This window comes from Peromyscus californicus, unplaced genomic scaffold, assembly GCF_007827085.1.
Source record: "Peromyscus californicus insignis strain IS unplaced genomic scaffold, ASM782708v3 Scaffold_6__1_contigs__length_162567912, whole genome shotgun sequence".
In the NCBI taxonomy this organism is placed as follows: domain Eukaryota; kingdom Metazoa; phylum Chordata; class Mammalia; order Rodentia; family Cricetidae; genus Peromyscus; species Peromyscus californicus.
In genome coordinates this window covers 66,157,094-66,273,771 of record NW_026294584.1, presented here as the reverse complement: position 1 = coordinate 66,273,771, position 116,678 = coordinate 66,157,094, and the positions used below count along the sequence as shown (strand labels likewise).

The window sequence follows — 116,678 nt, the reverse complement described above, 5'->3', positions numbered from 1 at the left end:
TTCTGCTGGATTCCCAGTGCCTTTAACATACTTTGGGACTATCCAAGAGTCACATTTTATACTATTTCCCAAACCTGACCATAACTTCTCAACAGTGCCCCATGGGGACCTCTAGGCTATTGGGGTACCAAGGCACAAACATCAGGGAAGTCTAATAAAGCTATTTTTCTTTAAAAAATTGTTGGGTACTTGGGGTCGAGGGAGGCAAAGTATGTTGTTTTTTTTTTTTTTCAGGGCTGAGGACCGAACCCAGGGCCTTGTGCTTGCTAGGCAAGCGCTCTACCACTGAGCTAAATCCCCAACCCCAGGCAAAGTATGTTCGAGGCACGGTTTTATTTTAGTCTGTAGTCCAAGGCGGCCTGGAACTAGGTAGCCCAAACTGACCTCAGACTTGTGATAATCCTCTTGCCTTAGCCTCTGAAGTCATGGGATTACAGGCATGAATCATGGTGTCTCGCTCTGACAGGTTTTCTTTTGCTGTTTCTCCTTTTTCTTTTAATCTCTTTAATGCTCTGGAAGCTCCCAATTTTAGTCTCCACAGTTGCAAACTCTCCTCAAACCTCCTGCAACTTCAGCATTTCTAGTCTCAAATATCACAGGAGTTTCTGGTCGGGTCTGGGATGTATGTGATTGACACTGAGCTTCTCAAATCCCTCGGTTCCTGGATGATTAAGAGCCCTCCATCTGTAGTGGCTGGCTGGGAGGGGTCGGGAGAAGAAGAAGAAGACATAATGAGTGAGGCTAGGACCAGAAATGGAAAATGTAAATTTCAGTAGAGAAATGAAAGCTTGGCACAGCCCTTCTGAAAAACTGCCAGCTCCTGACTGAACCCCAAATGTATTTAGATTAAAGTAATGGATCACGTCTATCTTGGGATGCCAAGGGGAGGGAGAACTTGGAAATTGCTGGCTTAATCTAGTTTCACTTTGTAATCACATCCAATAATTCTGCTTAGAGGAGGTCTGAGAAGGGAGAGAATGGCCTTTGGAAGCTGCACCCTCTAGTTTGGCCATTCCTGTTAGTCAAATAACTCAACCATTTCCTTGCCCGGATTTTTTTTGTGTAAGCATGAAGCTTTGCCATCCTCAGTTGTTGCCCTGGGTATCCAAGGTGGGAAATAGTAGTGTAAATAACAGAAAAAGGAGATTTTAATTCTGTATACTTTTCTCCCTTCCAAGTAATTATAATTCTCCAGATCTCCTCACTCTCTAGAAACAAGAAGTATCATCAAGTTTTGTGTGTGTGTGTGTGTGTGTGTGTGTGTGTGTCTGAGAAATGCATGCGTGTGCGTGCACACACACACACACACACACACACACACACACACACACACGCAGTGGGTGGCTACAGAGCTTGGCAATTTGTAGTTTTCTTTTTGAAGAGGGTTTTTTTGTGTCAATCAGAGTCCTGGTGGGAAACAAAGTTCCCCACTTGATTGCATTAATTATAGGCTCAGGGTGATAATATGGCACATGTATACAATGTGTGATAACTAAATCAAGTAATCTATCATTAAACACTTATCATTTCTTCCCAGTTGAACACTCAAAATCTAATTATTTTGAAATCACCAGATAGTATACTACAGTCCCTGTGTTGTGTCACAGAACATCTGCACTTACCACTCCCCCCTGACCGGAACATTTCCCCCTCACCCCAGCAGTGTTTTCACATTCCCCTTATTATTGTCTGCTAACCAGTAGCCAGCTCAATTACTCTCAAGGTCTGTGAAATTAATTCTTCAGATTATACGCACAAGGGAAACCACACAGTATTTGTCTTCCCGTGTTGTATTTATGTCATGTACGATTGTCCGTTCATTTGTATTGTTGTGAATGTCAGGGTTGTGTACTTCACGAAGGCTGAATTGCACCTCATGCGTTCACACACTCTTTCTCTATTCTCTCTTGGTTACAGTTTTAACCCATTCATCTGTGGAGAGACGTGTAAGTAGATTCCACTACCTGACTACTTGTAGAGATTAGGGCATAGTTCAAGGGGAAAGCCACGACGCTAAGATACCCAAGGACAAGCTAGGAGGCCGTGGTATCAACGGGAGAAAAGATGTTAGAGACAGAAGTGGCTGCCCTTGGAAGCTGGCCTTGGAGATGCAGGACACCAATACAGGAAAGAGGCAGGAGACAAATACCACGATTCGCTGTTCTCCTGTAAGAAAACACTACAGATTGTGTAATTTATAATGAACAGAAATTATTGGCTCATATTGGTGGAGGCTTGGAAGTTCAATGTCAAGGTCAGACAGATTAGTTATTTAGGTTTCACACATCAGGAAGTGGAAGGACAGACAGGGCAAGAGAGTCTCATGACTTAATTACCTCCTAAGGCCTACCTGCCTCATTCTTATCTTCTTAGGAATTAGATTTGAACAAATACATTTCAGAGGGGACACGGACATTCACACCCGAGTACCTGTTCCTCTTCCCTCTTCTGCTGGCTTTGGTTCTCCTGCGAGGGTCTATCATTGGCCAAACCAGATGGAGGTGAGAGCGAAGGAACCCAAGAGCCTTGCAGGGCCCGAGAGAGCAGCTCTGAGGGGCCAAGAGCTTCACTTGCTCCCCTCTTTGCCACACTTACAACCTCTTGAGGGAATCCTGGGCAGAACCCCTATGTGTCAGTTGAGGAACTACTTCCCTTCCGGATTAGAGTCCAGTCCCCTTGTTGTGTAGGTGAGAAGGCTGAGCTGTGCACAGCATGAGCGGTGTGTCCAAGGTCTCACATGCTACTAGAGAAACGTGATGTCTGGACCTTAGTTTATTCCACTCCCTGACTTTACCTTCAATCCTTCTAGGTCTCCTCATGTTCTTATGTGTCCTCAAAGTCCAGTCTCCCAGATCCCCTGTTTCCTACAGAAAGAAAAAAAGAGAAAAATTTTCTCTCCAAGCAGACATATGCCACCGTCACTGGATGATTCATCTGAGTCGGGGCAGCTTCCTTAGTTCCTGCAAATACAACAGGGTACAAGTTCCACAGAAACCACAATGCACCTGCTCTAATTTGATACGATCTAGTTCTGCTCCCCTGAATGCTTATGTATTAATGCCTTGGTTTCTAGGGTGATCCTAGTAAGAAGGACTGGGGCCATTGATGTGGGGCTTAGTAAGGGGAGCTGAGGTCATCACGCCATGCGGTGGTTTTGGCAGTTGTCACCGGGCAGTTTTAGAAAGAAGCGCAGCTGCAACTCCCCTCCCCTGGCCTTTGCTCCTGGTCTGATGTAAGTGCTCACTCCCACCTGGCCTTGTCATTACTGTCTGTGCCACGAGCCAGTGTGGCCAGGGGTTAGCTTCAGCATGAAGACTCTCACAATGCTATTTGTACCTCAAACTTCCACATCTGTGAGCAAAAGAACCCTAACTTCTGAAGAGGCCTGTGTCAGGTATTCAGCTTGGTGCTACAGAGCTGACCAACATGAGCCTAGATGTTTGGTCCCACCTGGGGGAATCTGATGAACTGGCTCACCAAGAGCTATCTTTTTGATTCATCTAAGTGTTCCCAGGTGTGCTGTGTGGCAATTTGAGTGGGTGCTTAAGGAAGCCAAAATATTGATGTTATTGGGACCAGTCATGGCTCAGACAACCCAAGGAAAAAAGAATCTTTAGGTTGCAAGGTTAGCTTTAGGGGAAACTGGGAAATGGAATGCTCCTGTGGGTGACTTCCTGCTCATCTCGTTCCAAGTTCCCTTTCTCTGTTTTTAGTGCACCCCTTCCTCAGCCTGGAACCACCCTCCTTCCTCCCTGCACAGGGTTCCACATTTTAGTCTGGCCTTGACCTTCTGCTCAGTCAAGGTTAGTCTGTCTTTGGGGTTTTCCTTTCAGTGAGATTTCAGCAGGAGATCTGTTAAACAGAGGTGTAGCTAACTGTTCCCTTCACTTAGTGTCTAGTCCCAAATGTTCTCCTCCGTTCTCATTCCCAGCTCCTCTTCCTGCACTGATCTCATCTCAGTCCCATCAGCTGCTCTTAGATGGATTAGTCACACACTCCACTCAGCCTGTAATAGAAGCAGCATACAGAGGTCCTACCAGTGTCACCTCTCTGCTGAGATGCCCGGGAAGGAAATTCAGAGCCGCTTCTGAAAATATTCCAAGCCTCTCTCTCTCATTGGCTTCCCCATCACCTCTATATGAAACTATCAGGTGGATTCAAGGTCAAGTAAACCTGTGTTTGGCTCTCAAAGTACATCACGTTACCAGAGGTTACCCACGCTTTCAGAGAGCTTGTTCTCAAGGTCTTTCTGGGCCACTCTTATTCATAATACCACCCACACTGGCTTACCTTTCTCTTGCTTATGAGAACTGATGTTATCGGTAACACCATTAATCACCATCCTATTTTCATGACTGATATTTGAAGTTTTGCAAACTGTCCTTCACTCTTTTAGAGCTGTAAAGTTTGAAAATCCATCTGTTTTTCACTCCATCCCATCCCTGCCCCTCTGCCTTCACCCCTGCTAGGGCACTCTCCACTCAGAATTGCTTTCTACACAATTTCTTTATATTGTGTAGAACTTTCTATAATGTTCATTATAATATATCATGGAGCTTAACCAGGACTGACGAGGAGTATCCACCCAATCCAGAAAAAAAGTACTTGGAGGCATTGAGTATGGCAGGCATCAAACACATGTAGACCGTGACTCACCATTGGGACTTAATAAATGATTGCTGCTTCCGAATCTAAATGTTGCTGAACAGTGATTTGCAATAAAACAGACATGCAGAGATACCTTAAAACAGCACAGCATGAAAAGATAGGAATTAGTCACCAAGGAAATGCAAATTAAACCCACAATGAGATAGTACTACACACCCACCCGGATAGCTAGAATTTAAAAGACTGATAATTCAAATATTGGCAAGAGTGTGGAGCAACTGGAATTCTCATATTCTGCTGTGGGTGTGTAAGAGGTATAAGTACTTTGGAAAGCGATTTGGCAGAATCATGAAAAGGAGAGAATGTGCTGATCCTACACCCAACGTTTCCACTCTTGGCTGTGTACCATGGAAATTCGTGCACACGTGTACCAGAGGCATGCACAGGCACCCTCCCAAAAACATTCTCTGTCACAGTCCCCTCCGCAGTGATTAGAAACCACTGAGATGTCTCCCAAATGGTCTAAGAAGCCAAAGCATATTCATGTAGGAAAACATCATGCAACAATGAAAATGAACAAACTAGAACTACAAAAAACATGGACTCCACAAACACAAGATTGAGAGACAAAGCTAGAGCTGAAAGTCTAAATTCCGTGATTCTACTTCATGGAATGTAATAGGCGTGGACCAACTACAGTGACCCTTTGGGGAGGAGGGTGGGAATAATGGTTGGGAACAGGTTCAACTGAGGTTGGTCTGCAGTGTTTTTCTTGACCTGGTCACAGAGTGTCCCCTGTGACAATATTGAGTTAATTGTAATTTTGGCTTTTTATTTTTTTATTGTGTATGTTGTACAGTAGTCCCACCACCTTGTCCAAGGTTTTGTTTTCTAATTTTTCAGTTGCCTGTGGTCTATGATAGCCTGAAAATATTAAATGGAAAATTCTAGAAATAAGTAACTCTTAAGTTTTAAATTTTGAGCCATTCTGAACAGTACAATGAAATCATATGCTGGTCTACTTGTTGCCACCCAGAACATGAAGCATCTCTTTGTCCTGCACCAAATATACTACCCGCCCATTTGCCCCTTAGTAGCTGTCTTAGAATCTGGACTATCATTACCATAGGCTTGTGCTCAAGCAACCTTCATTTTATTTAATAACAACCCACAATGTAGTGATGCTGGTAATTTTATTACAGCATAATTGTTATAATCATTCTCTTACTAGATTATTGTTGTTCATCTCTTAATTTCCCTAATTTATAGATTAGACTTTATCATAAGTAAACATGTATTGAGAGAAAGAGACCTATAGCATGTATAGGGTTTGATGCTCATATATCTGGGCATCCTCTTCGGGGGTGTCTTGGAAAACATCCTCTGTCAGGAAGCGAGGAATTACTGTGTTTCATTTTTTTTAAGTTTTTTTTTTTTTATGTGTATGAATGTTTTACTTGCATGCATGTCTGTGCACCCTATGCATGTAGGGCTCATAGAGGCCAGAAGAGGGCGTGAGATCTCCCAGAACTTGAGTTACAGAAGGTTGTGAGTAGCCATGTGGATGCTGGGAATTGAACCTGAGTCCTCTGAAAGAGCAGTCAGTGCCCTTGACCACTAAGCCATCTCTCTAACCCCTGCATTTCAACTTTAAAATGTCACAAGAGGGGCTGGAGAAATGGCTCAGAGGTTAAGAGCACTGGCTGCTCTTCCAGAGGTCCTGAGTTCAATTCCCAGCAACCACACGGTGGCTCACAACCATCTACGATGAGATCTGGTTCCCTCTTCTGGCCTGCAGGCATACATGTAGGCAGAACACTGTATACATAATAAATGAATAAATCTTTAAAAAAAATGTCACAAGAGTGCTTGCTTCAGCAGCACATATACTAAAATTGGAATGATACAGAGAAGATTAACAAATTCTTGAAGCGTTCCATATTTTTACTGTTTAGGGGGCCCCCTGGCAATGGGGTGGGGATCCATCCCTGGTATATGAGCTGGCCTTTTGGAGCCCAGTGCCTATGGTGGGACACCTTGCACAGCCTTGGTGCAGGGGTAGGGGTTTGGACCTGTCTCAACTGAATGTACCAGGTTCTGCAGACTCCCCATGGGAGGTCTTGCCTTGGATGAGGTGGGAATGGGTTGGGGGGAGGCTGGGGAGTGGGAGGAGGGAGGAGAGGGGGATCTGTGGTTGGTATGTAAAATGAATGATCTTCCCTTAGTAGCTGTCTTAGAATCTTAATAATAGAAAAAGAAAAGAGAAAACAAAAAACAAGCAAACAAACAAAAATCACAAGAGCAGAACTGGTGGGCTGCCCCAGCTCTGCACAGCCTGCCTCACCCCGATCCTTCGCTTCATCTAGTTTCCTTCAACCGTCACCATGGTCATGTCAACCTCCGGCCATGTCTTCTTATCCATGGTCTCTAGAGCTCCCTAGGATCGCCCTAATCACAGATCTCTACACTCCTCTCTCTGTCCTCCCCATTTTCTTTCCAAAAGCCCTTTTCTTTCTCAAGGATAACCACTGAATCTTCGATAAGTTTTTGACAGCCGACCTTGCTGATAGATCCAACACTGCAAATAAACAAATAAATAAAATCCTTGAGTGACTTTAAGACTTAGATTCATGGTCTAGCCTATAGAGATTTTGAGAATGTCACCCTTCGGATGACAAAGAGTAGCTGGCCAGACCATGTCTGTGCTGGGGTAAGAAAGTGAAGGATTATGTGCACTGGCTTTGCCAGCACAGAGGGTGGAGAGAGGCTGTGTGGTGATGAACTGTGTCACTTTTACAAGGGGAAGAAGAAATGGTTCTGTTCTGTTTTGGACAATTGTTTGGCATAAACATTAGGGTGTGGCGGTGATGATGACTAAGCAGATGACAACTTAAAACATGGAAGTGTTATTCACATGGTGGACTCCCTGGGCCTTTAGAAACCAGGACAGTGGGCTGCCAGAGCGCTGGAGGGTGTGCCTCTTCTCGCTGTCCCATTCATCCCTCTCTGCTCAGCTGACTTGCGGCCTCGGAGGCATCCACCCTTCCTCCAGTGTTTGTGCTGGTCCAGTGGCTTTGGGAATTGCATAACATCCAGCAAGGTGACCAAAGATGTGTGTCCCCTGCTGTTCCTGCTTCCTGACAGACGGATCAACACATAGGAACGATTTGGGGAGCTATTTGAAGTGACGCACAATGAGATATGAAACTGAACACAATTGCAATACATTGTTCTCATGAACAGAGTGAGCGGTGGGAGACAGGACACCTCATGTGACCCAACGCTTCCTGTGTGGATGTGGAGATAAGTGTGTACATCTGAAACGAAGCCGAGAAGCCATAAAGCAAACTGAGGCAGGGGAAGAAAACTGCCGTCATTACATGTACTCCTTTAGCTTGTGTTTCTGAACTTCCCCTGTGGCCAAGCATTTTTCTACTGCGAGGGACTCAAAGATGACAAACCGCAGCTCAACTTCCTCTGGGGCGGTCATTGTTTATCACATTTACCAACATATTCTGTTCTCTGGGTTTCATCTAGCAGTGCAAACTGATACACCATTTCATGGTTCTATATTGAACATTCTCTAGTGAGGTCTTTTGCTTGTCTGCACCAATGGGAGCTTCTCTGTATGATTCAGGACTACCTTTTAGAGAAGGAGAATAATAAATAGATTGGCTGGGAGTAAAAGGAAGAATGTTGAACGGAAGTTCACTTAGGAAGAATTAACAGCCAGCATGCACGGTCTGATTTTGCCTCCTCTTAAAAAAAAATAATTTACACTTCCTCTTATTTGATTGTAAAGCTTAACGCCGAGGGCTGGAGAGATGGCTCAATGGTTAAGAACACATAGTGCTCTTGCAGAGGACCTGAGTTCTATTTCCCCGTATCCATAGGTGGCTCACAGCAAACTGTAACTCCAGCTTCAGGGGTATCCAATGCCCCCTATGGGCGCCTGCACACTCACATACATACCCACACACATACATGTATACACATAATGAAAAATCAAATACATCTTAAAAAGACTGACTGTATTGTAGAACATTTAGTAAAGTGAAAGTACACAAAGAAGACAAAGGTCATGATTTCTCCATGTTTCTGCAACGCTGCCTTGTCTTCTTGTGAAACATCCTGTGTCATTTATATAGCTTCTTATCTAATGTGGTCATAAATTATTTTCAAAAATATCGTTTATGAAAGAGACATGATAACCCTCCCCTAACAATAGTTCTTTCAGAAGACATTGGCTAATATGATACCTTAGGAGACAACGGGGGTATTTTCAGTTTCAATTACTTGAGAGAAGCAATTAGTCATTGAATTCTCTGCCTTGTCTTTATGGCTTGACAGTAAGTACGACCCAGGTTAGCTCCATTACTAAAAGATGAGAAAAGCCCCATTTCCCTTCAAATTCCCATAATAACAGTTTAACTTACAAGTGCTTATGCTCTGGGTAGTTAACCTAGGGCTTTACATGTGCCAGACCAGTACTCCACCACTGAGCTGATGTTCTCTTTTTTCCGGGGATATTATTTCTAGAAAACTGTATAGCCAAACTTGAAGGGTAAGTTCTCTGCAAAATGAGACCCATCTAGCGTCTTTCACTTTATCTATCTGAGGACATAGCGAGAATCAACTCAGTGTCTCCTCCTACACACCCATGACCCCGATCAGGTTGTGGAATATTTAACGATGTAAGGCGTGTTGCATCTGTTTATGCTGCATTCGTTTAATGATGTGAAGGTGTGTTCCTTTGCCTGCCTAAGGCACCTGATTGGTCTATTAAAAAGCTGAATGGCCAATACCTAGGCAGGAGAAGGGCTGGCAGGCAGAGAGAAAACAAGTAGGAGGAGGAATCTAGGCTCGAGAAAGAGGGAGAGGAGAGAGAATGAAGGGGAAAGAGAGGGACAGCCAGGCAGCTGCCAGCCAGGCAGACATGAAGGAAGCAGTGAAAGCAGGACATACAGAACGAAAGAAAAGTAAACGGCCCTGAGGCAAAACATAGATGAGGAGAGACAGGTTAAGTTATAAGAGCTAGTGGGACAAGCGTCAGACAAGACCGAGCATTCATAACTAACAATAAGTCTCTGTGTCATGATTTGGGGGCTGGCGGTCTGAGAAAGCCTACTACAGGTCGTTTCCATGATCCTCAAATGTGGGGGGTGGGGATTTCTCCTTAGCAGCAAGGCAGCAAGCAGCTGTGCAGCAAACACCAGCTGAATGTCTTCTAATACACTTCAGTTCTGACTGTTTTTCTGCATGGAGACAGTATTTGATCCCAAAGGCTGAAGGACTCAGGTACTGGTTAAAAAAAACAAAACAAAAAAAAAACAAAAATCCAGGCCTCCAAAATTTCTGATCGTCAGACTTCAATTTGGAGGCTCTCATAACCTCTTCTTTAGGCTTGATTAACTAATTTGCTTAAAAAGCCTCACGGAACTCAGGGAAACATTAATGTTACTATGCCTACCAGCTTCCCAAAGATATTTAAAAGCGTATAGACAAGCAGATAGACGAAGGGATGCATGAGTGAGGAATGAAAGAATCTTCGGGCAGAAGCCTCTGCTCCCATGCCGTTGAGTGCATCACCCTTCTGCATGTGCGTGGATGCTTGCTGACTGCTGCAAGCCTCCGCATGTTCAGCTGTCCAGACTTTCCTGAAGCCTGCCCGTTTTCATGGGAATCTGTGGCATAAGCATGACTGAAGCATGGACAGTCATGTAGAGGTGTGATTGGACAGAAAGGCGTGATCTAATGCTAACAGACTGAGTAGGGAAACCCAGCAGAGCCTGTCTGTTCAGATTCTTCTTGGCTTCTCTGTGTAGCATTCTTTTCTTCTGGGTAGAGGACAGCACCCCGCTGAAATGGGGGGTTGGGGGTCGAAGGATCTGCTATCAGCTGGAGGATGTGAGAGCATTTCCCTACGGCCAGCTCTAAGACTGAGACGGGAAGACTAGCAATCATTTTTTATTTGTAGGGCCTGCCTTTGGGAGGAAAGGGAGCAGGGAGGAAAGCTAGAAAGGAGGTCAGAAAGAAAGATTTTGCTGAAGCCTGAATGAGTCCTGGGGTACCCCAACAGTATAACAGGAGATTGGCTTTCTCCTTTTTCCTGCTCATGCCATTCCAAAGTTGTTTTAGAAACCAAAATCAAAAGGCCAAATACTTTAATTTTTTTGTCTCCGTCACTTAGAGCATAACCAGGGTTATGAGAGTTATGAGCCAGGAATGAGGACAAAACTCCAAATGTGTCTCACATCCCACAGTTCACAATTCTGGAAGTCTGCTTAGTGGTTTCTACAGACGTGAAAGACCGGATGAGTGGAATGCTGTAGAAGATGGAGCCGGGAATCCTATTTGGCTGTGTGAACAGCTGCAGCTGGACCTCCCAGATGTGGCATGCAAACATGGGGGGGGGGGGGGTGCGCAGAGTGATCCAGCACAGCTGTAGGAAACAGACTGCTTCATTGTCCCTGGATAAAGGTCTTAGGTGACCCCATCTTTGCGATCGTGACTTGCTCTGTCACTGGCTTCTACTCCCACTGCTGTGTATGTCCACCCTCTCCCTGTCAGCATCACTTTGTTCCTTGTCCCTCTGCTGGCTTCTGAAGCCTTTGCTCCCTGATGTTTTAGCGTCAGCCCCCACTGTGCCATTGATTTTTTTCTTCCAATGGTCAATTCAAGTTCTTAAGAGGTCTAAGTAGCCATGACGGTTCCTGCTGTCCTGCAGTGTTCCTACAGTCACCTCTTAAGCTGTGCTGCCCCAGGTCATACAGTTCTATGAAGTGGCTCATATGGGACCGCATCCGGTACGGCAAAACCTCTGAATGGCCCTCCAGGCACACTAAGATTTGAGATTGTAATACGTTTAAACATACCACGGAAGCAAAACTTGGACACAATCTTACTGTTTCTTGTTTGTTTGGTGGTTTTAGACAGTATTTCACTGTGTGACCCCTGCTGACCTGGTACTCACTATGTAGCTCCTGGTGGCTTTGAATTGTGGCGGTTCTCCTGCTTCAGCCTGCCCTGTGCCGAGGTTATGGGTGTGTATGGCTTTCCCACGTTTTTTAAAGTAAAATTCTTTCTTTTCATTAAAAAGTCATGTTATTTTCTTGTTTCCAGGCAACTTCAATAGAAACACATTTTAGATACTTCTTTTCTTAGAGATCCTGGGGTTTAGTGTCACAGGGAACATGTTTAACTGGCCTTCTCCGTAGACCCCCTTTCACGATGGCAAAGCCATCTTAACAGTTTATGTGGACTTGAGCTTACAGATAATGGATTAGCAAAGATAGGCAGGAAGGGCCTGGACTATGATGGCTTTTATAAAGTAGGTTAAAAGCATTTCCCCTTTAAAACAGAATGTTCTCTTAGGCGCCCCCCCACTCCCCCTTGTTTTGCTACTAAAATATAAATGGTTTTGTGTAGCAGTTAACTTATTATTAGACTCGTATTATTAGTTAACTTATTATTAGACTCTTATTATTAGAAATTAACGTGTACAACTTGTGATGGAAAGTAGTTGGCAAACAGAAATTTGTTCTTTGGTTTGATTTTGACTTAGGGGAAGACACGAAGACTTTATATTAGTTTACGACTGTAGAACAGGAAGTGAAGCCTGGCAGTAAACTATTTCCTGTCTTCCTGAAGGAAGAAAACACATGTATATAAAGTATACTTAAACTTCAATGTCTCTTCAGTCAATCCATCCACACAGTCCAGATTTAGCATTGGAAAACTGTTCCTATGTCATACCCTTGACCTCACCCCTTCTCCCCAGTTTTCTGATTGATTGAGTAGGTGGAGTATTAGTAATTTTGGAAAGCATCCTAAGTGATTCCAGTGAGTAGACAGAGAACAGAGAACGAATATAGTCTTCCTGCACACTGTGCTTGTTTGTACTCAGGGTACTCTGTTCACAGCCAGGATGGCAGGCTGTGGCCAGTCTCATTGCATCTAGTGCCCCCCGAACATTACTTGTGCTGGCCCACTTCTGTTATTTCCCCAGGCATGCCGAGACTTTCCTCCGCAGACCTTTTTTCCTGATTCAAACTCCTTCCGTTTTTTCCAAGACACAGTTCAGATGACACCTCCTCCACGAAGCCTCCCTCATCATGTTTGACTGGAAGGCTTGCTCCTCTGCTGGAACAATGCACTAATTGTGTACTGTCTTGTGCCATCTCATTTATGTTTGCATCAAAAGATTAACCATTAGCTTTTCATGTTTGTTAGGCAGCTATCTGTGCTTAGGTTTCTAACGTTTGATTGTATGTGTCACAAGTTAAGGAAGATTGTACAGTGCCTGTACAATCCAGGAAGCTGATATTTCCTCCCACCTTCTATCCTTGTCTATTGGTGTGGCTCAGGTCTTCAGCTTTTGGAATCTTGCCTTGGTTCTGTCCTTCCTGCCAGTAGACACCCTGGCTTTAAATCAGTGGCCAGCATGGCCAATGGCCAGTAAAACTGATTGTGTGAGTATATCTTCTTATGCATATCTTGTTTATCTATTTGATGACCTAGTTGAGTCTTTGGATTTCCTCCTCTCTCTGGACCTTCACTCCCCTATTCCCCAGGGCTTGAAAGCAGAATTTAACTTTTCAGACTTCCTGTCCCTGTGCCTTGGGGCTAAACACTCCCATTCACCACATCCTATCCCAGAGGACAGAAATGAACACACCAGTTCTCTGCCAGAACCTGGGCTGATTCATTAAGGTTCCTGACTGTCGTAGGGTTTCTATTGCTGTGAAGAGACACCATGACCATGGCAACTCTTATAAAAGAAAACATTTAACTAGGGTGGTTTGCTTACAGTTCAGAGGTTCAGTCCATTATCATCATGATGGGACATGGTGGCATGCAGGCAGACATGGTGCTGGAGAAGTAGCTGAGAGTACTACATCTTGTAGGCAACAGGAGGTGGTCTGAGACACTGGATGATATCTTGAGCATATATAAGGCCTCAAAGCCCACCTCCACAGTGGCACACTTCCTCCAGCGAGACCCCACCTACTCCAACAAGGCCACACCTTCTAATAGTACCACCCACTATGAGATTATGGGGGCCAATTACATTCAAACTACCATACCATCAAAGAGAATAGACTTGCTCTATTTTTGAATTCTTACCCTCTAAATGAAGCAGCATTATATTGGCCATATCATTTAAAAGTTCTGTTGAGCTGGACATGGGAGTAGATTCCTGGAAGCAGTGGCAGGAGGCAAGCTCAAGGCTACATGTTTCATAAAAACCCCAAACTAATACCCTCACCCCACACTTCTGAGGGTTTCTCATTGCCCACAGACTAAACTATACTAAACTATAAACCTGAGGTGTTCAATAGGGTTGCTATTAAAATTATATTAGTACTGGAGTTCCTGGGCTGGCATGATGGCTTACTGGTTAAAGGCACTTGCCACACAAGCCTGACCACTTATGTTTGATGTCTGGAACTCATATAAAGATGGAAGGAGAGAAGCAATTCTATAAAAAAATGACCTCTGCACACATGCTATGCACATGCACACCTATATACATGCAACACACACACACACACACACACACACACACACACACACACACCCACACACACACCCACACACACCAATAAACTAAAAAAAAAAACCCAAGATCCCCAAATATGCCATATCTCAAGTGCTCAATAGCCACATTTAGTGAGTTGCTGCCATTTTGGACAATACAATAGAGACTACTTCCAACATCGCAGACATCACTGTGAACGGTGCTGGTGTAAACATCTTATACCAGGCCTATAGGTTTCTTGTAGCTGCATCTCAGCTTTCTGCTGTAGGCTAGTTGGTGACTTCCCGTCCTTCCACCCCACTCATCTTTCTGTGTTCCTTGACCACTCTGTGCTCTTCCACAGCTCTGTGACTTTGGACATGCTGCTCTCTTTCTGAAATGATCCTTGGCTTAAAACTCTCTTTGGTACTGAATTGAACTTGGGGCTAGCACATATTAGCAGGTGTTCTACTGTGGACCATGCCCTCTGCCCTTATAAACTTTTACCTTGTTGGGGTCTTACTACATTGCCCAGGCTGGCCTCAAACATGTGATCCTTCCGCCTCTCCTTCTCCAGTAGCTGGGCGTATAGGCTTGTGCCGTCATCTCAGATCTACTGTCTTCTCAAGTACAGCTCAAACATCTTCTCTGTGGAACTCTTCGATTTTTCTTGGATTGTATTCTTTTTTGCCCATTGAATATGGTCTGTTGACTTTAACACTATATTTTGTTATTATTTCTTGTATATCCAACTATGCCTTTGGAGGGGATGATCCTGTTTTAGCAATGTGCTTGATGAAACCTAAAATGGATTGATTGTTATTTCTTTGGCATGTTTTAAAAAGTTGCTTAGTGCTTTAGGAGAAATTTTTTCATATATAGCATTAAGCTAGAATGGCTTCCTGTCTTCCAGGTTGGAGGTTGGCTTTTTTTTTTTGTAAACTTCTTCTAATTTAACCAGATTAGAGTTGAGAGGACTGTAATGGGGGGCAGTTTACAAGGCCAAATGACATGGTGGAACATATGCAGCAGCTGGCTAACAGGGCGTCAGTTTCCAGTCCTTACACATAATATTATCTTAAGAAGAAAAGGTAGGGAAGATGAAAAGTGGCTCATGGAAAAAGTGGAGAAGTATATTTGAATTTCTCTTTCTTAAGAAAAAGATTTATTTTTTTTTAATGTGTAGATGTGTAAGCCTGAGTATATGTGTAGCATATCTGTGCAGGTGCCTTCTGAGGCCAGAAGCATCATATCCCCTGGAACTGGAGTTACAGGCAGCTGTGAACTCTGATGTGGGTGTTGGGAACTGAACCCCATTCATCTGGAAAGAGCAGCGAGGGCACTTAAGCTCTGAGGCATTTCTCCCTTCCCCCTTTGCCTGTTAAATTTTTAAAATGTGTGTGTGTGTGTGTGTGTGTGTGTGTGTGTGTGTGTGTGTGTGTGTGTGTGTGTGTTATGTGCACATGTGCACGGATGACTGTAGACGCCAGACAAAGGCAGCTGATCCCCTGAAACTGGAGTTACAGAGGGTGTGAACACCACTACCACCTTCCACATGGATGCAAGAGCAGTAAGTACTTTTAACTCTTAACTCATCTCTTAAACCCCATATTTGAAAATTTCAAGACTAAGGCCAAAAGCAAAGAACATAAGAAAAAGGAAGAATTTTCATTGCTATTTCTGAAAACGTACATTTCCCCCCTCAGAGGATCTGATCAAATTTTGATATACTCTTGTGAAATGATTTACTTGAGTAATTATCAGTTTGCTTTTCTTTTCTGATGACGTTTTACAGTATCTGGTAAGGCTTAATTTCTTCTGAGAAGCCCCTAAGCTCTAAAGGGCTCCGAGAGTCTGAGACCTTCCCTGATGATCATTGCTCAGGGGCCACCACAAACCCTACAGTCACTCATCTCCCCTGGGCGTTTCCCCGACCACGCCCATCGCTCAGACCACGCCCACTCAGGTTCTCCCTCCTCCCCCAGTTCCAACAACTGGAGATTCTCATTGGTGGAGAAGTTGTTCTGGTCCCACCCCGGGGGGCAGTGATAGGCTGCCCCAACGTGGGGCGGTGGTGGTTGGCTGCCTGGGGACGGGTCCCGGGTGGTGCCTGTCAGAGAGGCTGGCGGCAGTGGCGGCTGTCGGGGCTGGATTGTCAGTCAGCGAGAGGAGGGAAGATGGCTCGCCCGGACCGGTGCTGCTAGGAGGAGAGGGGCAGGTGGCGCGGCTGCTGGCGGAGCGCAGTCGCCCAGTTGCTGTGGTCGCCGTGGTCGCGAGGCGAGGCCGCGGTGGGTCCCGGAGCTGCTCTGGTGAGTCCGCCGCGAGCCGCACGCCGGCCCCCCGGGGCGCCGGGAGACCGAGAACTTTCTTTGGTCTGGGAGGAGCGGGGCTGAGGCAGCTGCGGGCGGCGGGCAAGGACTTCGTCCTGGGGCGGCGGCCCGTTGCGGGTAACGGCTCCCGCGCGAGGCTGGGCGGTCGGGGTGGCCCGGGAAGCCGAAGTTGGTCGCTCCGGCTGCCCGCTGCCAGCCGATGAGGCTCGGTGCCCGGTTGGGGCGGTGAGCTCGGGGCGCCCCAGGGTCGGCCTAGCGCGGAGCCCACCGTAGCCTACGGCCGCTGCCCACTCGTCCCCACCGCCCAGCGTCCGGCCCCACGGCCCACGCGGGCTCCGCAGACCCGGTGCTCCTCCTGAGTCGTGCTCCCCCGGGTCTCGGGTCCCGCGGGGCTGGGGGGTTCAGAGTGCCAGCTTGGTCTGTTCATCACCTGGAGAGCTCCTCTTCTTCCCGCGCCGCCCTGGACCCTGGAGTTCTGCCTCCTCCGAGGCTGCCGTGACCGCTCTCGAGGATCGTCGGGGTTTCCGCTGAACGTCCCCCCACCCCCCGAAAACACCCCAAGTTTGCACGCTTCGGCAAAACTGGATGTCTGCCCTGCAGCGTGCATGTGTGTGCTTTGTACCTTTAGAGTTCCTGAAGGATTTAAATTTGACCCTAGTGGTTTTTTGCACTGCACAGAATCGGTTCCAGGATAAAACGCTATAGCACGCGGCGGCTGTGTTGCTCAGGTAGGGGGAGTGCTGCTACTACTTAGAGACTGCTACAGGCTGCGGGACTACACTGGCTTTGCAAAGTGGGTGTCCTTTGGGTAACAGAGGAGATTTGGGAGATGTGCCAGCCCTGTGGTTCATGCAACACGTTGCAGTTTGAGCTTTTCAGTTTTTAAACTTCTGTCTACATAAAGCCATAAAGATTAGTGTAACCTTGAAGCAATGTGATAGTTCTGGGAGATGTGTTTTCCTAAGACTGCTCTGCTGTCAACAGCACCAGCCCTCTCTTATCATTTGTGAGAACCTTTTCCCTTTAGGTGAACATTTTAAGGTTTACAGGATGAATTTTAGTTTGAACCACGTTTTGAAGCACAGGGAAGGACAAGAAAGAAAAAGGGCTGCTTTGTCAGAAGCATCAAAGATATTCAGGTATTCAGATAATCTGATCACTTTAGTGGCAAGGGGAAGCCCTGTATGTATTTAGAAAACAGATTCTACAATTGATACGTTTTAAAGTCATTTGATTTATTAATAGTATTGCCAGAAACAGATTAGAAATCCTGTTAGTAATCAGGACTAACATCCTCTGGATGTGAACACCGGGTGGGGAATGGGCTAGGCCAGTGCACAGTTCCTGATGTCTTTCCTTTTGGAAGTGTGTGTGTGTGTGTGTGTGTGTGTGTGTGTGTGTGTGTGTACACGTACACATGTGCATGCAACTGCAGTGGCATCACAGATCAGTTCGTTCTCTACTTCACCTTATGGGTGCCTATTCTATCTGGTCATCAGCAAGTGCCTTTACCATTTGAGCCATAGTGAAGACTCTGTTCTTTCTTTTTCTAGTTTTTTTGTTTGTTTGTTTTTGATTCTTCTATTTTATAAAATTCCTTTTATAAATCCTTTTTTTGCATTTTTAAAGAATGGTGTAATTTTGACAGTAAGTTTGAATATATCGTCTAGTTCACTCTTATTCAGCATCCTGTTGCCTATTATTTATTTTGTAATCAAGCCCAGGAAATCTTCATAGGTGACTTTTGGGAGCGTAGCTCACAAACCATTCATCAGATCACTGGTAGCAATAAAGTAGAGATGTGTGAGTGAGGCTTTTCAAGAAAACTGAAGTAAAGAAAGGAGAAAACGCTGGCTATGGAATAGCACTTCTCTGTCTTGGCCACACATACGTAATTTTTTGCAGAACTTAAAATTTTTTTCTCTCAGAAGGAATCCCCACCCTTTTCCCAATGAGGGCAGGATAGAACCTATGCATCAGCGTTTATTTCAACAACTTTCTAAATTATGATTGGCATGTAATAAACTATAAATATTTCACTTGCACCATTTAGTGCTTAATATGTTTATATTTGTAAAATCATTACCACAATTAAAGTAATGAACCAGTACATTACCTCCTAAAGTTTGTTCGTGTCCTTTATAATCTTTCCTTCTGATCCCCAGAGAACACTCACCTACTTTCTGTTGGTATAGGGTGCTTGCCTGTAAAAGCTTAAAACTTTAAAAATATTATTGGTTTCCTAGATGATTTCACTGTGTGAACATAGTTGAAATACCATTTTAGGGGCTGGAGAAATGGCTCAGCAATTAAGAATACTTGTTGCTTTTGCAGAGGGCCCTGGTTTGGTTCCTAGCACCCACGTGGTTGTTCACAGTCATCCATAACTCTAATTCCAGGAAATCTGATGCCCTCTTCTGACCTTCAAAGGCACCAGGCACTCATCAGTTCACACACACACACACACACACACACACACACACACACACACACACAAATATGTATGTAGGCAAAATATATATGTAGACAAAACATATATGTAGGCAAAACAGGCATATATATAAAATAAATCCTTTATAAAAAAGCCCACTACAGTAGAGCATAGGTTGAAAGAATTTAGTATTTGTTTGCATGCATGTATAAAGAAGAAAAGGTAGACTCAGGATAAGAGATTTGGGGGGAAAATGAGATAATTATTCAAACTTAGTCCTTGAGAAGCTGAAGAGAAGGTTGACAGTAAGAAGGAAGGACATTTCTGGAAGCAACATCTTTAATAAGAAACAAGAGAGCCGGGCGGTGGTGGCGCACGCCTTTAATCCCAGAACTCGGGAGGCAGAGCCAGGTGGATCTCTGTGAGTTCAAGGCCAGCCTGGTCTCCAAAGCGAGTTCCAGGAAAGGCGCAAAGCTGCACAGAGAAACCCTGTCTCGAAAAACCAAAAAAAAAAAGAAACAAGAAAATAAAGACAGCATATTTCTTTGTTATAATTGTTGATGTCAATAGTACTAAGATTGGTTTCCTCAAGTGCCTTTTAAAGGTCCTCAAAAAAGGTCAGAGAGTATCCTAATATTGTGAGAGCAGATGTCCTTCAGAAGAACACCTTCCGTGGAGCCTGAGACGCTTAGCATCTCTATGGAATGCTTTGTCAGTTTTGGGGGCGTGGGGTGGGGTGGGGAATTAACAGTTGGTCTGTTGCTTACTATTTGAAAGCCAAGTGCTGCCAGACAATCTTTTTGGTCCTCCAGAGTTAGGCTGCCTATCTGAACAGAGGAAAGAGAGCATTTAGCAGTTGAAAATCCTTTTTAAACTGACAGTGGGATGCCAAGCCCCAATTAATACATCTAAAACACAACCTCTACACCTATGGCTCAGAGAACATCATGGAAGAGGGGGTGGAAAGAGTAAGAGTCAGAGGATAGAGCTGGGATGTCTGCTGTGAGACAGTGTCTTCTGCATATGACAGGGAAATCTCATGTATATACCAGGAAATTGCAACAATATGGTTTCCTAAACCAAACCAAAAAATGACCACACCAATTGACATGTCATGTGGATGGGGGAATTCTCATGAGGCTTCTTCTCTGAAAGAAGAGCTACAGGCAATTAATGGGTGCTTGAGAGAGGGAGAATCAGTTTCCCCAGGGATGAGCCCTGTGGTAGGCTAGCCAGTCCTAAGAAGTCACCCCTAAATGCACAAGAATGCCTTTAGAGTTTCATAGTCAAATATTAAAACTTTTCATTTATGATCTGTTAAAAAAATCTTTTGCCCTTTTTCTTTTTTTGAGTTGAGGTATTAAGTCTGATCACATGCCATCAGAATGTATGTTGAGACGATAATGTGTTGTTTTAACCTGTTGGTTGGAGAGTTGTATTAGAATTCTTAGCAGATTTCATCAAAGAGTGCTCTTCTGGGGATAAAGGCATCTTGATAGTAGCTTGTTTTTGAAGTGCATGAGAATTACCTCAGAGTGTACCTTTTCCCTATCATGAACTCTGTAGTACCTTGTTTTCTGAATACAAAGAATCTGGGCAGAGAATGTGAAGGCTCTTTCTCTCTGCTCTAGCAATCTCTCGCTTGGCGGGTTTGAAATAATTTAAGCTGTAAAAATATGTATGTCTTCCTTGCAGTTTGTTGAGATCTCAAATTGGGCTTAATCCTTTCTATAATTTAAATAATTTAATTGCACAACTTTATGAAATAAGGATTATCATTCCTATTTTACAGTTTAAAAACTGAGACTCTCAGTTCAAGTTAAGTATAGTGAGTTGAAACCCAAACCTTGTCACAGAAGAATCACCGCTCCAGTTGTCTGTGCATGCAGGTTGTGTATGTTCCTGTAGGCTAGATGTCAACATAAGTTGGCTTCTTCAGTCATTCTCTGCTTTCTTTTTTGAGTCAGGGTCTCTTGCTGAACCTGCAGCTAGACAATGAGGCTAGCTAACTGTCCAGCAGAGCTCTAGAGAGCCTCCTGTCTCCACTTCTCTGCACTGAGGTATCAGGCATGCCAATCTTTACTTGGATGTGCTGGGGACAAACTCAGGCCTCAGGCTTGTGTAGTGAGCACTTGACCAACTGAGCATCTCCCAAGTCCCTGTATTTACATCCGCCCCCTCACATTTTCCTGATTTGACACTTTGTGCTTTTCTTATTTCTGAAAAATAAATGTAATCACTTATTTGAAATCTTATTGTTTTTCCTCTTTGTATAGTTATATTTTGGTACCCCTGTCATAATTATTACTGGTCTCTTCAGTGTTGATATTGTATCTTCTGCTACTTTAATAAGCAGAGCCTAATATGGTGATCATAGTAGATGACTCTGGAGTAGGGTGAGATGGGGAACTTAATATTGATTTTTGTAAAACGTACACAATATACTTAACAGTTTAAAACTTGTGCCCAGACTTAAATTAAAATTTAAGACCCAGGCTTGTTGGGTCTCCAAGATTGATTGTACTCCCAAGTTACATGTGTATGTTGTAAAGAATGTTACAGTAAAAGTACTGTATACAAGAGATCTATGAGTTTGGAAAACCTAGTACATTTCCATTATAGTCCAAATGTCTGTTCTTTTTGAGCTTTGTGTCAGGGTAGCATTCAGTAGTAAATGGTAAGTTTCTTTGGCATTTTCTTGAACAATGAGTCTTTTGATTACTTGATGGACATTAGTTGTTTCTCATTCTAATGTTTAAGAATTCATTCAGTCATTTGTATTTGACTTAATAAACACAATGTGTATGAGTTCTTAAATTTATACTATGAGATCATGTTGGGTTTCAGCTCCTGGAAGATTTATATTTATTTTTGTTTATGTCTGTGTAAGGGCCAGGCACTGTGGCAAATGTCTGTAGTCAGTCCCAGCTACTCTGGAGACTGAGGTGGCAGCTCGTACCTGAGCCTATGAAACCAGCCTGGGCAACAAACTGAGACCCTGTCTTGAAACAAAAAGAATAGAGTGATGTAATGTGTAGGCTAGGAAGTTTAAGAGAAGAATGTAAGCTTTAAAAGTGCTTAAATTGGGCAAACAATTATGAGCTTTTTGAACTCCTCTCTTTGAAATATAAATTAAGAGTTTAGAATGCTGATTCTAATCAGTATCCACAGACTGTCTATCCCCATCGGTTATAGAAAGTTGCCACTGTGACATCTTGGAACTTGCTAGATGTATTACTTACTCTTTTGACCTAAATTTCAAAGTTCACAGTGACTTGTTAGTTGATGGATGTTACAGATAGAGCAGCAGGTAGAATGACAGCATGGTCCTCAAAGCAGGATACAGTCATTAGAAGAGGGAGACCATTTTGGGAAAGTATGAAGCATGAAGTTGGTTTTGCTAAGGGAATGGGGAGGAAGGTGACGATGATGTAGAGATGAGTGGAGCGAGAAGCAGCACCTGAAACATGCGAGTCACAGACTGGTAGACATGTCTAGGAAACAGAACAGTCACATGGACCAGGAAACTGGAGTGTTGGCATCCGTGAGGTCAACTCATAGACGCTCAGCGTGGAAGAAAGACTCCTGATGCAAAGTTAAAGGATGAGCCTAGAGGCAGAGCTGGCTGATTTGCCGTCTGTAAGGCTGTGGAGAGTTTATGATGAGAACCAAAGCTGACAGTACATGGTTGGTTAAGGGAGCAGCCGGTGACAGGCAGCTGGAGGCAGTGGCAGTAGATGGGGCTGCTGCATCAGAAAGTCAGGACAGAGTGAATGAGGATGGACGTAGCCTGAAGGCGTTGGGATCGGAAGAGCTGCTCTTCTGAAACCGTAAAATTCTGAAGTGCATTCTCGGTTGTCCAAGTGGTAAATTCCTTGTTAGTTAGCTCATAAACTCATCTTTTCTTGAGCATCTACAGTGTGCCAGTTTATTAGTATTGTTATTAATTTTAAGTATCTCTGTGTGTAGTGTACATGTATATGTATGTTCCTATAATAATGCTAGGTTGAGAAGATTAAAAAAAAAAAAAAGGACCAGCCAACAAGGACTAAGAAAAATAAGAGTAGAATTTGCTATTTTCACTATGAGAGCTACAAATATGTTCTGTAGTATTCGGTCACTCCTTAGAAAGGCCAACATTATCATGGAAATGTAACTGAGCTGGCCATAAGTCAGCCATCAGAGCAGATACTCTTCCTGTCACCTTGTTATAAAGTTTCCAAGGGCTGATTATAATCTAATGTGACTTATTGAATTTGAATTCCATCAGTCATGAATTACTTATTGGTAAAAGTCCAAGCAGGCTATTTCTTTTAAATTAAAACAAAACAAAACAAAATAAAAACCACTTTGTTAAAAAACAACACAGCTGAAAAAGAAATGCTTAAAATACTTTAGAGGTTAACAATCATTATAGGACTTTCAAGAACCTTAGGTGGAGCCAAGATAAAAACTTTTGCTGTGCCAATTTTAGCTTCCTAATCAGCTAAAAAGCAACATCTAGGGTACATTTTGTTGTATTAGTATATGGCTTAATAATTTTGGAAACTATTTTTTGTATTATTTTATACTTGAGCTTCTACTTAACCAAATTGACTATTCCACCAACAGAACAGTGATCATACTAAACTATGTGCTTTGATTACTCTAACTTTAAGAAGAACAAACATCTGTATTAATGAGATCCACCACCAAGTTCCTGATTGGGAAGATCCGTTGTCTCCTGTCTTCTAAGGCTGCGGTAGAGACTAAATCAAGGGACAGGGCCTCACACGTGCTAGGCAGGTGATGGACCGCTAAGCTGCATTGTCAGGCTCGGTCTGTTGCATTTTAAAATTCAGTCTTGTTAGCAGGCATTCCTGCCATTCGCAGTGTTTCCTTGCATTTTCTCATTGTATCCACTTATTGCTCACCGTTTTCCATTAAACATCTGGGGCTCCGCTGGTTGTCTTCTCTAATGTTTGAATCCCATTCCAGCTTGTAAAGGGCAGTGACTCACTCCAAAACATCTACTCACAAGTTAATTGGATTTGGTTCTCTTGACATTTCTATCTTGCTTTATCACTAGCAGTGAAAACTGCCACTTAAAATGTGAAAGGCTTTAAGAAATTAAAGCACAACTGTGCTTTGAAGAGTGTGTTTTTGTATGCTGTTATGTTTGGGAAAGAGAAGAGGGGAGTGAGTGATACCAAAATGATTGAAACATATTGCTTTGTGTTTTCATTTATATCCTTTTTTGGGGCCAGGGATGGTTTGAGACAGGGTTTCTTTGCGTAGTGTTGCCTGTTCTGGAACTTACCCTGTAGACCAGGCTGGCCTTGAACTCAGAGATCCATCTGCCTCTGCCTCCCGAGTACTGGGATTAAAGGCGTGCGCCGCCGCCGCCGCCGCCGCCGCCGCCGCCGCCGCCACCCCGCTTCATTTATATTCTTAAACTTATATAAATAGTGTTTGTTTTTATTGTTTTATTGCATTGCTTACACCCTAATTCATCTTGATTTATTTAAAAATGAACTAAGGTACACTCACTTCTGCTGTTTTAGGTCTATGTGTCTCCACTAACAGACTCTGAATCCCTTAAGTCAGCAACTATGTCATATTCATTTTTGTGACCAGTAGGACATAGTAGACATTTAATAGATATGAATAAATGGATGGTATTTAGGCATTAGTACAAGAAAAGAAGAGCCAGGATGATTACTAGATCCTGGTCGATTGTGGCTTCAGTGCTGTTATAGGCTGAATTGTGTCCCCCTCCAAAATATATGTGGAAGTCCCAACTCCTAGCTCCTCCAGTGAAGCTAGTGATAGCGTTTTTACAAATGAGGCCATTAAGGTGGATACTAATCCAATATGACCAGGGTCCTTGAAAGAACTTAGAACTTTGGATATGACAGTTAAAGAGGGATGTGGATGTAAGATGGCAGCCATCTACATGCCGAAGAGAAAAGCCCAAGGCAGATCCCTGTCTTGTGCCTCTTATCAGGAGCCCACTTTGCATTCAGACTCTAGCCTGGAGAACCTTGAGAATGTAAATTTCTGTGTTTAATTTACCCAGTCTGTGCTACTTTGTTACTACATTCCTAGGAAATAACAGAGATGGGTTATATGCTTGTATGCAGCAGCATATCAAATCCCTTCATTTTCTTATTCCCAAGAAACACATTTCCAAGCCTGATGCCTAAACCTCCAAACATTTTATGTTTCCTCTAGGCAAAATGTGGGAGAGAAATGGGATAGCTTAATGGAGAAAGAAATAGCTATGTGTCTCCTTGGCCAACTCCCCAGTACAGCACTACTATGGCAAGGGGCTGAATTTTTAGTTCAATTGAGTTTGTTTAGTTTGACCAAAAGGAAGTGTTTATGGGCTTTCATGTTCTTAAGGGCAAAGGAGCCACCTGGTTGGGGTTTCAAGGTAGAAAATGGAAGAGCAAATGCAGTGCTTTCTAGTATGATGTTAATTTCCACTAATTGCATTACAGCTGCAGCTCAGTCTTATCTGCTTTATTCTGCCCTGTTACAGCCAGCAGAGGTAGCACAGTGTGTCTTTTGGCTCACCAGCTGGACTGGTCACCAGCCATGCCGCGTGGCCACAGATTTGTCAGCATTTTTCAGTACATGCTTCAGCTATATGCTATGTAAGTCTGTGTGAAATTTTTAGCCACTTATTTCTTTTCGTTTTGAAACTAAGTCATATTCAAATAGTGCTGTGTTTAGTCAGATTTTACAGTGGTTTTCAGATTCTTTGCTGAAAACCTAGTTTTGAATATGTACAAAGGAGTTCTTTCATTATTTGGAGGCAGTTTACTAGAATTCTGAAAGTAAATGTGATTAACAACAGAATGGACTAAAAGCCCCGGTCCCTGAGGGGAGCAACAAACTTGTGTTTGTCATCCAGCAAAGAAAAAACGACTTTGACTTGTGATAAAGTAAGACATCTCACTTGATTTTGGCGTAAAACTTGGGTCATAATTTGTGCATTTTTGGAGCATCCTTATCACAGATATGTGAGCACCCTGGTAAATACTAGTGAAGTATTTTATTATTTCTATTTTGATGCTAAGTTTTGGACCTACAAGCACATACCTGCTAAGCCCATGCAAGCACATATGCTACCAATGAACTATACCCTAACTCTGGAATGATGCAGATTCTTGAGGTCTTTTCTTTTCTTTTGTTGAAGAAAATACTGAAACCAAGACTTTCCCCTAAATCATGCAGATAGATATGTGGCAGATCTGAGTCTTTCTTTGTTTGTTTGTTTGTTTGTTTTTAGAGACAGGGTGTAACAGTCTTGGAACTCTCTCTGTAGACCAGGCTGGCCTTGAACTCAGAGATCCACCTGCCTCTTTCTCCAGAGTGCTGGGATTAAAGACTTGTGCCACCACTGCCCAGCTAGATCTAAGTCTTAGCTGAAGACCTTCCCTCCAGTACCCCACCATGTCCTTTCTGTGGCCCTCATATTTTCAACTTGGCTGCCATTAACAGATCTCTCCACCCTCTCTTTCTTCTTCCTCCTTCCCCTCAGTGGGAACAAAATAATCATGTTTAGTATGCCTGTAATGCCAGCACTTAGGAAGCTGGGGCAAGAGAATGTGAATTTTAGTTTAGCCTGGTCTATGTAGAGACTCTGACTAAAGGATAATTAAATAAAATAAAGCTGGGTGTGGTTGCTTAAGCCTGTAAATCTCAGCACTCAGAAGGCTGAGTGAGGCAAGGGTTTGGGGTAAGTCTGAGGTCAGCTTGAACTTCATAGAGAGTTGGAGGCCAGCTGGGCTACACAGCAATCAGAAATGTTTATGAGGATCCAACTATCTTCTGTTAAGCCAAGACGTTAAAGAAGTCTGCAAAAATATGAAACAATGCCACTCATCTCAATAATGTTTTTCTTTTATATTGACATGGAATAGGCTTAACATTTTATTTTTAAATGGACACATAAAATAATATTGTTAAAATTCTAAATATCATAAAAATTAATTTAAAAGTAAGTATAACCACTCTGGAGTTTTCAATGAACTTTTTAAAAAGGCATTGGTGAAGGCCAATGTGTTTTGTGTTTTAGATAAGGTCCTCTTGCCAAGAGATGGGATTATAGGTGTGACCATCATGTCAGGCACAATCATTTTTAATAGTAAAGTTTTAGTTTTTGTGTAAAGACAAGTGTAGCAATTCAAAATAATCTCCATTTAAGAAAAGTAATAGTGAAGAGCATAGATGTTCAACTAAAGTGTTCACAGTATTTTGTGTGTGTGTGTGTGTGTTTAAATTTTCCGTTCTTAGTAGGCATTGTGTTACTATCTTGGGTGGTATAATCAGCAGAAACCTTGTTTTAAACTACTGACTTTACTAAGATCATAATTTGATCATAATTTAGCACTTGTAATTAGCCTGGCACAAAATGACCGGTACTTCATTGGTTGATTTTTCTCCTCACTTACACCCCGTCTTTCTTGGCCACCTGCATTGTATGCTCCTTAAGGACAGAAGGCAGGCCTTACTGTCTTTTTGCCAATAATGCAAAGTAACAGGAATACCTTGCATTCTACTCAGTAAGCAATCAAGGGCTTGTTGAAATATTAATGTTACAATTTGAATACATAGTAATATTGATTTTTCAAGCACAAAAATGTTGAATGCATTAACCCTTAGCATGAGCTCCTCATTTGTCTGTTTTTACGTAATCAAATTCTCCTTTGTTCCCACTCTGCTGCAAGCCTATAGTGTGCATTGATTGTATGAACTTGACAGGGATTGAATAACTAAACTGTCAACCTGAGGTTCTGGTCTAGTGAATATATGAAAAGCATTCTTAATCACTATGCTACTTACTATGCATTTACATAACAATCGTGTCAATGAATACTCTTCAGATAATTTGTAGTTCAAAATTTTTACAGCAACCTCTTAAAATCTGTCAGAAGACTTTTGTGTCTTAGTCATCAGAGCTAAATAAAGTTTGATTGGCCAAGACAATGCTTGAATCACCTAACATGTACTGCAGTTATATTTTGTGAAAGATGATACAAATATTTTGGAAAAAAAAAAACTTAGTTCATCCAATAATTATTCTTGCAGATTTCTACCTAATAGTATATTTGAAAATTTCATTTTATGGTGTTCTTATATTAAGTGAAATACATAATTTTTATTTCTAATAAGAGATTTTCTAAGTGGTTACATATATTAATCAGTCTCTATGTCACTGGGCGAGGCTTTGGTGGCTCACAGATACAGTGCATGGGTCTCCCTGAACCTTTTCCCTTGGCAAACCCACACCTCATCAGCATGAACCCAGAGTTCTTTCTGGGCAGACTGTAAAAGGCTGACAAGCAAAAGGAGGACAGAGCGGAGAGAAGTAGTCACACACAGGCTGGAGGGGCTTGGCGTATTTTAGACAAGATGAGGGGAGTTGAGATAAGTGAACTCGGCCTGTTTTGTGGGGTGAGTTTGATGTGGGAGCCCTGAGATGTGATGGCTGCATATATTCAGAGAAAGCATGATGTTTCAGGAAGATCAGGATGGCAGTCATGTGCACGGTGCATTGTGGAAGGGAGGAGTCCGGGAGCAGGAAGGCTGCATGAGCAAGTGTGCAGACAATGAAGCCCGGGCTCTCGGAGTTGCTGTGGAGATGGAGAGCAGATGGCGAATTTGACAAGCACTGTGATGGGTGAAATTTACTTGTTATTCCACAAATCGTTACTAGATACTGTATGCATCCATGCTAATAATAGCTGAGTTTAATTTTGCCTATAATTACTCACACAATTTTAAGCTCTAAAATCTATCACATAATTTTATTTTTTATTTAAATTGTTATTTTATTGTGGTGCTGGAGACAGAACTCTGGGCCTTGTGCGTGTTAAACAAGCAGTCTCCTAACTGAGCTGCATCTCAAGCCTAAGATGGTTATATAATGTGATGGTTGTGTTTGAAAAAATATTACGTTAGCTGGTTGTAGTGGCACATGCTCTTAATCCTTATACTCAGGATGTAGAGGTGGGTAAATTTCTGTGAGTTCGATGCCAGCCTGGCCTACCATAGCAAGTTCCAGGTCATCCAGGGCTACATAGTGAGACCCTGTCTCAAGCAAGCAAGCAAGCAACAACAACCAGACATAAAATATTTCTAACAAAATAAACTAAAATTATGAACCCAGTGTGTAATCCTGCAATACCAGCACTTGGAAGACTGAGGCAACATAATTACCATGAGTTCCAGGACAGCCTGGGCTATATGAGACCCAATCTCAAAAAGCTGAAAGTAAATAAATAATAAATAAAGTAAAATGACAAATAATGCATGCTGGCAGTAGAATTCTCAATATTTTTTTTTCTGGAGGTTTGAGCTTTTAGATGAATGCTATAGGTCCTTCAAAAATGATAAGCAAGCGTTGGAGAGATACTCAGAAATTGAGAATGCTTGCTGCTCTTACAGAGGACCTTAGTTTGGGAGCCAGCACCCACATTGGGTTTCTCACAGCCACCTATAACTCCATCACTCAAGGTGATCTGATGTCCTCTTTTGGCTCTGAGAGCACCACCCCCAACATATACAGAAATAAACATTTCAAAAGGAAAGAAAAACATTTTTCTCCAAGTATTTATAGTTTATTTGATTAGCAAATGGGACAGCAGCTACTTAATCACACAGATAAGAAGTCTGCTGGCAAGATCAAAAAACAAAGAAAAGAAAAAGGAAGGAAGTTCCTGACTGGAGAGCTTGATTTTCCACCCCAACATTCCAGCCCAGACTCAGGGCCTTGTGGGTTTAGATAAGTGCTGTACTGCTGAGCTACATCCCCAGCCACGGGGGAGACTTTTTTCTTTTAAGGACTACATAAAAAGTTGTTTTGTGAGCCTGGCTTAGTGGCGCATGCCTTTAATCCCAGCACTTGGGAGGCAGAGGCAGGTGGATCTCTGAGTTCCAGGCAACCTGGTCCACAGAGTTCCAGGACAGCCAGGGCTACACACAGAAACCCTGCCTTGAAAAACCAAAATAAATTAATAATAATAATAAAAAGTTCAAGTTTTCAATGCCACCTATCACTTTGTGTAACAGGTTATTTGTTGCTGTTGTTTTTTGTTTTGTTTTGTTTTTTACCTCAAGCAGTACTTAAAGCAAGCTGTTGGATGGTTTAAAAGAAACTGAAAAGTCCTTTTAAGTTCAAAGTCATTTTCTCTGCTTAGAGCCAATAACATAAAATATGTATGAATTCACTTAATGGCATTAGCCATTCTTATAAAATAATGTTTTCCATAAGTAAATGTTGATTAATATATAATCATTGGCATGCTGGGATATAAACAAGGGCAGAATGAGACCAAGAAGTCACAAATCATATTAGGAATCATTTATATGTTAGTTTATTGATGAGAAAGTTAAACATGAACATTTCACAATGCATGTCTTTGTTTACAGTAGGTAAAAAGAGTACATTCTTCTCATTCTATGGTGGTTTGAATGAGAATAGCCCCCACAGGCTCAGATGTTTGAATATTTGGTCCCTAGTTGATGGAACTGTTTGGGAACAATTAGGAGGTGTGGCCTGGTTGGAGGAGTTGTGTCACTGGGGTCTGGCTTTTGAGTTTCAAAAGACTGGGGCTGTTCCCAGTGTGTACACTCTGTGCTTCCTGTTTGTGGATCAAGATGTGAGTGGTGCACACCTTTAATCCCAGCACTCGGGAGGCAGACAGACAGATCTCTGTGAGTTTGAGGCCAGCCTGGTCTACAGAGTGAGTTCCAGGACAGACTCCAAAGCTACACAGAGAAACCCTGTCTCAAAAACAACAACAACAAAAAAAAAAAAAAAAAAAAAAAAAAAAAAGACATGAGTGCCCAGCTCTTGCTCCAGTGCCATGACTTCCTCCTTGCTGCCATGTTCCCTGCCATGATAGTGATGGACTCCTATCTCTGTGGAACTTTAAGACCCAAATAAAACCTTCCTTTTATAAGTTGCCTTGGAACAGAAATAGAAATAGCAATAGAAAATAGAAAAGCAGCTAATAAACCTTCATAACTATAAATGTATTGCCAACATATTTGCTTTAAATTTTCCCTCCATTAGAGCTTAGTGGAAATCTGGCTTCTATTGATTTCATCCCATTGTTATTGTTTTGTTTTATGCTCTTGGGCCATCAGATTTTCTTTTGATCCTTATAATTTATGCTTTGCCTCTTGACATTTCTATTTTTTCATTCAGAGATTTCTATTTTTTTGGATCTCTCATCAGCATAGAATCCTATTCCTTTCCTATACTAACTATATTAAGGTATGGATTTTTAACATGAATATTTACTTAGTTGGATACCTCCTAAACTCAGACTACACCCAGTTTGGGTAAAATCATAACAATTATTGTTGGATGACTTTACATATCTCTGGTTCTGATCCTTACATGTTCTTTAGTAAAAAATTTCTGTGCTGGTGATATGGCTCAATAAGGTAAAAAAAAACCCAAAAAACAAAAAACACTTGTCATTAAGCCTAATGACCTGAATTAGATCCCCTGAACCCATATGGTGGAAGGAGAGAACCGACTCTAGCAAGTTGTCCTCTGACCATCACATACTTACATTGCAGGCATGTGTACATACACATGCCTGCACACATACACACACACACACACTCTTCACACACACACACATACACACACACACACACACACACACACACACACACACACACACACACACATTTTCCTTTTAGGATGACTCTTATTGCATGCTTTGATGTCCCTACCTTGGGATGGTTAGTTAATGATGTAAATGTACTATTAAAAAGTGAGAATGGGACTGAGAATATAGTTCGGTTGGAAGAGTGCTTGCCTAGCATGCATAAAACCTGAACTTGATCTCTAGCACAGCATAAACCAGGTGTGGTTGCATAAGCCTGTAATTCCACCACTAGAGGCAAAAAGACCAGAAGTTGATTCTGGGAATCAACTCAGACAACAGAATCCATGGTCCAAACTAGCAAAAATTTGTTTGTTCATGTATTCATCCATGAAACAAGTATTTATGTACCTGTTACGTGTGAGCCAAAGAAGCAAGGCCACATTGTAACTCAAATGTTAAAAATATGACCAAGTAAGTACAAGATAAGAGTGATCTGTTTGGCAGCTATTGTGTTTTGCCTTCTAAAGACCTCCAGGTTTTAATGATTCCAAGCTTGATGTCTTAGTTAGGGTCTCTGTTGCTGTGAAGAGACACCATGACCAAGGCAGTTCTTATAAAGGAAAATATTTAGTTGGGGCTGGCTTACCGTTTCAGAGGTTTAGTCCATTGTCATCATGGTGGGACATGGCAGGGTTTAGGCAGACATGGTGCTGGAGAAGGATCTGAGAGTTCTATATCTTGATTCATAGGCAGCAGAATACTGTGTACCACACTGGGTGTAGCTTGAGGATAGAAGACCTCAAAGGCTGCCTCCACAGTGACACACTTCCTCCAAGAAGGCCACACCTACTCCAACAAGACCACACCTCCTAATAGTGCCACTCCCTATGGGCCGAGCATTCAAACACAAGAGTCTGTGGGGACCGTTCTTATTCAAACCACCACACCTAATATGAACTCTTCCTGAGGAACTTTGTTGCTAAGGAAAGTTATAAAATTTTAGGTTTCCTTGATAAAAGTGTTGTATCCTGTTAGATTTCCAATGTATAAGGAAATTAGGACCCAACCAGAGATTAAGGAGTGTAGAATTAGGAAACTGAGACACATGGGTTTGACATGGAAATGCCTGTGGGTCTGGAGCAGAAATGTGATAATAGAATAATCATTATGGGCTACATCACCTTAGTTAGGAAGCCAGTGAACAAATAACACAGCCCATGAAATGACAGTTGATGGTGGATGGCCTTTAGGAAACAGAAATCTATGTTCTGGTCTCTAACTTTTATGTCCAGTTTTCTCAAGAGGTTATACTACAGTTGTGTTCTTTGGATGTTTTCAAGATCATTTGCAGATATTCTCTGTGAGTGAGCATTCACGCAGCCTTTCTGGAACTACCTTCAATTTCTTGACCAGTTTCTTTTAGTCAGAGCCACACAGATGTTGAAATGACACTTTTTTTTTTTTTTTTGAGACAGGGTTTCGCTGTGTAGCTTTGCGCCTTTCCTGGATCTCGCGCTATAGTCCAGGCTGGCCTCGAACTCACAGAGATCCACCTGGCTCTGCCTCCCAAGTGCTGGGATTAAAGGCGTGTGGCACCACCGCCTGGCGAAATGACACTTCTTATTGATGGGAGAATAACACATACCTCAGGGAGTTAGCATTTGTTTTAAGAAGCATTCTAGGGCTAGGGGCATAGCTCTGATGCTGAAGTACCTGCACAACATGTTCTGGGTCTGACCCCAGCACTACACACAACTTGGCATGGTGATACACATCTGTAACCTTCTCACTTGGGAGGTGGAGATGGGAGCTTCTTTCTCAGCTACAGAGGAATTTGAGACCGCTTGGGCTGCATGGAACCCTGTCTCAACAACAAAAACCCAAGCATCTGTGGTTTCCTGGTGGTGGGAAACTATATTTTTTGGTAGTTTTATTATATAGTTTCCAATTATGTTGCAATTATCTCTTCTTTCCACTTTTTGGAAATTTAGAGTTTTAATTTAAAGGTATTATGTGTAAAATTGTGCTCTGGGTTTTGTCATCAAAATAAAAGAAATTATCCCTTGGGAAAATAGTAACATTTCAAAACTATCTTTGTATTCATCTTTTAAGACATTATGGGTTGAGTGTATGGGTTATGGTCCTTCACATGTTTCTTTTTCTGAAATGTTAAGGTGTTAAAATTATCTGAGAATGTCTAACAAAGTAATGAATTTTTGCATTGCATATTTTATGCAACTCATTTAAATGATTTACATAAGAATATGAAGATACTAAGAACTTTCTACTTTATTTCCTATTTTTATGAGTTATACTTAGTCAGTCCTAGGCAGATGACAAATCCATCACTGTATTATTAAAGAACTTTGCAAAGTTTTTCTCTAAATGATGATTTAAAATATTTATTTTTATTACTATTTCTCTCACCCGTGTGTGTGTGTGTGTGTGTGTGTGTGTGTGTGTGTGTGTGTGTGTCCATTCATGCGCGCGCGCGTGCACACGCATGGGTGGACTGTAGAGGACAGAAGAGGGTATTTGCTGCTGCCTGGGAGCTGGAGTTATAGGCAGTTATGAGCTGTCTCACATGGGTGGTGGGAACTGAACTTGGGTCCTCTGGAAGGCAAGCGCTCTTAACTGCTGAGCCATCTCTAGCCCCTCAATGCCCATTTTATACTGACATTCCAAGTAATAATGATTGTTTATTATTCTATCAACTCTGAATTCCTTATTGTATTGACCTTTTAAAAATCTGTTATGATACCTTGTACAGAGATGGTATGTTCTAAATGTTGAAGATAGTGTTTTGGCTGAGCATGGTGGCATACACCTGTGATCTCAGCATTTGGGAGGCAGGGACAGAAGAATTGCCAATTTGAGGCCAGCCTGAGCTGCATAGCAAGACACAGAAGGGAAAGAAGAGAGAAGAGAGGGGTGAGGATTGGGGAGGTGGGGTAGTGGCAAAGAGAGAGAGAGAGACAGAGACAGAGAGAGGGGTTAATGTTTTGTGTATCTGTTGCTCCCTGTCAAACCATTATCAAATTAAGTGGCTTAGCCCAGCAGAACTCCTTCTTGTAGGCTTTGCTTGACAAGAACATATAACATTGGCTGAGGCTCATGGCGGATAGCTCTGCAGAGGCCCCAGTTCTTTCCCACACAGCCTTCATGGTGGTTTAGACTTCGTTAGCTGTGCCAGCTGAGTTACGGGAGGAGGGACCTCGAGGGTAAGGACTCAGGCGGCAGAGGTCTTCAAGCCTGGCCTTCGGGCTCCTGGTGTTGTGTTTGCTGTGTGGGTCTGGTCACACAGCCACAGGAGTAGTTCAGATCTCACCATGGTTGTTGAAAAATACTCCTTTCTAACTTCTCTTTTGTGTCAGATGTCCTCTTCCCGGACAAGGCATTTTTCTGAAGTTCTGGGGGATTTGAAAAGAATAGGTGATGGAATGAGAGGCGGGATTGCCATCTCTCCTTCTACTGTCCTGGCTTTCCCAGCAGCCTCAGGGCTGGTCGCCATAGCATGCTGACATTCCAGCATGTTCTTATTTGTCTCTGGACTAGGCAAATGATAGTTTGTTCAAAAAAAAAATATTTCCTTGAGTTAAAAAAAAAAAAAGCTCAATTTCAGTAACCAGATAGGTGATTTGTGATTTATAGGAAAAATAGGCTTACACAGTGGGCATTAAAAAAGATTCCCACACTTCTCCCCTTTTTTCCTTTAGGTGTTGAGCAGTAGTGTCATGGGGCAGCCAGCAGCACCCCATCCTCTGCTTCTTCATATAACGTTTCAGTTCTTAATCAGACTCTTAACAGTAAGATCCAGAGATGGGATTGATTTTGTTCTGTGACACAGTTTGAACAGTTACCTCTACAATGTTTCCTGGACTTCACCTTGTAACTGGGAGAGCGCTCTGACAGCACTTAGCTGTCACCATGGGCTCCTCACAGAGAGAGAGGTTTAAATTTCCTGATGTGGCACTGGTCAGATGGCTCCGTGGGAAGGTGCCTGCTTCCAAGCCTGACTACTTGAGTTTAATCCCTGGAAGCCACAGGTTGATGGAGAGAACTGACTCCTGCAGGCTGTCCCTGACCTTCATATGTATCCCCCAAATAAACACGTAAATGCAAAAAAAAGATCATGATATATCACTATCCATGAATAGAAACACAATTTTCAAAATAATAAGAAAATATAAACATTTTGTTGTGCTTTATAATGAATACCTCATGATAAAGGAGATTATATGAAATTATTCTAGGAATGAGGAAAATATTAGCTTTATGGTTCAAGTTTTTTATGTTCTTCAGTTGGCTGATGATAAAACTGATGAACTAGCCTGCCTCCATTTTAGGCTTGAAAGCCATCTTACAGTAAAAATAAACTAGTTTCATTCCTGTTTATTATTAAATCTCTGTTTCTCAAGGATTAGGCCATGCCCCACCTGTAACCTTAACTACAAATGGTTCTGTACTTAACTACAAACTGCCCATACTAGGAAATGGCAACCATGTCTTTGTTTCAAAAAGTTGTCATGACTACCTTGTTAGGCTGCTCATGTAACCCTGCTAAATCCCCCATTTGGGAATCCCCTATTCCTGAACTATAAAAAACATTATCTTGCCCATGTCCATTGCTGACCTCTTGAACCCTGCCTTAAGGGGAGGCAGCCTGTGTACACAAATAAAAAAGCTTGTTTTAATTAATTGCTTGTTTTAATTAATTTGGGCATGATGATTTGGGCCAGTGGTCTTTCTCCTTGGATCTTTGGGATTAATAAAAACAATTATAATGCTGTATGTCCCTGATGATAACACTTTTTAGTGATGAATTTTGATCATTATTAGGGTTAAGACAAGAATATAGTATGGGAATTGAATACAATGATAGATTTGGGAATGTTTTATTGTGTGCGAAATATAACAATTCATTACATAGACTATACTTGTTAAATGCTACTTAGAATCCTACTGAACTGTCTAATATAATTTTAACTACTGTGCTCCAGAACATATTTGAGAAAAATAGGAAGTTAGTTACTCAGTGGAAACTGGTATTTTAATTTTGTTCTTTCACCTTGGGAAAGAATAAAGCTTTTTAAAAATGTAAGAGCATATTTTGAATACCGCTTGATGTATCCAGCTTTGTGGAGAGCCGACTGTTACATAAGCAAGGCTTTTGCTGTGGTGTTAATAGGTTCCATATTCAGTAGGCAATGCAGGGTGGAGTAGCAACTGTGTAGTCTCTTGCTGCTTGCTGGTAGACAGGAAGTCTCTAAGCCGTTGTTCTATTCCGTGGTCACTTTCCATTTTACCCTACCTAGTCTTTAGTGGTGCCTTTAACTGTAGCTGTGGCTCATCTTGGAGCCTGGGCTTAATGGAAAGAATTGTTAAAAAATGATGACATGATGTTATGAATGTAGGGTAAGGATAAAGAATAGCTTCAGCCAGTCAGCCAACACTGGTGCCTTTTCATCTTCTGTTTCTTTAAACTATGTATCCTGTTCTTTATAGAATTACATTAGTATCTTTCCTATAAAATGCATTAATTATTCAGGTCCACTTTTAGTATTAATATACCCTTCTTGTTATAATGAAATTTTTTTATTGTTTTGTTTTTTGAGACAGGGTTTTTCTATGTAGCCCTGGCTATCCTGGAACTCAATCTGTAAACCAGGCTGGCCTTGAACTCAGAGATCATCTGCCTCTGCCTCCTGAGTGCTGGGGTTAAAGGTGTGTGCCACCATTATGATGAAATATTTAAAAAGATCACTTTGATACAAATAGGAGAGGAAGAAGTCAAAGTATCTTATTTGCAGATATGGTTTTATACATAAAATACCTTTTAAAAATCCACCAGGAAAATTCTACAATTGATAAGCACTTTTAGCAAAGTAGCATAATACAAATTAACACACAAAAGTCACTAGCCTTCTTATATGCTAATGACAAACAGACTGAGGGGTATATGGGAGGTTTGGAGGGAAGAAAGTAAAAGAAGAAATATTGTAACTATAATCTCAAAATTTTTCAAAAAGTTAAAAATAATGGCCTTCAAAGAATTTTTTTTTTTTTACCATGTATTGATTTGTTTTCTTCAAAGCTTTACTAAGCTGTAATTGACAAATAAAAATTGTACATGCTGCATTCCGGAGGTAGAGGCAGCAGGATTATGAGTTTGAGGCCAGTCTGGGCCAGACTCTGTCTCAAAAAAAGATGTATATGTGTATTATGTACACCATGTTTCTGATTCTTGTTTTTTGTTTTTTCTTACTTTTGAGAAAAGGTCTTGCTATGTAGCTCAGGCTTGCTTTGAATTCGCTGTGCAACTAGAAGAACACCTCTATACATCGTATTAAGAATGAAATAAAATTAATTCAAATCTTTCCCACTTTCCTATGTTGTTTCAGGTTGAAGGTTCAGAACAAATGTGGAAAGATGTTCACCTCGGAGATAGGGGTTGTGGAAGAATGGCTGTCAGAATTTAAGGTAATGGCACCTCTTCTAATACAGTAATTTTGTCCTACACAAAGTTTGTCTAGGTTTAAATTCTAGTGGTTTTTTTAATATTTTATGTGACTAACATGCTATAGCATTTGTGGAAAAAGAATGTTGTACTGTGTCATAGTAGGGAGCTATTTATGCACAGTGATCTTTTGTGGAAAAATTAATTCCTTCCCCCCAAGTGGCTCAAAGAGCTTATTATCTGTGTATTCTCTTCCTCCCATGTGACATTACCATGGTCATGAATGTTGATGTCACCCCCCAGTGATCATCAATGATCCATTGTCAGAAATGGGGTGGGAAATAGTAGAACTGGGCATGATTGACAGAAAGCAGAGGGCAGCAAGATATTTACTTCATCTACACCAAGGGATGTCTCCAGATGGAGACCTAGGAGCTGTGTTAGGAAACTGTAATAATCCTTGACTCCCTGGTGAAGAAAATAAAGCCTAGGCTTTGTTGTCTCCTGAACTCTTCTCTATGGTGGCTAACACTGTGTTTCTTAACCAGCTAGTTCCTTTCTCCTGTCCTTGTGGGACACTTTGTGATCCTAAACCACAGACATGAAGAGACTGGGCAGCAAATGTCATTTTGACTTTGTCTGAGCTGATTGGGGACGAATTTACAATGTAGTGGTGCCAGGCTTCTTGGCTTGCTGCAAGGACAGAGACTGCACAGCAGGTTCAACAGTCAGCACACAGAGGAAGCATTTGGAGGAAAGGTATTCTAGGTGAAATTGAGATGAAGCCATGTTTGGATAGGCTCAGAACAATGTTGGGCTGTGTGTGATGGGGTTAACGTCTAGTCTGGACGTGAAAGTGGACTCAGGTTCCTGCCTCCTTGAAAACTGTAATGTTAGCATAGATTTGTAACGTGTTCAAACTTCTTGGTCTGAAGGTCTTTATCTGTGATGAAAACCAGGGCTGCTCCTTGGTGTCAATGAGTTAGAATCTCCAGGCAAGAGGTGCATGGGTCATTCTTACTGATACATGTTCAAATGACAAACTTTGGAAGATCTGTGATTTTAGACAGGGCCTTTCAGTGAGCAAGAATGCATTTAGTCACTCAAAAAGGAGGTGTCACTACACTCCAGTTGCTAAGTGACCTGTTAACCTTATGCTGGCTCTATCTGCTTCTGTTTTCTAATCATCCTGAATGCTGGATAGACTGTTACTTTCTTAGGTTCCCCCACCCCCAGGGTTTCTCTGTGTAACTTTGACTGTCCTGGAACTTGCTCTATAGACCAGGCTGGCCTTGAACTCAGAGATCTGCCTGCTTTTGCCTCCTGAGTGCTGGGATTAAAGGCATGTGCCACCACTGCACAGCTACTTTCTTAGTTTTTATTGTCACAAATTGAGTATCCTTCTTTGGATTTCCTAATTCACCATGAAGCAGTGTGGAATGCTATAAAAGTATACTTAGATAATGCTTTTTGCAAATTTTAATATTTGAATTAAGTGTTATATGTGCTTCCCTCATGTTAGCTTTGTAAATGATCAGTCAAGGAGTTTTTAAGCTTTTCATCTGCTTCAAAAGTATTTATAATGTTTTTATACTGCATATTGTTATGATTTTAGAGTAAGGGCCAGTTGATGGAACTTTTCTGATTTAACTGTTGAGTACCATTTTCTTGTAGATCATTCTTATGTCAAATGTGAAAAAGCCAACATAACCAGTTACTGACTCCTTAAGATATTGCTGTACACAGAAGACATGTTAAATAGTGGTCGTGGGGGGAGGGGTCAATGATTATAGTAAGTGTTTGAAAATCATGATGCCTCAGCTGGCTAGATTTATGTCAGCCTGACACAAACTATAGTTATCTGAGAGGAAGAAACATCAATTGAGAAAATGCTTCCATAAGTTCGGACTGCAGGCAAACCTGTATGTAGCATGAATCTTAAAGGTACTTATTAATAAAAACAAACCTGGAGCCAGGTACTGGGGTGAATGCTGGAAGATCAGAGAAGCAGAACAGGCCACAGCCACCTCACCTTGCCAATTCCTCAGCTGATCCTGTTTCCTCAGACTGGAAGCCTCTATGTCCTTATCCAAATGAATCTCAGCTGAACTGCTTCTCAAAAGCCTAAAAGCTTAACCAGCTAAAAGCTTCTAGTTTCTGGTCTTCACGCCTTATATACCTTTCTGCTTTCTGCCATCACTCCCTGGGATTAAAGGCGTGAGTCACCATGCTTGGCTGTATCCTTGAACACACAGAGATCCAGGTAGATCTCTGCCTCTGGAATGCTAGGATTAAAGGCGTGTGCTACCACTGCCTAACCTCTATGTTTAATATTGTGGCTGTTCTGTTCTCTGACCCCAGATAAGTTTATTAGAGTGCACAATATTTTGGGGAACACAGTACCACCACACCTGTAGAGCATTTTCTTAATTAGTAATTGATGGGAAAGGGACCAGCCCATTATGGGTGCTGCCGCCCCTGGGCTGGTAGTCCTGGGTTCTATAAGCAAGAAGGATGAGCAAGCCAGTAAGCAGCATCCCTCCATGGCCTCTGCATCAGCTCCTGCCTTCAGGTTCCTGCCCTGTTTGAGTTCCTGTCCTGACTTCCTTTGATGATACACAGTGCTCCAGAAGTGTAAGCCAAAGAAACCTTTCCCCCAACTTGCTTTTGGTCATGGTGTTTTATCGCAGCACTAGAAAGCCTAAGACAATGCCTATCTGTAAATTCTTTCCCGTTCTTGCCATACTGTTCAGATACCTAGGAAATGAAGTAGGAAAGACGGAGGGGGCAGGGCAGCAGTACTGCAGTGGTGTCCTGGTGTCTGGGGAACAGAGTACTTATCCGATTAGGAAGAAGGGTTGCAAAGGTGACTTATACAGGAGCAGCTGGAGAGGCTGCATTGGTAGATTAGTGCCATTGAGGCAATAAGCACATATATTAAGAATGTGGGAATTAGATTTTGCTCTGTCTGAGAAAGGCATTGCAAACCTGGAATGGGGTTTGTTGATAGGAAATCAAGGAGCAGAATTAGACCAGAATGGAAGGCATATGCACTTGTAAAAGGCATCTGATATGCCTTTTGGAAATGGTTGTGAGCCACCCAATGTGGCTTCTGGGAATTGAACTCGAGTCCTCTGGAAGACTAACTAGCAAGTGCTCTTAACAGCTGAGCTATCTCTCCAGCCCCCTGTTTTTGTTTTTTGTTCGTTTGTTAATTTTAAAGAAAATCCTTATTTTTGAGTAGCACAAGTATGGCAACATTATTGTAATTGACTGAGTGGGCTGAGAGTCAGCAACCTGTTGATTGGACCCCAGTTCTAGTAGGTGGTTTTCTTGAGTCAGTCATTACAGCTCAGTCAGTAGCATCAGAACAGTTGCAGTAGGTGGTCTGTAGAGGTGACTTGGGCTGGATGATGTGCTCTCACAGTTTGAACTCCTCCTTCCACAGTCTGCCTCAGCAGCCTCGGAAACCCACAGAGACAGTTTGCCCCCATAAAGCTTTATCTAAAAATCTACACACAAAATAAACACGTGTAAAAGTCTTCTAGTGGGCTGGAGAGAGAGTTCAGGGGAGAGTGAGGGCAGGGAGTAAAGGAATTGGCCGCTGAGTCTCATGACCTGCGTTAATGGAACCTGCAGAGAGGACCAACTTCCACAAATTGTCCTCTGACCTACCAATACACACACACTAAATAAATAAAAATAAGTAAATGTAAAAGTTTTAAAAATTAAAACAATCTTTTGCTTGTAGAAAAGTGTTAAATGTCTGCACTAGCTAATCTCTTTGTGTTTTCTTGATAGACTAACAAAGTAATTAAACTAGGATTTTATAAATATTTAATATTTTATATTACAAATATTTTATATTACAAATAATGACTTATTTGTAAAAAGATATTTCAGATTGCTTTGTGGGTTTTTTTTTAATGCTGTGTGTATATTATGTAGACTCCTAATTTTCTTCAATTTTCGGACAGTCACTGAATCTCAGTATGTGGCTTAGTCCATTTTCACGTGTGACGTTGTTGAACAGTTGTTGAGCAAGGTTGTTGTTGAGCAGGGTGTTCTGTTTATTGATTCTTCACCCATCTGCCCATCTTCATTAAATCCATATCACTTCCTTACATTTTTAAAGCCATCTGCCAAACAGTAGTTTAGTATGAAGCATCTGTTTTCTTAAAAAAAAAAATGCCAAGAATAATTTCAACATAATTTTTTGTTTTCATCTCCATTTCTGCTTTCTGTAACATGAGAAACCTTAGCTGGTAATAGAGAAGTTCTTAAGTTCATCTGGTCCTTTAAGATCCATTTTTCCAAGCACCATTTGTTTTGTTTGAAGTTTTATGTTTATTATATGCATATGGATGTCTTGTCTACGTGCATGTCTGTGTACCATGTGTGTGTCTGGAGCCCTCAGAGACCTAAAGAAGTGGGATCCCCTGGAACTGGAGTTACAGACAACTGTGAGCCACTGTATAGGTGGTTCATCCCAGCTCCTCTGGAAGACCAGCCAGTGCTCCTAATGCTGAGCCACCTCTCCGGTCTCCCACTCAGAACACGATGAGCACAGTACTTATACCCTTCCTTCTATAGAGACGTGACCTTCCTCACATCCACACCATGACATAGTGATGGAATTTTGAGCCGAGTGTGATAGCTACCTCACTAATTTTAAAGGCATTCTTTTCTCGTTATCATCAGCAGCCCAGGACACGGTACTTTATAGAGTTTGACTTTTCAGAAAAGAAATGTTCTTTTGTCTCTGGCTATTTCTTTTTCTCTTTTAAAAATATATTTTTTAAGCCGGGTGGTGGTGGCGCACACCTTTAATCCCAGCACTCGGGAGGCAGAGCCAGGTGGATCTCTGTGAGTTCGAGGCCAGCCTGGGCTACCAAGTGAGTTCCAGGAAAAGGCGCAAAGCTACACAGAGAAACCCTGTCTCAAAAAACAAAAACAAAAAAAAATATATATATTTTTTAAAAGATTTATTTATTTATTATGTACACAGAAGAGGGTGCCAGATCTCATTCCAGATGGTTGTGAGCCACCATGTGGGTGCTGGGAATTGAACTCAGGACCTCTGGGAGAGCAGCCAGTGCTCTTAACCTCTTAGCCATCTCTCCAGCCCCTTAAAAATATTTTATTTAATATCCATATATGTGTATGTGTTTTGATCAAATCCTCCCCCTTTCTCTTCCCTTCATTCCTTCCCTATCCTCCCCTCACTCTTCTGTCATAATTTTATATGCTTTTTAAAAAATTTTTAATACCCACTGGGTCCATTTGGTACTGCCTGTATGTGTATGAATGTGGGACCATCCACTGGAGCATGAGTAGCCTCTCAGGGGCTGTGTTCCTGAAGAAAACTGACTTTCTCATATCCTAGCAGCCATCAATTGCTAATAGCTATCAGGTAGGGGTGGGACTTCATGATCTCCGCCCCACCTCTGCTGAGACTCAGGCTGCTTGATCTTGGGCACACCTTTTGCAGTCCTAGCTGCTCTGAGTTGATGTGTGCAACTGAGCTGTCATGTCTGACACACAGTTTCACTGCATACATCTACTCCCTCTGGCTTGCAGTGTTCACAAGTAAGACTATTGATGACTTTCCCCAGGTAGGATGCATAGAGCATTGCAGCACCATGAAAGTTAGGACGTAAAGAAGAAGCTTCCAGGGTGGTACAGCTTGGTTTCTCATGTCCTGTCATCCAGATGTGTGGTATCTTTAGCAGAAGGGTTTTACCCCAAGTTCTGGAGGGTAACTGCTCTTGTTAGGGTTCCTATTGCTGTGAAGAGACACCATGACCACGGCAGCTCTTATAAAGGAAAACATTTAATTGGGGCTGGCTTCCAGTTCAGAGTTTTAGTCCATTATCATCATGGCAGGGGCCATGGTGACATGCAGGCAGTCATGGTGCTAGAGAAGGAGCTGAGAGTTCTACATCTTGATCCAAAAGTGAATGCCACACTAGGCCTAGCTTGAGCTTCTAAGACCTCAAAGCCCACCCCCACAGTGGTATACTTCCTCTGATAAGGCCTAACCTACTAATAGTGCCACTCCCTATGAGCCTGTGGGGGCCATTTTTATTCAAATCACCACAGGAACTAAGAGCAAAGGCAAAACAAACAAACAACAACAAAACCCGAAAACCAAAGCCATGTTATTTGGAGCAGGGAATCTTACTGAATAACAACTCAAAAAGAGGTAGCCCATTCCCCGTATTGGGCTTTTTATTTGATATCTATGGTCTCTAGGGGTGTCATTGCCCCCCATTATAAGGTAGCTCATTTTATATATGTATGTACACACACACACACACACACACACACACACACACACACACACACTTTAGGAAGCTTCTCTGGTACTAGGTTTCCATAAGACATTTCAAAAGTCTTCAGGGTTAGGATTAAATGGGGTTGGAGGATGGGAGGGCAGTATGGGGAAGGATAAGTAACACGAAAATCTCTGGCTGTTTCGCAGAAAATATGTGTTCATATAGACTATGTAGTGTGCTTTACTCATTTCTTCAGGCTTCTTTTATTTGGGAGATTAGAAATCTGATGCTTATTTGATTATCACTCCCTTTTATATAAATTTCTCCAGTACTGAGTTACTCTTGATTAAATGACAGGAATGGAATGTTGCCTAGAGGCCTTTTGTTCCTTGCTTTTGAAATATTGAAGAATGCCCTAATCTCTGCCTGCCTTATGTAAGCAGTGCAGTGACACTGTGTTTGTGGTGGAGGTGGCTGCTATTGTTCTGGAGAATAGTGGGGAGTTCCCAATTGGTGTATACTTACGTGCCATGCTGGTAAACAAAACTCTTATTAAATTAGAAACGGCTATTCACTTATATGCCTTCAGGCCGAATATGACCTGTTTTTAAAGAATCTGTCAAATGCAGACAATGATAGTTTCATTTCTTATTCTGTTCCTGTGTTCTCTCAGCAGAGGTCTGAGTGTGAGGCTTTGTGCTGAGTGGTGGGGGTGGAGAGAACAGGACAGCTCTTTCCCTCAAGGGGACCCCAGGAAAGTAGGAATGAATCAAATAACCCTGCTATAGAAAATGATGCAGCTTAATTTTCTGTGCGTATTTTTGCACAATAAAGCTATGTATTCTAGCCACAACCCGCATTACATCATGAAATACTTGGTTATGGGATGTGTGAGAAATAGTGCATGTCTTAGATGACTGTTAGAAATATCTTGAGATGTTATGTCTGCTGTGGGATTAGCACCAACTGGTTGACTGACTGAGTGAGTGAGTGAGTGAGTGAGTGAGAGTGAGTGAAGGAAGGAAAGAATTTGGGTGGGAGCAGTAATTGGGAGACAAATACTACTAATGAGATGCTCTAAAAGATAAGTTTTTATTATTGTTACAATAGATTATTTTTTTCAGTTTTATTTGCTGTTGTTCATCCATGATTATTTGAGTTACTGCTGAGAATGTCTCTCTTTCCAGTCCTCTGTCTGGTCTGTAGGCTCCATGTCTGGAGAGGTGGTGCTAGCAGGCTGTGATTGATTGTATTTAAATTGCATTAAGAAAACTAATCTATGGTAGCACAGTTCTCTGAGTTCTCCAGTTCTGAGGAGTCTAGCTCTTCTGCCCAACCCATAGTGTAGACTCACCACAGGCAGGAGCATGGAACTCAGGAGCATCTGAATCAGGTAACCTGTGGTTTACAGGTTAGAAACATCAGATCCTCTTGTAACAAGAAGCAAGATCAGTAGGCCCTAAGGAGTTCCATTACTCCTGATGCTTCAAAGACAGAGCTTTAGTTTTACATGTGGTTCAATATTGTTTCTTTTTTTTTTGGTTTTTCGAGACAGGGTTTCTCTGTGTAGCTTTGCGCCTCTCCTGGAACTCACTTGGTAGCCCAGGCTGGCCTCGAACTCACAGAGATCTGCCTGGCTCTGCCTCCCGAGTGCTGGGATTAAAGGCGTGCGCCACCACTCAATATTGTTTCTAATCTAAAACTACAATTAAAGTGGAGTTTCTTTGTTTGCATGTTTATAAGTGTATGGGCTGCATGCATGTGTTTATACAGGTGTTTGCATGTGTGTGGGTGCACTTGCACATGTTTGAGTGCATGTGTAGGTCCACAGTTGATATTGAGTATTCCCCTTGATTACTCTGCACTTAACTTATTGATGCGGGGTCTCTCAGTTGAACTCAGAGCCCACCAGCTGGCTAGTCTAGCAAGCCAGCCTCCCCTGTGATGCCCTGTCTCTGCCTCCAGAGTACTAGGATTACTATGCTTGCCTGGCTTTTAAGTGGGTACTGGGGATCCTAATTCTGGTCTTCACCTTGTACTCTATGCACTGAGGCCTCACCCTAGTCCCAATGGTGGAGTTCTGATGGTGATTCATCACGTTGGTAATAAGAGAATAAAAAATACTTTTTTGGAATTTGTTGTTGTTGAGTTATAATTCAAATCATATAAAATTCACTATCTTAAGTGAGAATGCAGGGTTGGTTTTATTTTATTTATTTTTGTTTTTGTTCTTTTGATATATTTATAAGGTTACACCAAAAACCAGCATGGAATTCCAGAAACTCCGCATGTTAGATACTCTTTCTCAGTCTCCCTCTCCCTTCCCCAGTCTGTGTTAATGACCAATGGATAATATTTTCTTTCTTAAAGAATTTGTCTGCTTTAGAATTTCATAAAAATAAAAGCTGTTTTTTAAAATTTGTTTAGACACTCCCAGAAACATCTTTGCCAAATTATGCCACAAATTTGAAAGACAAGAGTTCTTTAGTTTCATCTCTCTACAAAGTTATCCAGGAGCCACAAAGTGAGGTAAGTACTTTACAGTTTGTATTAGTAGTATTCAGTTGATTATTTTATTTAATTATGAAATATAGCATACATATGTAAAGTAAGAAAAATGTGTATGTTTGCTAAACAAGAATAAAATACCAAAAACTAGAATCCTTACTATGTCCCCAAATCTGTCTTTCTCAGCACTTACTTCTCTGCTGTCTCTGGCTCGCCATAGCCTTGAAAAGTCTAAGTCACTGCATTAATTTTTCTGTTCAGCAAGTATTAATGTATCTATTATGAGCCATTACTGTGGTAACATTAGGGACTCAAAGATCAGTGATAGGAGATCTTTATCCTGAGAGAGAAAAGTAGAAGAGATGAAGCAACCATGCTTAATTGAATCTCTCAGTACTATGGTTTATATGTTTGTTCCCTCTAAAATTCATCTGAAAACTTACCATTGGAACAAATATTTTAAAACGAGCCTGGGATATGGTTCAACAGTAGAGCTCTTGCCTAGCAAACACTAGGTTTTGGGTTCAGTTCCTAGCGTAAAAAGTGGGAAGGAAAAACTGGAACGATTTTGGTATTGGTACTATTCTCAAGGTGAGTTGGGCCTCCTTAGCTTTCTTGTCCTTTTCTGTCTTCTGTTGTGAGGTGATACGGAAAGAAGTCTCTTGGTCTTGGACTGCCCAGTCTGCAGAGCTGTGAAGGAATACATTCTTTATAAATTACCAGGTATCATAGCAACAACAGCAACAAAACAAGACAAAAAATAGGCCATGGACAAATACAGGTTTTCTATGTGGCAAATAAAACAAACACTCCTAGTAGCAGCAAAGTATAGGGAGACTGGGGAAGTGCAAGGCATTTGTTGGATGGTAGTTAGGTCTGGCTAGTGCCTTCCCTATTGTGGGACTAGAGAGAGTCAGAGCACTGGGGTAAATGGAAGGGAGATGAGTTGCATGATACCTTTTGTTTTTGAGCTTATGAAAGGATGTAATAGGTTGAAAGTCGATCTTAGTGTCTCTGTCTCTCTCATCCTTCTTTGTCCATCTGCCTCTCTCTCTCTTGGTAGGGTCTCACTTTGTAGTCCTGGCTGTCCTAGAACTCACTATGTAGACCAGGCTGGCCTCAAACTCATGGAGATCCATCTGCTTCTGCCTCCAGAGCATTGGCATTGCTGGCCTACAACTAATCTCTTTGTAACTCATCAATGGTCCCTTCAAGGGAAAAAGAAAAAATTAAAACAAGCCCAACTACTAGTAAAAAACAATTACAGTTAGGACATAAAGTACTAAGTCAGTGCTGTTTGAATTTCCAGAGGTATTAGTCATTCCTTGTATGGAGGATGTTCTCTTCTCTAAAACATTAATTGTCTAATTAATATTTAAATGAATGTCTAATTTTCGTAATAAATGAACTAAAAACAAAATTCATGATTTTAACTTTATTATTGGGCATGCTCTTGTCTGTTTACCATTACTGAGAATTTGGCTCTGCTCTTTAAGCTGCTTTCTGGAAATGCTTGGTTAAAGTCTATAAAAATGTAACACCTGAAACAGAGCAAGTTGTTAGCTTATCAAATAATATGGTTACTAAGGAAGAAGCTTACACTGATTTTCTACAAATATTAACTTTAGCAGTGCATAGAACAGTGGCTGATCCTGATGTTAGGAAGGTTTTGGTTGAGTTTTTGGCTTTTGAAAATACTAATACACAATATCAAAAAGCCATAAAGTTTAAAAACTCAGGGAGCTCCTCTAGAGGAGTGGATGGTATGGAAAGCCTTGCAGATACCATAGCTTCATTTAATCCTATGAATCATTTTGATAAGTTTCTTATTCTAGTGATTGCTATACTTGTTTTTGCTATAATAATTTTCCTGGCTTTCAAATACATTCTGACTTACAATATAAGACTATGAGACAGCACAAAGGAGAAAGGGCTGTCTTCACTGTGTGACTGCATAATCTTCAACATCATTAATATAGCTTAGACAAAAGGGGGAATATTGCAGGAATTCAGCAGAGTCACTGTATCTGGGGTAGACATTAGAATGAACAGCTGTTTTCTCGAAGTACTTTGACCTTGAAGAATCCTTGTAGAAAACAGTGACTGTTTCTGTGATCTGTAGAATTGTTTTACCGAAGGGGCATTGCAGCCATCCCATGACTTTGGTCACAAGACACCTCAGGCACCTGAGGCTCTTGTATTATTGTGTATTGCAAACGGTACATATAAAGGACTAGAGTCATGGGGGCATATCTCTTAACATACAGATTTTTTATTAATGGATGTCATAAAAGTCTCATTGTAACTCAGTTGTTTTAGAACTCAGTATTCTTTTTCATTATTTCAAAGTGAAGAGTTTCATCATGACATTTCCACATATGTATATAGTATGCTTATCATAGCTACCTTCTCTATGACTTTTCTGAATCTCTCTTCCCCTCTCTTTTCTTCATCTATCTCCCCAAAGCCCCTCCCTGGCTTTATGAGAGTACTCGCTTTGCCTGTGACAATGATCTATAGTGCACCTGTTTATCTGGTTAATTTTGTTCTTTGTGGCTGAGTAAAGCTGCATTTTCTATGTCCACCACACTTCTTTAGCCTTTTATCTATTGGTGCTGTAGCACCTAGACTGAGTCCATAGTTGTGAACAGTGGTAAACATGAATCTGCAGGTGTCTTTATCAGAAACTGACTCGGATTCCTTTGGTATATACCCAGAAGTGATATAACTGGGTCATATCATACTTCTACTTTTAATATTTGGAAAAGTTGAGGTTTTTTTCTTTTTCTTTTCTTCAGTGCCGGAGACTGAACCCAGGGCCTTGTTCATGCTAGGCAAGTGCATTACCACTAAGATATACAATCCCAGGCAGAACTCAGGGTGTATTTTAAAACAGATAGGGGATATGTGATGATTAGGTTCTCATTAGACTCACAAAAAGGTCATTTAGGAGGCTGAGGAGATAGTCTGTGAAGTGCTTCCCATGCAAGCATGAGGACCTGAGCTTGGTCCCCAGAACCTATGAAAACCTTGAAATGGCGGTGCATGCTTGTCTCCCAGTGCTTGGGAGGTAGAGACAGGTGGAGCCCTGGGGCTTGGCCACCCAGCCCAACCTAATTTGAAAACTGCAGGTTAGTAAGAGACCCTGTCTCAAAAACCAAGGTAGATGCCACCTAAAGAACAAGAGTTGAGGTTGGCCTTTGCCCTCCATGCGTACAGGCACACACACACAAGTTTAATACATGTATTTGAGGTACAGGCTTATCTTAACAGTTCTTTAATAACCTAATGACCACATGTGACAATGTTTCCATGGGGAAATATATTCCAAAATGTAACTGAGCCATTAGCAATCCAACATGTTCAGTTGCATGCCTAAAATATATTCAAGTTAGGTATGCCTATATTTCTCACATTATATCTTGATATTTTCTGACATTTGTAAGAGTCAGATCTTTGGTAGATAGCCTTTCTGCCTCCATTTCCTTATATGAACAGTGTGGCTAATCATGTTCTACTTACTGTGTAATGGGAATTGATGTTTCTGTATGAACAGTACTTTGCAAGCTGTAGAACATCAAACAGATGTTGGTGTTTATCTGTATTGGCTTCAAATGCATAATTTTATTTAATCTTTGTGCAGCATGATTTTTTTCTTCTTTTTAAATTTGTCTTCATTTAATTCTGCTTTCATTAAGCAAAAATCTTTTTAATTTGGGATTTGAAACTGGTTTAAAGACGTTGAGTGTGTTTTGATTAAAATTGATTATGTGTTCTTACAGAGTGTCTTGAATGATTTTCTAGCAAGGTTCATAATTGCAAATACTTGTTAAACTTAACCAAGCTTCGTGAATTGATTCAATTAAAGCTTGCTTGGGGATTTAGAAATATGCGTGCTGGGCCACAGTGCAGAGTCACTTAGAGTTTTTGTTTTGTTTGAGACAGTCTTCCCTTTTGCTTTCTAACCACCACTGTGATATGGGGAAAAAATATCCCTTGTGGAAAAGTAGCTGTCAGAAGGATGTGTTTGACTTAATACTTAGTTTACTTGTGTAGTCTATTTGAAATAAAAATGTATACTATTCATTGATTTCTCTTTGTTGTAATTATTAGTAATAGAAATCTGCTTGATAGCTTGATTTAATTTGTCTGCTAATGAAATATATATTTTGTTCAAATTTCCTTAAAAAACAGTACCTGTGAATCTCCTGACACATTTGCTCATGCTTTGTGTTTGATCACAGTATGTGACTTAAAGTAACACTTGAGAGACATGAGAGTCTCTTAACTTGCTTTTCTGATTTTAAGAGTCTTTAATAAAGGTGTAGCTAGCTTTACTAACATAATGTAATTGGGAGTATTGTGGGAAAGAAAAAGGCTATAAATGATTCTAACTTATGTATAAAGCCCAGGGGCAGTAATCATGGCTTCAACAGGGACTTGGGTGTACTGGCGCTAACTGCTCTACACACCAGCTGTTGCACACGTGGGAGCAAGCCGTGGGCCAGGATTCCTGTCTTTGTTTCTTCTGTCCTGTAGACAATCCCTTACATGTTGACTTCTCATTTACTAAGAAGAAAGGCTAAGGAAGAGACACCCCCATGACTTAGCTGAGAGGTGAAACGACATGACCAGAGTAAGAGTACTTGATGAGAGCAGTAGAGCATATTGCTGATGTGTTGTACTGTCCTCCACTCGAATTTAAAGCTTTCTGAAATAGCTGGGTGGGGACTAGTTTGGCTTCAGGAAAATTAAAGTATTTGTCTATTTCAGAGTTGACCATTCTGAGAAACCTTTTAGAATTCATATAGTGGTGTCATTCACTAGTTCATGTTTACTGTGTTATCCATCTCTTCCAGTTGCTAGAGCCTGTGTGTCACCAGCTCTTTGAGTTCTACCGCAGCGGGGAGGAGCAGCTACTGCGGTTCACCCTGCAGTTCCTCCCGGAGCTGATCTGGTGCTACCTCGCCGTGTCAGCCAGCAGGAATGTGCACAGCAGTGGCTGCATCGAGGCCCTTCTTCTAGGGGTTTACAACCTGGTTTGTATTTGATGAACTAACAAAATGCTTTTGGAAAACTGCTTCTCATTTTAGTAAAACCAGTATTCATTAAAAGAAAGAATAGCCAAGCATGGTGACGGCATGCTTTTATTCCCAGCATTTGGGAGGCAGAGGCAGACAGATCTACTTGAGTTCGAGGTCAACCTAATCTACAAAGCAAGTTTCAGGACAGCCAAAAAAAAAAAAAACAGAAAGAAAAGAAAAACATAATGGTATTGAGGCATCCATATAATTAACTAAACAAACTTGTATGGGTTAAATGAAAGCTGAAATGCAGAGCATTTGAGTTCTCTTATAGAGATAGCAATAACAACAACAATACCACCAGTGGGGTTTTATTTCGTTTGGTTTTGAGGCAGAGTCTCACAGTGTATCCCTGGCTGGCTTGGAACTTGCTACCTAAAACAGACTGGCCTCAAACCCACAAAGATCTGCCTGTGGTGATATTTTGTTGTACCCTAGCCCAGCAAGTTCAGTCAGTTTTAGAGCAAGACTCTTTTTTTTTTTTTTTCCCACTAACAAGAGTTTTATTAAGATAAGAGAGAGAGACAGGTGTGCTCAGGCCTGTTGAAAGGACATGTACATAAAGAAGGCTAGAGCAAGACTCTTAATCTCAGGATCGCAGGTTCATGACCCACATTGGGTGCCAAATGTTGTATGAAATCTAATAGGTCTTTTAATAAAATAAAACAAAACAAAACAAAACAAAAAACCAAACCAACAAACAAAAAACCCGGAGGCAGATATTGGGGTAAATGCTGGGAGATCAGAGAGACAAAGAAAAGAGCCACAGCCACTTCTCACTTCACCGTCTCTACTAATCCTCTGACTGAATGTCTCTGAGTCCTCAGCCAAAAGGGGTCCAGCCAAAGAGGGCCTCTAGCCAAAAAGGGTTCCTCAACCGAAAAGGGCTTTAATTCCTGTCTCCTCATGCCTTATATACCTTTCTCTGCCTAGCCATATTACTTCCTTCTTAGTACTGGGATTAAAGGCATGTATGCTTCCCAAATAGTGGTAGCAGAGGCGTGAGATCTCAAGTGCTGGGATTAAAGGTGTGTGCCACCACTACCTGGCTCTGCTTCTCTCCTAGACTGAATCAATGTCATGTAATCCAGGGTGGCTTTGAACCCACAGAGATCCAGATGGATCTCTGCCTGTTGAGTGCTAGGATTAAAGGTGTGTGCCTGGCTTCTATATTTAATCTAATGGCTTGTTCTGTCCTCTGGTCTTCAGGTTTTATTAGGGTACACAATATATCACCACATCTGCCTGTCTCTCTGACTTTCAAATGCTGGGATTAAAGTCCTGTGCTGCCATGCCTAGCTACTACTATTGTTTAATTTTTTACTTACTATGCATTTAAGTTTATCTATAAGTCTGTTTCTTACCTTTACAAAATAAGTGAGTAGAAAGATCTAATCTGAGACTCACTAGTCATGCTTTGTAAGTCTCCACTGTCTCCTGAGCATGTGCATTCTATTTAACAGTGTGTGTCATTCATAGCTTGAGCATCAGTTATGAGATGACATTCTGGATACTTATAGTTTGTGTTCTTTAAGAGGGAAAAGAAAGGTGAAGTCCTTTTGTAGACACACCTCATGTTTAATTGACTTAGAGACTAGAACTTGTTAGCGAGGAACAATCACTATGCTATCCATGCCTCCGCCATCCTGAAAACAATGGATCGTAAGTTAATTGGGTTTTTTCTGTGCTGCACTACAGCACTCTGCTCTGCTTTTGTTTTTAAAATGCAGCAGTGTACATGATAACTACTGGTGCTAGTGGGTGATTAATAGTGGATCACCAATGTTAAAGAATTTTAACTGACTGTAAAATTCCTTTTATTCTGCTCTTTTAAAAGTTGTTTTGGAGGAAAGAAAGGAAAGGGAGAAATGTAATTAATATTATAATCTCAAAAAATTAAACCTGGAAAAATTGTCCTAACAACTTATTTTTAAAATGTTATGTGTTCTAGATGACTGTTTTAAGATATTTTCTTTTACTTTTGTAGGAAATAGTTGACAAACAGGGACATAGTAAAGTATTGAGTTTTACAATTCCATCTTTATCCAAACCATCTGTATATCATGAAGTAAGTAGCTTTTTATCAAAGTAAATTTATTGGGTCCTAAGCTCTGATAGTCCCATAAATTAGGGTGTAGTTACCTGTGCATAAAGGTGAATTGTTAGTACCTCAAGAGGTACTAATTAGCACCACACAGAGTGTATACTGTTCCAAAAATGAGGTAAGTCAAAATCACTAAGCAGTAAACTAAGATCTGATAGTGAGAGCCTTATTGAAAGTATCTTTTTAATCTTCGTGTAATGGGTAAGACATCTTAATTTGTGTGTATGTGGGGGTGGGTAGACAATTGTGTACTCTATGATAGAAGTTGGAAATTAAATTTTTTGATTTTCATATGTGAAATGTTTTTAATTTTAATTAATGAAAATGTGAAAGTGTTTTTAATTTTTATTAAATCTTGGAGTGGAAATTGGATAGGCAGTCTGAATATTCGTGAACTATATAGTGCCCCTAGTAGGCACTCTCCATTCTTTGTGTACTCTTAATGTCACATTTAACAGAACAGCTTCTTTTCTTTAGCCTTCCAGCATTGGGTCTATGGCTCTGACTGAGAGTGCGCTATCCCAGCATGGCTTATCCAAAGTCGTGTACAGCGGGCCCCATCCTCAAAGGGAAATGCTTACAGCACAGAACAGGTACACTGTGAAGAACCAGTTCTTCTACCACACCAAGTTGTGAAAAAATGATTTCAGTAAATTTAGTGTTTAATGAGTTATATGTAACAATTACATGGATATTGAATCATTTATAAAAGAATCGAACATATCTAGATTTGTCCTTGTACTTTGCTTCAGATTATCTGGAGCACTGAATTTTTTTATGACGTATGATTGTTACTTGCAAAGACTTCTTTTCCTCTGAGTTTTCCTTACTGTGTTTGTAATGTGTAGGTCTGGTTCTGTTGCATATATCTGTTAACCTTCCTTTGGTTTGTCTTCAGGTTTGAAGTGTTGACATTCCTTTTGTTGTGTTACAATGCTGCCTTAACCTACATGCCCAGTGTTTCTCTTCAATCACTGTGTCAGATTTGTTCAAGGTAAATTTAAATTCCTATTTTCCTAATACTGGAGGATATGAATGTAGGTAGGACTGCTAGTTTATTGCATCCCTAAGTTATTTTTGTTTTATGTAATTGTTTAAAACATCATATAATTCAATATCTAGCATATATTAGAAATAGTAGCTACCAGAAAACCACAATGATGAATATCTAACTGAGTAGTGTTTGGATGGAATATTAAATCAGAGGGATTATATTACTTATATTACATTTAAAATGATGGCATGATGGTAACCTTTTAATTTGTGAAATGTGATTAGGTATTCCTTTTTAATCTTGTTTTTGTTATTGTTTATCTATACTGACTGTCCTCTAGTTTGCTGCCAAAAAATCAGAGAAACATGGCATTAAGTTTTCTTCCTTAAAAAACTAGAGCTAAATGTTTTGTTGAATAAGTTATAAAATTTGGGGCATATTATGCAAACATTAAAAATCTTAAGAGTTTTTTAGCATTTGAACATTTAATAGCACATGTAGTATGTTTGTTACAGCTCTTATATTTGCTAACTATGAACAAAATGATAATACTTCACTTAATTGGGAGCAATTTAAAGTAATTTTATTTTCCTTTGTGATAGTCTACAATTCTCTAGTTTTCTATGATTAACATTTTTAAAACAATAAACAAAACAGAAAAAAACTGAGATTTTTACCTTTTACAAATAAAGTAAATAAGGGAAATTCTGGAGTTAAGGAAATTAGGTGAAAATTCATGTTTGAGTAATTTATTTAGTAAGTAAAAATTAGCCAGAAGAAGGGCATATCAATTAACTTTTCTCTTTGGTATGACAAAATACTGACGAAGCAGCTTAAGCAAAGAAGAGTTTGTTCCTGCTCGCACTCTGGGCATACAGTCCATCCTGACAGAAGGCACTTAGAGAGACTGGAGCTGTGGGCTGGCAGTCACGTGAGGGAGCAGAGAAACGAACACTGGTGATTGTGTATTCCTCACTGCAGAAGCCCGCCCATGGGATAGTACTGCCCACCTTCGGCCGTGTTCCCTCCCATAGTATAACCCCTCTGAAAGCACCCTCTACGAAGGGCCCAGACCCTGGTTCCTAGGTGACTCTAATCCTCAGGCACAGTGTAAAGTAAATCTGTGTCTGAAAAGCCCTCTGACCTACACTGCTTCCACCTTGGGCGAAGGAGTCAGTTGGGTTCATTGACTTCTTAATTTAGTAACAAGTATGAGAAGATTAAAGATCAAATTCCTCTGAGGCGAGGCTCAAGCTTCCCAGAGTCTCTTTTCTCCCCACCCCCAATTTGTGCACTTGATGTGAGAAGTGAGAAGGCAGAGATAGGACGTGATGGACAGCACTCAAAAGAGTCCAGAGACACTGGTGGGCTATATTTTGGACCTGTGGGAGGGCAGGCTGCTGCCAGTTAAGGACCCTAGCTAAGGCCAGAGATTCGGTGGCATCCTGGTCTGGCCTCAAGCCTTTCCTTTCTTTCTCAGCTTTGGCCTTTGCCATGCAGGCTGCTCACACAAATGGTCCCCTGGCCCTGGGCATTGTGCTAGCCTTCCTTAGTGTGCCTCTGTGGGCTTTGTCGCCTGTGCTCCCGAACTTGAGTTTACAGTTGGCGCCAATTCCTTCGTCCAGTATCTGGGCAGCCTGCATCAGATGTGCTGGGTCTAGGCTTCACAGGTGCCATGTACCCACATTGCAATTCCTGCAGCCTGAGGGTACAGGGCTCCCAGGTCCACTCCACGCACCTAGTCTTAGTGGAGCTCAGTGTCCGGAAGGTGAGAAAGGCTAGAAGGAGCCCTCCATGCTACAGCTCACTCGGTGCCTGGATTGCCTCTCATCATGAAGTTCTGTTTGTTTTAGTTTATCCAAGCTATTTTCCTTGAAAAAATAGCAAAATCTGCTGATTTCTCTTTAGAATTCTCTCTCAGAAGGTGTCATGTTTACACAGAGTATAAACAGTATGTAGCTCGAGCTGCTCTGGAACTCACCATGTAGACCAGGCTAGTCTTGAACTCTGCCTCCCAAGTGCTGGGATTAAAGGTGTACATCACTATGTCTAGCAGGAGCATTAAATTTTTTTATCTGTCTGAAATTTATTATGGATATTTCATGAAACTTGAGTCTGAATTACAGTAATTTTTCTGATCCTGAAGTTTGTACTAAGAATTTAGTCAGGAATTAAATATTATTCTAAAGATCTGTTAATGACAAGATCCCATGTAATGTCCCCAGAATTATTGATAGTTGAATTGATCAAAATTAGTAAACTAACCAAAGAGTGTCTGATTCTTCTGCTTCATACATCACCTGCCTTTGTCTTTACAATCTTTTCCCCGTCTAACATATTCAGGGAAATGTTATAGGCAAATGTTTTGTTTGGGAGATTATTTTATAGATATTAGACTTGTTATTTTTATTGTTGGCTCATAAATATTAGAAAATCATCTGCACTTAACAAATGTGTTTATTTGGTCTTTCCAGAATCTGTGTCTGTGGCTATCCTCGACAACATGTAAGAAAATACAAAGGTGTAAGTAGCAGGATACCAATTTCATCCGGATTCATGGTGCAGATGCTAACAGGAGTCTATTTTGCCTTGTAAGTGTGTCTCATACACAAAGCACACTGGTGGTTCTTTGGCATATTATAGCTTGCCAGTCTATTTCTACAACAGTATAATCTCAATAGATAAACAATCACCTTTTTTTTTTTTTTTAGAGACTGGGTTTCTTTGTGTAACAGTCCTCGCTGTCCTGGAACTCACTTTTGTAGACCAGGCTGCCCTTGAACACACAGAGATCCACCTGCCTCTGCCTCCTAAGTGCTGGGATTAAAGGCATGTGCCACCACCGCCCAGCCAATCATATTTTTATGAAAGAATAGGAATCAAGTTCTTAATAGTTTTATCATTTAAAACATGTATTTTAAAGTTGTACACAATTTCAAACTGACTAAAACACTTCATTTTTTAGAATTCAGGGTCAGGATGAAAATGGATAAAATGTGAATATGCTCAATTTCTATACATGACTTTTTTTTTTGCTATGATTTTCAAATTGGATTTTTAAAATCCCAATTTTTTTGGTTTCTAGAAAATTTAGCTCTTCAAAAGCACTATAGAGAATCTTCAATCAGAAATAACTTATTAATTTCTAACATCAGTGCTTAATCTTAGGTAGTAACTTAGATACCAGTGTATATCTGAATCCTGTCTTGTACTTTGTAATTCTCATGTTATGCGCATGGTAAGACACTTTACATTATATTCTCTTGATACTTTAATTTACTCTGGTAGAATAAGCTCCTTGACTCAGGGAAGAATTTATGACTTAGAGGCCAAATGTGGCCTGTGAAGTTTACTGAGACATAGTTGTATTCCTGTGTTTGCTCTCTGGCTGTGGCTGCCTTCCCGTGGCAATGACAGAGTTGAGTAGTTCTGATAAAGAGGGCATGTCCCCCATTAAAACACTGAATTTGGGGGTTTGGTTGTTGTTGTTAGAGACAGCATGGCCCTGAACTCCTGATGCTACAACTTCCTACCAAGTCTTGGGATTAGAGGTGTGTGTCACCATGCCTAGCTCTGAAATACTTGTTACTGGCCCTTCAAAGAGGTTTTCTAAGCCTTGTGTTAGATCATTAGTGTTGCCTCACAGGGCGTGGATACTCTGCATTTTTCTTCTTGTTTCATTTTGAGTATCTTCTGTGATCTGTCTCCATGCTTAGCTTTCCCTGACTCGGTAGACTTGACCTGTAGTCGATCGACTCCAAGGCCACTGAAGGGTTGTCATTTCGTACTGTGTTTTGCTTCTACTCTCTTTGTTCTGCTCTTCCTTACAGAGCATTTCTCTTCTGCAATCTCTGTTGTGAGGGTTGCCAGTCTTTTCCACCAGAGCATTTAAAATATTGATCATAGCAGTTTAAGTTACCCTGATAGCCTCAATATTTGGGTCACCTCTGGATTGAGTTCATTTATTTATTTGTGTATTTAGTGGTGCTGGGGATTGAACCAAGTATCTCATAGAAGTTCTCGACTGCTTACCTGTATCTTTGGCCTTGAATTTAATTCAATTAATTACTTCATTATTGACAGGCTTCTTTCCTCCTGCTTATAACATGCCTTGTAATTTTTGATTGTTCATGATTTCAATCAGTAGTAGGGCAGTAGAAACTGCTGTAAATGTGATTTTTGCCTGAAAATGGGTATGATTCTTTTTCAGGGGTACTAATGACATTTTGTAGGTAGGGCTGTGAAGTGGGAAGCCTGTGTGGTGGTGTGAATGTCCATGTATATGCTCCAGAGTTTTTGTGTGTGCTTCTAGCTCCAGAACCAGCTTCATGGTGTGCTAGAACCTGTTAGAAAGCTTAGGTGAATTCTCCCTATTTTGCAACATGCATTATGGTCCCTTCTAAATGACCATCAGAATGCAAAAGAACAGCTACTTAGGAAAGTGGGTAGTGTTGGGTTCTCCTTAAAACCATGGAAACTACAAAGTAATTCGACCGTAAATTGTTCAGAACATTATTCTAAAGTATATAATTTATTATGTTCTGAGTTACTTTGACAGTATAAGATGCTTTGAAATTGCCTTAGCTCTTTGATTTCTGTTCTATAAATAGTCATGTTCTTTAGAGAAAAAAATGTACATGTATAAAATATTCTTTGCTATTAATAGGCTTTCAGATAATAGGAACTCCATGATTTAAAATACATTCTTAAGGAGAATAGGATGGTAAGTGGTGTGCTAATGTGGTCTGTTGCTTTCTTTAGTAAAGATAAATAGTTCCTCATTATGTTTTGTTCTGTTATATATGATAAATTAAAAATAATACTTTCCTTAACTCTTATGATTTTGTAGATACAATGGTGAATGGGATCTAGCTCAGAAAGCATTGGATGATATTATATACAGAGCCCAGCTAGAATTATATCCAGAGCCACTGCTGGTAGGTTCTTTGTGTAATTATGCAAATTTTTAACATAATTTTTCAGTTTAGAACTATGCATTGAGAAGTAATTCATGGCATGATAAAATGTCATTGTTCCTCAGTGCTTCATCTGTTGTTTTACTGGGAAATGTTACACTTAAAAGCACTTATATCTAAAATTTGGAGATTTCATTAGAGTAACTTAATATGATATTTAACTGATAGTATTCTCTTCTGCTTATAAGAATTTCAACATCTAGATATATTTGTCAATTAGCATTCGATATTGAGAAAGAAACCTAATTTAATATCTGACAATCACAAGCCTCATCCCATTCATGCTGTTTTAAAGTATAAGCATCCCTCTGACCCTCTTACTCCTTATTGGTGGGTATGTGGATCATCATATAAAATACTTCAGGAAAAATATTCTTTTTATAAATTTATTAACACTTAATCTTGTATTTTATCTAAAAGTAAATACTACATCTGTTTATTGACCTTAAACTTTATTTTTCCTTTTAGGTTGCTAATGCAATAAAGGCTTCATTGCCTCATGGTGCCATGAAATCTAGTAAGGAAGGTACAAGGTGTATTCAAGTTGAAATCACACCAACTTCCTCTAGAATATCAAGAAATGCAGTTACCAGCATGTCAATAAGAGGTCACAGGTGGAAAAGACATGGTAAGAACTCTTCAGATTTGAGCACTGGTGGTCTTTCCCATGTCTCTCTGCGATTGTGGGGCTAGAACTTATAACTTTAGGAAACAGCACCTTTGTCGCCTGGAAAAGGATGCTATCTCATCACCTTTGACTCCTAGCTTCTCTTCCAGGGCAACAGACACTGAGGGGGATGGACGTTCTTCTGTTAGATAAATGAATGAAGAATTATGTAAAATTGTACTTACTGCAGTAGAGGTGGAGAATAAGAAAACTGCATTTTAACTGCTCATATACTTTGAGCTGCTGTTCTTGAGTAGTTGCACATAACCTTTAATGAATGTTCCTACTCCTCAATCAGGCGTGTAGCATGCAAGTTTTTTCACATTGGATAAAACTACCAGTGATCTTACATCCTGTCTGGACTCCCTGGCAAAGAATGCCATGTTGTTGATACAACACCAGGCGTTTCTATTTTACAAACTCATTTTCATTGAAGATTGTGTCGGTATCCCTTCTTATCAGCTTCAATTTATTATTTTAAAATGTTGCTGGAAGTTAATTTCCTTCACCATGTCATCTCCATGCTTTCCCATTTCCCTCTCTTCTCTTTTAATCGACTCCTTGTTTAACCCCTTCTTCCTTTTATTATTTCTCTCCTATCTAGCAGTTATAATAGGAAGAAGCAGAGGATTAATATCCTCACCTCAGAAGAGACCTTTGCATGGGAGGCAGAAAGCTGCTGCTTTGCTCCAAGCGAGTATGGAGAATGTGTTAAGGGGGAAACCTACTCTGCCTTCTTCCTCCTCTGCACTGAGATGAAAATAGCAGCTCAGCTTGGTAGACTGTAACTCACATCAGTGTTCCCTGGGGAGAGAGTGGGGAAAAGAAGTATCATAACAGATCGTAACTCAGAAAGCTGATCCTGACTGAGAAGGCTTGCCTTTCCCCCTCAGACATGCTAAGAGAGAATATGCCAAAAAAGAACAAGAGCCAAGTTAGACAGTCTAACCAATGATCATTTTTAAAGTTACTGTAGCAAGTCCTGAAGACCCAACAGGGGACATAAAAGAGGTGGTGATGTTTGCTATTAGGCAAATAGACATACAAAATCCATTTAAACTTGCCAACCCCAGACATCTTCATTTTCTTCAGTGAAGTTCCGCTGTTCAATGAGAATACATTACAGAAAGAAGGGAATCTAATGGATATGTGGTATGCTAAAGATCAGTGGTTCTGTCCAGCTTCATTGTATGAAAGTAGGTGCAGATACAACAAACCAGATCGTACTCCCAAACTACTGCTTCAGAAAAGTATAAGAATGAATTTCGATTTCTTTTCTACTTTCCCTTCTTGCTGTTTAGATGGATATTGGGAAGTGGAGCGGGGAGGTCGTACAGTTCAAACATGAGAGAAATGTTGACACTCCCGTGTGTGTGTGTGTGTGTGTGTGTGTGTGTGTGTGTGTGCGCGCGCGCACGTGTGTGAACATGCCTAAGTATGGATTTAAGAGAAAGAGATACATATTCTGCAACAAGGTGAACGTTATTTTTCAGAAACATTCTGTAGGAAAAAAGTGGCCAAAACAAGATAAAAGACTGCTTGCATGTATTGTGTCTGTTATGCTCTTATGAATCTATGTTCCATGTTGACCGCTGTTGTACTCTATCTCAGGCTACCGCCTCATCAAAGTAGCCTTTTTATTACCTGTTCCTTTACGTTTATTATCCTTCACATCACTGAGCACCTCCTGTTTATGCGTGCAAAAATGCCGTGGATGAGGAAAGAGAAGAAGATGATCTATAGAAGAAAAAAAAGACACACCCTGAGCAGATACAGAATATGGCTTAGCCTTACTTGTCGCCGTCTGTAGTAGGAATTTCTCTTATCCACTGGCTATAATAAAGTGGTACTTGTTTAGTCTTATTTGTCTCTAGAGATAGTCTGTAGTATCCTTTTTAAGGGTAGTCTTGGTTCTCCTTCTTGGTGAGTTTCTATTGTTATAACAAAATACTCTGAACACCCCCCACTAGGTGCTGCTTCTGAAAGACTCCACTGCCTCTCGACCCTCACACTAGGAGCCTAGTGTCTAGCACTAAACCGTATAGAGACCATACCTTCCTAGGGAAGCACTGTTCATGAAGTTACCACGTGTTCAGTTCAACCCTTTCCTGTGTCCTTTTGTTATGTCTGTGATTTCTGCCTGGACATGTTATTGTTCTGGCTCTCTCACCAGCACTGGATTCTTGTGGAGAAGATGGTTATCATTGTACACTTCCTAAATATATAGACAGTTTTCAAATTAAAATAGATTTTAAATTTTCTTTATGTGATTATATGTATTTATGTAAAAATTACAACAAAGTATAAGTAAAACATTTCTTTAGAAATGATATGAAGGAAAAAAAAGAAGTGTGAAGGGACTTGTAGATTCCAGGGTGGCCCACAGTGACCTCCCTATATGCTCATGTTTCTGAAGCATGGTACTGTGGAGGTCACTTCAGGTTATGACTCTGAGGACATTGAGAGTCCTGTGTTTGATGGAACCCTGGATATGCTTTCTGTTCGGCTCCCCTCACCACTCTTCCTGCAGCCATCCTCATGGGAGGCTGTGTTCTTTCTAAACCTTTCACCATGTGACACAGTTAGAACCAGGACTTTGTAACCCTACAGTAGTGGTGATGGAGCCTGAGAAAGAAGGCAGGAAAAGCAACATCAATTTTAAGGCATATTCTATTGTTTTCTTCTTGACTCCTTCGTTTTTCTACTTGTGAGAAAGACTACAGCACTTCTTTTCTGTTTAACTTTATCTTAGTTACTTTGTATTGCTGTGAAGAGACAGCATGATCACAGCAACTTATAGAAGAAAGAATTTACTGGGGGCTTACCGTTTCAGTAGGTTAGAGGCCATGACCGTCATGGGGAGCATGGCAGCCTGTAGGCAGGCATGGTGCAGGAGCAGTAGCTAAGAGCTCACACCTGCTTCACAGCAGGAGAGAGGGAGAGAGAGAGAGAGAGAGAGAGAGAGAGAGAGAGTGCTCTAACTGGAAATGACATGTGTTTTTAAAACCTCAAAGCCCACCTCCAGAGACTTATCTCCTCCAACAAAGCCACACCTCCTAATCCCAAACTAGGGACCAAACATTCAGATATATGAACCTATTGGGGCCATTCTTATTCAGAACACCACAGTTGCTGAAAAGGGTTAGTTTGGGCTCACAGTTTGAGGGTGCAGACTACCGTGGTGGGTAGTCAAGGCTGCAGGAGTGAGAGGCAGCTGCTCACACTATTCCCAGTTAGAAAGAAGACAGGTGAAGCATACTGGCTAGTTTTCTCCCGTTTATATAGTCTAGAATCCCAGTCCAGGGAATGGTGCTACCCAGAGAGTGGGCTTCCTCACCGCTGTTAGCCTAATGAAGACCATCCCTGTAAAGAAATCAGCCAACATCCCAGGAGATTCTAGATCTCAGCAGATTGACAGTTGAGACTGACCATCACAAGCCTTTTCCATTTTCTCTTGTATTTATTTGTTCTTGCTGCTTTTTGTCTTTCCTCCACTCTTGCCTTTATATCTGATTAGAAGGAGTGGGTGAGTGAGCTTTTCCCAGGGAAGAGGCAGGCGGAACTTTCTTTCTGTAACTTTTCTTGCTGTGTTTATCATTCAGGGATATAGACAAGTAAGCCATGTAGCATAGTGGTTTGTGTGTATATCTGAGTCATCAAAGATTGTAACATAGCAAACAAATGCATTCAATTTTAGCAATTCATCACATTGATTCTTTTCTGCTATTAGTATAAATTATTCTCCTAGTCCAGACTCATGTTGTTTTTTATTATTAATTTTGAACCATTTTAATTACTTGTAACAAAGTATTTTTGAGCTGTTTTAGAATGTGTTTCAGGATTCTCTGAAACATCATGGGTGTGGCATTCCTTTCTTAAAAAATTGCCTGCCCACAGCTTATATTGCAATGGAAAGTATCCACGAAGGTGAAAGCTACTTTAGTCTTAACACTTGCTCACATGCCAGACCCATGTCCCTTCCTTCGGCTGGTTGTATTGTGACCAGTTTTGTCATTTGCTTGGCCCTGTGTTTTACTTTTTAATTAACAGACTGGTTTTCTCAGGGCAAATTAGATTCACAACAAATTGAGTGGAAAGGATGTGAATTTTCATGTCTGCTGTCACACACTGTCACCATTATCCTGCTGTCAATCAGCAGGACCATGGTATGTTTGCAGGCCCTGAAGTCATGTTTTAATCATAATTCATCCTATTTCACTCAATAGAGTAATAACAGAAGGCAATTGTAGCTTGAGTTTTCCTGCCTGGCCCACAGTCAGGACAAATCTCTGTCACCTGCCAGTCCCACAGCCGCTCAGACCCGACCAAGTAAACACAGAGACTTATATTGGTTGCAAACTGTATGGCCATGGCAGGCTTCTTGCTAACTGTTCTTACAGCTTAAATTAATCCATTTCTATAAATCTATACCTTGCCACATGGCTTGTGGCTTACCGGCATCTTCACATGCTGTTTGTCATCGTGGCGGCTGGCAGTGTCTCTCTGACTCAGCCTTCCACTTCCCAGCTTTATTCTCCTCCTTGTCCCGCCTATACTTCCTGCCTGGCCACTGGCCAATCAGTGATTTATTTATTGACCAATCAGCAACACATTTGCCATACAGACCATCCCACAGCAGGCAATGTCCATAGATAGGTATTATTTTAGAGAAACCTGTTAGATAGTTAACTACATGTTGACCTGATGTCCACATTTTTTTTTCTTGGTTGTTTTACTGTTAGAGGGAAGTGCCTTCATTCAGTGTTGTGCCTTTCCAATTCCTCCAGGCTTGTATTGAAGTCTTTGAGAAAGTTTTAATGATTCAGTCTATGTCTGTGCTTAACTTTGGAAATAGAAGTTATAGTGCACAGTTACTGCTTTGAGTTTTCATAATTTCATGATTAATGGCTTTATTCTATGGTAATCATTTAATTTTCAACCCTGTTGTGTTTCCTTTATCCTGTGGTGGTGAATAATTCAAGGCAAAGGTACAGTTTTCAGGTATAGATTTTTCAGTCGTTTGTATGTTGAGGCTGTATAGAAAGTAAGAGGCAAGTAAAGGAAGAAAAACAAGATCACACTTTCAAAAGTTAAATTAAAGGTAAATAGGTTGTGATGATAAAAAGAGTTAAAAATGAAAATTCCAGTAAGAAAAACGAGCGAAATTTTGATAAAGCAATAGCATTATTTTTAAAACCAAAAAAAGGCATTTTACTTAAATATTTTCTGTAAAAAGTAAAGGTAGAAGCAAAGGAAAACCAAGCCTTTCTTTATGCTTTATGCTGTGGTCTTGAGGGTTTCTGTAAAGCCAGCAGCAGCTGCTTCTGCCTTTGCAGCTGTGGTCCTGTCCTCCCAGAGTTCCCGCACAGCAATTCCACCCCACTACCTGTACTTGACCACCCCAGACTTCCCTTCTTACCTCTCTTCCAGAGCAATTTAACTGCTATTTTTTGTTTGTTTCCACTATTATGACTCATTCTTCCTCCACTTTAAACAAAATTACCTACATGGGAACAAGATAAGCTATTTTCCATTTTCTTGAAACCGTTACTGAAATAGCTGCCATTTTATAAAAGTCCCCTCATTAAGTTAGGGGACTGACATGTGGCTACAAATAATGAGCGCAGGCAGCTTTGCGGACTAGTATCTAGCAATCCCCTGAACTCCTGGGTCTTCACCCCTGGGTCCTTTCCTGTGTGCTTGTCCAGAGATGGGAGCAGAAGCGCAGAGCATCCCGTATCCTTTGGAGTGCCCCATATCAAGGCTGGTTGAACCAGCCAAAGGCTGGCTAGTTCTTGTAAGAATTGCTTTGTCAGCTATCCAGAATTGTGTTCTTGATAAGTTTATACTGGCTAATTTGTCATTCAAATGATACCCCCTCCTAAAACGTGAATTCTGAGTTTTCTTAATTTGAAATAAATGTGCTTAGTTTGAGAGTACTATCAAGCACAAAGCATGCATGTGTTATATGGCGGCAGCAGTGTGTCTAAAGTTTTTGTTGTTCTTCCTGTGGAAGTGCCCTCTAATCCCTGACATGTCTTTATTAATTAATACATAATATCTTACTTTATCTTGTTAATGTCAAAATAGGAAATAGACTTCTTGTGGATTTCTCAGTTACGTACAGTTACAACTGTTTGCAACAGGAAAGTGTCAGTAAAAGAATAATGAAAATAATATCTGTAACTAGATCCTTTGAACTTCACCCTACTTTTGGTCCTAGCATATGCTAAATGCTTAATTTAAAACCATTTTTGGTTTTCTTTTTAGTGGTGGTAGGGATTGAATTCAGGGCTCCTATGTGCTGTATCCCTAACCTTTGAGGTTTTGAGGTAAGATCTCTGTATGTAGCCCAGGTTAGCCTTAAACTCAGAAGACCCCCTCTTCAGCCTCTCAGGTACCTTTTAATTAGTGGATATTTTTAATTAGTGCTACTTTTTAAGTATTTTTGACTTAGAATTTCCAAGAATACAAACTTTTAAGTGGTGAAAAAGAATTTTAAGTAAGAGGTAATATGTGTTTTCCAACATGGAGACCAAGCACCTTGAGAATTTTAGACTATTTTACTGTATGGAAGAATCAGATTAATACAATTTAGATATAGTGAGCCCAAAGAAAGACCAGTTGAAAGTTACTATATCAAGCAGTTTGACTACAGTTTTGTTTTATAAAATTGTTTCTATTTAATGGATACCATGGTACTTAAAACTTAGTGAGATAACATAGTTCAAAGAGACTTGTAATTGTTATAAAAATACCAGAAAAAGTGGTCTGTGTCATAATTTGCTCAGTTATTAAGTGTTTTCTTATTAGATGAGTAAAAAATAAATGATAAAAAGATTCAGAGGCTGGGATATAGCTCAGTAGGTAAAATGCTTGCTAGGCAAGCACCCATGTAGGAGCTGGGTGTGATGGTGCAGGTCCATAACTCCAGCGCTGGGAGATGGGCGTTGAAGACAGGAGGATCCTGGGAGCTTGCTGGTCAACCAGTCTAACTGAGTCAGTGAGATGCAGGTTCAGCGAGAGACCCTGTCTCCAAAACCAGGTGAAGAAGCAACTAAAGGAGGTACGTGACTGAACTCTGGCTTCCACACACATGTACATGTGCACACGCATGAAACACACAGACACACAAGTGCAAAAGATACAACTTGTATATAAAATAATTTATTTTAAACTGGCTAGTGCTGTAGAGGGTGTTAATAAGTTTCTGTTGTGTATACCATTGATGAAGCAAGAAAGTAGTTACTTTCTAACTGTTGAAGAGATGTAATGTATTTCTAGGAAAATATCTTTAAAATAATTATTATTTATAAGCATCTCAGACCACTTAAGATTGTCTTTCTAGATACTGGAGAAGATTAAACTCATAAATCTTGAGATGGAATATTTACTTTGTGAGTCTGATTTTATGACTTAATGAAAAAGGGCTTAAATTGAGGGAAGTAAAAGTTGGTAAGAGTTTTTAAAACATTTTGAGAAATAGTGATAATTTTAAACTCAAAAGTAGAAAACTTTGGGAATTAGTTATTAGCATCCCTCCTACATCTCCAATTAGAAAGTCACAATTCTAAGCCAGGCTGGTGGCTTTCACCCGTAATCTAGGCACTGGAGATGGAGTATCATGGTGGTTGCCGTCAGCCTGGTCTGCACAGGATATTCCGTGAGCTCCCTTGCCGCACAGTCTGCCTCTGACTCCAGGTGCAGGTTTCTGCTCTTGCTCCGTCTTCAATCTTTCCTTGCTCAAAGAGCAGCCCTTTAACTCCCAGCCCTTGTTTGCTACTTCTGTCAAGTTTTGATTCCTTCTTAAGATTACTGGCCCAGACTGAGCCTTCCCACAGTACTTCCTCTTTCTAACTTGGGATATACTTTGTGTTCAATGTTTTGTGTTAAACAGTGCAACTTCTATTGCATTAAAATGCTAATAAAGTATGCAGGTGATTGATCCATGGTGCCTGTTGGCAGCTGCCTTTGCAGTCTGAAATGCAAGTTACCTACTGCTTACACCTCACCTTAGAGCACTTCCACTCTGACTCCTTAGAGTCTTTCCTTCCAACCCTCAAACATTCTGAGTCATTTCTGCCTTAGGACCTTTGACTAGTTCTTTGGGATGTTTGGCTGACATTTGAATAGCAAGAAGGCACCCACGTGCACCCTTTCTTCTTCCAGATTGTTCTGTAGCCAGCACCTTTTCATCATTCAGATCTCATAATCCTAAAAGACGCCTCCCAAAGTGCCCTGAAGCGACCTTGCCCTTCATTACCCTGCTTACTTGCTCCACTGTTTTTATTTGCATTTTTCTGCCATTCAAATTTGCCTTTGTACATAGCAGGAAGGACTGGTATCTATTATGTTTGCCATTGACTTCTCGGTGCCTAAACTGATGACTTACACATTATAGGTGCTAGATACATTGTAGTTATATTCATGGACAAGGAATGGATGATTTGAAAAGGCTTAGGGTGAGCAATTTGTCCCTTCTTTTCTAATTGTTTTATTGATGTATGAAAGCTGATGTTGTAAGGTGATGTTTTTTCATCTGTAATTCCAGTCAGTTGTTAGAGTTTTCCTTTATTCTTTCATATGTGCATAGAGTTTTCATAATTGTACCTTAAAATGTTGGGTGCTTTGGTTTTGTTTAATTAACACTTCAAATGTTTTCCAAATTCTCCTGGTAACTCAATTATAGTTATTTTAATGACTACATAATATATATTCCACATTGAGTTGGTAATTGTTATTTACTTACCTTTGTCCATATATTGAATAATTTGCTTCTAATTTTTCCTGTTATAAATAATACTTTAAGATACAACCTAGTAAATACATAAAGAATGTTTCTCCATTGGATAGAATAAAATATAATCATTAAAAGATGGTGTTAAAGAATAAGAATTGCTTAGGCACCTTCTACCATTTCTGTATTCGAATACAGAAAGATCTATACATCATAAGTTGTAGAGGATGTATATGATTGTCTTTTGGAATTTAAAGCACTTTTCACAATTGCTGTCAAAGCAGTGTGATGCAGATCTTTGGTTGTTTTAAGCTGCAGCTCATTATTTCACAGAGAACTTTCAGGAGCCTCATATCACACTGTCCTTTAACTCATAAGGTAGTTTGAGTACAAAAATATGTCAATTCTATTAATAGTTAAATTGCTTTTGTTAAAACTGTCACCTTTAGTAAACAACAACCAGAAGGCAAGTAAGAACAGAACCTAAGAGTACTTCATGAGTGCAGATAGAGTAGGTAGATATTTGGGCTTATGAAGCTGTGTTTGTAAGAAATCAGCTTTAGTAATGTTTGTACTCACCCTTTTTCCCCCCAAAATCAGAAGAAATGTGAAATTATTTGAATTGCCTTTGAGAAGAAAATTGGAGTTGTCTATATTAAAAGTATTCGTGGGGGCTGGAGGGATAGCTCAGCCGTTAAAGGCTAGGCTCACAACCAAAAAAATATAAAAGTATTCGTGGCCAGGCATGGTCGTAGCTCTAGCTGCTCAAGAGGCGGAGGTGGGAGAATCAGAAGTTCGAGGCCAGCCTGGGCTATACAGCAAGTCTGTGTTAAAATAGACACACCACCAAAGGACAACGTAGATATTCTTCAATTTTAAATGTTTATAAAGTGTGTGTGTGTGTGTGTGTGTGTGTGTGTGTGTGTGTGTGTGCACTTACATGTGTGTGTATGCATGTACACGGATGTGTGTGTGGAGGGAAGGGGGGCTCACATGTCATCGTGCACGTGTGGAGGTCAGAGGGCAACTTTGTGGAGTTAGCTCTCCCTTCCACGAGGGCAACTTTGTGGAGTTAGCTCTCCCTTCCACGCTCGCCTGGCTTCTGGGTTTCCACCTCAGGTTGCCAGGCTTGCGTCTCGGAACCCTGAGGAAGTACTCTCTAGCTTTCTTCATTTCCATATGTGAAGAGTGCTTATGTGCATAGAAGTTATAAAATCAAATAGTCTCCGAGAATTTTCTTTTTGGTTATTTCAATTTTTTAAAATTATTTGAAGTCAAATGTAAATATTTCTTTTTTTTGGTATAAACTAATCATAATTCCTTTTGCATACTTTTTTTTTTTTTTTTTTGGTTTTTCGAGACAGGGTTTCTCTGTGTAGCTTTGCGCCTTTCCTGGAACTCGCTTTGGAGACCAGGCTGGCCTCGAACTCACAGAGATCTGCCTGCCTCTGCCTCCTGAGTGCTGGGATTAAAGGCGTGCGCCACCACCGCCCGGCAGCATACATTTTTAAGTTCCAAGGAAAAGCAACTCTTTCGTTATGTAATTAATATTTCTTTAAACATCTTCTATGTAACTTTCTTACAGAAAGGATTAATTACCTCTCTTTAGTTATATATGTAGTTTTTTTGGATAACAATAGAAATGAACTAGCTTATAAAAGATTTTTTGGTGTTATTAAGCATTATAATAAACGTACATTTTAGAAATTCCTACTTTGTTTTTCTCAAACAAAGAACTTTTGGTCTTTTTTTTTTTTTTTGCCATCTAAAAATTCTTATTATCTTAAGCTGTGTATCATTTGACTGAATAAAAGGAAAAAATAACATTTTCCAAACTTACTTTTTCATATCTTCTTCATTTTCACTTTTATTTCAATAATAATTTTATCTTGTAATAGAGATTCATTCAGTTCATTAAAAATACATTTTGGGGGGCTCGGGAGATGGGTCAGTGGTTGGGAGCACTGGCTCTCTTCCAGAGGACCCAGGTTCAATTCCCAGCACCCACAAGGACGCTAACAACCAATTCTAATTCCAGTTCCAGTGGACTGGAAGCCCTCTTCTGGCCCACACAGCACTAGGCATAAAGAGTGCACGTACACATGTGAAAGCAAAATACCTATACACACAGAAGAAACATTTTTAAATTTGAAGAAAAAGATTTATTGTCTACTACATACAAGTTACTTTCTCAGTATTAGGTATTTAACAGTGGCCAGAGAAAAATCAGTGTCACTGTGGAATATACACCTGGGGAGACAAGGTAATTGTAGCTTGTTAAAGGGATTTTCTAAGAGAACAGAATTGGGGAGAGGGTGTATGGACTATAGGGGTGTTGAGACTTGTGACGGGTGACAAGGAGTCTGCATAGCTCAGTCTTCTGAAGAAGTCAGATGTGCCTTCCAGCACTGGGGAACCAGGGCCAGTCCCACAGTCTGGGGAGCGAGGGACTTGGTCACGAGAGTTCTGCAATGGAAAATGCCAAAGACGTTAAGGAAAGGATTGTGTAATAAATGCTTGGGCTATATAATCATCTTTCTTTTCTATCTAATTTCCCTGAGAATAATCTTGCCTTTTTTGCTCTGTCCAGAATAACATGCTCTTCTTTTTATGAATTTAATGAGTAGTTAAGACATCCTGGTTACCTTTAGAGCAACCACATGTATCATTTAACCAGTTTGTTGTTACAAGAAAGCATTCAATCCTCTTCTCAATGCCATTTAATTTCATGATTTTACATCTGCTCAGCCCCGACTGCTGTCCTGATAGTGACTAACGGTTCCATGCCTGTGCTGCTTTATAAATATTTTTCTCTCCATTTCTCAGTTCCCTTGCAAATTGCCACCAGTGAATCGCCTTTTTTAAACCATTAACTTCCATCAGCATATTTTCACAAATAAAACCAATTAAAAATAAAAGTAAACTGATCTTGAGTTTATTAATTCCTTGTGTATTCTTCTAGAATGTATTTGCTGTGGCTCTTGTTCATCCAAAGTAAATTATTTGCCTTCTTTGAAATGACCAAGAATCCAGATAAATCAAACATTGTTGGGAGATGGCAGAGAACATTGAATCAAGTCGATTCTAACAAATTGACTTAGAGTTCACTGTATGTGTGAATGGACGTTTGAAACTGGAAGTCTCTTTCTTAGCTTCTCCCTTTAAACAGTTGTATACTTTCCGAACTTCAGTTTCCTCTTATGCAAATGGGGATTAAATGGCCTCCTTCAGAGTCTCACTATCATAATGTTTTGAGAATATATTAGAGTAATATCTGAGAATGTGCTAAAAAAAGAACAGTGCCACTGAGTGTCCCTTATTCTATTAGAATGCCTATGTGTAGCTTTTAAATTTTTATAAAACTAAATATTACTTCTTTTTTTTATGCCTGGGTAACTGCCAACATTTTTTATTTGCCTTTTGGACTGGAGGTCCCTGTAATGTTTCTTTTTGAAGTGGCTTCTGCAAATGTAAATGAACAAGTCTTGGCTGCCACCCAGCAGTACCATGGAAATTTGACTCTGTGTTGCCATGACCTCTGGCATGTACCTCAATAGGAATCTATTCGCCCTTACTTTTGATTATAGCTGTTAGCAACTGGGAATAGGCTTGGTTGGGAAGTTTACACACAGGAGCAGCAGGACACTAGGGTCTCGCATCCTTTAGCCTACCTGAGAATGAGAAACTTGGTGTGTAAAGCACCAGTTAAGGAGAGGTAATTGTATCCGCTCATGATCATGGCCACAGGACAACAGGAGCTTTGAGGAGGTGTGCAGGAGTGTTCCCTGTGGTAAATGTGGTAGTCAAACCATTTTCAAAATACGAAGGAATCAAAGCATTGATTTCCAAGCTCAGCTGCACGTTAGTCAGCTGAGAGCTCAAGACTTGTAGTGCCCATCCTACCTCCTGCTACCTGTGAATCAGGTTTTTTGGGGTGAAAACGGGCACCGTGCTGCTCAAAGATGCCTGGTGTTCTTATGCAGCAAAGCTAGGCCCCCTTAGACCTGTGCAGCATGGCCTCTGTCCCTTCACTGTACACAGCTTCAGACTTTACACAGTCAGTAGGGTTGATGAGCCTGTCTCCGAAGACATTTCTCAAACAGGTTTGTGTGCTGCATTTTTAAAGAGTATATACTGTTTCTGTTTTTGGTTTTGGTTGTGTTGTCTTATGTTGTTATGGAGTTCAAATTTCACCACTGGTCCAATTTTTTTACATATTTATATTATTTTTACCACTTATTGCAGATATTTATTTGGGAGCCTTAAAACCTTTTAGATGTAAGGCACAAATAAAGTCATCTTTATAGATATTCACAGCTATGAGTTTTGTCCATTTGTCTGAATTACAGGGGCTGTTTTCAGAATAAGGTACTGAGAACCAATTTGTTTTTCCATATCTATTTTCATTTTTTTCCATTGTAGTAATGGACTGTTACAAGCTGATCAAATTGCGTGGACTCATATGAACCTGAAGAAATAGACTGTTTAATTCTACCTTCCGCACATCAGGGTTGACTGATGTATAAGATACTGAGTGTGAGAGACAGCAACTAGCCTGTAGGATTCCTAATCAGGATGACATGATTGAATACGCATTTCCCTGAATACCATGGGCTAGTCAGGCTTAATGTAGTCTAATAAAAAATAAGATGTGACCTGTACAAAGGGGACTTCTCTACATGCTTTGGTTACCATTGTTGGCAAGAGCGAGAGTATTTGCCTGTATAATTTGGGGCATCTACCTAAAGTTTGCATACATTCAGTTGGTCACAATGTTTTTTTTTAAAGAATTGTATTTTTGTTTGTTAAAAAAATGTGTTTCATATTCCATGTGAAATATGTGTGAAAAATACAGCCTCTGAACTGATGCTGTACGGACTTTTAAAGAGCCTGATCCTGTTGTCTCCTGCACTGTCCCAGGATTGTAAATCATGGAATCACAGTGTCATAACATTCAATCATCCAGTTTTGTGGGTTTGGTTTTGTTTTGCATTTTCTTTTGTTCTGTCTTCAGCCATCATTTTGTCTTATCATCTTCGATTCTAGAGCAACCTGACAGCAATAATGATGCTACCGAAGTGGGCATCCTTGTCATTCCTGAGATTAGTGTCACAAATGTGTCCGGAGAGAGAACCGGGAATGGGGAAAAAGGCAGAGCACTAGGAGACATTGATGCCCAGCATATGCAGGGCATGCAGGAGACAGCCACAGACCCTAGAAGTGAGAGCAAAGGCTTGCCTGAGCTCAGGAGGCAGAAATCTGTAAGAAAAATGATGGAGGATGGAATGGCCACAGCTGGCAGAGTGCAGTTTTAGCAGAGCACTTTATAGCCACACCCCAAGGTATCTTGAGGCAAGGGCACCGGTGCATGCTAAGCAACAGTTGCACAGTCACAGACGATTTGCATGCCATCTAATAAAGTGCATGAGTTATGCATCGTAATTTCTCAATGACTTTTAATGCTCTTTGGAATGATCACCCCTATGTGGTCTTTGAGGAATTTGTTAGAGAAACTGAGGCAGAAAATTGCTTCTGAAGTAATTTTCTGCTTAAGTTTTGGAACTAAAGTGATGTTTCCCATCTTTTATATGAAGGGTAATGTATATAGAATTTTAACAAGTTTTGAACTTGTGATATTTACAATGTGTATATATATATATATATATATATATATATATATATATATGGGTTTTTTTAAATTCTTTGAATATTTGGAATGGAGAATACAACCTTCTTTAAAAAAAAAAAAACTCTTTAACTATTCTTCTGTTTTAACTGAAGTTCCTTGGTAGGAGCTATGATAGAGAGGTCACCCCTAGTTTATAACATCTGACGGTTTTTCTAATTGCTTCTGCTCTTTGCATGCATAATAGGAGAATTCTTTCTAAAAACGTAGTGGGGGATAGTTTATAGCATGCTTTTGGATTAATATTCTTTAAATCACTGTCATTTAATTCCAATGAACTGGTTTTTTGACATTTATAAAATGTTTCAATTTATCCTTTGATTTTGTCTATAATCTATTGCTTTAAGAAATTCTGCTAAGATATTGATTTAAATGTAATTGATTTGGTATTACTCTTAAAAGTTGCTTAAGATACTTAAGTTAATTCCTCTTTGTCATTTCTTTGTTTAGGAGACACAGAATTAACAGGTCAAGAAGAATTGACGGACATAACTGAAGTTGACGAGGGATTTTATTCCAGGGCTGCGTCTAGCACCAGCCAGTCGGGTCTATCAAACAGTAGTCACAACTGTAGTAACAAGACAAGTGTAGGGAAGAACCAGAGACGGTCAGGAGGAAGCAGAGCGGGAGCAAAAGAGAGAGAAACGGCAGGGGAGTCTTGCAGAGACCACTTTGCTCGCAAACAAACCCAGAGAGCCCAGAGCGAGAACCTTGAGCTTCTCTCTCTGAAGAGACTGACCTTGACCTCCAGCCAGTCCCTGCCCAAGCCCAGCAGCCAAGGCTTGGCCAAGACTGCGGCCACTGTGTTTAGTAAATCCTTTGAACAGGTCAGTGGTGTCCCAGCCCCACGCAGCCCCTCTCCTGCCGTTGGCTGTGTTGCTGGGGCAGATGCCCACAGATTTTCTGCTTGTAGTCTCCAAGAAGAAAAGCTTACTTCCGTGTCAGAAAGGACTGAGCTTGCCATGAAGTACCAGGCAGGTCCGCAGGGGCCTCCCAGTGTTAGCATCACCCTGTCTGCAGATTAGCTTGTAACTTCTTTCTCTCCTATACGCAGTGAAGCTGGAAAGACGGCTTTGCTCCTTTATGAAAGTCCCGAGTCCGTCATGCCTGCTCCTGGTGGGAGGCCTGTGTCTTGACTTCCGAAGGCTCCTTGGACTATGAAGGGAACATTGTCTAGTTTGTAGTAAGCCGAGATATGGGCTTGCTATTTCTTGGGTACCCTTCGCCCCTTGACTTGAGTTCTCTATTCTTTTCTTCCTCCTTCCTGTTGCTTGTTACTGTTGCTCTAAGATTGTCAGTGTGACAATCCATTTTTGCAGTTGTCTGAGTTGGTTCCATCCTCGGTGAGGTCGTTTTTAATACCTCATATTTTAGTGTCTGAGTATTTGCCCTGAGAAGTCAAGGAGAGTCTGTGTGTGAGAGGACGCGGCTGTAGAGCCTGGCCAGAGGAGCGAGTCCATGAAGCCACGGTGACAAACAGGCGTGTTAGAGGACAAACCCCTGGAGCACTGGGGATGCCAAGTGCCATGTGAGCTCTGTGAGCCCGTCTCCCCTAAGGTGAGGGCAGGTGCCTCACACACTGCGAGTTGTGGGCAGGACAGTTGTGAAGGGAAGGTGGGAGGGTTGCTGTTGGTGTCCTTAGAACGTTAAACAGCACTGAGATTGCTGGTAGGTAACGTTGTCAAGTGTTTGATCTGGATTCCACCGATGAAAGACCCTTCCGGTTTCTAAAGTGTAACCAGCCACAAAGCTGCTTGACTCTGCTGCTCGACTTTAGAAGTCCTGGTTAGTTTGTATTTTGGAGTTCAGAGCTCGCATCCCAGAAGACTTCCTGGAAACCACTGTAAATCTGGCAACACAGCTCCCAAGACACCAGTATCAAGCGTTTAATAGAGAATTGTCTACAAATGAAGGAAATTAGATAATTTTTCATCTACAGAATGTGATAAAAGAAAATGAAGCTAGTGAATATGGACAAAGGACACTTGTGCATTTTTAACTTAGAATTGCTTGTGTTTGTCTTGTTAAATTTAACATAAGAAAAGAAGAATGTGCTTCTTGTTTGTGAGCTTTAAGTGTTCTTGTTATGTAGAAAGAATAATTCAGTTACACACCCATCCTGCCAATCAAACACCTGTACTAAGAAAGGTGATAAGGCAGAAGCTAAACAAATGTAGCTCTCAAGAACTCTGTGAACTTTGTGACCTCTGTGAATTCTGTGGACTCAAAAGCTTGGTGCCTGTGGTGGTCTGTTTGGTTGGCTGAAGCGCCTATGAGGCTGGTGTGTTCGAGTAGCGATTGGAGTGAGAGGAAGCAAGGTCAGTGGGAAAGACCTGGGAAGCTGACCACTTCTTGGTTTCATTGACTCTTGGTCCATCAAGGTCTCCTTACTCATGGTCCCTAGCTGGGATCACAAGAACATGCTTGTGTTTCCCTTTTGAACCTGCATGGGTCCAGCTCATATAGAGGACAAAACTGCACATGTTGTAGAGTGCGAACCATTTACAACTGAGACACAGTTTTACATGCTTCCCTACCAGGTTAAGCCTAATTATCCAAGACCTGTGCTTTTTAGCATAAATGAGTATACCATGTTAGTTTCAGTAATAGAATGAACTGTCGGCTTAAACTGTCCTCAAGTGTTGTAAGTAGACAGTAAAATTAATAGTGGAATGATTTAGTAGTCATCTTGTATAGAGTTGAAAAGGTTTATAAAATGTCACTGTGAATTTCCTGTTGTCTTTCTGTAATTCTTTAACAAAGAATTTTTTTACACCTAGTTACTAGCAGTATTGATAATATTGAGAAAAAATTGAAAAGATTGTCATTAGGCAAGTTGAGGTGTTTGCCTCAGCATAGAATAAGTTTAAAGAAACATTACCTGGCATAAATGAGAGATCAGGATAATGTTCAACTACCATAATGAAACCTCATTTTGATATTGTTGAAGACATTTGCTACTCATGTGGTTCAAAAACCATTGGTGTTACCTGGTATTTTAATAAAACTTCACAATTTTAGGGGCAGACCTAGTAAATGAAAACTGGCATTTTAGCAAGGCCCCTAGTGATGCATTCATCTTTGTGAAGACAGTTTCAGAGTGCTAATTACTTGTCTAATGTGTAGGAGTCTCAGTGGTCTCCCAGCCCTCAAGCACAGATATTAGACACTAGATTGTCATAATCATCATTGTTTTTGACGGCTAATTAACTTTTTAATAACATCGGCACGTGACTTGTTATACCCTCTCTCATTCTTAAGTTCCTAGTCCTCACTTATTCTGTAATAAAACTGTAGCATCTTCTGTTTCTCTTGTTGATTGTGAATGAAACCAGAGCCTCAGAGGCTGCAGGTTTTAAGTAGGACAAGCCCTGCCTTTGTTCTTGAACTGTTACATGATGCACAGTGTATTTGCATGTGTTCATTCTCTTTACAAAATCTGTAACAGCTTACACCATGCAGTGAGTCAGAATTTTTGCTCCAAATGATTTACACCAATTGATTCTCTGAAGTGTGGAGTTATGTTAACAATAAATTCTTTTATACTGCTTTTGATACTATTTCAAATAAGGATTGTGTACATTGAAAGCTTTTTGTAACAGTTGTAAAAGTCGGATGATATTAACTATGGCAACAATTGTTATTATACTCACGACTCTTTCCCTACTCATCTTTCAAATGTGAAAGGTTGGGTGGATTTGTGGGTCGTTTTCCTGTAAAGATGTTAAGTGTAGATAGACATCTTGTGGATCCAGAGTAACAGCTTTTACTAAGAGGATTCCACACAAAAGTGGGGTCCGGTACCCCATAGTTCAGATCTAAGATTGGGTTCTTGAATTCACCTGACCCTTGCATTCTTAAAGCCGTGCTGCCTGGGCACTCCTGTGAAGCTGTGCCTAGCATTAGTCTCTGAAATCCAAGTTAAGAGAGAAGCAAAGTAGACTTTTCCAAGGGTCTCGCTGCCCTGGGGGCCTCTCTTCATCCTCCAGGAGCCTCGGGAGGGCACCTTGGGGTCACTGGGATGATGCCTGACCTGTCCCATCTCTGTAGCATCAAGAGCAGGAATTCCCTCACAACTTGTTTGTTTTGAAAAGGCAGTGTTTCATCACCCTTTCAATTGTAAAGCACCCACTCTGCAAATAAAACTCAGTTGTTAAAAGTTGAATTAAAGGGAAATGCATCTTTAAATCAAAATAGCTGAAAAGGGTCCCAGTTTAAAGGGATTTCTTCCTATTTTGGAAATTCACAATTAAAATGTTGAATGATAAATTATGGAGTGAAGTATTTACTCTGAAACATGATTGTAAGCAAAGAGTTGAAGTAAGGCAGCTTACTGTTTAGGTCTCCAGACACATTACATGTCCATAAAGGAAAGCACATTAAGGAAGCATATGTTAAGTATTGTAACAGAAGGATAGTTAGAAAGACACCGTGTTGGGTTCTAAGGCATTGTAGATAGAAATTCACATACAATAGTGTCTTCCCAGTCCCTGAGGGAAGGCTAAAACCCTGTCCTTTAGTGAGCACAAGTTTACACTTGTAGGTTTGCTGCTGAGTGCTGACACATTGCGGAATTGAGATGTGTGCTTGACACTGTTGACGGCTTACCAGAGTGCGCGTGCCAGTGTGCGAGCTTCTGCACGCTCTAACTTGCACATTTCCGAAAAGACTAAGAGTGAACAATCTGAAGGTGGTGTTGTGCTGTACGGTGGAGTGCTAGTGGACATGGGTCTCAACTGTGAGTTGTTTTTCTTGTCCCCATACTGTCTCTTTTGTCGGAGCTGACAGTGCCTCTGACCTTTCCTTCTGATCATGTGGTAACGCGAAACTTTTCTTACAGATATACTTGTCACTGTATTCCTAGAGTTTACATTCCTAAGAATAAACATGACTTTGGATATTTTTATGTGCTTTCCATGTTTTTAAGGTATGAAATAAACTGGAGTTGAGTTTTTGAAGTTTTGTACATTTGTATAAATGTTCTCCATATGCAGTACTTTATACATTGTGTTTCCCCTTGTTTTATTGCAATAAAAACTAAAAAATGTTTTTCTAGGTCATTTTATTCATTAAGAACTGCTGCAGAAGTGTGTGAGCTTCACACTGGGAGGACAGAAGTAAGCCTGGGTGAGCCGAGCCACCGGGAGGGACAGAAGTAAGCCTGGGTGAGCCGAGCCACCGGGCGCCGTTGGGGTTAGCTGCCTGAGGACTCTAACCCCTGGCTTTATGCCTCAGGGTGAGGAACTGGGGCACTCATCAGTGTCCATCCAGAGATGAGCTCCCGGGGCCTTGAAGCAGTGGCTGATTCGCTAGCCAGAGGCATGGGCAAAGTGGATAGGATTGCCTGTAACTTTAATGAGTTTCTCTCTGGGTGCTGAGGGTTGCCTCTAGACCTGAGCACAGGCCTTCAGGTGTGGAGGGCAGAGCAGAGTTGGGCTGCTGCCAGCTTCCGGACAGTAGGATACATCACAGTATTTCATTTCTTGGCTGCAGGAGATCACAGTGGCATTCCTTGTTCTGCATTGTATATACTGAAACAAACTCCATTCAAAAGGAACCGTTCTAGTGGGCGGTTGATTATTTATGTGAGTAATTCCAGCTGACCTAAGGAATAGGTCAGGAAATACTTCCTTAGCTACTCTGAGAAGACGACTTATGGAACAAGCACCTGCCAGTTTAAGGACTTATGGCAGTCCCTTGTGAGACGTGCACTCTTCTGGTGACAGCAGAGGCCCTGACACATAGCTTTGTTAATATCTGCATACCTGTTTTATAATCATTAATAAGGACTGTAAATAGCTAGTCATCCCATAATTTCTCTTGAATTATTATTGTGGTCGTAACAACTGACTCGTCACTTAAGTACTCAAAACAATCTTTAAAAGTGAGAAGCACCCCATTTTACAAAAGAGGAAACTGAAACTTTCAGGGAGCGGGTGCTTTGCCCAAGGTCACCGAGTGCTATGGCCAGCTTTGAACATAGGCAGCTCTTTGTTATTGATTAGTAAAAGGATCCCACATCCTGTCAAACGACTCGTATCTAAGTTCATTTAGTCCATCGTAAAATAAAACTTTCAGGAAACTAAATGATGCTGTATTTTGTAGAATATGAGATAATTGTGTTTCACTGGTAATCAGAATGCTCATTATTGCTATATTAAAAATATGCTAATTAAAATTAAAATAAATGGTTCCTTAGCTGTTCAGATTGATAAAGATTGGAACTGGTATTTGTATTTATCTGGAGAAATCCTTAGTGTCTGAGACAATTGGTGGGAATGTAAATTGCTACAAATGGATTAGTGAACAATTCAGCAGAGTCTTTACCCATGCCCTTTGGCCTAGTAATCCTACCCTATGTCTATTCAACTCTGTTTTGCATTAAATTTGACACAAATGTATAAATGCAAGGTATTCATTGTAGCATTGTTTATAATAGGAAAAAAAGTCAGGACTTTGAATGTCTCAATTAGTATATATAGTGGAATATGATGTAGTCATTAAAAATGTGGGTCTGTATATGTTGTATACAGCATGAGCCCATTTCATTATATTTGAGTAGTTAATATGTGTATATTATATTATATACCATGTATGTTATATATAATATATACATAAAACACAGCATGCATATGTGTTTGTTGATACCAAGGAAGCACATTATTTATCAAAATGTGGTCTAAAGACAGGCTTGGGGCTCAAGAAATGAATCAGCAGTTAAGAGTGCTTGCTGGTCTTCCAGAGGACCTGAGTTCAATTCCCAGCACCTACATCTGGTGGCTCAACTAACTCCAGTTCCAAGGGATCCAATGCCTTCTTCTGGCCTCTGTGGACACCCAAACACATATAGCATATACTCATACAGATAACCACACACACATACATACATACATACATACATACATACATACATACACACACACCACCCACCACACACATATAAATAAGTTCTTAATGACAACCTACATTGTGAAAAACTGATGCTTTAAAAATGGAGATTCTTGGGATTTGTGCTAGTTTCTAAGAATCATAATCACTATGTGTGAAAGCTGAAAACCTGTACTTCTATTAAGTTCCTCAATTTAACAAAGTTTGGTCCAGTAACAACCATCAGTGGATTAAGTATTTGGTGGTGCGTTGTTGTTAGAAAAGACTTCTCAAAAGGATCTGGTGTTTTCAGTGGCTTTCCTGTGATTGGTTGTCAGTGACGTCACTGACAGAGACCTGTAGTGAAAGACAAACTGTTCTGACAATTTAAAAAAAAAAGACTATTTGCTGTCCGAGAGTACATACCCATTAAGTCAACAGTCTCTTTTAAAGCGTCTTTGCTACTGTTTAACTTCAGATGACTTGTCAACAAAGCAAAACTAAATAGAACTTACTACATGGAAGGTCACCTTGGCATCTCTCGCTGCATGTGCAGCATAGAGTAAGGGATTTGCAGAACTTGGGATCTGTGTGCACATGAGAATCTCTCATGAGGGAGGGGTTGGGTTTGGAAGAGTTAATAGTTAGGATTCATGGTGGCAGCGGGGGTTGGGGGGTCATAAAGAGCCTTGCTGAGTTAACCACTGAGAAGCAGCTGCTAGGATTGTAGATTATTATTTCCAATCTGTTGAGTGCAAAGAAAGAGAAATGGAGGTGTTCGTGCATTTATTTACTTCATTCATTTACATTCTGGACACAGATTTCCTGGAATCAATAACTAAGCCAGCTTGATACGGGCATTCTGACACTGCCCATTGTAGCTAGTGTTCATGGGCTTGAATTATTGCTCTTTTCCAAGGGTGATAAGGCAGTGTGTGGGCAGAGTGTATCCATGTGTCTTTACTGACTTCTCAAGGTTACCGTGAAGATCTCCACAGTCTCGTCTGAAGCGCCTTGACCCTAACAGCCCTTGGGTCTAACTGGTTGCTCTGGTACGGTCAAGGCATTGTGTTGTGGTTCTGTTTTCCCTAGTGAGGCTTTAGTACACTGCACGATAGAGTAAGATGCGCTTTCCTAGACGGACTCCGACTCTAGTCCAGGAAGGCGGCAGAAACACATTGCTTCTCATGCATTCAAGGGAGGTCAGGAAACCAGTTCCCTCCTGTTCATCTGCATGGAGAAGATTGTAAAATGTGATTACTGTGATTCTTAGACACGTATCTGCATAACTATGTTGCAAATCCTGACATCATGTTTCTTTTTCCTCAGCTCTAATGGACTGGAATGATTTGTCTATGCTGGTGTTTGGCATTAACTTTTTGGTTTGTTTTCTACCACGTTGTTCTCTCCTGTGTATCTGGTGCACTTGAGTGATAATGAGACGACAAAATAGGCAAGGCCTGTCTTCCGCCTCACACACTCCTTGCCTCCCCTGCAGTGGCTGTAGCGGGGTCCACTGCTGTGTGGTGCCCCAAGCCATCAGGGTGCTCCCCCGAGCCATCAGGGTGCTCCCCCGAGCCATCAGGGTGCTCCCCCGAGCCATCAGGGTGCTCCCCTGAGCCATCAGGGTGCTCCCCCAAGCCATCAGGGTGCTCCCCCAAGCCATCAGAGTGCTCCCCCAAGCCATCAGGGTGCTCCCTGCACTCTTCCTCGCTGTCTAACCAACACCTTTCTACTCCTGACCCTCCCACGGAGTCACACAATTGTCCGTCACAGTTTCTTCTCTCTTTCCAGTGAAGAGTGAACCCCCCTGCTGGATATGCCACCAATCTCCCTTTTACTGTAATTCCACACCAGCTCAGAATCCTGTTTCAATAATTAGTTCTTTCCCTGCGCCTTTTAGTTTTACATCCGTCAAGTTGACATTCGTAAGACCTTTGAAAGGAGAAAACCAGCCAGAAAGCGAGCTGTGAGCAGCACGCGCAGGGGAAATAATGCACTTTGAGTTCACCGAAGAGGACAAAGTGTACAAGCAGTGCACAGCGTGCTGGAATGGGCTGGACAAAACTGTGGTATAAAAGCCGGGCGGTGGTGGCGCACGCCTTTAATCCCAGCACTCGGGAGGCAGAGCCAGGCGGATCTCTGTGAGTTCGAGGCCAGCCTGGACTACCAAGTGAGTCCCAGGAAAGGCGCAAGCTACACAGAGAAACCCTGTCTCAAAAAAAAAAAAAAAAAAAAAAAAAAAAAAAAAAAAAAAAAAAAAAACTGTGGTATAAATCCCCTTCAGAGGTGGTGCTGGAGGCCAGCAGGGCGGGTGAGGAATGCAGGCCGTGCTCTTGTCTGCTCAGGGGCCATCCTGAGGTGCAGATCTGCACCCTCTACGCCCATCCAGGTGCTTGGGGACATGGAAGTAACAGGAAATTTTGGAGCTAGAGGTATGATTGAACTTCTTAAAATGGGCTCATCTTATAAGAATAACTGTTTGCCGCATAAATGCTAGGCACAGGCCCCATTGTGAAGGAGGCCCTTAATGAACACATCATCAAGCTGAGGGTGGGTGGGGTGTCCGTAGTGCTCTTTGGGATCCCTGTTCAATCAGCACACAGCCATGAGGGAGGACCACTGGCTGTGCTGGTTCGAGGCTGTGCACAGATGTCAGCAAGATGGGACTCCTTCCGTCAATGCCAGCCTCTCAAGGAGAAACGTGTCATCACTCTGAGTCTGGAGCTAGTGTACCATGTACCCCAAGTACCATGGCTTCTATGTGCAATACTCGATGCCCTGTTTACCATCTTGATTCTCCCCAAAGGCTCCTGAAGAACCTCACCTTAAGTGTCCGGAGAGAGTTGGCATTCCATTTCTAGGAACAGCACAACAGGCAATTGTACTTCTCACTGCTGTGACAGAGCACGCAGCAAAGACGACTTGAGGAGAGAAGGGTTCGTGCCGACTCCAGTGTGTGCAGCAGGCATGGGGGGTCACATGCATCTACAGCCAGGAGGAGAAGATGAACGCTGGGGTTCAGCTCACTTCCCTCTGTTGTTCAGTCTGACACCCCAGCCAAAGGAATGCTGCCACACACATGCAGGGTGAGCCCTCCCTCCTCAGTTCAGTCTTTATAGAAACACCTTCGCAGACACACTCAGAAGTGTGTTTCCATGGTGATTCTTAATCGCATCAAGTTGGCAATGGAAATCAGAGTAATTAACATCAAATTTCCACTTAGATAATAAATAAGAACTTAGGGAAAGACTACATTTATTTATTAATTTGTGTGTGTGTGCGTGTGTCCACATGTGCACACACATGCACACCCATGGATGTCACACACTCTTGTGGAGGTCAGAGGACACTGTTCAGGAGTTGATTCTCTTCTACCATGTGAGTCCTGAGGATCAAATTCAGCTCAGACTTGGAAGCAGATGCCTTGACCCACTCACATCTCACTGGCCCAACAAAAGTTTAAAAACCAATTTATTTCCTAGGGATGCTGGCTGATACTAGAAGAAACACTTAAGGCATGGGCTGACTTTCTGCTCATCTTACTGCTTCAGGAAGCTAAAACTCGGTGGCAGTGACTGCCAAGTCATGAGAGAAGGCTGAGAAAATGCTTGTGCCTTGGGTTAGGAACTGAAAAATCTCCACCATAGGAGTGAAAGTACAACTCTTCCACAGACACATGAGCAGAGAACTCAGCACTCAGAGGTTGAGGCAGGAGGATGATGAGCTCAGAATCAGTCATATCTGTATAGCAGGACTGTCTCACCCCCCTCCCCAGATCATCTCAAGTCTTGAAACCATGATCAAGTACTCCTCTAGCTGCCTGATAATAACCATCTCCCCCAGAGGAACAAGCAGCCTGTCATCTTGAACTTACAGCTTTACGACTTCTCCAAGTCAATGTGTAGACAACCCGAGGTTTTATAGCGATGCAACACTTAGAAAAAGAAACAACGCTTCATAAAATTGCTTGCCGCCCAAGTGTGAAGCTATTGAAGAACTTTAAGTTGGGCTTTGGCCCTGGTCTGGGAACTTAGCTTTCTTTCTAAAATGCTCCACCTCCCCTACTCTGTGCCAACTGCTTATGCTCAGCGATGCGGTTTATGCTGAATGCCCTCTTCGGGGGTACGGAATTGTGGTATGTGCATCAGCCATAACCCAGACTTTGGACAGTACGTGTCTAATGAGCATCCCTAGCTGGGCACAGGTCAGTGTGGCCGAATCAAGCACAGGGGGTTGTCCCCTAGGGGGAGGAAGCTCCGTCCTTGTTTCCTCCAGATCTGACCCTGCGCGTTTTCTTCCCTTTGTGGACCTTGCTTCCCGTTGCTGTGCTGTAACACATCGTAGCCATGAACACAATTGTGAGCTGAGCCCTTGGAATCCTTTTGTGAGTCACTGACTGGGGAGCAGGGGTGAGATGGGGGGTCTCCCTGTACAGAAGATAGTCCGAGAAAGGGGCTAATATTCCACAGCTACATACTATGGCAACAACACACAAAACCAGATGCAAATGAAAGGCCGCCAAACCAGCCAGCACTTGAAAGAGCAAAGATTTCAGTAACGGGGAGACACAGGGAAGTGAGTCTGGCCCTGATGGCTGTTGCCTCCAGTGGATGTGTGCTGTATTCATCAACAGCTCAGAGGAGAAAGACTGATGAGAGAGAAGAGAAAGACTGAAAACCAGAGCCAAGTGTTTGGTTTTGATATTTTCATTGTTTGTGATATTGGACAGGCAAAAACGAAGAGTATGTATTTAAGAGGAAGATGCAGGTGTACATCTCAGAAGCTCGCTTATGATTGGACCTGCGGATACAGCAAGATGATAAGGCATAGGTTCAGCATGTGTAAGGCCCTGGGTTCAATGCCCAGCACCGAAAGCACACAACAAAACAACAGGAAAGCCCACAGAACACCAAAGAGCTTTACCCTAGAAATAGATGGGTCAGAGTAATTAAGCCTTATGAAGTTGCAACCTGAATCAAGTCAACTGAATTATTGATTAGATTAATGTGACCTACACATCTCCACTCTCTCCTCCCACTAGGAAATACCATCACCCCTCATTGTAGGAAATCAGGTGTAAAATGTGTCACACACAATTCTAGAATTATGTGAGAATTACAAATTCTGAGAATCATTGAGGGGAAAAAATGGAATTAAAACAGATTCACATAGCCAGGCATGGTGATACATGCCTATATTCCCAGGATTTGGGAAGTTGAGGCTGGAGAATCAAGAGTTCTAGACCAGCCTGGGCTGCATGCCAAGCTCCAGGCCATGCTGGGCACATCCAGACCCTGACTCAAAACAACCAAAAAGCAGCTGATCCACAGATGACCGAGCTGTTTGTGTTATAAGATTTGAGTGAGGTCACATGGAGAATTTCAAGAGAATAAGATTTTTTTTTTGTTTCATTTTCTGAATTTTTTTAAAGTCTTTGGGGGCAAGAGAGATGGCTCAGTGTTTAAGAGCACTTGGTGCTCTTGCAGAGGACTGGAGTTCAGTTCCCAATACCTACATTAGGAGACTTACAACCACCTGTAACTTCAGCTGGGGGGGGGGGGTCCTACGCCCTCTTCTGGCCTGTGGAAGCCTACAGACAGACAGACACACACACACAAACACACACACACCTACATACATATACACATGTACACACACCTTAAGAAAATAAGTCCCTTGGGGCCAGGTATGTTGGCACACAGCTGTAGCCCCAACACTCAGGAGAATATAGAGCTGAGGCTGATCTGGGCTACAAAGTGAATCCCGTGTCAGCCTGGATTATATGTTGAGACCCTGGCACAAAATCAAAACAAAACTGGACAACACCATGGAAATCAGTTCCCCAAAAAGCTAAAACAGCCACAGGAGCCAGCTAGACCACTCCTGTGCATATTTCCATATCCCTGCTTCAGCGATACCTGCATAGACATGTTCACTGTGGCTCTGATCACAATCTGGGAAATGGAACCAGCCTAGTTGTCCATCAACTGATAATGAAATACGTACCATGGAATTTTTTTTTCAATAAACAAGCATAGAATTATGAGATTTGAAGGAAAATAGATGGGTCTAGAGAACAGTATACCAAGTGTAATAACCCAGCTCCAGAAAGACAAATGCTGCTTGTTCTCCTTCATAGGCAGATCCTAGCTACAGGGTTTAGAGTGCTGTACTCAACACTGAATGAGGCCAGGAAGGGGCCATTAGAGTGGGGGAGGGGTATAGTAGACCACATGAGATGTGAGATGGCGGTGGAACACTTCGGGCAGAGGGTCTAAACGGAAGGGGTGGGAGGACAGGAAGGAGAGAGAGGTGACTGAAACTAAGAATATGTGGAAAGGCCGAGCAGCATTGGTGGTGCCTTTAATCTCAGCCCTTGAGAGGCAGAGACAGTTGGATCTCTGTGAGTTCAAGGCCAGCCTGGTCTACAGAGTGAGTTCCAGGACAGCCAGGACTACACAGAGAAACCCTGTCTTGAAGAAAAAAAAAAAAAGAATATGTGGGAAAGCCATACAAAGACATACTATTTTATACATTTATTGAAAATCTAAAGACAAAAAATTGGGTCCACAGATAAGCCAATTATTAGTGTTATCAGAGATGGACTTAAAACTCGGTTTGATTAATGAATCGTGAGAACCATGCGTGCACGTGTGTGTTACGCATGTATGCATATTCACGTGTATCATGTGTGCTCTATGGAGGCCAGAGGTTGACATCTGGTGTCTTGGATGTCTTTTATTGCTCTCCAACTTATATTTTGAAGCTGAGTCTCTCGTTGAACCTAGAGGTCACCAATTAGCTAGACTAACTGGCCAGCAAGCTCCAGTTCCCCTTTATTTTACCCCAAACTGTATCTGCCAGGAGACAGACTATGCAAATAGAAACCATAAAGGAGTCAGTGTGCTATACTGATGTTTTCCCATTGAACTTGAAAGCGAATAAGAATGTCACTATAGGGCCAGTAAGTGGGCACAGCTCCTGCCCGCTCACTGCCAGCCAATCCTGATGAGTCTGTTCCCTGAGACCCACCTGAGAGAAGGAGAGAACCAATGGCAGGCTGTCCTCTGCTCTCCACACATACACCACGGTGTGTGCACAGACACAAGTACACACAATAAATAAATAACTGCACTATGAAATGTTATCACAGATGGAGATATTTTATAATGATAAAGATCAAGGTCAATCTGTTATGAAGAGAGGACAATTAATTATAAAACACGTGACCTAACAGAAAAGTCTCAAAATAGGTGTGGTAAAAAATGATGGAGCTGAAGGGAGAAAGCGACAACCCTGATAATGAGAACAGACTTCAATAGCTCACTCTCAGTGATGGCTGCAGTAAGTTCGCAGGAGATGAATGTTCGCTCCAGAGTTCAGAAGGTGAGGCTTTAGGTCCCTGGAACGCATGTAACAAGTCTCACAAACTCTTAGAACAGCGCAGCATGTGTTCTCCCAGCTCTTACAGCCTGAACGCTAAGGCTCTAAATCTTTCTTGAGTCTTGATATCTAGTGGTGATGGCGTGTTGCTCTCCTGGTGGCCGGGTGTGTTTAAAGGCTGTTTTGTCTGCCTCGGTGTAGCACTGGGGTCCCCACGCTTGCTGTCTGTGTGACATTTCTCTTCCTACGCTTTTGCTTTCAACTTGATTTTTTTTTTGTCTTTCAATCTGAAGTGCGTAACATGTCAAGATCATGCAGCTGGATGCTGCTACATTTCTAGTCTGCCAGTCTCTGCCTCTGAGAGAATTAATAATTCATATTTAATATTATTAATACAGTCGGACTTAGCATTGCCAGTCTCGTGTCTTTTTGTTTCATTTGTCCCTCACTACTTGTATGTTCAAATGAATGTTGTCTGGGACTGGAGAGAGCTCTGTGGTTAGAGCACTGGCTGCTCTTCCAGAGGACCTGAGTTCAATTCCCAGCACCCACATGGAAGCTCACAACCATCTCTAACTCTAGTTCCAGGGGATCCAATGCTCTCTTCTAGCCTCTGTGGGCACTATAGGCACATGGCACACAGATACACATGCCAGCAAAACACCCATACATATAACAAAAAAAAATAGTAAATCTTAAAAAAGGGAGGTGGCATTGCCTATTATCATGTTTACAGTTATTTAATGACTCTCTCCACCGTGGGCTTCTGTCTGTGTTTCAGTGGTTGCCCTGGAGTTCACCGTATATATTTTAGCCTATCAGAGCCGCCGTCACGTGTGTACTAGCCTGACCCCATGGAAAGGGGAAAGTGCTCCCATATTCTCTGTCTTCTCTTCTCCGTGCTGTTGTGGTTATACATACTTTGCTTTTCATGCTCTACGAAGCCAAGAAAACATGGTCGGAATTGTTAGTCATGTAACTGTATGTGTGTTGCTGATTTAAAAACAATGTCTATAAGGTATGTGTTTATATTCAGTGCTTCTTATATTTGGCTCTCTTGTTTCTCATCTTGTGCCTTTGGCTTGTTCTCGTGGACTGGAGTTTCTATCTGGGTCATTTCTTTACAGCCATACCCTAACCCAAGCTGTCTCTTCGTGCTGTGACTGCCGCCACATTGCATTGCTCAAGGTTACAGGCTCAGAAACACGCACACGTGTACGTGTATAAAGTTGGTGGACTTGGCTTGGTAAGTCAGCTGAAAGAACAAAGAAGAATTCTTTGTCTACACGGGAATATAGTTCTAATTTTACCCACACTTTGCGTGCTTTCAGATACATTCAAATTTAATGTGAGTTTATTTTATTTTAGCCTGATGAACTTCATTTAATGTTTTTCTGCTCACTCTCTCTCAATTCTTTGAGAAGTTCATACAACAATACAACATATTTTGATCATATTCACCCTCTATTCCTTCCTTCAGCTCCTCCAAGATCTACCCTTGCTACACCCCCTGCCCCAATAGTGAGAACACTTTTTTAAAAAAAGGGTTATTTTATTTTTTTCCCTCTTTTTTTTTCCTTTTTTTTTTAAAGATTTATTTATTTATTATGTGTACAGTGTTCTGTCTGCATGTATCCCTGAAGGCCAGAAGAGGGCATCAGATCTCATTACAGATGGTTGTGAGCCACCATGTGGTTGCTGGGAATTGAACTCAGGACCTTTGGAAGAGCAAGCAGTGCTCTTAACCTCTGAGCCATCTTTCCAGCCCCTGGGTTATTTTATTTTTCATTATGTGTATCTTAGTGTTCCATTGCTGTGAAGAGACACCATAACCAAGTCAATTCTTATTAAAAAAAAAATAGCCGGGCGGTGGTGGCGCACGCCTTTAATCCCAGCACTCGGGAGGCAGAACCAGGCGGATCTCTGTGAGTTCGAGGCCAACCTGGGCTACCAAGTGAGTTCCAGGAAAGGCGCAAAGCTACACAGAGAAACCCTGTCTCGAAAAACCAAAAAAAAAAAAAAAAAAAAAAAAAGCATTTAATTGGGGCTGGCTTACAGTTTCAGAGGTTTAGACCATTATCATCATGGTGGGAAGCATGGCAGCATGCAGGCAGACATGGTGCTGGAGAGGTCACCAAGAGTTCTACATCCAGATCAGCAGGCAGCGGGAAGAGAGAGAGAGCCTGGGCCTGGATTGAGCATTTGAAACGAAAAAGCCCAACCCCAGTGACACTCTTCCTCCAAGAAGGCCACACTTCCTAATCCTATCAAATTATGTCACTCTCTGTGAACCCCTAGGGCCATTTTCATTTAAACTACCACAGTGTGTGTGCATGTGTGTCTGTGCAGGGGTAGCCCGCGGAGACCGAGGTCTTGGATCCCCTGGAGCCAGAATTATAGGCAAACTGTCCAGTGCGGGTTATGGGAATGAAAGGGGCCTCTGCAAATGCTGTATGTGCTCTTAACTGCTGAGCCATCTCTAAGTCCCAACCAGGGGAGCAGTTTTTACCTCTCACTTTGCTTGGCTCCTTGGTGAGCTACCTAGTCACTGTTTTAGCTGCTGCTCTTAGCAGAGCCATTGTTTTCTAGAGCTTCCTTAGGCTTGCACTCTCTTACACGATGTTTAAGAAAAACCAGTTACTCGGAGCGGGTGAAAGTGAATAGCCACCCAATTGCTGAATGCTTAGGACAGCTCCCAGAGTGTCCACATCAGTGGCTGTCAACCTTCCTAGTGCTGTGACCCTTTAATATAGTTCCTCTATTTGTGGTGACCCCCAACCATAAAAGTAGTGCTACTTCATAACTGCTATTTTGCTACTGTTAGGAATCCTAATGTAAATATCTGATGTGCGACCCTGTGGGTCATGACCCACATATTGAGAACCACTGGGCTAAATGCTATGTTTAGTATTTTTTACTAGTTGTGCTTGTTTTCTGAGGAGGGATTCTCAGAGTGCCTCATGCTGCCACCCCAGAAGAAGAAGCATCGTTTGCTTGAGTTTAGAAGAAAAACCCCCATCATCTCTTGGGTTTGGAAGTGGCCGGTGGTCTCCTATGAGACCAATGTACATATGTCCATGTATAGACACCATCACTGACCAGGCCTCAAATGCTGACCATCTGAACATCCTTTTTAGAAAGAACAAACAAGACAAAAACAGTGGCGATATGACTGCCTTGCTGGGATGGGGCTATGTAACCAGAAACAGTTAGTTAGGATTAGACTTAAGGATACAGTGCTGGGACCCAGAAGCATTACGAGAGCTTGGACTTGAAGGTAGACATGATAAGAGTAGTATGTGAGCTCTTAAATGGTTTTAGTGGTGAATTATCTCTCTGCCCAAGACATTGCTAATGTTTATGTCCAAAGCAGAGTGCCTGGAATAAAACAAAACAAGGCTAGTCCCACCATAACAACTTATGACTAACAGTAAACAAATGAGCCAGAACACAAACAATAAAACCCCACTTACTCAACACTGCTTTCTATTACAAGGTCTCTTGATACCTTCTCGGGTGAAGGCCTCGGAGCAGCCATCAGTTTGTTGGCAATCACTAAGCTCTGGGCTCTGTAACTGCTTATGAAGGCTGTCACACAAAAATGTGTCGTGAATGACATCCTCTCTGCTCTTGAAATCCAACGCTCATCCACAGGCACTTTCTACATTCGTTACTTTACCCCGTCATGAAATGTTGTTGGCTGTAGGCATCATTAGAATAAAAGCAGGTACTCAAAATAGAGACATCCAGAAAGACAAGCCGCAGCCATGCAGCTACTCCAACATAATAAACATACACAATAGCATGAAATCACAAAAGCATCATCATTTTTGTAAGCTTTGTTTGGTGGTTGGTGGCCAGTTCTTTAGAAAGAAAGAAGTACATATAAGTCAAGCATGGGACATTCTTATGTGTAACTTCAACATTTGGAACGCTGGGGCAGGAGTAGTCACATGAGTTTGAGGCCAGTCTGTGCTACATAGTAAGTTCCAGGCCAGCCTAGGCTACAGTGTGACTCTGTTTCAAAAAGAAAGAGAAAAAAGCCTATTCCTGAAGTAGTTTCTTATAGAAATTCACGACTACAAGTTAACTAAAATTAATTGGCTGAGAGGAAATGGGAAACTGCAATGATGTATTTTCTTGCTAAAATTAATTAGATTGCTATAAGAAATCTGCATATGAATTTAAATATGGAAATTTAACTCCTTTTAGTAACACTTTTCACATCATATGTTAACATTCCTAACCTTGCAGCTACAAATGTGACTCTCTGCCAACTAATTTTTAGCACCTGTCTGTTCAAATCTTTCATATAAAAAGAAAGCCTACTTTTTCAGATGAAAGAAAGCAACATTACCTGGGTGTCTGGGTGGTGGTGGTTTTGTTTCTGTTTTGAGACAGCCTCTCACTCTATTGTGTTGGCTAGCCTAGAACTTGCTATGTGGATCAGGCTAGCCTTGGGTAGTGAGAAAAAAAGACATGGAATAAGGGACAGGCAGGTCATGGAGAAGTTGTAGGTGGAGGATCTGTAGGCATGAAGGTCTGGGGACACGAAAGACCTTGGTGTCTGAGAGTCTCAGTGCACGGTGAGAGAGAGGCCAAGACCAACTTCAGGTTCAGTGATTCACTAGGACACGAGGTACTCCCAGGAAGCGGTTCATACTCGCAGTTGTGGTTTATTCCAGCACAAGTGTACACTAAAAACCAGCCCGTGGAAGGGATGCAGGGTGCAGAGTCCAGGAGTCGCTGTGAAGCCTCCTCTCTTTTGGGGGTGGACTCGGCACACTGCTGACCTCTCCTGGTGATGGTGTAAGACAAGATGAGTTGTCAAGCAGCTCATCCAACTGCGCACACAGTTTGTTTTTTTTTTTTTTTTTTTTGGTTTTTTGAGACAGGGTTTCTCTGTGTAGCTTTGCGCCTTTCCTGGAACTCACTTGGTAGCCCAGGCTGGCCTCGAACTCACAGAGATCCACCTGGCTCTGCCTCCTGAGTGCTGGGATTAAAGGCGTGCAACACCACTGCCCGGCTTAACTGCGCACACAGTTTTTGTCGAAGTCAGTTGCATAGCTATGGTTGACTGCCCACGTAGCTGACCTTTAGCCCCTAGCATGTCTGGAGAGTAAGCTGACACTGTGTGATCAAAGGCCCCACTGTAAACCACGAGGTCTATGGCTTAGGGATCGCCTTTCAGGAGCTAAGGACCAGGCCCTGCCCTTTCTTTGGAGGTGATTCATTAACTCTTCACACCCGAGTCCAAAGGTTCTGACTGGCTGGAGTGTGGTGTAGTAGAAGCTGGGGAAGCAGTAGGGAGGTGGGAGGGGCCGGACGGGGACACTGACAAATGGGAAGGGAAGAATGCCACCAAGAGAAGACGTAGTTCAAAGGCATGCATGGAGTTGGCAGATGGACTGGGCAATGGCGTTTCCATAATTGTTTCCCTCGACACAGGTTGGTCTCTCTCGCTGTGCTCTTTCCCTCAACCAAAATGGGGGGCGGGGTGGATTTGAAGAAGGAGGATTTTGAAGACTCAACCTAGTTATACTATGTGCTGGAACAGGAGGCTGGGTGTGTGACACCAGCGCCAGACCAGAAAATCTAACCAAGGAGTATTTCTTAAAGTGAAGAAATAATGAAAGTGGGAGTTTCAAGAAAACTCTAGAGCCAGGAGTCATGCATGGTACACTCCTATAAGCCTAGCTACTCAGGAGACTAAGACAGGAGGATTCCAAATTTGAGGCCATAGGCTATGAGATACATAGCAAGACTGTAACAAATAAAACAAAACAAACAGCCCAGTGCTCGTCAAATGCCTGAAATCCCGATATTATGGAGGTGGAGGGAGGAGGATCAGGAGTTCAACTCAGCTACATAGTGAGTTCAAGGCTAGCCTGGGCTACATGAGACCCTCTCTCTATATGTATATATACTTTGAGGTTTCAAATGCTCAAGGCAGGCCCAGTGCCTCCTTTCTCTTCCTGCTGCCTTTGGATCCAGAAATCCAGATGTAGAACCCTCAGCTACTCTCCATCACCATGTCTGCCTGTGTGCTGCCTTGCTTCCCACCATGATGATAATGGACTAAACCTCTGAACCTGTAGGCCAGCCCCAGTTAAATGTTTCCTTTATAAGAGTTGCTGTGGTCACGGTGTCTCTTCACAGCAGTAGGAACCCTAATCAAGACCACGTCCACCTGTGGTTTCGCACTTTGGAACCTGAGGAAGGAAGATGCTGAGCTCGAGGCCAGCGTAGGCTGTGTATGAAGCCCCACCTCAAAGGAAGCAAACAAAACGAGTGAGCAAGGAGGAAAAGAGAGCAAGGTAAAGATGGCGACAAAACTGCTTTTCAAAATGAGGCTTTTGGGACTGGAGAGATGGCTCAATGGTTAAGAGCACTGGCTTCTCTTCCGGAGGACCCGGGTTCAATTCCCAGCACCCACATGGCAGCTCACAACTGTCTGTAAGTTCAGATCTCCAGGATCTGACACCTTCACACCAATGCATATAAAATAAAGTTAAAATAAATTTAAATAAAATAAAATGAGGCTTTTTTTCACCTGAATCTGCAGTGTGCTCTTTCCCTTCACTTTTCAGAAATAAGCACATAAAAGCAGAAATTTAAGATGGTAATGATGACCTTTCCTTTAGATGGGACAGTTTTTATACATTTTATCTTCCTGGCTTTACCGTGTTGTTTATTTTGTTTTGTCAGCTTTAATATTATGTTCATGGTATTTTTATAGCTGTTTACATCTAGATTAAAAAATCTAGGGACTGGAGAGATGGTTCAGTGGATAAGAGTACCGACCAATTTTCCAAAGGACTCAGGTACAACTCCCAGCAGCCACGTGACAGCTCACAACTGTCTGAAAATCCAGTTCCAGGGGATCTAATGCCTCAGACATACATGCAGGCAAAACACCAATGCAAATGAAATAAAAATAAATATTTTTTTCAAAGTCTATTAGATGCCTTTAATTCCAGCACTTGGGAGGCAGAGCCAGGCGGATCTCTGTGAGTTTGAGGCCAGCCTGGTCTACAGAGCGAGATCCCGGACAAGCACCAAAACTACACAGAGAAACCCTGTCTCAAAACAAACAAACAAACAAACAAACAAAAAACCAAAACAAAACAAAAAAAACACCACCACCAACAACAACAAAAAATTGCAAAAATGTGGTTCCAAGTGTATGTGCCATCAATCAGTCTGGCTCTCTCCTTCTATCCAGTCATGACATAAAAATGCTTTCCACAGTGCAAACTCTCCCCCGAGAGAGAAAAGTGGAAGCTCGTTGAGGATGTCATGAGTAGTGGTGGCGCACGCCTATAATCCTAGCACTCAGGAGGCAGAGGCAGGCGGATGGATCTCTGTGAGTTCAAGGCCAGCCTGGTCTACAGCGTGAGATCAAGGACAGCCAGAGTAACACAGAGAACCCCTGTCTTGAAATCTGCTAGCATTACAGGCTCTCAAATACTAAGGATTGGCCTGTCTGCCTTTACTTCCTGAAAATTTTCACAGGCAATCAATGTTCTTTGTCCCTTGATTGGCGAATTCACCGTTGAAACCACGTGGCCTTGAGTTCGCTCTGTGGGACAGCAGATAGAACATGCAGTTCTTTGAACCGTGATACAGGCACTTGGATAGTCTGTGTCTTCTGTCAGTTTCCGTGAAGTGTGGTTTTCCAGAATTTTGGTCAGTTCATCTACATTGTCCAGTTCTTGTTTTTTTCCTTTTTGTCTGACATTTTTAAAGCGTTCTCCGGAACCCTCTTCATTTCAGTTGCATGTAGCTTCACCCTGGATCAGTTATTCATGTTTTCTCGCCCTATCGTGTTTGATATCAAGAAATCACATTTTCTTGATCACGAGTTTGTCCGCTTTGGGTTGTTTGCCATTGGGGGCAGCCACAAACGCTATGAGCGTTTCTGTGCCGCGTGTTTTACACAGGTGTGCACTTCGTTTGTCCTTAGTGTGTGCCGGGAGTGAACTGCTGAGCTCTGTGGTGACACTGTGTTTTTCCTCCCGGGGCGTCCCAGCCTGGCCTCCAGTGTGCACGCCACTCTGCACTGGCCTCTGCCACCACGGCTGCTCCTTCACCTGCTTGCTGACTTGCCAGCCCTGACTTTACTGCTCTTGCCGCCCCAGCAGAGTGGGAGTGGGATCTTGCTGTGGTTTGTGTTATTTAGTGAGCGGCGCTGTTCACCATGCCAGAGAAGCCACGAGGCACAACAAAACCCACTGTGAGAGTTTATTAAAGGAAGGGAATAGAAGGGGTGTGCATAGGCCTGTGGAATGATCGTGCAGGAAGAGGGGGGAGGAAAAGGTGGAACCCACTTTTAAAGGTGTCCTCCGTCCCCCACTGCCACCCCCGCACATGTGCATATGGGCTTATGTAGCTACATCACACATGCGCAAAGATTGTGTGACCACGCTGCATGCAGATGACGTCATCATGCAGCGCACGGATTACGTAGGACATAGGCCCTAGGATGACTAAGCATCTTGCCTGGCTACTGGACAGCGCACGCCCGTGGTCATGTAGCTGGGGGAGTGGCTAGGACTTCTAACAGTTTGGATCTGTGCCTCATGGCCATTGCACTGAATACCCTTCAGTCCTTACATGCTGACTGGCCTTTGCCTGCTAAAATCTGACATCATGTTTTTCCCATTGACTTTCCATATTTTTGCATTCTTATCTAAAATTTATTCTGAGGTAACTATGTTTTTTTCTAGGAGTTTTATAGTTTAAGACTTTACAGTTGTCTGTTGTATAAAATTCAACTTAGTTTTGTAGATGATTTGGGAAGTCAGTGATTACTTTCCCCCTATAAATAACCAGAACCATCTGTTACAAAGGTTACTTTAAAGTCAGGTGGTGGCCGGGCGGTGGTGATGCACGCCTTTAATCCCAGCACTCGGGAGGCAGAGGCAGGTGGATCTCTGTAAGTTAAAAACCCTGTCTCAAAAAACAAACAAACAAAAAAGTGACTTTACCTACTAACTTTTAAGTGGCTTGGGATTTTAAAAAAACATTTAATTGTCTGTATGTGTGGCCTATTTCTGGGCTTGGCTTTGCTGGACTCATAGCTCACCACTTTAACTAGATGGGTTTTCCTGCAAGACCTGAGTATCTCCTTGCCTCAGCCTCCCAGCACTGGGGTTACTGACATGTGCTGCCCCGTCCACCTTTTACATGAGAGCTGGGGTGGGAGCACAGGTCTTCACACTTGCCCAGCAAGCCTTTACTGCCTGAGACATCTACCCAGACACCATTATTTTCCTGTGAATGAAGTGAAATTGGGGGGCTAGAGCACTTGCTGTTCTTGCTGGGGACCCAGGTTTGGTTCCCAGCACCCACATGGCAGCCCACAACCATGTGTAACTCCAGTTCCAGGGGATCTCACACCTCCTCCGGACTCCCTCAGGCATCACGACGCATGCACTTGGTGCACATATATACATGTATGCTGGCAAAACAATCACATCCATAAAATAAATAAACCTAGAAATGTTTTTCCATGATATTTTGTTAGGAGTTGGTTCAATTTTATTTTAGCAGATCAGATTTTTTTCTCAATGAAACTAATTTGCTATATAAGAAATGGTAGTATTCTCAACAAAAACAAAATAATAAAAGGAAGTAAGTGACATAAAGAATGGGACCTAAAAACCAAGTAGTGTTGTAGATATCTTTGCGTTAATGTATTTTATTATAGAATGGATAGGCTTTGGAAAATATCCTTTGCCAGAAAAAAAAAAAAAAAGATTTGACATTAGCGAATTTAATTAAATATAAGATGTTTGGTCTATGAAAACAGCCCTATAATTTTGAAAGCATATTTCCTACTTTGTGATCTAATAAAGGCTTGGAGCTCTTTAATTCTGCTGATTGAATTATAAATTCTCTGGGGCATAGACTGCATTTTTTATCTTGTTAACAGCTTGTGTGTGCAGAGGGGTAGACTGTTTAGCCTCATGATTTACAATGTAATAAAAGCATGCACAGTACACATCTTAATGAATATCCATAGCCTTCCAAGGAGCTGGTGAGTTTCTTGTTCTATGGGTAAAGAAGCTAAGACAAAAATAATGGCTACAGTGAATGTCTCAGGTCCCAGCCTTTTCACTGTCAGGGTTGAGTCTGGAACTCAATACCGTTTCCTCCAGAGCCCGGGCTGGACTCTGTGCAGGACTTCCGGCCACCTGTGTGCTTCCCAGAGGGATGACATGGGAAGTTGGAGTGGAAAGTCATTTATTGTGTGTCAGATCCAAAGGAAACTCCATTTCCCCAAATCCCAGCAATTAGACAAAGCCGGCATTCCTCAAGAATTTGTGAAGCCAGTTCCTCTTTACCAAAGGAGCCCTTTCTCTTGATCACTGGCAGAAGGGACAAATGGCATCTGTGGTGTCCATTAACATACCAAAACGCTCCCTCCTACTCCAGGCTCCTTCAGGATCACAAGGATCTCTTACACATTTCAAAGCACATGCTGGCATCCTGGTTCTTCCCTTCCCTAAACTCCAGTTCAGGGGCTTCCCCCCCACTCCCCCCAGCTGCTCATTTCTCCTTATAACCCTGCTATTTTGGCTATGAGCTCTCTTGGTCTCTCTCTTTTGTCCTTTCTTGGCTCCCCCTACCCCCGTCTTTCCCCCATCTCCTCCCCCTCTCTCTGCTGGCCATATTCAGTCTGCTCTAAACTCTCCCAGATGCCTCTGGCCATCCTCTCCCTCCTATCTATAGTAAAAACCTTCCACTTAACCATACTGTGGAGCGGCCATGCCCTCAGTTTATACGCTGTGTAGGTAAGACTACCTCCTTTAGCACCCCCAAATCTCAACCACTAAGTACCAGCACCACCCCCATCCTGCTCCGGGTGTTGTCAGAGATGCCCCTGGAGGCAGTTCTGAGTCAGTCCTGCCACGCTGCTTCTGTGTCATCAATGGCAGGAGTTACAGCTGCGGGCTAACAGTCTTCACATTTTGCTGCTTTGCCTTTTGATTGTTTGAGATGGGGTTTTCCTACGTCATTCCAGCCTGGCCTGGAATTGACTACTGTAGCCCAGGAAGGCCTCCCCAACTTGCAATCCTCTCGTCTGGGTCTCCCAAGTATTAGGATTACAGTTGGGTACCACTGTAGTCAGTACATCCTCTGCATTCTTGACCAAACAGCCTTCTTTATGCAAGGATGCTCTGGGGTCCTTGAGGAAATGTTTAGAGGTGAGTGAGAAGCATTTGTGGGGTGCGGGGATAGGCTCCTTTTCTCTACTGATTAAAGAATTAAAAGGCAGGAAATGTTTGAAAGTCAAGCCAAGCCAAAGTTTACTCAAAAGTGACACTTTATTATTAGAGTTTAAAAGAAAAACTCCAGGCAAGCCAAGTTGTCAATCCCAGGGGGTGCCTGGAGAAGAGAAGGACAAAAACAAACAAACAAACAAACAACCCACAAACCAACATGTTTTTTGAGTTATGCTGACATGGAGGCCAACCACATGGCAGACCAGCACCCACATGAAGCAATGGGGTCTTTAGAGAAGAAGTGAAGGAGCCCAAAGGAAAAGCACACTTCGCACACTTCTGGCCATCATCAGAGAGAAAAGGTGGGCTGAGCCAACAGAACCTCATGGCAGCTTGTCACGACTGCACTGGGGATGGGAATGCTGGGAAGGAAGAGTTCAGTATCTCCTTGAAGGAATAAGTATCTCGCCTGTCTCTTTACTGAGGCTTAAAATGAGACTGCCTTCCTGATGGGTGGTCCCGTTGTGCCGGTGTCTCGAGATCTCCGAGCAAGATCACCACGGAGTCGGTATCCGATCCAAAACACACAGGGGTTTATTGATAACAAGCAAGCCTGAGCTTGGTCGGTGTCCAACACCCCGACATAGCGGGTGGAGGAGGTCAGCCCTGAGCTCTCAGCGTGAGAGGTTTTTAAAGGGAAAAACCGCAAGCAGGGTGGTACAAGCCTTTGCATCATATGATTGATTGGGTCAGGGTGTGTAACCTTTGGATTTAGTGGTTGGGGGTTACAGTTACCATTTTTGGGCAGGCCTGGACAAGTCCCAGGCTCTGTCCTTGAGCTGCCATAGAAGCTGGCTGGCCTCGCACATTCACATTGACCCATGCATCGTAGCTCTAAGTTGGTGAGGGGTCCCAGACAGTAAACAACTGGCTGAACCTTGAGCGATCAGAGTACGTGCAGAAAGGGAGCTATTGCAAGGACTTGTCTTTTGTTCATGGCCCTCCCAGAAACAGCTTGTTCAAGTCTCAGGAAATTGAAATTGAGGCCTGGGCACTGGAGAGATGGCTCAGTGATTAAGAGCACTGACTGCTCTTCCAGAGGTCATGAGTTCAATTCCCAGCACCCACATGGCAGCTCACAACTGTCTGTAACTACAAGACCTGACACCCTCACACAGACATGCATATAGGCAGAATACCAATGCACATAAAATAAAAATAAATAAATTATAAAAAAAAAAAAAGAAGAAGAAGAAATTGAGGCCTGATCTCTAAGAGAAGACTAAGCAGCCTGTTATGGCGTCTGCTTGGTCCTTTCAGTCCCTTGGCCAGGTAACTGGCCCACCCAGCAGAGTTTATTATGTTTACTTTGGTCTCCACCAAGGTCAGAGATTTCATCTTCTTGACCAGCTTTCCCTTAACGACCTTTCCATCCGCTGTGTCACCCTGGGCAATGAGAACGGCAAAGATGAGGACTGACCTACCCCAGGGCAGGAGAATCACCTCCAAATAACTACCGCGAGCGTGAACATGCTCCCAGAGTCCTTGCTGGACCGAGTAAGCCACTTCGGTCATTGTATCCAGCTTCACAGAGGCGCCATGCAGTTCCCCTGCTAAAATTCTCTGTTGTCTGGGGCTGGAGAGACGGCTCAGTGTTGACTAGAACTGGTCGCTCTTCCAGAAGAGTTAATTTCCCAGCATCCATGTTGGGTGGTCCACGACCACCTGGAACTCCAGCTCTTGGCCTCCTTAGACACCTGCACATAGGTCACACACACACACTAAATATAAACAAACAAATGAACAAACAAACAAATTTAAGACTCTTCCATTGTTCCCTGGCTTTGACATGCTCTGAGGACCGGCACGGCCAATAGGACACGGCCCTGTAGATATATCTGACCTTACCCACCCTGCCTCTATACTTGTACCATGCCCACGGTACTGTCTCCTCTCTATGGGACAAGCCAAGCTGGTTCTCATCTTGAACACTGCAGTTGCTGTTCCTCCCTCAGACGCAGCTCTCTTTCTTCATTTGGTGTCTGACTGAACCTCCGCTCCTCGAGAGCTTTGCCTTTCCAACCAAACCGAGCCGAAGCCTTCCTTCCCGCTCTCTTCCCTTGCCTCTGCCTTCCATTTTACAGCACTTGCTGCCATCCACCATAACAGAGGCCTTTTTATCAGGTGTCTTGTTTCTCTCTGACGAGAATTCAGTGCCTAAAGTATCTTAGGTCTCCATCCTTTAGCAAACTGCTTGGCAGATGCAAGCTTGATAAGTATTGATTAAATACGCGTGGCTTACGGAAGGGAGGCGTTTGCCCAGACAGAGCTCAGAGCTAACAAGTAGATTTAAACTCGGAGCTCCCAGCCTGTTAGAGAAGATTCTCCTTTGGAAAAAGAAAAATTAAAAAACAGACAGAAAAGGGTAAGGCCTTTTTCTTTGTCGGGAAATGCCCAGTAGACCTCCTCTCCACTCCCTCCTCTCTTTCTGGCCCTCCCCTCCCCTCCCCACTCCCCTCCCCACTCCCCTGTGGTTCCTGTTGTTTCGTGGAATAACCACAGAAAACTGCATAAAAGACGACTCTAAGGCACAGAAACCTGGACAAGGTGGGAGACTGTAAGGAAACTGGATTCGAGGTCCACTTCTCTCCCTGGGCTTGCAGCTGCTGAACAGCTCTGGGGTGCAGTCCTTGCTGCCTGATGCCACAGGAAAGGGCTTCATGCCACCAGCTGCCACCTGCTGACTTCAACAGCTCTGTGATGGGCATTTTGAACAAATTAGCCAAGGTTAGCTGAGAAATAACTCCAGGCTCTAGAGTAGCCAGAATCGCAGCCCGCCCATTCAAGCACGCTTTGCTCCTTCGTTTTGGTCCTGTTAGAGTCTCACGCTGCCTGGCACTGTCTGCCTGTCCTTTCCCTTCTGTACGGTGATTCCCAAGGAACCCAGCTAGCTGTAAGTTGAATGCTTAAACAGCTTTAAAAGCAATGTTGTGATTGTAAAAATGACTTGTCTTTTGGCTAGGAAGAAGCAAAGGGAGCCGGCAGAGTCGAGCCAGCATCGATTCGGACACAATCTCCTGCTGGAATTTGCAAAGCCGATTTAAATATGATCATAGCGTCCAGAAGTCTGTTTCTAAAATATAGAAAGGCAAGATGACAGCTCTGAGAATGCCAAATTTGAAGAACTTGGAATCTTTTCATTTCGCATTAATATAAACCTCGGGGCTCATCTAGCTGGGTCTCGCAGTATGCACAGTGGGAGGAAATGGTAATAAAAACGGCTTCCTCACCTTGCTAGTGTCAGCGCCGTCTGTGACCTAGACCAGGTTTTGTATGTTGTGGGCTAGAAAGACAGCATGGTCTGGGAGCTTTAAGACGGGGGGAATGGAGTTATGACAAATAGCCAGGCAGCCATGAGTGCTTTTCAGCAGCTGAAGTAGGAACAGTGTCTGTCTGAAAAGAATGCTTCTAAAACCTCAAGGTTGTTTACCTCACTCCCAGGGGCAAAGGAAGGTTTATGTAAGGGGGAAGAATAGGAAAGGCTGGGAGCCACATAGAGTCTAAGAATCACACAGATCACTAAACTGTAAGGAAGGCTTTTAGCACGCAGTGACTTGGAATCCCGGTGTGAAATCTCAGGGACCACCCAAGTTTTCAGTACATGTTGGTCCCTCCCCAGGACTGTGTGCATAGCATTCACAGCTCTGTAACTTTTGCTTATCCATCCATGGAAATATTGGGGGGGGGGGGTTAGCATTTATATATAAGTACCCGAAACAGAACTAAATTTTAACAAAGGCTGGTCCCTCCTGAAAATTAGGAAGAAAGAAGCTTACACCTATGTTGGTCCATCTCTCTGCTATTTCTAAGAATGGTCTTGTAAACTTGTAACAAAATGCCTGACGGAGACAACTTCCTGGAGAAATGCTAAGTTCTCGGCTTCGGAGTTCTCAGTCCATCACGTTGGGGAGAGCATGGCAGAGCCAAGCAACCCATATCACAGTGGCCAGGACGCAGACCGACACCTGGGCCGGCAGGGCTTCTCCTTCTCACTCCACCTGGGCCCTTGCCTAGGAGATGGTTTTGCTCCCATGTAGGGTGACTCTCTCACACTAGTTTATCTCTCTTGAAACTCACAGAAGTACCCAAGGTTGTGCTTTTCTGACCTCCCAGGCCCTTTGCAGGTCAATCAAGTTGACTCTCAAGGTTAATCACCGTAGTCTGCCTGTGTCAGCCTGATGCACAAACCATCTCCTTAAGCCATATCATTACTCCCTGGCCCCTCAAAGGGTTACTCCTGTCCATCTTGTGATGCAAAACACATTCTGTCGGACTCCAAGAGTCCCCCAGAGCCTTGGTGGTTCCAACACTGTTCAAAAGCCCGAGTTCAGAGGGTCTCTGAGACTCAGGGCAAATGCTTAGCCTCGACAGCTGTGAAATAAAAAAAGAAAGTTACGTACTCGTAATATACTGCGGCACAAAGTAAGCATCCCCCTTCTAAAATGGAAGTGGGCCGTAGAAAGGAGAGACAAAGTTGGAACTGGATGGGACAGGTGTTAAACCCTTCTTGCCTGATACTGGGCACAGGGGCGTGATGGGGGTGCAAGATCATGTGGGCAGTTCCCCAGCTAGCCTCACATTCGGTCTTTGCCTGGAAGATAGTCCACTTTCTGGGCCTCTAAGGGTAACACTGTGTCTTCTACTTCATCTGTCACTTCTCAAGGGCTCCTGACCCAGCCACACGCTGCCTCTTAGGGCTTCCTTTTAAATCTGATAGAAGCCTCCATGACCATAAACCCAGCAGCAACTGGATGCCAAGTTCTGCCATTAGCATGAGCAGTAGTTGGGCCCGCTTGGGGCAGTGTCTGCAGGGGTCCCTGTGTGCCTGGATGGCTGAATGGGGTAAGGAGGGGTCCAAGTGCGATCAGGGCTCCCCAGAGCTCTTTCCTCAGCATAGTCTTACCTACGAGTCCAAACTTTTATACCCTTGAGCCAGGCATGTTGGCATACACTTCCAATCTGATCACTCAGCGGCATGCAGATGAGGAGACTTGCTATGAATGTGAGGCCAGCTATACAGTGAGTTCTGGACCAGCCTGGACTACATAGTGAAACCTTGTCTCTGTCCCCTCCACAGAAACAAATAAAACAAGCCCAACAACAACAGACACTTTTTCACCTTGAGCCTGTGATGTGTGGGGTACAGCTGATCTGGAGGGCGCCTTCGGGGCCTCTTTCCTACTGTCCTGCTGCTGTTTTAATTGCCTGATTCTTCAGCAGCCATGCTTTCCTTGGCCCCAACATTCCCTTCCTTCCTTTCTTGGAAAACTAAGTTTTTCACACCCTTCATTTTGCTCACTTTTCTCACTGTCAACTTGGCTAAAAGCAATCAACAAAATCCATACACAGTCTGAATGCCAGACCACCTTAAATGCTTCTTGGCTGCCACCTTTAAGCTCAAAGACTCCAACCATCTCAAGACACAGACAAAAATGTAGACAAATTCTTTGACAGAATATAACACTACTGATCTCTAAATCCAGTTCCTAATTGAGTCTTCATTTCTATCTGAAACCTCATGAGCATAGACATGACTATCTGCATTTTGGTCTTCTGAACTCACACCGTAATAAACCATGAAAGCAAGTGTACGGCATTCTCCATGGCTTCTCTAGCCTGCTTCGCTGGACTTTTCCAAATGCCTCTCACAAATCAGTCTCAGGGGCTTCCAAACCATAGCCAGGTTTAGTCACACAATGACAGTTCTTGTCTGGGACGAATGTCCTTTGTACAGCAGACTTTCTCCCACTGTGACTCAAAGGAGCAAAGACGTATTTTGGCTCACGGGTTCAGGGCTGTCAGTCCCTCATGGCTGCGAGGCTGTGCAGGACTAGAACAGCACACATTACACCCTCACAGACACACCCAGGGGAGTTCTTCCCCAATTCTCTAGGCCTTTCTCAGTCCATCAGCATCAACCATTATCATTAATGAAAAATAAAGTATATTTCTAAAGGAATTACTTCATTAAATATACACACATGCAAAAAGGTGGAGTTTTAGTTCAATCAAAAATGAAATTTTTTTTTTGAGACAGGGTTTCTCTGTGTAGCTTTGTGCCTTTCCTGGATCTCGATCTGTAGACCAGGCTGGCCTCGAACTCACAAAGATCCTCCTGGCTCTGCCTCCTGAGTGCTGGGATTAAAGGCGTGCGCCACCACCGCCCCGGCCAAAAATGAAATTTAAGCCAGGTGGTGGTACACGCCTTTAATCCCAAGCACTCAGGAAGCAGAGACAGGAGGATCTCTGTGAGTTTAAGACCAGCCTGGGTTACACCGAGAAACCTATCTTGAAAAACAAAACAAGACAAAAATTCAATAACTCATACCTTTTCATTGAAACTGGACAAATTTAAATTAGTCCACTGTTATTTCTAACATAAAATTAGTATAAAGTTAATGATCTATCAGAAAATGAGCACATGTATACAAGGCAGTCTACATAGAACAATTTTAAGAATTTCAACCCAACACAGATTTAGGGGCTTAGAGTACATTTACCAAAGTATACAAATATTCTGGTTTTAATTCACTGATGAGTTTGTTTTCAGTTTGCATCAAAAATAACCCGCAGCCTGTATCTGTTCCCTCTTGATGAATCACGGGCATATGGCAGCTTTATTCCACTCTTCCTCCTCTCGGGTTTTAAGGATGAAAAGAGAAACCAGACAAACTCACGGCTGTGCTGTTCTTAGCAAGGCACTTTGGGGAGATCTGGAGGGCTTCAGACAAAACCAAACCAAACCTTGTGACTTAAAATAACCCAACCCCCTTCTACCTGCTCCTGCCTGAAGCATGCCCTCAAAACTCATTTCCCCAGGTATGATACACACCTGGAATCTCAGTGCTAGGGAGATAGAGACAGGAAGATTGCAAGTTTGAGGGCAGCATAGGCTGTGCAACCAGACTCTGTTTCAAAAACGAAACTATTCATGTTTTTAATCCCAGCACTCTGGAGACAGAGGCAGAGTCTATGAGTTCAAGGTCAGCCTGGTCTACGGAGCAAGTTCCAAGCCAACCAAGGCTACATAGTGAGGCTATGTCTCAAAAACCCAAAACCAAAATCAAACAAAACCCTGTTTTCTCCAAAGCCTCTTCCGAACACACAGTGTTACTCCCCTGGGGACTATGAAGTAAAGAACTGGGCAGGAGTGGAGGCTACAGTTAAGAGGTCAGAATGCAGTTAGTTAGGGGCGTGTACAAGACTCATAGACGGTGAGGTGGGGACTAAGGGGTTTGAAGGGCTCTGGTAGACCTGGGCATGACAAACATGGCTCCGGCAGGCCTTGCCCATCCCTCCTCCTTGCTAAACCACTAGATAGCATTCCTAACGCTAGCCACGGAGGTCTATTCCCTCCCTTACTTGGCCACTTCCTGTGGCTGACCACCAAGGTCCAGCTACCAAAGCATCAAAGCCCAGAAATCAGAAGCCCTCTTTGGCTGCCCTAATTAACATGCCCAGTCAAAATTAACCAACTCATCCTAATACGGGTTTTTCCTTTTCTCTTTATAAACCGCCATTTGCCTATGGGCCACGTCTGTCTCCTCTCTATCCAGAGGCAGTCCTTGGTCCCTTGGGGACAAACACCCCTTGCCCTTCTCCCTTGCTCTCTTCCCCTTCTTCCTCAGCCTCTGTCTCCTGTCTTTGTCTCTTATTCCCCGCCCTTTGTGCCTCTGGGGCAAATAAATCTTTGTGCCGAGTGGTCGGTTGGAACCCTGGCTCCCCCTTGCACAAGCGTCTGCCCTACTCCCCACAACTGCCCACACTGAGAAAACTCTGAACAAAGGAATGGCACCCAAGTGCCCGCCTAGGGATCTAGCTTTTGACTATACTTGGGTGCAGTCCCAGCTCCTGGCTGGAGGCACATCATCACCCCTCACGTAAGGTCTCTAAAACCTCCCTGCCTTAGCCTGGATATGCCACTTCTCTGGCCCAGTTCTCTGGGACCAGTGAACCTGCCCAGGAGCTATGCCCCATAAGCCCGCGTTTTTCTGTTTTTCATCTGGTCTGATCTGGCCTTTTGCAAGGGCCGGACCTATCACTGAGAACTTGGTCTTGGTGTGTCCAGTGCCAAAGCCAGTCCTTTCAGGGTTGATCTTGGTTTCCCCACGGGCTTAGCCAAAGTTTGTGTGAAGACAGAGGATGCTGAGAGCTCTCCAGATCTTTACAGCCGACTGTAGTTCCAAGGGGGAGCTGGCTTGAATCCAAAATGTTTCCCTTCTGCTCAGATCTGGAGGCTTTATCCCCCCCTGCGGCAGTGCTAAGAGGTAGGGAGTTTGGGAGGGGACTGCTTCACGAGAGGTCTGAAATCATGGTGGAGTAACACTTTTACAGACTGTGGGAAAGCAGTGAAAACCTTAAGGGGTGGATCTTTTTGGAAAAAGTTTGTGCCTGGGAATATGCCCTTGAAGGGTATGACTGACACCTGGGTCCTTTACTCTCTCTTTGCTTCTCGGCTGTCATGAAGTGGTCAGCTTTCTTCCACTGTGATTTAGTACCTCGGCTCGGGCCAGAGGTCACCAGGCCAACAGCCGGTGGCACATGCCTTTAATCCCAGCACTCGGGAGGCAGAGCCAGGCGGATCTCTGTGAGTTCGAGGCCAGCCTGGGCTACCAAGTGAGTTCCAGGAAAGGCACCAAAGCTACACAGAGAAACCCTGTCTCGAAAAACCAAAAAAAAAAAAAAAAAAAAAGGTCACCAGGCCAAGTGACCATGGACTGAAGCCTCTGAATGCTTGACCCAAAATAAAGCTTGCGCACTGTACATTGTACAGTTGTACATTGTTGATCTCAGGCGTTTTACTACAGGGAAGAAGAAAGATGCTGTGGCTTTTCCTCCTCATCCAACACTACAACCCTCATGTTAACCTTTCTGTGCTAGCCACACTCAGTCACAATGCACATTCATGTTTGCATTAATGACTGTTCTCATTGCCGAGACAAAGGCAGCATGAATCTGGCGCCACAGTTTGTGGGGGGCGGGGCTAAGGCAGCAGGAGAGCGAGGCAGCTGCTCACACTGCAGCCACAACCAGGAAGTGGAGAGAGTACCCGCACTCAGTACTGCAGCCACAACCAGGAAGCAGAGTGAGTGCCCGCACTCAGTACTGCAGCCACAACCAGGAAGCAGAGTACCCACACTCAGTACTGCAGCCACAACCAGGAAGTGGAGAGAGTACCCGCACTCAGTACTGCAGCCACAACCAGGAAGCAGAGTGAGTGCCCGCACTCAGTACTGCAGCCACAACCAGGAAGCAGAGTGAGTACCCACACTCAGTACTGCAGCCACAACCAGGAAGCAGAGTACCCGCACCCAGTACTGCAGCCACAACCAGGAAGCGGAGTGAGTACCCGCACTCAGTACTGCAGCCACAACCAGGAAGCGGAGTGAGTACCCGCACTCAGTACTGCGACCACAACCAGGAAGCAGAGTGAGTACCCGCACTCAGTACTGCAGCCACAACCAGGAAGCGGAGTGAGTACCCGCACTCAGTACTGCAGACACAACCAGGAAGCGGAGTGAGTACCCGCACTCAGTACTGCAGACACAACCAGGAAGCGGAGTGAGTACCCGCACTCAGTACTGCGACCACAACCAGGAAGCGGAGTGAGTACCCGCACTCAGTACTGCAGCCACAACCAGGAAGCAGAGTGAGTACCCGCACTCAGTACTGCGACCACAACCAGGAAGCGGAGAGAGTACCCGCACTCAGTACTGCAGCCACAACCAGGAAGCGGAGTGAGTACCCGCACTCAGTACTGCAGCCACAACCAGGAAGCAGAGTGAGTACCCGCACTCAGTACTGCGACCACAACCAGGAAGCGGAGAGAGTACCCGCACTCAGTACTGCAGCCACAACCAGGAAGCGGAGTGAGTACCCGCACTCAGTACTGCAGCCACAACCAGGAAGCGGAGTGAGTACCCGCACTCAGTGCTGCAGCCAACCAGGAAGCAGAGTGAGTACCCGCTCTCAGTACTGCAGCCACAACCAGGAAGCAGAGTGAGTGCCCGCACTCAGTACTGCGACCACAACCAGGAAGCGGAGAGAGTACCCGCACTCAGTACTGCAGCCACAACCAGGAAGTGGAGAGAGTACCCGCACTCAGTACTGCAGCCACAACCAGGAAGCAGAGTGAGTACCCGCACTCAGTCTTTTTTCTCCTTTTACTCAACCCAAGACCTCAGCCCGGAGTGGTCCTGCTCACATTTAGGCTTGGTCTTCCCACTTGAGTTAGTCTAATCAAGAAACTCCCTCACAGACATGCCCAGAGGCTTGTCTCATAGCTGATTCTAGACCCTATAAAGTTGACAGTATTAACTATCATGCTGCTCATTCATACCCTAATAGGCCACTCTCTCCCATTTATTGATGGTAAAGAGTACCTCCCCTCTGCTATCAGTAATGGTGCTTTGTATGGTCTAAAAAGCAATGATTAAAAATAAACAAGATAAAAGAGTTACTGTTATTTTTTCCCCTTCAGTGGTTGAATATTAATAGCGGGGCTAATGGAGACTTCATTAAGAAAGCAAGCTGAAGCCGAGCAGTGGTGTTGTTCACCTTTAATCCCAGCACTCGGAAGATAGAGGCAGGCAGATCTCTGTAAGTTGGAGACCAGTCTGGTCTATAGAGTGAGTTCCAGGACAGCCAGGGTTACACGTAGAAACCCTGTCTCGAAAAACCAAAAATAGCAAGCTGACAAGCCGCTTTCAAAGGCTTCATCAGGAGTCTTCAACAGCACGTAGACACCGTGGTGATGGGCTGGGCAGTGAGAGAATGTCTCTCTAATGCTCACACCCTACAGATGGACAAGAGCAATGACTGAGACTTTGGAGGCACAAAGGTTAATGCTATTAGACCCTTTATTTCAATATCTCCACCACTGCATATAGTAGGTGCTCAAAAAATACTGAATAAAAGACTGAGCACACCCTATTGGGGAGCCCAAGTCCCTTCTTTTTACCACATACTTCTCAGACCTGTCCTCTAACACCCCTCAACAAACAATCCAACTGCATTACTTAATCTGGGAATACATAAAAGTTCCTCTTGACTCTTGGAACGTAGAGTAAGGCCCACATCCTATTGAGTATTCTGGATGCACTAGGAGAATGGAGTTAGTTGGACTTTTGGCACAAACCTTACTTTGTGGAAGACATGTTCTGTTGGTGTGACAAATCTCATGGGCCATCAGCTCTTGCCCACTCCCATAACTTTCTTCATTCTGACTTTCAGAAGAGATTGGTTTGTCTCTGTCTCAAAACCCCAAGCACGGATTAACATAGGTGTGTGGGAATTTTAAAGCACAACCTCTCATCAGATCAGGAAGTTGAAGCTCAGAGCAGCTTAATGATGAGCTCTTGGTCTCTATTTAGAACTGCTAGGACCAAAGAACAGAGGCTTGGAGTCTCAGGCTGGCGGCATTGCTCCCATGAAGCCATGACTTCTGGAACAGACAGAGGGAAGCAAGCAATGGATGTTCAGCAACTGTTGATGCCATCCATTATGATTAGTGGTAATAGACACAAATGGAAAAGAATCATTTATACATAGCAACATGGAAACATTTCCAGACGCTGCTAAATAAAATTACAAAGCAGTATGGAAGCTGAATCCATTTATGAGAATCAAAGTAAATCTGTAGTTAGAGTTTTCCTGCCTGGCCCACAGTCAGGACAAACTCTCTCACCTGTCAGTCCCACAGCCACTCAGACCCGACCAAGTAAACACAGAGACTTATATTGGTTACAAACTGTATGGCCGTGGCAGGCTTTTTGCTAACTGTTCTTACAGCTTAAATTAATCCATTTTTATTAATCTATACCTTGCCACGTGGCTTGTGGCTTACCGGTACTTTACATCTTCCTTGTCCTGATGGCGGCTGGCAGTGTCTCCCTCACCCAGCTTCCTGTTCTCTCAATTCTCCTCTCTGTTAGTCCCGTCTATACTTCCTGCCTGGCCACTGACCAATCAGTGATTTATTCATTGACCAATCAGCAACACATTTGACATACAGATCATCCCACAGCATAAATCGTGTATTTTTTTCTTTCTGTACAGGGCTTAGAAGAATGGACCTAGGTCAGCGATGATGATCAAGGGAGTATTCCCTCATCTATGTCATTTGAGCATTTCTAAGGCCAGCCTATGCATTTACGGCATGTTAAGTTCCAATGTTAACACGACATTGTTTACTGTGTTCCATGCCACATCAGTGGCTTTGTTCCTGTCATTGTGGCCCTGCTCTGTGAAATTCATCCTGTTGTCTTTATCCCAAAGGAATGTCTACATTAATCCCTCATCTTTGGGGCCTGACAGACAGGAAAGAAACAAAGGGTGGTTTTTATAAGCTTATCTTTCCCAGAGGACTCATTGCTTCCTCTCCGCACTGACTGCCCTTTAATGCTTTGAATGATATAGTGATGATAGTGGTGATGATAATAATAACTGAATGTGAATACTGCTACTGATACATATCATTCCCTAAGCTCTTTCCAACACTAACTCCACCAGACACCATCTTAAGCACCTTGCGCATTATCATTCCCATCTGCTCTTCAGCACCATTCTAAGGGTAACATTTGGGCTATGGGAAAAAGAAGGAATTAAGCTTAATATGCACAAGAAACAACTTTGTACCTAACATCCGCCTGGCCTTGGCGGTTGTCTCAGTGTAAATGTTTACTGTATCAGGAACTAGCTGATAATTTGAATACTTATCATCTGCAGTCTGTCCTTGGATGTCTGAGAGTATCTCAGACAAAATACTTTTGTCTGGAGATGGTCCTGGCCAGAAGTTTGCTAATAAAGGTAATTACAGAAAGGCAGATGTCTGAGTCTTATGCTAAAAGGGAGAACAAAGGCCTGAAAAAAAGGGGTCTTGACTGCCTGACTATTGTCAACACAGTTGGGGGATGTTATCCAAATACTCCAATAGTATAGGGGAAATTGTGCCCAATGAATCATCAGCTACACTGTTAGAAGTTCTTGGGGAAAGAATCAATGGGGAATGCTACAATAGCACACAACAAATTCACTTCAGGAAACAGCTAATACATTCAGAAGCCAATATCACCAATGCTCCTTGAGTCTTGGCTTTATCCTCTACAAGAGGTCCGGCTCTTCCAGGTATTAGCTTTGCTGATATCAGCTGAATCCTACTTCATATTTCTGTGGCTCACAGCAAGAAAACAGAATGCGGTGCAAACTGGAAAGTATAGGACTTTGGTACCCTCACAGTCTAATCCGAATCCCACTGCCTCCTCCTTGAGCTCCTTAAAGCCTTTTACTTCAGTTTCCACTAGCCCTGGGTTTCTCAGTCAACTGCATCATTCTATCAGGCAATGTGTAGAGGGAGGGGAATCTTAACCGGAGAGTAAAAGTCTGTCTACTGTCACATACAAGCCTCACATTTTTAGCTTTCTGAGAAACCTCCTCACTGATTTCCACAGTGGATGCACTAATTTACACTCTCACTATCAGCAAAGAAGGATTTGCCTTTCCCACATTTCCCCCAGTATTTTATTGTCATTTTTCTTTTTTAAAACTAGATTTATTTATTTATTTTTAATTTTTTTTTTTGAGACAGGGTTTCTCTGTGTAGCTTTGGAGCCTTTCCCAGAACTCACTCTGTAGACCAGACTGGCCTCAAACTCACAGAGATCCACCTGCCTCTGCCTCCCGAGTGCTGGGATTAAAGGCGTGTGCCACCACCGCCCAGCCAGATTTATTTATTTTTAATTCAAATATAATTACATCAGTTCCCCCTTTCCCTTTCCTCCCTCTAGCCCCTTCCATGTCTCCTCTCCCCAACCCCTCCCATGCCCCCACTCTTAAATTGATAGCCTTTTTCTTTATTATTGTTATATATGTATATCTATGTATATGTGTGTGTATATATAGATACATATTCAGAATTTTGTTTTATTTTTCTTTACAACTGAATAAATTTCATTGTGTACATGTGACACATTTTCATTATCCAATAATCTGTTGACAGGTATCTAGGCTAGACCCATTTCCTAGATGTTATAAACATGAATGTGCTGTAGTAGAATATGGAATCCATTGGGTATATGCCCAGACATGAACATTCTATTTTTAGCTTCTGAGAAACCTCCTCACTGATTTACATATTTACATACGTGTGTGTGTGTGTGTGTGTGTGTGTGTGTGTGTGTGTGTGTGTGTGAGTATGTGTGTGTACTTATACCTGATGTTGATAATAGGAGAGGTGGATTCTCAAAGCAGTTTTAATTTGTATTTTCCTGATGGCTAATTATGTTAAACACACTTTAAAATGTTTATTGGCCAGCCAGGCAGTGGTGGCACACACTTTTAATTCCAGCATTCAGGAGACAGAGGCAGGTGGGTTTCTGTGAGTTCAAGACTAGCCTGGTCTATAGAGCAAGTTCTGGGACAGCCAGGGCTACACAGAGAGACCCTGTCTTAAAAAACAAAAACAAACAAACAAAAAATGTTTATTGGCCATTTGTACTTTTTTCTTTTATAAACTGGTTTTTTTCCTGACTCCTGCCTAATTCTGCATGGGAAACCCGTTAGCCCAGTGTTGCTCTGTTATCTCCATATTCCTTGACAGTGTTTTCCTGGATGGAGCAAGTCTGCTCCCTCCCTTTTTCCTTCCATGTGATGGAACACATGTGTTCCTCAAAGATGAAACTGGGACATGTTCTCCTCCTTCTTAGTTACTTCTGCCCAAGTCGCTCTTAGAAACACAGCAAATGGGGGCCCTTGCACTAATGTCTGTTCTATGACCACCTTTGGCTGAGGCCCAAGTTGGGAAGATGACCTAGTGACTAAGTAGCACACACACACACACATCCCCATGCCAGCCTGCAAGACTCTCCGCTCCATTCCGTTGAGCTCCCAGTCACCTGGACTGCAGCCTTCTAATCATGCTACCTGCTTCTAAAAATAAAACCATCTATGTTAGACAGAAATGTTTGCAACAAAAGTAAAATACTTTGTAATGTGTTAAACACCAGGCTTTTGCAAATCTTATTTATTTGTAAAAACATTTATGATCTGAAGACTTGGTTATTTTAGATTTCTCAACTAACTCTCCATTAACTGCAAACAAGACGTACAGAGCAAGCACTCCTGAGGCCATCTTGGGAATGTGCACTTGCATGAAGGGAGTATCTTAGGCGGTGATTGAAGATAATCAAGGCGTTCTGTTACTCGGTGCTGAATGTCTGGGACAGTAAAGACATGTTTGTTGGGCCACAGCTGCCACTCAATACTACCCATTGTCTTATGACCCAAAGACCTACAGACAGCGCTGTGGTTTGAATCTAAAACGCCCACAGCCTGGGTTTTGACTGCTTTTCTCTGCTGGTGGTGCTCTTTTGGAAGCCCGGGGAACCTTTAGGAGGCACAGATGGTGGGAGGAGGTATAAATGGCAGGCCTCTGAAGGGTCTGCCCACCCCCTGCTTCAGGTCTCCTCCTCTGCTTCCTGACTCCCCGGGATGTGAACAGCCTCTGCCACACACTCTGATACCGCCGTCTGAGTCTCCCCACCCACTTCCTCACCATGTTGGACTAAAACCCCCTGAAACTATGACCCAAACAAATGTCCTCCCTACGTCGTTTTTGTCAGGTCACAGCAATGTTACACCGTAATGTATCAGAGAACTAATACGTTCTCTAGTCCTGCTGTTTTCCCAAAATACTGTGATTAAAAAAAAGGGGGGGGGGCTCCTGAAATTCCAACTTTACACAGCAACTCCTTAGGTTAGGTGGTACTATTCTTGAAGAAGGCCACTCCTCATGGAGGATCAGCTAGCCTGTGGCTAGTACTGACTTGTAGTGGAATTCCTTTGGCCAGGGCCTGGTCCGTGTAGTTGACTTAGGGATGTGTCACAGCATTTGAGAGTCTGCCTTTTCAGAAGTGGGTGAGGGAGAGGGTGCTGGATAACCTCGTTCTGGGAAGCTGTAGCCCTTGGAGGGGTGCGGCTGTCACTAAGCATGTAGAGATCTTGTGACATGTTGCCCTCTTGGCTCTACTAAGGACCAGTTATTTGCTTCTAAGCAATTTCTGATGTATTTTAAAGTACCATAGACTTTTTTTCCCTTTAAGAATCTTAATGGATGTTACAGAATGTGTCGGGCTTTGGATG

At 42.4% G+C, this 116,678-nt stretch overlaps 1 protein-coding gene and 1 pseudogene across 4 annotated transcripts; both read left to right on the top strand.

The window, feature by feature from the left end:
* Nucleotides 1–6,473: 6,473 nt before the first annotated feature.
* Nucleotides 6,474–6,554, top strand: LOC128100202 (uncharacterized; annotated as a pseudogene).
* A 9,690-nt stretch (nucleotides 6,555–16,244) lies between these two features.
* Hycc1 (hyccin PI4KA lipid kinase complex subunit 1) lies at nucleotides 16,245–80,046 on the top strand. 4 transcript variants are annotated; one of them, XM_052719893.1, is made up of 12 exons: nucleotides 28,452–28,559; nucleotides 37,908–37,986; nucleotides 46,669–46,770; nucleotides 51,609–51,788; nucleotides 53,821–53,901; nucleotides 54,415–54,530; nucleotides 54,836–54,931; nucleotides 57,406–57,522; nucleotides 59,781–59,868; nucleotides 60,376–60,535; nucleotides 74,358–74,653; nucleotides 75,448–75,559. In XM_052719893.1, the coding sequence occupies exons 1-11, from the start codon at nucleotides 28,489–28,491 to the stop codon at nucleotides 74,624–74,626; spliced, it is 1,359 nt and encodes a 452-aa protein (XP_052575853.1). In that variant the 5' UTR covers nucleotides 28,452–28,488; the 3' UTR covers nucleotides 74,627–74,653; nucleotides 75,448–75,559. The 4 variants fall into 4 exon arrangements, with proteins under 4 accessions (XP_052575851.1, XP_052575852.1, XP_052575853.1 ...); XM_052719891.1 differs by lacking the exons at nucleotides 28,452–28,559; nucleotides 74,358–74,653 and adding an exon at nucleotides 16,245–16,437 and having other exon boundaries at nucleotides 75,448–80,046; XM_052719892.1 differs by lacking the exons at nucleotides 28,452–28,559; nucleotides 74,358–74,653 and adding an exon at nucleotides 28,313–28,333 and having other exon boundaries at nucleotides 75,448–80,046.
* The last annotated feature ends 36,632 nt before the right edge of the window (nucleotides 80,047–116,678 follow it).

What these genes read in the sequence shown, in the direction of transcription:
- Hycc1 (XM_052719891.1), top strand. Translation starts at nt 37,936, where the DNA reads ATGTTCACCTCGGAGATAGGGGTTGTGGAAGAATGGCTGTCAGAATTT. An exon ending in CTGTGTCAGATTTGTTCAAG is followed by an intron (nt 54,932 to 57,405) that starts GTAAATTTAAAT and finishes TGGTCTTTCCAG; the next exon opens with AATCTGTGTCTGTGGCTATC. An exon ending in TCACAGGTGGAAAAGACATG is followed by an intron (nt 60,536 to 75,447) that starts GTAAGAACTCTT and finishes TTCTTTGTTTAG; the next exon opens with GAGACACAGAATTAACAGGT.